The sequence below is a fragment of the Bos mutus genome, chromosome 13 (assembly GCF_027580195.1).
Source record: "Bos mutus isolate GX-2022 chromosome 13, NWIPB_WYAK_1.1, whole genome shotgun sequence".
Taxonomy (NCBI): Eukaryota; Metazoa; Chordata; class Mammalia; order Artiodactyla; family Bovidae; genus Bos; species Bos mutus.
Genome location: NC_091629.1, coordinates 68,035,125 through 68,179,303, shown reverse-complemented (window position 1 = coordinate 68,179,303; position 144,179 = coordinate 68,035,125). Strand labels below are relative to the sequence as shown.

Here is a 144,179-nt window from a genome sequence, read left to right as displayed (position 1 = left end):
AGCTACAGCGAATAATGCTGCTGTGAACACAAGTGTACAAATATGGGCCCAAGTCCCTGCTTTCTCTTCTTTTGCCCAGAAGTGAAATTGCTGGATTCTCTAGTAATTCTGTGTTTAATGGTGTTAGGAATCATCCTACTGTTTTTCATAACAGCTGCACCATCATTCTCATGGCTTTAAATACTATCTACCAGCAGATGAATTCTATACAACTTCATACCTTTCCTGAGCTGTAGGTGAAGTGAAAGTGAAAGTCGCTCAGTTGTGTCCGATTCTTTGTGACCTCATGGACTATACAGTCCCTGGAGATCTCCAGGCCAGAATACTGGAGTGGGTAGATGTTCCCTTCTCCAGGGGATCTTCCCAACCCAGGGACTGAACGCAGTCTCCCGCATTGCAGGTGGATTTTTACCAGCTGAGGCACCAGGGAAGCCCAGCATGGAGGGAGGTAGGGAGCTGTAGGTAGATGTACACAATTGCCTACTTGGTCTTGTCAGTGTGATTTCTCACGGGCATCTTGAGGTTAAATATGTCCCAAACTGCACCTCTTACCCCACCCTGCTCTTTTCTGTTTTGGTAAATGACACTAACTGAGCATCTGGTTGCCCCAAATAGCTTTTAAGCAGGACCAGCTATAGAATTTGCCAGACCTGGTGCTACATGAAGATGGGCAGGAACAGGGTGGTGAATTCCGCCTCCTTCCAGGGCTGTGCCCCCGTCCCCAGTGTACTGGCCATCCTGGGGGCATTGAAGCCTCTGTGCTGGGACCTGCCCAGTACCTGGATCCAGGGTGGCCCTGAGCCTCCACTGAGGTCCCCACCAGCTTGGGGTGGGGACATCTCTTGGCACTGATCACACCCCCATGAAGCTGGCCGTGAATCCTTCAGTGAATCTGGGATTCCTTTTTTCCTCACCCTCTAAGTTCACTTTATCATCAAGACTTATGAGTCTGACCTCTGAAATCCATCTCAGCTCTTTACTTCCCTGTCTCTCCTGCCAGGATGAGCATCCAAGCTACCATCACTTCTCTCGACTGTTAAAAGCCACCCGCCTGGTTTCTTTCACTCACACTTGCCTCTCCCCCTACATTCCACACACAAGCCGATGTGATTGTCTCCAAAAATAAATGAGTCCATGTTTACTGCCCAGTTTTAAAACATTTGTGGGCTCCTTGCCACATTTAGAATGAGATGTCAGCTTCTCACCAAGGCGTACAAAGAGGGTGATTTCAAAGCCCTGTGCGCTCTTCTTTGCTTTTCCAGGCATGGCTTCCTGTTTTCTACACTTTGAAGATGCCAAGGCTGGAATGGTCTCAGGACAGAGTTTTTCCACCCGGCACCACTGACATTTTAGATAACCCTTTGCCTGTGGGTTTGTCCCTGGCATGGTAGGTCAGCAGTATCCCTGACCTCTAACCCTTAGATGCCGGTGGCACCACCCCCAGCCACCACTTTTGAGGACAGAATGTCCCTGGACGTTACCAAAAGTGCCCCCAGGGCCACCCGCTTCCTGTGCTTCAGAACCTTCCCTGGAGCCCTAGAGCCCTGGTTCCTCCCCCGGCTGGATCATTGCCCCCGCACGCCCTCTGCCGCTTTCACTGGTTGCATCTCCTTGTCCTTCGAAGAGCAAAGAAGCCGCTTGCCAGGCGGGAGACCTGGGTTTGATCCCTGGGTTGGTAAGATCCCCTGGAGAAGGGAACTGCTACCCGATCCAGTATTCTGATCTGGAGATTTCCGTGGACTGTATAGTCCATGGGATTGCAAAGTGTTGGACACAACTGAATGCCTTTCACTTTCACTGATCAACCAATATAAAGTTGTCTCTCAGTCACACTCTATTTAGATTGCTATCTGAATGCTCACCAGTCTCTGATTTCTCTCTTGTTTAATTATGTGTTTGCTTACTTTCTTCTGTCCCTCCCCTCCAGCCCCCACCAGGATGCAAGCTTTTTAGAGTGGTCATGTCCATCATTTTGGTTGAGTGCTGTATTCCTGACACCTGGAGTGGAACCTGGCATATGGTAAGTGCTTAGTGTATCTTTGGGCTCCCCAGGTAAAGAACCCACCTGCCAATGCAGGAGACATAAGAGACTCGGGTTCAATCACTGGCTTGGAAAGATCCCCTGGAGACGGGCATGGCAACCCACTCCAGTATTCTTGCCTGGAGAATTGCATGAACAGAGGAGCCTGGTGAGCTACAGTCCATGGGGTGACAAAGAATCGACACAGCTGAGTGACTGACACTTTCACTTCACCTCCTGTACCAGTGTAGGACGGTTCCCTTTTCTACACATCCTCTCCAGCATTCATTATTTTTAATGATGGTCATTCTGACTGGTATGAGGTAGTATATCGCTGTAGTTTTAATTTGCATTTATTTAGTGATTAGCATTCACTTTCATGCATTGGAGAAGGAAATGGCAACCCACTCCAGTGTTCTTGCCTGGAGAATCCCAAGGACAGGAAAGCCTGGTGGGCTGCCATCTATGGGGTCGCACAGAGTCGATCATGACTAAAGCGACTTAGAAGCAGCAGTGATTAGCAAGGAGAAGGAAATGGCAACCCACTCCAGTATTCTTGCCTGGAGAATTCCAAGGACAGAGGAGCCTGGTGGGCTGCCGTCTATGGGGTCGCACAGAGTCTGACACGACTGACATGACTTAGCAGCAGCAGCAGCAGCAGCAGTAATTATCAATGATGAGCATCTTTTCCATGTGCCTATTGGCCATTCGTCTTTGGAGAAATGATTAGGTCTTCTACCCATTATTTGATTGGGCTTTTTGGGTTTTTTGTTATTGAATTGTATGAGCTGTTTGCATATTTTATAATTTCAGCTCTTATAAATTCACAAAACACTTTGAAACTCATGCTTGTTTCTGTGTACTCATCAGGCCATTTTCATTTCTCTCCAGTTCTTCCTCTTCTTTCCTTTTTATAACCTCTACTTTCCCTTTCTGATCCCCATTTCTGCTCTTTTGTCTCTTTTCTTTCTTTTGGTATTTCCCACATTAATTTGATTCAACATCTTTCATAACAGAAACAAAGACAAGTCAAACATGACACAGATAAAGTTTTGGTGAAGTTGAATCAAGCAACAAGATCTCATGGTCAAGTTCACTGGACTTCGAATAGCAGCCAGGACACAGAGGATCCCAATTGCCTGGGAACCAGACAGGACATCCCTGGGGGGAATCCCGGTGGCCTCTTGCTCCGTCTCTTTTCCCTCCTTCACTCTGAGTGTTGGCTTCTTTCTTCTCTCATTACGGCCAAGACCCCTGTGCCTCTTTATTTACCTGGTGAGAAACATTATTTCCATCAATATCTCCATAGACTTTTATTGAAGAAACCTGGCAGATTGAGCTAAAATGTCTTTATCCCAAATTCAAACAAACCATTGGGGAAAGAATTCCTTGGCTCAACTTGGGGAGGAGTCTTTGTTGACCGTCTCCATGTTCCAGACACCTCTAGGTGATGAGGATACGGCAGACAACAGGACAGACACAATTCTGTTGTCATGGAGCTTACATTCTCCGACACTGTACTTGCTCTATGTTTATTACTAAATGCGTATCAAGAACCAGGTCCTTACCTTGTGCCAAAGATATAGCGAACAAATCACACAAGCATAATTGTATATGGTGATAGGGCTAATTTTTTAAATACTTATTGTTTATTTGGTTGTGCTGGGTCTTAGTTGAGGCATGTGAACTCTTAGTTGCCACATGTGTGAATAGTTCCCTGACCACGGTTCCCTAAGAATAGTTCCCTGACCAGGGTTCGAACCCGGATCCCCTGCCTTGGAGGGGGGAGTCTTAGACCACGAGGAAGTCCTGGCTGATAGAGTTTTCATCAGGTTTCTCCAATGTGACTCTTTCCCTCCCCATTTCCGTACTGTAAAGCTGCTGTATTTAAGAGGGGAGGGTTGGTGTGCTTCACTTCCTGGGCAGTGTGTTTTGTTCTTCATGGCTTTGTTGAGGTACAATTTACATACGACAAAATTCACCCATTTTAAGTGAACAGCTCATGCATTTTAGTAAAAATTGATATAGTGTACCTGAGGAAAATGGTCTTGGAGCTGACACCCTAAGGATTTAAACAGAGGATTTAAACAGCCAAAGGCAGGGGAGGACTGTTCTAAGCAGAGGTCACAGCAATGTGCCAGCCCCTCCTGGGAGCGTGGTATGTTTAGGGAACTTGGGTGAGTCCTGAACCACCTAAAAAAAATAGGCTGTGTCACCATCCTTCATTCAATATGCTCATAAATATTTTCCTCAGAACATTTAAAAGTCAACAGCATTTTATTGCCCAAATGTGTAAATTCCAGTTCTGTGAAGCACATGTCTCTCTAAAACAACTCCATCCCTGTTGGTTTATCCAAGGTTTTACTGTAGCAGTGTAAATATTAGGATAGTAAAATTCAGAATGGTCCCTGAGGGGAGAATAAAGGTGTTAATAAGATTTCCCCCCCTTTTTAGGTCTTGTTTAAATGAGAATGTAAAGTACGTGTACTATTTCCTCTCTAATTTATTCCCCTTTGTAACAAACCCACTACAACAAAATGAGAATGGGAAGGTGATTCAGAGGCAGAAGAAGGGAAAGGAACTATACTTAGAAAGATATCGTTTTACAAGCTTAGAACCTGAAAAAAATCCAGTTAGCAAAAACACTGAAGAGCTGTTTCTACTTAGAAATATCTATGCAGAAAGAAGATAATAAAACTGATTTGATGAACATATAGTATTGTCTTTGCCACAAGCCAACTTTTATTATTTGATGCTTTCCACATTAATACATGTTTATTGTAGCAAGTGAAATAAGTGTATGAAGGCGAGACCGGTCATCTCCTTAATACTTCCCGCCTCTCTTCACGTTCCCTTCCCTGCCACACCTCTGTCCTTGTTCCTGTAACTATACTTCATGTTCCTGTGCGATTCAGGAGAAATGAACTCTGAAAGACTCTTCTGAACTGGAGGTTGTTATGATAATGCTTCTAGAGTTGCTGGGAAACACCTGAAGGGAATGTTCACCCAAGAGGTACCTTGTGTTGACAGAGTAGGGATAGAATTGAAAATCCAGTACTTTGTTTATTTTTTCTTGGCTCACTGCAGGTGGCTGGCATCTCTGCCCCTGGCTAGGCTTTCTGAACTCCCTTGTCACTATTAGAAGCTTTGCTTCTGAATGGTAGACCCAGCTGGAGCTGTGGCAGCAGAAAGACCTGGGTTCAGATCCTGGCTTTGCCTCTTATGGTCTCTGTGATGTTAATAAATTTTGTAATGAACCCTTCCTAGGTCATGGAAGCAGCATGACTTCATATTTGAAACAGAGACCTAGTACCTATCTCTGGGGTGTTTACAGTACCTACTCTTTTTAAATAAACATTTATTTATTTGGCTGTGCCAGGTCTTGATTGTGTTACATGGAATCTTTGATTTTCGTGAGATCTAGTACCTTGACCAGAGATCCAACCCGAGCCACCTGCATTGGGAGCACAGAGTCTTAACCACTGGACCACCAGGGAAGTCCATTACAGTACCTACTTTTCAATCTCCCAGGTTATTGGATATCTCTGACGTCTTAGGATCCACAGCCAGAGACCAAGGCAAGTTGTATTTAAAGTGTCCAGGGGACTGAGAAGTTGGGCCTAACGTCTGTCTGTGAAACCAAGTGTCATAAGATAGGGAGGAAAGGAAGAGAAAGTATAGACTTGAGAATGTTAGTGGGGACTTCCCTGGAAGTCCAGTGGTTAACACTCCATGCTTCTGCTGCAGGGAGCACGGGTTGGATCCCTAGTCAGGGAAGTGGGATCCTGCGTGCCACATGGCCAAAAAGAAAATACATGAATAAATGGAAAGGTATTTTTAAAAACCTTAAAAAATGTTAGTGGGCTGAAGTGGATTTGGAGTACTCATTTTGGAAGGAAGGAAGGTATCCAGGAAATGAAGGTTGGGACATGTAGAGATTGTTAGAAAGATGTTGAGACTGATCGGGCAGTTGGACTTCCAGTTTTCCTCTTCATTAGTTATGCATAGCTCCCATCAACAGAGGCAGGGTCCTGCTGTGGCAGACCTTTCTTATTAATGACCCAGTGGAATAAAAGATTCCATGGAGCCCTGAGTGTCCCCAGAGGAAGGGATTGGGTCTGCCCAGTGCTTTAAGTTTGTTCTGCAGTTTAGTATACATGTATGTGTGTGTGTGTGTGTGCCTGACCAGTTGCTCAGTCATGTTTGACTCTTTGCGACCCCCATGGACTGTAGCCCACCAGGCTTCTTTGTCCATGGGATTTTCCAGGCAAGAATACTGGAGTGGGTGGCCATTTCCTTCTGCAGGGGATCTTCTTGACCCAGGGACTGATGATCTGCAGTACAGGTGGATTCTTGACCACTGTGGAAGTGGTCCACTTGACCACCAAGGAAGCCCTAAGTTTAATGTAACAGTGGTCTAAAAGCAGAGAAGCCCAATTAAGGACAAGTGGCAAACTTTGCCAATGTTGAGAGGGCAGTGAGCATAAACATTGACAACTGAAAAAATTAAAACGAAAAGATCGTGTCAAAGAATTCATCCACATGAGGACAAAGGGCAGCACCCAAACACAAAAACTTGGATATTTACAGGTATACTTTGGAGCTACTGCAAATTTGGTTCCAAATTACTGCAATAAAGTGAATATTGTAATAAATCGAGTTGCATACCTTTTCTGGTTTCCCAGGGCATGTAAAAGTTATGTTTACACCACACTATAGTCTATTAAGTGTGCAAAGCATTGTCTAAAAACATATATATACTTTAATGAAAAAATGTTTTCTTGCCAAAAATTATTAACCATCATCTCAGCCTTCCACAAGTTGTAGTAGTAACATGAGAGATCACGGATCACCAACAAATATAATCATGATGAGAAAATTTTGAAATGTTGTGAGAATTACCAAAAGGTGACTCAGAGACACAAGAGGAGCAAATGCTATTGGGACAATGGCACTAATAGACTTCCTCGATACAGAGTTGCCACAGATCTTCAATTTGTAAAAAAAAAAAAATGACGTGTCTGTGAAGCACAATAAAATGAGATCTGCCTGTACACAAATGTCCAAAAGGGGAAAAAAAATGAAGAAAGATTCATCAGTTTATTCATTAAAACCGTAAATCACTTTAGGTATTTCAAACAGAGAGGGATTTAATACGGGGAATTCAGTCATAAAGCTGGTGGAAGAGCTGGGAGAGCTAAAAGGCGGAAGGTGATGTTACCCAGGGATCAGAAATTCAAGGAGCTGGGGACATGTTCCAAGCAGTTAGGGTCTGTATGTTGAAAGCTATTTGTTTACCTAGTGTTCTAAGAACAGCTCTGTAGCTTTTCTGGTCTTTGTGCTTCTCTAGTCTGTGGGTTAGATTATAATTTCAAGGCTTAATTTTATGGCTTGTACAACATGGAGTCCCTGTAGGGAATCAAGGCCATGACAATGATCTTGTAGTTACCAACAGGCTGTGAAAGCTGGTCCATGGCATCTTAAACTTTGACAAGCAGGTGAATCATACAGCTGGGCTACCTTGGTTTTGCCTTGCTCTGATTCAGCCCAGGGTTTGTTTGCTGATGTTTATGTAAACCAAGGAATGGTGCACGTGCCCTTTCCTCCTGGGTGTGTTTTAGGGGGAGAAGTGCATCTGTGCTCCAGGTGTGAGTTTAATGTTCCCAGTAGCATGATCCGATGGCAGGGCTGTTGAACATTTCTGTGGACACTCAGGGTTCCGTGAGATTTTTTGTGTGCTTTCAATTTATTTATTTTTAATTAAAGGATAATTGTTTTACAATATTGCATTGGTTTCTGCCATACACCAGCATGAATCAGCCATAGGTATACATATGTCCCTTCCCTCTTGAACCTCCCTCCCACCTCTCACCCCTTCCCACCCCTCTAGGTTGTTACAGAACCCTGGTTTGAGTTCCTGGAATTATACAGCAAATTCCCATTGGCTGTGTTACATACCGCGAGTCTTTGAAGGAAGCAGTTTGGGAGCAGCTCAGTGGTGACTTTGCATAAAGAGGCGGAGAGGGGGCCGTTTTGGTTTCTAGAATGCTATAATGTTCTCTCTCAGGCTGGCATGCAGTGGCTCATTCCTCAGCCTCCTCCATCATCCTCCTGTGCCCTGGGTTGTCCCTTCCTGCTTTGCTTCCTTGGATTAGTCCTCCCTGCACATGGCGGGAACAGGGAACCCAGACCATCCCCCAGCTGGTCTTCCCATTGATAATAGCTCTAGTGATAGAGTCCGTGGTTCCTGTGACAAGTCTGTGGTTCCTGGGACAAGTGAGAAGTCTTCTGTTCTGAGTCTTCTGTCCATGCTTGCCACTCTGGACCAGGCTGATGGATCAATTCCCACAATTTCTACTGTCTTTACTCTTCCTTTAAGTGGGAAGATTCTGTATCAAAAAACACATATTTCCACTGAATTCTATCCCTAAGAACTTTCCAATCTCCCCAAAGTAGGGTCAAGTTCGCCAGCCTAAGAAATTTGTCCTGAACTTGGCTGGGTACCCCACTTGTCCTCCTATCTACCCGGCATGGGCACTGGGCTGTTCTAATCAAATTACTCAGTAGGGGTCTCCCCCAACCGTATCCTGTTTGCTCCCACATATAGATCTCTCCTTCACACTCTGTTACTGGTAAAAGCTTTTTCAGCAAGGGAGGGTTTACTACAATGGTCTTCTAAGCTCAGCTTGCCCAAGGAGGGGTGACATTCTGGGCAGCTTCTTAAAGAATATGATCAGAAAGCATGCGATTACCTCTCCTGAGTGTGATCCCTAGGAACTCCTAGACTCAAGAGTTCAGCCAGGCTGATCAAAGGGACACAATTTCTCCCATGCACTGTGATTGACGATTTGCAAAGCATTTAGAGCTTAACACACATTCTTAATTTGATCCTCACATTCAATATTTTTCCCAGATGACAAAAGAGAAGCTTGGAGATTAGGGAGCAGAGGGCTGGTTATATAATAGAAAGCTGGGCCAGAAATCAAGATACTCAGATGCTGACTTCTAGACCTTCTTTCTGTACCAAAGGACTAGCCTAGGAAGATGTAATGAGTGTGGGTGCTTACAGCAAATGTGTCCTTGCAAAGGTCAAAAAGATGAATTTGCCAGAGCCTGGCAAGGGTACATTTTTGCAAAGGAAGCCTTCTGTGAATGATGGAGGGGTGGGGTGGTGAAAGCAGAGGAAGACTGGGGAGGATCCCCTCGATAGAGGGAGATAGTCCTAAGAGTCCCATACATTTTCCAAAGATAATGTCTTTTGATTTAAAGACATTAGAAAAAGCAGGTCTATTCTACATGATTGAAAGAAGACTGGTTTGACTAAAGCCCTGACAAAGGTAGTTGAAGCATGGTACATGTTCGTCTCTCTGATGCTAAAACTTATACCTTGAGAGGGGAGGGAGGGCTTCCCTGCTGGCTGCTGCCAGTGCAGGAGACAAGGGTTCAGTCCCTGGTACAGGAAGATCCCACATGCTGCTGAGCTACCAAGTCCACGTACTGCAACAGCTGAGCCTGTGCCCTAGAGACTGGGAGCTGCAACCACTGAGCCCATGTGCCCCAGAGCCCATGCGCCACAGCAAAAGAAGCCACTGCGGTGAGAAGCCCAAGCACACAACTGGAGAGCAGCCTGCCCATAAATGAAGACCCAGCACAGCCAAAGATAAAATTATTTTTTAAAAAATTTTTTAAAAGAGGGGAAGGAGAGGAGACTTAAGATATATTAGTGTTTCTCTGCTGTGACACACCCCTAGACCTTACACTTCTGGCATGTTGGGAATTGCTGACCAATCCTGAATCTCCAGGATTCAGGACTTATCTGGGTTTGCCTGGAGGGCTGGCAAGGTAGATCCCAGGCCTAGCACCAATCTTGAAGGGCAGTCTTTTTTTAAAAAGATTATTTTATTGAAGTAGAGTTGATTTACAGTGACAGTGTTAATTTCTCCTGTACAGCAAAGTGATTCAGTTATATATATCTTCTTTTTTTTAATTAATTTATTTTTTTATTGAAGGATAATTGCTTTACAGAATTTTGCTGTTTTCTGTCAAACCTCAACATGAATCAGCCATAGGTATACATGTATCCCCTCCCTTTTGAAACTCCCTCCCATCTCCCTTCCCATCCTACCCCTCTAGGTTGATGCAGAGCCCCTGTTTGAGTTTCCTTAGCCATACAGCAAATTCCCGTGGGCTATCTATTTTACATATGGTGATGTAAGTTTCCATGTTACTCTTTTCATACATCTCGTCCTCTCCCTCCCTCTCTCCATGTCCATAAGTCTATTATCCATGTCTGTTTCTCCACTGTTGCCCTGTAAGTAAATTCTTCAGTACCATTTTTTCTAGATTCCATATATATATGTGTTAGAATATGGTATTTCTCTTTCTCTTTCTGACTTACTTCACTCTGTATAATAGGTTCTAGGTTCATCCACCTCATTAGAACTGACTCAAAGGCATTCCTTTTTATGGGTGAAAATCTGTATGCAGGTCAGGAAGCAACAGTTAGAACTGGACATGGAACAACAGGCTGGTTCCAAATAGGAAAAGGAGCACGTCAAGGCTGTATATTGTCACCCTGCTTATTTAACTTATATGCAGAGTACATCATGAGAAACGCTGGACTGGAAGAAACACAAGCTGGAATCAAGATTGCCGGGAGAAATGTCAATAACCTCAGATATGCAGATGACACCACCCTTATGGCAGAAAGTGAAGAGGAACTCAAAAGCCTCTTGATGAAAGTGAAAGTGGAGAGTGAAAAAGTTGGCTTAAAGCTCAACATTCAGAAAACAAAGATCATGACATCCGGTCCCATCACTTCATGGGAAATAGATGGAGAAACAGTGGAAACAGTGTCAGACTTTATTTTTCTGGGCTCCAAAATCACTGTGGATGGTAACTGCAGCCATGAAATTAAAAGATGCTTTCTCCTTGGAAGAAAAGTTATGACCAACCTAGATAGCATATTCAAAAGCAGAGACATTACTTTGCCAACAAAGGTCTGTCTAGTCAAGGCTATGGTTTTTCCTGTGGTCATGTATGGATGTGAGAGTTGGACTGTGAAGAAGGCTGAGCGCCGAAGAATTGATGCTTTTGAACTGTGATGTTGGAGAAGACTCTTGAGAGTCCCTTGGACTGCAAGGAGATCCAACCAGTCCATTCTGAAGGAGATCAGCCCTGGGATTTCTTTGGAAGGAATGATGCTAAAGCTGAAACTCCAGTATTTTGGCCACCTCATGCAAAGAGTTGACTCATTGGAAAAGACTCTGATGCTGGGAGGGATTGGGGGCAGGAAGAGAAGAGGACGACAGAGGATGAGATGGCTGGATGGCATCACTGACTCGATGGACGTGAGTCTGAGTGAACTCCGGGAGTTGGTGATGGACAGGGAGGCCTGGTGTGCTGTGATTCATGGGGTCACAAAGAGTTGGACATGACTGAGTGACTGAACTGAATATTCCATTGTGTATATGTACCACAACTTCTTTATCCATTCATCTGTTGATGGACATCTAGGTTGCTTCCATGTTCTAGCTATTGTAAATAGTGCTGCAATGAACAATGGGATACATGTGTCTTTTTCAATTTTGGTTTCCTCAGGGTGTATGCCTAGGAGTGGGATTGCTGGGTCATATGGTGGTTTTATTCCTAGTTTTTTAAGGAATCTCCATACCGTCTTCCATACTGGCTGTATCGATTTACATTCCCACCAACAGTGCAAGAGTGTTCCCTTTTCTCCACACCCTCTCCAGCATTTGTTGTTTACAGACTTTCTGATGAGGGGCATTCTGACCAGTGTGAGATGATATCTCATTGTAGTTTTGATTTGAATTTCTCTAATAATGAGCTATGTTGAGCATCTTTTCATGTGCTTGTTAGCCATCTGTATGTCTTCTTTGGAGAAATGTCTGTTTAGGTCTTTTTCCCACTTTTTGATTGGGTTGTTTGTTTTTCTGGTATTGAGTTGTATGAGCTGCTTGTATATTTTGGGAATTAATCCTTTGTCAGTTGTTTCATTTGCTATTATTTTCTCCCATTCTGAGAGCTGTCTTTTCACCTTGCTTACAGTTTCCTTTGCTGTGCAAAAGCTTCTAAGTTTAATCAGGCCCCACTTGTTTACTTTTGTTTTTATTTCCATTACTCTAGGAATTGGGTCATAGAGGATCTTGCTTTGATTTATGTCATCGAGTGTTCTGCCTGTGTTTTCCTCTAAGAGTTTTATAGTTTCTGGTCTTACATTTAGGTCTTTAATCCATTTTGAGTTTATCTTTGTGTATGGTGTTAGGAAGTGTTCTAATTTCATTATTTTACATGTAGCTGTCCAGTTTTCCCAGCACTACTTATTGAAGAGACTGTCTTTGCCCTGTTGTATATTCTTGCCTCCTTTGTAAAAAATAAGGTACCCATATGTGCATATGGGTTTATTTCCGGGCTTTCTATCTTGTTCCATTGGTCTATATTTCTGTTTTTGTGACAGTAACTTACTGTCTTGATGACTATAGCTTTGTAGTATAATCTGAAGTCAGGAAGGTTGATTCCTCCAGCTCCATTTTTCTTTTCAAGAGTGCTTTGGCTGTTTGGGGTCTTTTGTGTTTCCGTATGAATTGGGAAATTTTTTGTTCTAGTTCTGTGAAAAATGCCATTGATAATTTGATAGGGATCATATTGAACCTGTAGATTGCATTTGGTAGTATAGTCATTTTCACAATATTGATTCTCCTATCCAGGAACATGGAATATCTCTCCATCTGTTTATGTCATCTTTGATTTCTTTCATTAGTGTCTTATAATTTTCTGTGTACACTTCTTCTGTCCCCTTAGGTAGGTTTATTCCTAGATATTTAATTATTTTTGTTGCAGTGGTGAATGGGATTAATTCTTAATTTATTTTTCTGATTTTTCATTGTTCGTATACAGAAATGCAAGTGATTTCTGTGTATTGATTTTGTATCCTGCAACTTTGCTAAATTCACTGATTAGCTCTAGTAATTTTCTGATACTATCTTTAGGGTTTTCTATGTACAGTATCATGTCATCTGCAAAGAGTGAGAGCTTTACTTCTTTTCCAATCTGGATTCCTTTTATCTCTTTTTATTCTGTGATTGCTATAGCTAAAACTTCCAGAACTATGTTGAATAATAGTGGTGAATGTGGACCCCCTTGTCTTGTTCCTGATCTTAGGGGGAATGCTTTCAGTTTTTCACCTGAGAATAATGTTTGCTGTAGGGTTATCATATATGGCCTTTACTATGTTGAGGTAGGTTCCTTCTATGCACATTTTTTGAAGACTTAATCATAAATGGTGCTAAATTTTGTCAAAGGCTTATTCTGCATCTATTGAGATGATCATATGATTTTTATCTTTCAATTTGTTTATATGGTGTGTCACACTGACTGATTTGTGTATATTGAAGAAACCTTGCATCCCTGGGATAAACCCAACTTGATCATGGTGTATGAGCTTTTTTATGTGTTGCTGAATTCTGTTTGCTAAAATTTTGTTGAGAATTTTTGCGCCTATGTTTATCAGTGATATTGGCCTGTAGTTTTCTTTTTTGTGATGTCTTTGGTTTTGGTATCAGGGTGATGGTGGCCTCATGGAATGAGTTTGGAAGTGTTCCTTCCTCTGCAATTTTTTGAAAAAGTTTTAGAAGGATAGGCATTAGATCTTCTCTAAATGTTTGATAGAATTCTCCTGTGAAGCCACCTGTTCCTGGGCTTTTGTTTTTGGGGAGATTTTTTTAATCACAGCTTCAATTTCAGTGCTTGTAATTGGATTATTCATAATTTCTATTTCTTCCTGGTTCAGTCTTGGGATATTGAACTTTTCAAAGAATCTGTCCATTTCTTTCAGTTTATCTATTTTATTGCCATATAGTTGTTCACAATAGTCTCTTATAATCCTTTGTATTTCTGCATTGTCTGGTTATATAACCTCTCCTTTTTCATTTCTAATTTTGTTGATTTGATTCTTCTCTTTTTTTCTTGATGAGTCTGGCTAAAGGTTGGTCAATTTTGTTTATCTGCTCAAAGAACCAGCTTTTTGTTTTATTAACCTTTACTATTGTTTCTTTCATTTCTTTTTCATTTATTTCTGCTCAGATCTTTATGATTTCTTTCCTTTTACTAATTTTGGGGGTTTTTTATTCTTTTTCCAGTTTTAGATGTAAAGTTAGATTGTCTATTCAATGTTTTTCTTGTTTCTTGAGGTAGGATTGTATTGCTATAAACTTCCCTGTTAGAACTGCTTTTGCTGCATCCCATAGGTTTTGAGTTGTCATGTTTTCATTGTCATTTGTTTCTAGACATTTTTTGATTTCCCTTTTGATTTCTTCAGTAACCTGTTCATTGTTTAGAAACATGTTGTTTAGTCTCCAATTGTTTGTGTTTCTTATACTTTTTTTTTTTTTGTAATTGATATCTAGTGTCATAACATTGTGGTCACAGAAGATGCTTGATATGATTTCAGTTTTCTTATATTTACTGAGGTTTGATTTGTGACCCAAGATGTGGTCTATCCTGGAGAATGTTCCATGTGCACTTGAGAATAAGGTGTATTCTTCTGCATTTGGATGGAATGTCCTGAAGATATAAGTGAGATCCATCTCATCTAATGTATCATTTAAGACTTGCATTTCCTTATTAATTTTCTGTTTTGATGATCTGTCCATTGGTGTGGGTAGGGTGTTAAAATCTCCTACTATTATTGTGTTACTGTCAATTCCTCCTTTTATGTCTGTTAGTGTTTGTCTTATGTATTGAGGGGCTTCTATGTTGGATGCATAGATATTTACAATTGTTATGTCTTCCTCTTGGATTGATCCCTTGATCATTATGTAATGTCCTTCCTTATCTCTTGTAATCTTCTTTATTTTAAGGTCTATTTTGTCTGATATGACGATTGCTACTCCAGCTTTCTTTTGCTTCCCATTTGCATGGAATATATTTTTCCATCCTCTCACTTTCAGTCTATATGTGTCTTGAGGTCTGAAGTGGGTTTCTTGTAGACAGCATATATATGGGTCTTGTTTTTGTATCCATTCAGCCAATCTGTGTCTTTTGGTTGGAGCATTTAATCCATTTACATTTAAAGTAATTAGTGATATATATGTTCCTATTGCCACTTTCTAATTGTTTGGAGTTGATTTTGTAGATCTTTTTTCTTCTCTTGTATTTCTTGACTATATAAGTCCCTTTATCATTTGTTGTAAAGCTGGTTTGGTGGTACTGAATTCTCTTAACTTTTGCTTGTCTGAAATACTTTTTTTTCCTCCATCAATTTTGAATAAGATTCTTGCTGGGTACAGTAATCTTGGTTGTGTATTTTTCCCTTTCAGTACTTTAAATATATCCTGCCATTCCCTTCTGGCCTGCAGAGTTTCTGCTGAAAGATCAGCTGTTAAGTGTATGGGGTTTCCCTTGTATGTTACTTATTGCTTCTCCCTTGCTGCTTTTAATAGTCTTTCTTTGTGTTTAGTCTTTGTTAGTTTAATTAATATGTGTCTAATTAAACTAACAAAGGCTATGTGTCTGGGCTTCCCTTGTAGCTCAGTCAGTAAAGAATCTGCCTGCAGTATAGGAGACTGGGGTTCGACCCCTGGGTTAGGAAGATCCCCTGGAGAAGGAAATGGCAACCCACTCCAGTATCCTTGCCTGGAAAATCTCATGGACACAGGAGCCTGGTGGGCTGCACTCCATGGGGCCGCAAAGAGTAAGCATGACTGAGTGACTAACACTTAGTATGTGTCTTGGCGTGTTTCTCCTTGGGTTTATCCTGTATGGGACTCTTTGTGCCTCTTGAACTTGATTGACTATTTCCTTTTCATGTTGGGGAAATTTTCAACTATAATCTATTCAAAAGAGATTTTCTTTTTCTTTTTCTCTTCTTCTTCTTCTGGGACCCCTATAATTCGAATGTTGGTGCATTTGATATGGTCCCAGAGGTCTCTGAGAGTGTCCTCAGCTCTTTTCATTCTTCTTACTTTATTCTGCTCTTCAGAAGTTATTTCCACCATTTTATCTTCCAGCTTACTGATTCGTTCCTCTGCTTCAGATATTCTGCTATTGATTCCTTCTAGATTATTTTTAATTTCAGTAATTGTGTTGTTTGTCTCTGTATGTTTATGCTTTAATTCTTCTCAGTTCAGTTCAGTCCCTCAGTCATATCCGACTCTTTGCTACCCCATGAATCGCAGCACACCAGGCCTCCCTGTCCATCACCAACTCCTGGAGTTCACTCAGACTCATGTCCATCGAGTCAGTGATGCCATCCAGCCATCTCATCCTCTGTCGTCCCCTTCTCCTCCTGCCCTCAATCCCTCCCAGCATCAGAGTCTTTTCCAATGAGTCAGCTCTTTGCATGAGGTAGCCAAAGTACTGGAGTTTCAGCTTCAGCATCATTCCCTCCAAAGAAATCCCAGAGCTGATCTCCTTCAGAATGGACTGGTTGGATCTCCTTGCAGTCCATGAGACTCTCAAGAGTCTTCTCCAACACCACAGTTCAAAAGCATCAATTCTTCAGCACTTAGCCTTCTTCACAGTCCAACTCTCACATCCATACATGACCACAGGAAAAACCATAGCCTTGCCTAGACGGACCTTAGTTGGCAAAGTAATGTCTCTGCTTTTGAATATGCTATCTAGGTTGGTCATAACTTTCCTTCCAAGGAGTAAGTGTCTTTTAATTTCATGGCTGCAGTCACCATTTGCAGTGATTTTGGAGCCCACCAAAAATAAAGTCTGACACTGTTTCCACTGTTTCCCCATCTATTTCCCATGAAGTGATGGGACCAGATGCCATGATCTTCGTTTTCTGAATGTTGAGCTTTAAGCCAACTTTTTCACTTTCCTCTTTCACTTTCATCAAGAGGCTTTTGAGTTCCTCTTCACTTTCTGCCATAAGGGTGGTGTCATCTGCATATCTGAGGTTACTGATATTTCTCCCGGCAATCTTGATCCCAGCTTGTGTTTCTTCCAGTTAATTCTTCTGCTGCTAAGTCACTTCAGTCATGTCCGACTCTGTGTGACCCCATAGACGGCAGCCCACAAGGCTCCCCTGTCCCTGGGATTCTCCAGGCAAGAACACCGGAGTGGGTTGCCATTTCCTTCTCCAATGCATGAAAGTGAAAAGTGAAAGTCAAGTCGCTCAGTCGTATCTGATTCTTAGTGACCCCATGGACTGCAGCCTACCAGGCTTCTCCGTCCATAGGATTTTCCAGGCAAAAGTACTGGATTGGGGTGCCATTGCCTTCTCCGAGTTAATTCTTCTAGGTCTTTGTTAATTGATTACTGCATTTTCTCCATTTTGTTTTCAAGGTTTTTGATCATCTTTACTATCGTTATTCTGATTTCTTTTTCAAGTAATTTGCCTATTTCCTCTTCATTTATTTGGACTTCTGTGTTTCTAGTTTGTTCTTTCATTTGTGCAGTATTTCTCTGCCTTTTCATTATTAAGTTATTATGTTTGAGGCCTCCTTTTCCCAGGCTTCATGGGAAGTTGAATTCTTTCCTTGAAGAAGGTTGAATTCTTTCTTTCTTTTGGTTTCTGCCCTCCTAAGGTTGGTCCACTGGTTTGTGAGCTTTGTATAGGGTGAGATATGTGCTGAGTTTTTGTTTGTTTATTTTTCCTCTGATGAGCAAGGCTGAGTGAGGTGGTAATCCTGTCTGCTGATGATTTGGCTTGTATTTTTGTTTTGTTTTTAGTTTGTTTGTTGTTTAGATGAGGTATCTTGCACAGGGTGCTACTGGTGGTTAGGTGATGCTGGATCTTGTATTTAAGTGGTTTCCTTTGTGTGAGTTCTCACTATTTGATACTCCCTAGGGTTAGTTCTCTGGTAGTCTAGGGTCTTGGAGTCAGTGCTCCCACTCCAAAGGCTCAGGGCTTGATCTCTGGTCAGGAATGAAGATTCCGTAAGTGGTTTGTTATGGCATTAAGTGAGATTAAAACAAATATCCAAAAACTAGAAACCAAAGATGAACCCGAGACAAATGGCAGTTACAAAATCAGACAAATAATAATTAAAATAGTGGAATATATACATATACATATATACCCATGAGCATCGTGAAAACAGTCCAGCAAAAACAACATACAGTAGATTGACCTGGCAAACAGAGGAAATCAAAAATTATATTTACCAGTTAAGAACAAAACTAACTTAAGCACAAACTAGAAAACAAAACTAAAGCAAGGTGCGAGTGGGGAATAAAGCAATGAAAACAAAACTAACAAATATGTTGAGAGGAAAGGAAAGAAAGAATAGATATGCAAAGTTAAATAGAGATAGATAAAGAAGATTTATATATGTTAAAGATTAACTGCAAGGGAAAAGAACAGTAGAAAAGGCAAATGAATAAATGTAGAAAAAATATAGTAGGTTTGAAAAATTAAAAATTAAAATTATAAAAAAAAGAAAAAAGAAGAAGAAGAAGAAAGAAGAAAGGAGGGAAAAAAGGAAAACTCCACAGAACTGCAAAAGCCCAATGTATAGGTAGAGGTTTATAACAACAATAGAAAGTGTGACTGAATGTGTACACATATAGGTATACACCCACAAGCAAAATCAGAACAGTCCAACAAAAATAAAGTACAATAGATTGACCTGGAAAACAAAGGAAACTAAAAATTATATCTACCAGAACAAAACTAATTAAAGCACAAATTGGAAAACAAAACTAAAGCAAGGTGCCAATTGGGGAATAAAGCAATGACGATAAATATGTTGAGAGGAAGGGAGACAAAGAAAAGAAAGAATAGATATGCAAAGTTAAATAGAGGTAGATAAAGAAGATTTATATATGTTAAAAATTAACTGCAAGGGGAAAAGAATAGTAGGAAAAGCAAACAAAAGAATAAATGTAGAAAAAATAATAGTAGGTTTAAAAAATTAAAATTAAAAAAAAGAGGAAAACTCCACAGAATTGTAAAAGCCCAATGTAGAGGCAGAGGTTTACAACAACATAAAAAATGTGAGTGAGAAAAAAATAAAAGCTCAAAAACTTAATTGGCTTTCTTAGTGCAATAAAATTGACAACTACAACACTGGGGGTGGGAATCCAAAAGAATCTACAGAACATGTCAAAAAATAAGAATAATAAATGTTTTTTTGAGTCATTGCTATCAGAGTCCTTTACCTCGCTGGGAGTCACAGTCCACCTTACCTCCCTAGGATGCCTTCCAACACTCTGCTGATCTCTGGACCTGCTGTGGGGCAGCTCAGATTCTAATCTGGTCCTACTCCTGTGTGTTCTTGCCTGCAATGTCCACAGCTATCAGAGCTAGTGTATTTTATTTTGTGGGAGCTCTCAATGGCCTTTTATATATTCCATAGACACAGAGTCTGCTTAGTTGATCGTGTGGATTTAATCTGCAGCTTGTACAGCTGGTGGGAAGGTTTTGGGTCTTCTTCCTTAGCCGCACTGCCCCTGGGTTTCAATTGTGGTTTTATTTTCACCTCTACATGTGGGTCGTCCACTGGGGTTTACTCCTGAGGCTGCCCTGGAAGGCTTGGGTTTGCCCCTGAGAGGGCCAGGTGTGGAGGTGGTGCAGGTGCTTGGGCCCCAGGGATTCTGGCAGCACCAGGTACTCAGGGGGGTTGGCAGCTAGGACAGCAGGAAATAGTGCTCTGGAAGGGTATGGCAACCAGTATTGGCCAATACGCTCCAGTATTCTTGCCTGGAGAAGCCCCTCTCTGACAGAGAACCCTGGCAGGCCATGGTCTACAGGATCACAGAGTCTGACACAACCAAAGTGACCCTGCACATACAGACTCAAGACTTCTTTTGCCTGTGGCAGCTCTACCCAGTGAGAGTTGAGCATGAAAGTGGTGCAGCTGCTTGGCTTGTGGGGACCCTGGTGGCACCAAGTGTGCAGGGACACGGACTGCCTGCCCCACAGGAGTTATGGCCCTATCAGAGTCTTTTCTTGAGCCTCTTGTAGCTGGCAATCAGAAGGTCTCTTTGGCCGGTTTTTCTCTCTAGCTCCGCCTATTCAGGCACTTAGAGGGCTCCCTTGCCTGGGGTCCTTCTCTGTTGTTCGGCACGTCAGGCACATAGAGGGGCCCCCCCGGCTGGGGTCCTACTCTGTAGATTGGTGCATCAGGCACTTAAGGGGGCACCCTGGGCGGGGTCCTACTCTGTAGTTTAGTGTATCAGGTGTTTGATGGGCCAACCTCTCTATTGTTCAGCTGCCATTGCTGGAATGTGGGGAGAGAGAGGCTATGGTGATGGCTCCAACCCCTACACGTGACTCAGCAGTATCTATTGCCTTGCTTCCATGGCTGTCTGGCTTTCCTTCACCAGCATTTCCCACCACGATCTCCTCCCTCTCATCCCCTCAATCCGTCTCTTCACAGTCAACAGCAGCCCTCGCCCTGGGATCCCTAAACTCCAGCTCCCCGCCGCTGCCGCTTCCAGGAGACCAGCGTTCCTGTCCGGGATATTATGCATGTGGCAAAGACTGTGATTCTCTTTCCATTTAGGCTGCCACAGATCAGCTGTTTCACACTCAGCCTTAAATGTTTCTCCTTTGACTCAGACAGTTGCCCCACTGTGGGGATCAGACCCCTGCTTCAGTTCCCCACCCACTGAGGGCAGGTCCAGTCCGACTAACACTCCTGTTTTTCCCGCTAGTTTCTTCATCATACTGAGTTTTGCGTGGTACTATATATTCTTTTCCACTGGTCAGGTACTCCTGTCCGCTCTCAGCTGGTGTTCTGCATGCACTTCTGTGTCTGAAGATTATTCCTGATGTATCTGTGGAAAGAGATGTACTCCATGTCCACCTACTCCTCCGCCATCTTGTTCTCTATATTCTTTTTCATATTCTTTTCCATCGTGTTTCATCACAGAATATTGAGTATTGTTCCCTGTGCTATACAGTAAGACCTTGTTGCTCTTCCATTCTATATGTAATAGTTTGTATCTGCTAATCCCAAACTCCCAGTCCATCCTTTCCCCTCTCTCCTTCCCCCGTGGCAACCTCTCTATGTCTGTGAGTCTGCTTCTGTTTTGTAGATAAGTTCATTTATCTCATATTTTAAGATTCCATATATAAATGATATCGTATGATGTTTGTCTTTCTCTTTCTGATTTAGCTCACCTAGTTTGATCATCTCTGGTTGCATCCACACTCCTCCAAATGGCTGAGTAGTATTCCATTGTATATACGTAGCACATCTTCTTTATTCATTCGTTTGCTGATGGACATTTAGAATGTTTTGCTGTCTTGGCTGTTGTGAATTGTGTTCTATGAACATTGGGGTGCATGTATCTTTTCAAATTTAAGTTTTCTCTGAGTATATGCCCAGGAGTGTGATTGGATCATATGGCAACTCTATTTTTAGTTTTTTGAGGAACCTCCATTCTGTTTTCCATAGTGGCTACATCAATTTATATTCCCACCAACAGTTTAAGAGGGTTCCCTTTTCTCCATACCCTCTCCAGCATTTGTTATTTGTAGATATTTTTCATGATGGCCCTTCTGACTATTGTGAGGTGGTACTTCATTATAGTTTTGATTTGCATGTCTTTAAAAATTAGAAGTGTTGGCCATCTTTTCATGTGCCAGTTGGCCATCTGTATGTGTTCTTTGGAGAAATGTCTATTTAGGTCTTCTGCCCATTTTTTGATTGGGTTGTTTGTTGTTTTGTTGTTGAGTTGTACGAACTGTTTATATCTTTTGGAAATTAAGCCCCTGCTGGTTGTATCATTTGCAAGTATTTTCTCCCATTCTGTATGTTGTCTTTTTGTTTTGTTTGTGGTTTCCTTTGCTGTACAAAAGCTTGTAATTTTGATTAGATCCCATTTATTTTTGTTTTTTTTGTTTCTATGACCTTGGGAGACTGACCTAAGAAAACATTGGTAGGATTTCTGTGAGCTGTTTTGCCTATGTTCTCTTCTAAGAGTTTTATGGTGTCTTGTCTTATATTTAAATCTTTAAGCCATTTTGAGTTTTTCTTTGTGTATGGTGTGAGGGAGTGTTCCAACTTCATTGATTTACATGCAGCTGTCCAGCTTTCCCAACACCACTTGCTGAAGTGACTTTTTTTCCACTGTATAGTCTTGCTGAAGGGCAAGCTTTAGCACAGCAGGGCCATGCATCATTCTCCTGAACATTGGGAGTGCTTAGAAACCTACACAGTGGTCTAGTGTGGGGAGGGTGGAGTGTGTGATTCAGGCTTCTCTCTTCTTTAGGGAGAGCAGGCATCAGCAGTGGGGGGCTGTATTGATGTCCAGGGCCTTGAGGAGAAGCCTCCGCCTGACCACAGACCCCTGGGCAGCAGGAGACAAGACTGGAGGGAGACACCTTCCTGGAACCTTCAGACCTGTAGCAGTTGGGGCAACACATAACCTAGTAGGGAACCATAGTTAGACTTGGAGAAAGCATGCATGCCACGTGGTCGTGAAAGGACACACATACCCATGACATGTCCTAGAAATGATGACAGAGGCTTTGGGGTGGCTGGGGAATCCTTCAATGGTAAGCAGGTTCAGAGCCAGAGGACTACTTCGTATCATTTTATTTTGCAGTGTCTTGTTTGGGGTCTGCACTCAGCCAGTAGGCAGAGCCCCCGCCCTCCTATTGAGTGGCCACCCAGAGCTGGAACAGCTTGGAGGCCACCAATGAGTAGGAACAGCCAGAGGTGGCCTCAGGGCTTAGGAAGCTCGTGGTCTGGGCCCCCATGTTTGGTTTGGCTCATGAGAAGGGCATCTTTTCTGCTTAGTAAACCCCAGATCAAGGGCTGATCATCTAAGGCATGTATGCAAGGTAGCAAGCTATCTTTCATAAGGTTTCCTGGGGCAGGGTCATGCCCTCCCATCTCTCATTGGTACTTAATACAAGTTATCTGTAGACTCTGATTGAATTGGATGACAAGGCCAGGACTCCTTCTTCCAGGTTAGTCTCTGCCATCCTTTAATCCCTCATCTTTATCCCTCTATGCCCCCTCTCTACACCCCCTAGTAGGTCCCATCTAATGGATCCGGAGTGAGAGGAAGCCCAGAGAAGTGAGAGTTTGCATGGAGGGAAAAACAGAAGGAATGGAGAGTGCTCATGAATGTCAGGTGACAGCAGAGACTAAACGTGGAAGAAGGAGTCCTGGCCTTGTCATCCGATTCAGTCAGAGTCTACAGATAACATGGGGGTGGTAACTGTTCACCTAATTACCTGTCATGTGACCCAGCTAGATTACTGTCCCCTCTGTACCCCTGGCTACACATGTCTGCCCTGCGAATGGTACTACAGGATCAAAGTACCAGAACTGATGTCAGAAGGAGGAGGAAAAACATCCCATAAACACTGTCACCTCCAGGGTTGATGTAGGGAAGTCTCTGGAGCTCTGGGCCTGGATGTGATGTTGAGGAGGCCAGGGACGTGGGGTGATAGTGGGCTCGCGATTTTCACCATCCTTTTTTGAAAAATATTTTATTTATTTTTATTTATTTGGCTGAAGCATGGGGGATCTTTAGTTGCCGCATCTTAGTTCATCCATATTGTGGCGTATATCAAAACTTCATTTTCTGTTTATGGATGAATAATAGTCCATTATCTGTGTGTACCACATTTTATTTATCCATTCATATGTTGATTGACATTTGGGCGGTTTACCCCTTTTGGCAATTGTGAGTAATGCTGTGATGAACACTGGTGTACCGTTGTATGTTTGAGTCTCTGTTTTCAGGTTTTCTTTGGTATACACCCAGGAGTGGAATTGCTGGGTCATATGGTAATTATATGTTATCTTTTTGAAGAACTGCCAAACTAGTTGATATTCTTAGTTTTTAAACAAGGGGCTCTGCATTTTCATTTTGCACTGGGCTCTGCAAGTTGTTTCCATGGTCTGGCCTGCCAGGGCTACTGTCAGATATCAAAGAAAGTGAAAATGAAGTCATTCAGTTGTGTCCGACTCTTTGCAACCTTGTGGACTGTAACCCACCAGGCTCCTCTGTTCATGGGATTTTCCAGGCCAGAATACTGGAGTGGGTAGCCATTTCCTTCTCCAGGGGATCTTCCCCACCCAGGGATCGAACTCGGGTCTCCCACATTGCAGGTGGACTCCTTACCATCTGAGCCAGCAAGGATCCCATTCAGATGTCAAAGTCTAAGGCATATTTGAATCACCTCTCCCGTGGGTGGTTTAGCATGTGTCACTTCTGTTTAACCAGAAATTAGCCACCACACCTACCCTGTACTCCTGTGGACAAACATTTTTTTTAACTGCTATCACTGTTATATTTTTATTATAATAAGTATTATTATAGCTACAAAACTCTATGTGATATACATGTTAAGCTTTTAGTTTTTTTCTATTCTTTTGCAAATTTTTTTCCCATTGAGGCTATTACAGAATACTGAGCAGAGTTCCCTGTGCTATACAGTGGTCCATGTTGATATACCTATTTTAGGAATGTTTTTGTTCAGTCGCTAACTCGTGTCCGATTCTTTGCGACCCCATGAACTGCAGCATGCCAGGCTTCCCTGTCCTTCACTATCTCCCGGAGTTAGTAGCAGTGTATATATGTCAGTCCCAAACTCCCAGTTCATTCCTCCCCCCAGTCTTTCCCTCTGGTAACTGTAAATTCATTCTCTAAGTCTGTGTTTCTGTTTCTGCCTTGTAGATAAGTTCTTTGTATCATTTTTTTTTAAGATTCTGCATATAAGTGGTATCATATGAAATTAGCCGCCACACGTAGCCTAGAGCCCACTTAAGTTTGCTGTACTCCTGTGGACAGACATGGTTTTCACTTCTTGTCACAGGGTGGAAGGAGAATGGTTTACTTAAGGTCACTGACTTGAGGCCTGAACACATCCATGTCCACCAAGCGTACTTACGTCTGTATTAATGTGCTGCTGCTGCTGCTAAGTCACGTCAGTTGTGTCCGACTCTGTGCGACCCCATAGATGGCAGCCCACCAGGCTCCGCCATCCCTGGGATTCTCCAAGCAAGAATACTGGAGTGGGTTGCCATTTCCTTCTCCAATTAACGTTACTAGAACCATGCAGTCCTCACTGACGACTTGATTCCCCTGTCTTTACCAACATGATTTAATGATTGTAGAAACACTTGCCCAAGAAGATAAAAGCTGTAAATAATTTTATGGTTTTAGGAACTTCTCTTAAACCCACTTAAAACTGCTTAGCTTTTCAGCAGATAACATCAAATGACTGTTAACACACCTTGCTTTGCCCACAATCCTGAACTATTACATCAAGAACCTACACAATCCTAATGAAGCCCCACCTTCAACCTGATAAATAACCTGCCTGACTCAGAGACACCGTTGAGACTGCTGAGTACTGACCTCTGTTACTGCTGGGAGCTTTGCTGTATCAACAGGTTGTCTTGGTGATCTATTACGGGAGCCTGTATTTAATCAGCAACAATTTTATTAAAAAAAAAAAACATTAAACACTTAAATTTATGTATTTATTTTTGGCTGCACTGTGTCTTTATTGCTGCATGTGGGCTTTCTCTGGTTGTGTCGAGCTGGGACTGCCCTCTATTTGCGGTGCACAGGCTTCCCACTGCAGTGGCTACTCTTGCTGCAGAACATGGGCTCTAGGGCTTCAGTGGTTATGGTGCATGGGCTCAGTAGTCGCAGCTCGGGGGCTTAGTGGGATTGAAGGCATGTGGAATCTTCCCTGACCAAGGATCAAAGCCGTGTCCCCTGCACTGGCAAGTGGATTCTTAACCACTGGACTGCCAGGGAAGTCCACAATTTTACTTTCTGCATGATGCAGTTGCTCCAATCTTATTTGACCCAACATCCATCCATCTGATCATCCATTCATCCATTGATTTATTCACTTAACTGTTTATTGAGTGCCTACTATGCATTAGGCATCCTTAGACACTAGCTCCATGATACAGCTCTTGTTTCTAGAAAGTTTACTCTGGTTTAATGCTTCTATTGGAGAAAGTGTGGATTAAGAGCCACTTTCAACTTGAATCTATTTGAAAATAGAACTTTCTGCAGCAAACAGGCTGGATCCCTTTTAAAATCTGGATTTCTGGACTTTCTAGGGGGGAGGAAAAAGTTTTCCACTACCCTCTTATGTTCAATACTCAAGGGCCTATGAATTTAAATGGCAAAAGACAGATTATAAGGAGAAAAGGAAGACAAATTTTATTACTATTTTACATGGATTTCACAGAAAAAAAGTGAAACTCAAGGTAGACTTGATTCAGGGATTTATACATCATCTTCAACAAAGGAAAGGAGGTCTGGGCTTCTAGGGATGATACTTTGTGGAGAAGTGACGGAGAAATGTAAGGGGGAAACTAATGGAAGATAAGAGTTCTTTTTTTTTAAGATTATAGATTTATTTCTGTATTTTATTTTTGGCTGTACCAGGTCTTCATTGCTGTGCAAGCTTTTCTCTAGTTGCAGTAAGAAGGGAGCTACTCTCCAGTTATGGTTACTTGGGCTCCTCATTGCGGTGGCTTCTCTAGTTGCAGAGCACGGATTCTAGGTGCAAGGGCTTCGGTAGTTGTGGCACATGGGCTCAGTTGTCCCATGGCATATGGGATCTTCCCAGACCAGGGACTGAACCCATGTTCCCCGAATTGGCAGGAGAATTCTTTACCACTGGACCACCAGAGAAGTCCAAGGGTTATTTTAACAAGGTCTGTTTATGCAGATTCGTCTTGGTGATGACTCTGTCTTGGTAATAAGAATCTCTTTCTAGTACAGGAGGAGGGAAACCTTCCCCAAGGGAATTTTATGCCCTGCTTTTAGGCAGAAAAGGGGAGGGAAGAGAACTCATTTAGCACTGTGTTGATTCTCACTTGCCTTCAGTTTATAATCAGTAATAATCCTGATGCCAAAGTGGTGTATTTGGGAATGGCATATCGTGGTCCCTTTGACTTGATCTTTAGAAGGCAGGGCTGCTAGATGGTCTCAGGGTGAGTTTGTCACTCCTAATGATTACCTGACTTGTCAGCGCTGTCTTGTTACCTCTAAGGTGCGTCTTGTTTCCAGGTACCACCTGTGCAGCCAGTGCGGAGACAGAGCCTAGGGGCTGGAAGCAAGAAGGTGGCCCAATACCCTGGCATGGCCCTTTCAAGCCAGGAGTCCAGTTGGTGAAATGACCCACCGGCCCTTCCCGGGAGATCTCCCAGAGGGCTATTTGCCAGGATATATAATCAGCCTGGTGAGAAAGGGGCCCTATCAGAAGCTTTGCCAAGAGCTATGACCTGCCAAACCGGTTTGTGAAGCAGCTCCAGCCACTTCGGGGAGGACTGTTATATGTCTCAGTTCAGTTCAGTTCAGTTCAGTCGCTCAATCGTATCCGACTCTTTGCGACCCCATGAATCGCAGCACGCCAAGCCTGCTATGTGTCTGGATGAACACAAATCTGGACTCTCAAACTGTTCTCTGCGCGTTCAGTTTTCTTTTCACTGAAGATGCACTTTCACTTTTCTTCCTTTTTTATCTTTTCTGCAGCCACTCGAGACGCTGCAGCCCAGCCTGTTTATCTTGTGAGCTGCAGAGGCACTCACAGCCCCCGCTGCGGCTCCGTCCCCGGGTGATTGCATCTCTCCTAGGTAATGGGGTTTTTGACCAGCCTTTTGTGTCATGCCAAGCCACAATGGGACAGGAATGTTCTCCCCTTATTTTCATCAGACGCTTTTATTTCCTGAGCTGTTTTATCAAGTGGGCCTGTTTCTGATTTTGCTCCTGGTTAGGAAAGGGGCCCGGGGTTCAAGGAGATCAGATGCCCTGTAGTGTTGATGGGGCTTTAAAAGAAACCAGAGTCCATCACGTGCTGAGCCCAGGGCCAATGCAGTGCTGCCTCCCAAGAGGCCAATCAATTTCAATTAAGGAGATTAAAAGCCCTGAGCACAGGGAGGGGTGGTCACGGGTTTCTGAATGCCCTGCTGCTCCAGCAGCCTGAAAGCAGGCCGCGGGCCCCAGAGGCGCTGGACGGTGTCCTCTGGGTCAATGGCAAGACAGCAGTGAGGGGTCAATGCCAAAAGAGAGCTGGCTTTAGGGACTCAATGATTCTTCAGGGGGCCCTACTGGCATATGGGGCAGGACTGACCTGTTAGTGTCCTCAACCCCATTAAGTATCCAGTCCCAAGTCACTGGGCTGTCACAACACCACACCACCCCTACTTCCAGATGGAACCACCCCAGGATCCCTGCAGCTGCCTCTGACCTGCTGTCCAGATTGGGGGGCAAGCCTTCTGCGGCTTTTGGGTGGAGACCTGGTTCTTCTGGTCTGGACCCTCCTTCTCCGTTGGGCGTCCCAGAGGTTCTGGGTCTGCCTCTCTCACTAGCTGCTCAGGCATCCTAAAGGCCACACCCCAAAGGGTAAGCACAGAGGCCAGGGCAGGAAGTCTGGTGAAGGAGAAGGGCCTTTGGTATTACACAGATCCAGGGCTGAGCCGCCTCTGCCTCTTGCACTACGTTGACCATGAGTCAGCACTTGACCACCCTGTGCTTGTTTTTTTTTTTTTTTAAGCCCAGTGGACACCCCAAGTCATCCCGCTGTACCCAGGCACCCAAATGAGCCTCCTTCCATGTTTATAAAGAGGAGCTTATTCCCCACCCCTGGCCTCATGAGGTTTGCCAGACCCACAGGAGGTACTTTATGTACATAAACCATCCCTGATTGCATGACCCAATGTTTGCAGGTCGAAAATTACACTCAGCTCTCAGATCTGGTGATTTTTGTTCAGAAGCCAATACATCAACAACATCACAAGAATTTGATGAATGTGCTTTGTCCATTGTAAATGCTAGGTGGGTGTTAAAGGACGGGACCAGACGACCAGAACCATGGGAGGAAGAGCAGGCAGGCTGCAGGAGAGGAAGGAGGAAGGAACCACAGGAGAGGGTGTGGCGTGAGGCCGATGGAAACCACAGCTATCTGTTGGGCAGGAAAGAGAAACCAGATACAGCTTCCTGGGCAATGGAACTTCAGAGACAAGCACAGAGTTTGCTGGCAACTCCAGGAGGCTGAAGCCACCATTCCCTCAGCCTTTGGGGGTGAGTTTATCTCAGAGGACTGGCTGTTTGTCAGGGCTTGGGTCTCTTCCTTCTCTTGGCTGTTTACCTTCTTGCTACTTTCCTATTAACAGCACAGCCTGGAGAATGAAGGGAGCAGGAAGGGAGGCTCATTTCAGTCCATTTGGCTTCTTGTTTGATTATCTAAAGGACCGGATGGCTGCTGCAGAAAGTGACTTCATCGAGGATGGGGTCGCAGGGCTCCAAGCCCTCATGGGGAGCCAGGCACAGGGCGGGTCATGGGCTTACACCACCCCTGTCGGTAATGGCAGGGCCAGTCTCCTGCTGTCCTGCTACAGCCCCCAGCCTGCTTCCATTCCTGACCTACTGCTCCCAGGATAATTGAGAAATGAGTGATGGGAGCTGCAGGCTTCTGCTGGTTGTCGAGAGCTGTGATAGCTGCTCATAAACTTCTACAGTGTCTGCACTTTCCTCTAAAACAACAGCATGGTCAGCCTTGTGCATGTTTGTGTTGTATAAAAATGACCTCACTCTTTTTTTTTTGGCCATACTGCATGGCTTGTGGGATCTTAGTTCCCTGACCTGGGATTGAACCCAGGCCCTCAGCAGTGAAAGCGTGGAGTTCTAACCACTGGACCACCAGGAATGTCCCAAAGACCAGTTTTCTTATTTGCGATGAGATTTGATTGCAAATAAGATAAAAAGCGAGATGCTTTTATAACACACAAGCCTGTTTCTTTTTTATGATAGGGCTCCATGGACCTAGCACTGCTGGTGAATTGGCGTGGATGCCGCTAAGTGCTGCGCTCATTCTTGCGATCTGTCTCTATCCCATTCTGGAGCAGTGACCAAGCCCTCAGGGGCCTCCTGCTGCAGACCACCCTTTCAGGGAGGCTGTTTAGAGCCCCACAGAAACCGTGCCACCAGCCATGGAGCAGTGCTGCCTGAAGCAGAGAGCAGAGAGCCTGAGTCAGAGAGCAGAAGGCAAAGTTGCCTGCTTCCCCAACTTGTGAGCTGTGTGAATTTGGGTTGAGCACTTAAACGGTCTGTGCCTCAGTTACTGCATCTAGCAAATGCAGGCGATGGTAGCTGCCCCTCCTCAGGGAGACTGTGAAGACTAAGTGAGATGGTGCCTGGCAAGCACTTCACATGGTGCCTTGTTAGTCTGTCCTCTTCCTTCTTTAGAAAAAGGGCCCCAGTGGAGAGGCAGGACCCTGCCCCATGAAAGAGGGACGCATGCCTAAAAAGAGCAAAGGGGCCTCTTTCACAAAATCATAGGATGTCTGAACAGAAGGTCTGGGTGGATGCAACTTCTGGGAACCCAGCCAGGAGTGAAGTCTTCCCTGGAGAAAATTTCCCCAGCAAGAAGCCCTGGAGCAGGAAAGCTAGGATGACCAGACTAGTTGACCAAATTCAAATTTCAAATCCTGCGTTCAGACTTGCCGAGGGATGACATCCTGACCAAAGAGAAGACTGATCTCCGTGGAATCTAAGACAAAAATCTAAGATAAAACATGACACACGTGAGCACCAAACAGTTGGTATATCTGTGGTTTCTGGGTTTCGCTCAGTAAGCCTCAAAGGCACCATCCTCAGGCATTGAGATGAATGTCAGGAGACCAGGGGCCTCTGACATTGGGCCATCAGCACCAAAGTGGTAGCAGAGGCACCTGTGTCCATTTGCTCAGACTGCTATAATAAAGTCCCATGGACCGGGATGCTTAAACAACAGAAATTTCTTGTCTCATGTTCTGGTGGCTGGAAATGTGAAATTGAGGTGTGGACAGGGTTTGTTACTTCTAAGGGAGATAAGGGAATGGTCTGTTCCAGGTCTCTCTCTTTGTCTTGTGGGTGGCCATCTTCCCCCGTGTTTTTTTTTTTTTTTTTTTTTCATTTATTTAATTTATTTTTGACTGCTCTGGGTCTTTGTTATTGCGCACAGGCTTTCTCTTGTGGTGTGTGGGCTTCTCACTGCAGTGACTTTCTTATTGTGGCTCACCAGCTCTCGAGCCCGGGCTCAATAGTTGTGGCCCACGGGCTTTAGTTGCTCAGTGGTATGTGGGATCTTCCTGGACCAGGGATTGAACCCGGGTCGCCTGCATAGCAGTTAATCACTGGACCACCAGGGACGTCTTCCCATCCCCTCCCCATGTCTGCATCATTTTCCTTTTGTGCATGTCTGTGTCCAGATTTCCCCTTCTTACAAGAACACCAGTCATATTGAATTAGGGCCCACCCTAATCATGTCACTTTAAATTAATTACCTCTTTAATGGCCCTCTCTCCAAATACAGCCACATTCTGAGGTACTTGGGATGTAGGGATCCAGCATATGAATTCTGGGGCCAGTTCAACCCATTGCAGTCTTTTACCAACTGGTCTGAACTTCATCAGCAGAGAAATAATGGGTGAGCCTGTGTTTTCCCAGATTTCTCCCACTTTTAAGCAGATTAAGGTTCAGCCTAGAATCGTGCATTGACCTGCCAAATGCAACTGAATGTGTAACTTAGACCATGTCATCTTTCCAGGTTAACATTTATTTATAAACCGCAGGTAATAAAAATAACATCTATTTGTCTCCCTCAGAACACTTAAGGTGTTCTGAGCCTTAAATTATGGATGCAGCAATTATGCTTTTCAGAACCAAGCAAATCAGTCCTTAGGACAGACGACTCAGGCAAACCAGCCAGCAGCACCAGCAGCAGCACAAAACAACCTTTCAGACCCACACGAGAGGACAAGATTGTAATGCCTCCGTGACAGCATTGCTTTATTGATGCAAGGCAAGGAAAACTACATTAGATTCTATTGATTCTCTTGGAGATCTAATAATATGCTTTATTCAGATCTTATTCACATCCCTTTTCCTCCACAGGGCTGTCTCAGGAGCTGAAATGGGCCAGTTACAAACAGAATTGGTTCTGCCGTCATAGAAAACCACAAAAGCATATGTGTTTTCAGACACAAAAGCTACCACACTTTCTTTAGAAAACAAGGCACAGGTGAAAAAAAAAAAATCTCACTTCTAAACAGAATGGAAAGCATGGCTAACTTGAGATTTATTTAATTACAGTGTCTTTGTCCGGGCTAATCAGTTTTAAAACCCATTCATATTGGTGCCGATGAGCCAATAAAAGATCCAGAAGAAAAGAAGTATTATATCAATGCAGAGAAACAAGGTTGTTTTTTTTAAAGCATTGAATTAATGTTTACACCACTGAGTCAGATTATTTATACATAGGCTACAGGTTTTGCATCTCCAGAATTTGTTGGCACTTAGAATATGATAAATTGTACCTGACTGACTTGTGAAAAATCATCTCGAGAAAGATTTTTCCCCCTGGGAAAATATGGAAATGACACATGGTGTGTACAGCCAGAAACAGCGAAAGGAAAGGAGGGTTTTGAGCTGTCACAGTGGATGGTTAAGAATTTCAGCTTTGGGGCAGAAGTTTTGCTCAAGTCACACTACCTCAAAACCTTATCGTCTTCATCTCTAGATTAGGTTCCAAGTTCAGGTATTTCTGCATATATTCAATGGGATAGGGACTTTCCTGGTGGTCCAGTCATTAAGAATCCACCTGCCAATGCAGGGGCATGGGTTCGGTCCCCGGTCAGGGAACTAAATCCCACATGCCACGGGGCAGCATGCCGCAACTAAAGAAGCCTGAACATTGGATAGAAGACCCAGCACAGCCAAAAAAATTCAGTGGGGTAATGCATGCACAAAGTTCAACATTAACCTCCCAGAGGCCAAATAAGAATCCAGTAAATGCTAATGTCTCTATCATTACCAAAGGGAATCTTTGCATGCTTTATCTCTCATCTGGAAAAAATTCACAAAAAAGGATTAAATTTGTTGGGGGAAAAAAGGTGAATCTTGGGTCCCCCTTAGCACATGTGCACTCCATCCTTTCTAAAAAGTGAAGTTTGTAAGTTTACAGGTTTTAGGGAGAAAGGGAAGCAACCAGAATGCTCCTACATTACTGGTGGGGATGTCAAAGGTCACAGACCTTTTGGAAACTCTTTTGTGGCTCCTCAACAGTTAAACATAGATACAGCCCAGAAGTCCCACTCCTAGGTGTATACTCAGAAGTGAAAACATGCGTTCATACAAAAACTTGTTCATAAATGTTCATTTCAGGATTGCTGAAGTGAAATGTTAGTTGCTCAGTCACATCTGACTCTTTGCGACCCCGTGGACTGTGGCCTCTGGGCTCCTCTATCCATGGGATTCTCCAGGCAAGAATACTGGAGTGGGTAGCCATGCCCTTTTCCAGGGGTTTCTCCCAATCCAGGGATCGAACCCGAGTCTCCTGCACTGCAGGTGAATTCTTTATAGCTGAGCCATCTGGGAGGCCCTAGAAAGACACAGCTCAATTGTCTATTGACATGATAGACAGATAAAATAGATTTAATAAAAATGTTGAACAGCCATACCATGGAATTTTATTTGGCAACAATAAGGTGTGGACATAAGCTACAAGTGGATCAACCTTGAAAACATGATTCTAGTTGTGAAGAAACCAGTCACAAAAGGCTACGTACTGCATGACTTCATTCATATGAAACATCCAGAATAAACAACTCCATAGAGACAGAAAGGAATTAGTGATTGCCTGGGGCTGGGAGGGAAGGCAGGTATGGAGAGTGATTGCTAATGGATATAAGGTATTTTTGTTTGGTTTCGTTTATCTTCATGTTTACTAATATTTGTTTGGCTGTGCCAGGTCTTAGTTGTGGCATTCCGGAACTTCAGTCTTCATTTGTGGCATGTGGGATCTAGTTCCCTGGTTCTTCAGGGATCAAACCCAGGTCCCTTGCATTGGGAGCACAGTCTCAGCCACTGAACCGCCAGGAAAGTCCCCAGGGTTCCTTTTTGCAATGATAAAAATTTTCTGGAATTAGATAGTTATGATGGTTGTACAGCTTTGTGAATAGTCTCTAAAACACTGAACTGTACCTTCTAAAATGGTGAATTTTGTGGTTTACCAATTGTATCTGGAAAAAAATCAGTGATGGTTAATGTGGAAAAAAAGAAAATAGAGAAGCCAATATTGTCATTGTAGCATCCCGAGATAATTACTGCAAATGCTTTGATGTAGATCCTTCCAGACTGATGTAAATATATATATCAAAAAATAATAATAATAAAATGGTGTCATACTGTACATACTGTTGAATGAAAGTTTTGCTTTTTTTGTATTACTGTCACTTTTCAATATTAAGAAATTGCCTCTCTAGACATAGGTGGCATCTGACTCTGAATCTTCTCAAATGTCTTGCCTTTCCACTTCCCTCTGCCAAACTGTGTTTCTTCTCTTTCCAGAGTCTTCTTAGGACTTTGCAAACAAATCTGTTCACCTTGGCTCACCAAAATGTGTTCAGTGCTTGCTGTCACAGCTTGACCTATGTTACAAGCTCTGTCATTCATATCCATGATTTCAGTGGAATTGATCCCTAAATCCATATTTTTACCTTGGCCTCTACCCCTTATACTAGACCTTTATCTCCAAATGGCTACTAGAAATTCCCACTTGGACATTCATCACTGACACTATCATAAGACTAAAATTGAACTCATTATACTTTTTAGGCCTCCGGCTGGGCACAAAAGAAGATGTGAATTATGAATTTTGAAATGGAGGTTCATGCCCACACTTAACCTTTCTCATTCAAGCCAAGCTTCTTACAAGCCATGGAAGCCTACCCTAGCTAACTTAGAAAAGGTTGATTTGGAGGGAGACAGGGTGGCTCACACCATGGTCAAGAAGAGAAGGCCAGGGAACCAGATTTGGAAAAAGGGCAGGTAAATGGCCTCCCAGGGCCTGCACGGCAGTGACAACAGTGATGTTGGGTCCTGAGCACAGTCTGGGCTGCTGTCTGCTGGCTGGGATGCTAATGGTCCTCATTTACCTCAAGTAATTCCTCAGAGTGCAGAGAGGAGTCGGATATGGGACAATGTAAAGAAAAACAAACTCCTGTCCACACAGTCTGGGATTCCTTAAACCAAGGAAAACAGAAGTAATTTTCCTCCCCACCTCATGGGATTGTAAGAAAGAGCTGGTGTGTTGGAAGATAGTTGGTGAACCACGGGGTCCCTCCACAAAGTGTTCCTTACTTTGTGTACCTCTGTTCCCCCTCAGGGCTTCCATATTCCCTCAGTGCCACCAGACTCCCCCTCACAGCCCCCACATCCACTCACTGATCCCCATCCCACTCATGGCCCCCATATCTAAGCCATAAAGTCTTGCCTATAATTCCTTCTTCACCCAGCTGTCCTTTATCATCTTCATTGGCCCTTAGAATTCAGCTGCAACAGTGAAAATCAGTCGCTCCCAAGCTTGATGATACATTAGACTCACCTGGGGCAGTAACTGCTTCAGAGGAGCCGTGAGGAGACCTCCGGAGCTGTATTTTCAAAAAACTGAGGAAATCACAGCAGGAACAGACCCACTAACCCACAGACTGAAATCTACAAATTGAGCTTGTGACATGGCGGCGCACTAGCCCTCAGTGAAAGGGTTCTGTATTGAACTGTTTGTAAGATGTAGCCTGCGACGTACCCCTCCAGAGATTCACAATTGAAGAGGTCCTGCAGGTAAGATACCTGTGAAACCATCCAATCCAGGACGTGTAAGACCTATGAGACTGCAAGACTCTTTTGTCTGGGATATTGTGATTTATAGTAAGAAATAGGCCATGGTTTTCATCCTGTTTCTGGCAGAGAGCTTCCTGAACTCTAGGGATTTTCTAAGTGGTGATACCTCAAAGGTGTCTCTTGTTAACACTAGTGAGGTGACTTTTGGAGGCACATAAGGGTGGGGGCTGGTTGCCATGGAGTCTACCCTGTGATTGGAGGGTTGGAACTTTTAATCCCACCCCCTCTGACCCAGCAAAGAGGGGCCAGTGGCCAATGATGTAATCAATCATGCCTACGTAAGGCTGTCAAGCCATTAAAAATCAAAAGGCGGGGGTTAGAGAGCGTCTGGGTTGGTGAACACATGGAGGTGCTGGGACAGTGGTACCTGGAGAGAACATGGACTCTCCAGGCCCCCTTCCCTTTCCCTACACATCTTGTCAGTCTAGCTGTTCCTGAGTTACATCCTCTCCTGCTGGTGTAGTGAAATGAAAGTTGACACAGTGGACGTGAGTTTGAGCACACTCCAGGAGATAGTGAAGGACAGGGAAGCCCGGCATGCTGCAGTCCTTGGTGTCACAGAGTCAGACACGACTCAGTGACTGAACAGCAATAACAATGATCCGGTAAGTAAAATGTTTCTATGAGCTGCTCTTCGCAAATGACTCGAACCTGAGAAAGCTGTGGCAACCTCTGGTATATAGCTGGTTGATCAGAAGCATAGGTGACAACCTGGACTAGTCTGAGTGGAGCAGCGGCAGTCTTATAGGACCAAGCCCCTAAGCTGTGGATCTGATGTTATCTCTGAGTAGAGACTGTCAGAGCTGAGTGGATCTGCAGCATGCCTAACTGGGGTCCTGAGACTTACCTGTTGGTGTGGGTGCTAGAACCCATTTAGTCCCATAACATGTATTAAAAGTTCTACCTAGAGAAAATTCTGAGAAATATACTTCTACTTTGGGGAAACCCTGGCCTATAGAATCTGTTTGGAATTAGTTACTCTAGTTTCCAAGGTTTTTGACCACTTGGCTGCAAGATTTACCTCCTCCCATGTCTCTGTATATACAGTCAGCCCTGGGTGTCTGCAGGGGATGGGTTCTAGGAAACCCCGCAGATACCAAAATCCTTGCTTGCTCAAGTCCCTTATATAAAATGGCCTGCTGCTGCTCCTGCTGCTGCTAAGTCACTTCAGTCGTGTCCGACTCTTAGCGACCCCATGGACTGCAGCCTACCAGGCTCCTCCGCCCATGGGATTTTCCAGGCAAGAGTACTGGAGTGGGTCGCCAGTGCCTTCTCTGATAAAATGGCCTAATGGTTGCATGCTGCTGCTAAGTCCCTTCAGTCGTGTCCGACTCTGTGCGACTCCATAGACAGCAGCCCACCAGGCTCCCCCGTCCCTGGGATTCTCCAGGCAAGAACACTGGAGTGGGTTGCCATTTCCTTCTCCAGTGAATGAAAGTGAAAAGTGAAAGTGAATTCACTCAGTTGTGTCCGACTCTAAGCGACCCCATGGACTGCAGCCTACCAGGCTCTTCTGTCCATGGGATTTTCCAGGCAAGAGTACTGGAGTAGGGTGCCATTGCCTTCTCTGAATGGTTGCATATAACCTACCTAATACCATTAATACCTAACACAATGTAAATGAAATGTAAATAGCAGGCCAGGCATGGGGCAAATTCAAGTTTTGGTTTTGGGAACTTTCTGGATTTTTTTTTCCTGAATATTTTCTATTGGCAGTTAGAGGAACCTGAGGATCCAGAGCTCCTGGAGCTTGTCCAGCTTCTGTAATTGTGCTGTGATGTCCTACACCCTCATCTACCCCTAAAAAGCAGGGATTGCATGTTGGATACCTTAGTCCCCTTTCCTGGGGCAGGACCCCCTGCTGTAGTGGCCTGGTAAATAGCTGTCAGTTTTCTGAATGTCTTTTGGGGTTTGTGGGTTTGGTTTCTTCTCCAGCTGATGCTGCCCAACCTCCTGGGCATCATGTCTGTGGGGTTCAGGGTCATCTTGGAGGGCAGAGTGCTAGTCAAGGCCGTGGAGTGGGTTATGTGACTGTCCAGGGCAACCACAGAAGGGATGGAGGGGAGGTCCAGAATGAACACACACTGAGCAAGTGGCCCACTTGCTCCCTCCACACTGGAGGGAGTGGCCAGCTAAGCATGTGGCCCAAGGGAGTGAGGGTTCTGGGGTTAGTCCCTGCCCTTTAGGGGCCTCTGTCCAGCAGCTAAAATAGAGAGGGCCCAGGTCTGAACTTCTGCACATGCTTGTCCTGCCTCCAACCAGCCACTGGGGGACTGGCACCTCCAGTAGCTTCTGAGATTAATACCTCCCGGTTTCCTCCGATCAGAAGGCCAGGGGCAGTGATGCTAGCCCAGGGAAAGTACTGAATCCACCCTGACTTGTTAAGGGAGCAAATTCACACTGTTGTCCTTAGTCACTAGTTGCTGGTTGTCCACGTTGTGCTCTGAGGTTGGGGCCTCCCCATATCTCCCAGCTCTCCTGGCGCTGTGGCTCTCGAACTTCATCGTGCATCTGGGTGATCTGCAGGCCTCGTCCAAACACACTGAGCTTCCCGCCAGATCTGTTGGGTCAGCAGACCTGGGGCGGGGCAGGAGGTTTTACATCATTAACAAGTTTCCCAGGTGATGCTGCTGCCACCCATCTACAGAATCATACTCTGAGGGTCATTGATTTGGGGCATCACACCCTCTGGCTTCCCAGCCCTTCCACCTGCAGCAAATGTCTCCCCACTGACGTGGAGGGTTTTCAGTGGCTCTCATCATTCTGGGGATAGTCTGACCTGCATTTCAGTGTGTCTCCTCTAATTCTTTGAGTGGACAGATGGACAGTGAAAAGGCGGAGGAAATTAGGAATAAAAAGATAGCTGAGAGGACTTCCCTGGTGGTCTGGTGGTTAAGAATCTGCCTTCCAATGTAGGGGACTTGGGTTCCATTCCTGGTCGGGGAACTAAGACAGGCTAAGATACAGCCAAGTAAATAAATATTAAAAAAAAAAAAAAAAAAGATAGCTGAGTCAGTATTTAAACCGTGGTCAATCTGATGACAAAAGTCTATCTGCTAACCACTCTGCTGTGTACATCTGGAATCCTTTTAATAAAGAACCTGTTTCAGGTTAAGACACTGGCTATTTCCCTGGCTCTTTCTGACAGTATGTTGAGGGTATTTCAAACAAGATGATTTAGTTAAAACACTTAAGGTCTGACAGAGAACAGACATTCAAGACATGTACCTAGAAGTACATCCTATAGCACAGAGATTAGAAGCACAGGCTCTAGATCAGAATGCCTGGGTTTGAATCCCATCTCTGCCACTTATTAGCACTCTGGGCAAGTTACTTAAGCTAACTCAGTCTCCTCATCTGTAGAATGGGGAGAATCCTAGTAGTACTTCCAAGCTTAGAATTGAGATCAACTGAATTCTTGTCTGTAAAGTACTTAGGACAGTATTATCGCTCCTGGTTCAATGCTTTTGTGTAAACTAAAATGCAGTGTAAATAAACATGCAGTGTAAAGAGCAGGTTAGGCATGGGGCAAATTCAAGTTTTGCTTTTTGGAACTTTCTGAAATTTTTTTCCTGAATATTTTCTATTGGTGGTTAGAGGAACCTGCAGGTCCAGAGCTCCTGGAGCTTGTCCAGACTCTGTAATTGTACTGGGTGATGTCCTATGCCCTCATCTACCCCTGAAAGCAGGGACCGCATGTTAGGTACTCTTAGTCCCCTTTCCTGGGGCAGGACCCCCTACTGTAGTGGCCTGGTAAATAGTTGTTGGTTTGCTAAATGTCTTTTGGGATTTGTGGGTTTGGTTTCTTCTCTAGCTGATGCTGCCCAACCTCCTGGGTATTGTGTCTGTGGGGCTCAGGGTCACCCTGGAAAGTGGAGTGCTGGTCAAGGCACCCTGACCAGCCTTGAGGTCAAGAATAAAGGGCTTAGTGAAGGCAACTCCTATAGGCCTGGCCCTCAGAGGGGTTATTGTGAACATTTTACCAAAAGTCTGGATGAATGGGAGCTGGTGTCACACTTCCCAGATTCAAATCTTGGCTAAAAATGACTCCTTAGTGAATTGGAATAAACTGCCTCACTTTTTTCATCTGTTAAATGGGGATAAACGTAGCAGTTACTTCACAGGATGCTTTTGTGGATTAGGTGAGTTACACTGGACTTTAAAGCATTGCTTCCCTGGTGGCTCAGAGGTTAAAGTGTCTGCCTGCAATGTGGGAGACCTGGGTTCGATCCCTGGCTCGGGAAGATCCCCTGGAGAAGGAAATGGCAACCCACTCCAGTATTCTTGCCTGGAGAATCCCATAGACGGAGGAGCCTGGTGGGCTACAGTCCACGGGGTTGCAAAGAGTCGGACAGGACTGAGTGACTTCGCTTCTTTAAAGCATTAGGACAGGGCCTGGCCTGTGCTATGTGTCCAATCCGTGTTGGTTGGTAGCCACAGAGAGTGGGTGTTACCTGTGGTCCTGACAGCATCAATCCCATCTGTTAAGTCCCTGTCACTTTGCACAGAGGGTTAAGCATGTTGAGTGAAGACTGTCGTGGCTTGGCTGCTCACGTCTTGGTTTCATTTATTACAGGAACCCATCAGTTTTATTTTTCTTAGGTAGCCAGTCTTCCCAAATCCCAAGGGGCCTGGTGGACTTGTCATTTGAACTGATGTGTCAGATGCATTTAGACGTCGGATGGGTTTCTTCTTATCTTGAAGCTGATACATTTTTTATAAATCATCAGCTCCAGTGTCCTTTCAAGCTACAGAGAGGATATGCTTTTTGTGTTAAGCTGCAGAATGACTTTTCCCCCCATTCACAGTGGAGCACTGACTTCCCGAGCTCTGTAAATGGGTTCAACATACGTATTATTGGAGCAACAAGGTGAAGCTTTCACTGGAGCTTATATGATTCTTTGGAACTCTGTGTTATAAGACTTTACATTGATACTTCAGGTATTCCTAACAGTGTCTAAGCAGTAAGCATGACATACATACACATAATATAGACCTGTGAGCCTTTTCTTCCTTTACCTTCAAATATTTAAATTTTTATTGGAATATAGTTGATTTACAATGTTATGTTCATTTTTTCATTTTAGAAAATGATAAGTGAACCCTGGTGTGCTGCAGTCCATGGGATTGCAAAAAATCAGACACAACTGAGCGACTGAACAACAACAAAAAAAAGTGTCATTTTAGAAAACTTACACAAATAATTTTTTCAGTCACATATAATTCTACCACCCAGAGCTAACCACTGTTAACAACCTCTTTTTTTCTGTGTGTGTGTGTGTGTAAATATTGCTTTTACAGAATGTGATCAGGCCAATGGGTAACACAACATCTGTACCTTTTTAAAGCTGTAGGAGGTTGTTGATGTAGGTATGTTTTTGAACATGCTGCAATTTGGCTATAGTTGCACACAATGACCATTAATCTAACTTTATAAAAATAAAGGAGTTTCTGAAATAAAAAGTAGGATCAGGCTGAACATACTGTTTAATATTTTGTTGTCATTTAGTTGCTCAGTCGTGTTCGACTCTCTGCGACCCTGTGGACTGCAGCACACCAGGCTTCTTGGTCCTTCACCATTTCCTGGAGTCCACTCAATCTCATGTCCATTGGATGCCACCCAACCATCTCATGCACTGTCACCCCCTTCTCCTTTTGCCTTCAGTCTTTCCCAGAATCAGGGTCTTTCCCAGTGAGTCAGCTCTTTGCATCAGGTGCCCAAAGTACTGGAGTTTCAGCTTCAGCCCTTCCAATGTATATTCGGGGTTGATTTCCTTCAAGATTGACTGGTTTGAGCTCGTTGCTGTCCAAGAGATTCTCAACAGTCTTCTCTAGCACTACAGTTCAAAAGCATTAATTCTTCAGCGCTCAGCCTTCTTTATGGTCCAACTTTCACATCCATACATGACTAGTGGAAAAACCATAGCTTTAACTATATGGCATTTCTTCATGCTATAAATATTTTTCTGCACTATTAAAAAGTCTTAAGAATAACCTCCCTTTTCATTCCCTGTTCATTATAGGAAAGTTAATTTAGTAAATAACAAGAAGAAAATTTTTAAGTTCCCATAATCTAACCATTCAGAGGTAGCTATCAGTAGTTGGGCGTATGTCCCCTTAGACTTTGTTTTGAGTTTGTGTATTAAAAAAAAAAATTTAGTATTGTTTTTGTTCATCTGCTTTTCTTTGTCTCTTGACTGTTGATCTGTGTAAACCACTGAAAATGGATGTATAGTATTCTTTTCTAAAAACTTATTGAAGTGTAGTTGATTTAGTGTTGTGTTAATTTCTGCTGTAGAGCAAAGGGACTCAGTTATACATACATATATGCATTCTTTTGCATATTCTTTTCCATTATAGTTTATCACATGATATTGGATATAGTTCCCTGCACTATAATAGGACTTTGTTGTCCATTCATTCTACAAATAATAGTTCGCATCTGCTAATTGCAAACTCCCAATCCACCCCTCTCCTACCTCCCCGGCTTGACAACCACAAGTCTGTTCTCTGAGAGTCTGTTTGCTTCATAGATATATGCCTTTGTCCTTTAAATGCCACATATAAATGTTATCATGTGACACTTGTCTTTCTCTTTCTGATTTACTTCACTTAGTATGATCATCTCTAGGTCCATCCATGTTGCTGCAAATGGCACGATTTCATTTGGATTGTTTTTGTTGTTGTTGAGTTGTGTGAACTGTTCATATATTTTGGAAATTAAGCCCTTGTTGGTCACATTATTTGCAAATATTTTCTCCTGGTCCATAGGATGCCTTTTTGTTTTGTTTATGGTTTCCTTTGCTGTACAAAAGCTTGTAAGTTTGATTAGGTCCCATCTGTTTATATTTGTTTTTATTTCTATTGCTTTGGCAGATTGACCTAAGAAAACACTGGTACAATTTATGTCTCGAAGAATGTTTTGCCTATCTATGTTCTTTTCTAGGAGTCTTATGGTGTTATGTCTTAAATATTTAAGTCTTTAAGACACAAAATGCCTGTATAGTATTTTAATTTAAGGATGTATTATAATTTAAATGTAAATTTACATGATAACATGAAAATTATTTTAATTTTTAAAAATATTTAAACAATATTGTGGTTAATACCCTGTACCTTGATTTTGGGGCAAATCTTTCTTTCTTACAGATGAATTCCTTCAGGTAAAATTGCTGGGTCAAAAGTTTTAAACAAATTTGATATTTATTTCCAAACTGCCATCAGAAATATTGTAGCAATGAACATGTCTATTCATAATGGCTAAGAGTTCCCTTCAGCACAGAGAGAAATACTGGTGCTATCTTTCAATATTTGCCAGTGAATAACCATAATTTTCTTTCCACTATTTAATTTGCATTTCTTGGTTTAATTTTAGCATTTTAATGTTTATTGGCCATTTGATTTATGACAGTTGGATATGTATAAGTATATTCTTTCTTCAAAATCATTTATTCTGCATATATATTTCTCATCTTCTCACTTGCTCTTTTTCTTTGTAAACTTTTTGAAGTACACTTAAAAATTTGTAATTAAATAATTCTTAGTTGATTATTTCTTCCTATGGCATCATATTTAAGAAATCCTTTCTCTCCTCAAGCTTGTATAAATATTAATTTCAAATTTTCTAGTTTTTTGTTTAAATCCTTGAAATACTGGAATTGTCACACATAGAGTAGGATAAGAGGGTCCAACTGTACTGTAAGTTTTTAACAGCTTGATTTGAGGTACAATTCACATACTATAAAACTTGCCCTTTTAAAGTGTATAGGCAATTTTCCTGGTGTCCAGTGGTTAAGACTCTGTGCTCCCATGGCAGGACCACAGGTTTGATCCCTGGTTGGGGAGTTAAGATGCCACATGCTGCCAAAAAATAAAAGTTTAGAAAAAGTTAAGTATACAAGTCAGTGGTTTTTAATGTATTCAGGGTTGTGAACCATCACCACTATCTAATTTTAGAACATATTCATAATTCCAAAGGGAAACTCTGCATCCCTTAGCAGTGACTTCCTATTACTGCTCCCCATCCTGGCCCTAAACAACTGCTAATTACAATACTCCCAGTCTCTTCAGATTTGCCTAATGTGGACATTTCATATAAATGGAATCATAGTATATCTGACCTTTGTGTCTAGTTTCCTTCACTTAGCATAATGTTTTCAAGATTCATCCATATCAGCATGTATCAGTATTTTATTTTCTTTAATTGCTGAATAATATTTCATTGTATGGGTATACCACACTTTATCCATTCATCAGTTGATGGACTGATGTCCAAAAACTTGAGTCTGAAAATTCAAGTTTCTGATTTTTGGCTACTATGAATAATGCTGCTCTGAACATTTGTGTACAAATCTCTGTGTGCTCAGAAGTTTTTCAATTCTTTGACCTTCCCCTCCACTCTTTTCTTTTAAATTGTTTTGTGGGATCTTCTTGGATCATGGATTGAATCTGTCTCCCACATTGGCAGGTGGATTTATTTTTACCACTGAACCACCAGGGAAGCCCCATTTCCCCTCCACTCTTACTCCCCTTCCCAGAGTCTTAAATATAGACTTGTGCTGGTGAGTCAGCTTTGACCACTTGGGTGAGGATGTTTCCCAGGGGTGATAGCACAATAAGATGGATATAACTGGGTTTCTGGATGACCACATGAAGCAGAGCTGCCTATGACCACCCTGGACCCCTACACCCACTTCTAGGCTATTATCAGTTGGAGGGAAAAAAATCTGTTTTGCATTTGAGTGCCTTACTGCGGGGAGGGGGGGCTCTTTGTTATAGCAGCTGAACATATGTTATGCTGATTATAACAATACTTTTAATATATGCTGAATAGAGACAAATTTTTACTTAAATCTCCACTCTGTTTCATGGATCTGTCTATTCTTGTACCAAAATCACAGCTTCAATTTCAATAATTTTATGTTTAAATGGGAGAAGGATGGGAGGGGCCTATGTCTCTCTCTCAATTTCTAGAGCATTTCTTGACTTCTCTCTTGCATTCAATCTTTCAAATGAATTCAGACTCATTTTGTCAGCTTCCACCACCTCCTATTTTCCACCTCCAAAGTCATTGGGTACTTTCCAATCAAAAGTCATTTTTTGGTCTCTGAGAGTTTGCTCATTTTCTAAAGCTGAATGTCAAAATGCTAGCCTCGGCATTTTCAAGGTGTATTTGGGGTCCACCAGCCAACATCCAGGAGTCAGCTGGACGTTTAAAATATACCCAGTCCTCCATGACCGTTGAGCCCATCCACCCAGAGACAGGGAAAGACCAGCTGTGGTCATGGCTTCCAGGGAGGCAGGGAGGACACACACACTTGAACAGTCCATGACACAAACCACAGAAACAAGCAAAATCTTACTGAGTCCAAGATGCCCACAGCTCTGGGTCTGTGTTACAGGGAGCGTCTGTGAGGTCGCAGTGGAGGAAGGTGGCATTGCTTCACACCAGTGAGATACTTCTCCTAAAGACAGGGCAGTGCTGCAGTGTTGATTACAAGAGAGGAAGGGGACTGTTAACTGAGTCTGATTTCCCCCTATTCAGTGGTTAGTAATACATCAATGTACAGAATTCTTAATTCAGTCATATACAGAGTAAATGCCATCTATTGTAATGTATTCTTCCTCCCTCCACTGCTTGAGGACAGCAGAAAGCAATTCTCCTTCTGGAATGTGCAGTTGGTCCACCACTTCATTGAACCAATGTAGGATGCTCAATTTCCTTTGTAAGATGGATTTTTTTTTTTTTGCTCCCTATTCACATTGAGGGCCCTCGACATTTGGAATCTGGATGGCATTGTTTTGGAGAGCGTGCACACCTGGAGTTCAGGAGTGTTCTCCATTTAACATACTTGCATCAGCTTAACTTTTTTTCTAAAATTCACTTCTATATTGTACAGATATAGAACAAATTTCTCCTTATTTTTGCTATTGTTCACATCTCCATGGGTAACTTCATAGACTTGGGCAAAAGCCCCTTCTCCAAGAAGGTGATCAACATAGACCAGCAATGAGCCTAATTGGAATTCAGTCTTGGGCTTGATGGCTGGAAGCTTACATGTCCATTCATAAGTATTTGGATAGGAACTCACTGGTTTAGAAAGCCCAGCTAAAAGTTTGAGAATCAACTCCTCATCTCAGGAATTCTCTCAACAGTGAAGTTTGGAGTGTCTACATTCCCAAGCAAGCCAGCCTGCATCAATTCAGCCTGGAGCCCAGCGCTGGCTTCTGACGGATCCTCTGCAATGGCAAAGTCAGGGGGTGCCACTCTGCCTTGCTGGTCAGCATGGCTGCAGCAAGCTGGCCCAGACGGAGCAAGGACGCAGAATGGACATCTGTGGGGCACACTAAGTCTCGACTTATCTCTTCAATTGGACTGAACTTTCTCTTTCAAGGGTTCCACCTTGTTTCTTTTGAAAGAATCCAAAGCCACATGGGTGTGCTGGTGTGCTACCATATTTTCTTTATCTTCCAGTGGGTGCATGGAGTCCACGGGAAGCCTGTGGAAGGGCATAGATGCGAGCTGCATGGCGAACCTAAAGTCTCCTGGGCTCTTGGGGCTGGGTGCCAGGCTTTTGTTGCAGTGGACACCCCCCACAGCTGAATCATCCAGAAACTCATCAGTGTGAGGCACTTCATTTGGTTTTGTAGGAAACCAGCTCATGGAACGTTCTCCAAAGTCCTGGCTCCTGCAAGTTTATTTTTTGGCTGTGGTAATCCATACTTTTCTTTGTTTCATCTTCAAATACAGGAAAAGCAGATGACAAAGAAGAGATGATCTTACTGACTCCCCAAGCCCCAGAAGATGTTACATTTTTTTGAAACTTGGTTTCAAACGCATCTTCATTTTGACCTAGAGATGGCCATTCCTCTTTGTCATCAGAAATATCAGGAACTGTAGGAGCCTGAAACATATTCACGATGAAACCAAGAGCTTACTTTGTGTGCACGGTGGGTGATGGCTACACTTTGGATAGTGTTGCCTGAATGAGTGCCAGTGATATGTTTGGAGTTGTGTGAAAGGAACTTGTGTTAATAACTTCTGTGTTTCACACCTCCTTTGACCTCTGCTCCACTGTGTAGCCTGAATTCATGAGTACTTTTGTTCACACACCTGGCATCTTTGCTGACCCCTGAAAACATGGTGTCCATCACTGGCTGGCCTGCCAAAGGAGCCAGGCAAGCTACACTCTGGTTGATGGCTGGGAACAACAGAGCAGTGGTGACAGCACTTGCCATGACAGGAACAGAAGTTGCCTCTCTGGGTTTCTTGTCCACATTCTTCGAGGTCTGCTGAGGGATGGCTGGAAGACTCAGAGCTCTTAGTTCCTGCTGGGAGTCTGTGTGTGGCCCCAAACATGCTGGACTGACCTAAGACATCCCCTGGGAAGAGGGCAGGTTCTCATGAGACATCTCTGCTACTTGGTGTAACTTCTTATGAAGCTCATCCATTTTCTGTTTTAATAGTTGTTCATCAAAAGCATTTGCTTCTTTCCTTTTCATATAATGTCTCTCTTCATTTACCCATTGTTCATGCTTTCTCCATAGATTGTATTTCTGGGCTCTCAGCTCTTTGAAAGAAAACTCCAATTCTCGGCGAATAAGCTTCTCCTTGCAATACATGACAAATTGCTGAACATAAGCTTTGTCATAAGCTTAGATGGGTGTGCAGAATATCCTGATTTAGAAATCATGATCACCCTTTGTTCCATGTTCGACCCTTTATCACCAGCTGCAGGTGTTTCTCCAGAAAGTTGTGGACTCTGATTCTTAGAAATGCAGGCTATTCCCTGGATTTGATTTTGAGTTACCTTTGATTTAAAATCTGAGCATCCAGCAGAGGTTCTGAAGTTCTTGCTGGAGTTGGCAAATGGTTTCAGTGAGGTGTGTCTGAAACATCCTGTACTGTTGTTGCAGTAGCTCCCTAGGTTTGACAGAGGAGCTGACCAGGTTCTGCTCCCCTGGTTGTACAGAAACTCAAAAACTGGTGATGGTCACTATTGCACTCAGCAAATTTTAAACAATAATTGATGAACCTTGGGTCATTGTGATATCACTTCTTATCTAAAAATTCCTTCATTAGATGCTCTGATGAATTTGTTCACAACAAACTGTGGAAAATTCTTCAAGAGATGGGAATACCAGAGCACCTGACCTGCCTCCTGAGAAATCTGTACACAGGTCAAGAAGCAACAGTTAGAACTGGACATGGAACAACAGATGGGTTCCAAACTGGGAAAGGAGTATGTCAGGCTGTATATTGTCACCCTGCTTATTTTAACTTATATGCAAAGTACATCATGAGAAATGCTGGACTGGATGAAGCCCAAGCTGGAATCAAGATTGCTGGGAAAAATATCAGTACCTCAGATATACAGATAACACCACACTTATGGCAGAAAGTGAAGGAGAACTAAAGAGCCTCTTGATGAAGGTGAAAGAGGAGAGTTAAAAAGTTGGCTTAAAACTCAACATTAGGAAAACTAAGACCATGGCATCTGGTCCCATCATTTCATAGCAAATAGATGGGGAAACAATGGAAACAGTGACAGACTTTATTATTTTGGGGTTCCAAAATCACTGCAGTTGGTGATTGCAGCCATGAAATTAAAAGACACTTACTCCTTGGAAGGAAAGTTATGACCAACCTAGACAGCATATTAAAAAGCAGAGACATTACTTTGCCAACAAAGGTCCATCTAGTCAAGGCTATGGTTTTTCCAGTAGTCTTGTATGGATGTCAGAGTTGGACTGTAAAGAAAGCTGAGTGCCGAAGAATTGATGCTTTTGAACTGTGATGTTGGAGAAGACTCTTGAGAGTCCCTTGGACTGCAAGGAGATCCAACCAGTTCATCCTAAAGGAGATCAGTCCTGGGTGTTCATTGGAAGGACTGATGTTGAAGCTGAAACTCCAATACTTTGGCTACCTCATGCAAAGAGCTGACTCATTGGAAAAAACCTGATGCTGGGAAAAGATTGAGGGCAGGAGGAGAAGGAGATGACAGAGGATTAGATGGTTGGATGGCATCACCAACACAATGGACATGGGTTTGGGTGAACTCCGGGAGTTGGTGATGGACAGGGAGAACTGGCGTGCTGCAGTTCATGGGGTTGCAAAGAGTCAGACACGACTGAGCAACTGAACTGAACTGACAGCATATTAAAAAGCAGAGACATTACTTTGCTAACAAAGGTCTGTCTAGTCAAGGTTATGGTTTTTCCAGTAGTCATGTGGATGCAAGAGTTGGACTATAAAGGAAGCTGAGCACTGAAGAATTGATGCTTTCGAACTCTGGTGTTGGAGAAGACTCTTGAGAGTCTCTTGGACTGCAAGGAGATCCAACCAGTCAATCCTAAAGGAAATTGGTCCTGAGTATTCATCGGAAGGACTGAAGCTGAAGCTCCAATACTTTGGCCACCTGATGCAAAGAATTGACTCATTTGAAAAGACCCTGATGCTGGGAAAGATTGAAGGCGGGAGGAGAATGGTTGGATAAGATGGTTGGACGGTATCACTGACTCAATGGACATGAGTTTGAGTAAACTTCAGGAATTGGTGATGGACTGGGAGGCTTGGCATGCTGCAGTCCATGGGGTCTGAAAGAGTCAGACATGACTGAGCAACTGAACTGAAGTATTCTTTATTCTCAGGAAAATTCTCTTCTACTCATCCCATGTAACTTTCCCATTAACCAAGTGGGTCATCGCCCTTGTAGCTCTGCATATGGGCTTCAAACATCTGAAAAACATTTTCCGGGTTATCCATGGTGAGAGGACCCAGGCCAGCAGCAGTTTCAACTGCTCAGCTTCATTTTTGAAATGTGTTTGAAAGGAATTGGCTGAAGTAGCTTAGTTTCAAAGTTTAAGTTTAAAATGTCCTTCAGTTTCTCAGCATTAACAGGTAAAAATGGCAAAAAAAAAAAAAAAAAAAAAAAACAATTAAAAGGCACATAAGTATTGAGTCTATTTGGAACATCAGTATGAAAGCACAGAATGCTGTGGATTATCCCACAAGGGCTCCATTTCTTTATTGTTCTTCAGCTTTCCCATTATGACTCATTTTACATTCTTTTAATTTCACCGGTAACAAAATAGAAATAAATAATACATGCATGCATATAATATGTATTTTGGGAGGGATGACCAATATCATACCTTCAGAGGTTACAAAAATGCAAATGGAGTTGGTTTGTGAAAATTCAAAGCTTTGTTCTGAATCATTAGTTACCGGATTCTCCTGGGCAGCACCCACAACTCCAGCAGAGTTATGGACACTTATGAAGTGTCAACATAGGGACAGAAAGTCCACATGACTGAAGGCTATGGGACACAGAAGAGGGAGAGGGAAGTGTGTGTCCTAGTCCACCTCTGCTGGAGAGGATGAGAAGTGGGGGTCCTGAAAACATGTTTTCCCCAAGGACTGAAATCTATGTGGCCTTAAAGATCCCTGTGACATCATGATGCTTAGATTCCAGAGGGAAAACAGATAATAAACATAAATAAACAAGACAATCTCAGAGCATGGTAAGTTACCCAAAGGGGCCAAAAGACTGTGACTTGATGGGGACTGGGGACTTCTCGTGAGCTGACAGACCCCTCTGTTATGATGGAGTTTAGTTCAGACTTGAGTTATGTGGAATGAATGGGGCTTCAAATCTTGATCAACTCTAGCTTGGGAGAAAGCTGCTCAGTTTAAGTTCCCTCTTCTTGTTCCGGAACTCAGGAACTCAACAGAGTTTATGCTCTGGTGTTCCCTGGGGCTCACGGCTGTGCTCCCAGCCCCCAGCACTGTACCAGGGAGACCCTAAGTGTTCAGCGACCACTCACTGAAAGAAGAAACGGGGTACCATGCGCACCTGAACTTGTCTGTCATCTTTTCCCAAACTGCCCCTCCCCCCATGTTTCCAATCTCAGTTCCCAGCGGGAGACTTGGGTGTTGTCTTCCACACCTCCTCCCTCCTCCCCAAGGCTGCACTCCCTCCTCCAGCCGAGCTAGTGCATCACTGAGTCCTCTTGGTCCTCCTGTGCTTTAGCATGTGGGGCTTGGTCCTCTGGGGTCCTCTATCCATCCTTGGTTGTTCCCACTGTTTCTTAATGGGACTCCCTGCTCCTGACGTGCCCCTCCCCTCCCCTCAACATTCCAGACTTTAGCCAGACCCATCAAGGGTGCCTGTAACTCTGATCAGACCTCTTATTCAGAATCCTTCAGTGGCCCCCACAGCCGCCCCATTTTGTGGGATGGTCCCAGGCTGACAGGCTGCCCCAGCTCCAGCCCTCACCCCTTGCTTCCCAACCCTGGCTGTGCTAAACCAACACAGCACCTACCGACAACAAGTGTTCAGTAAGTGCTTGGGTAGGACTTGGAGGACAGGACTGGGAAGTGAGTCAGCCGCCATCCACCTATACTTAGTTTTAAGGGTGGGCCTGTAGGAGGGAGACAACTGAGGCAGGTGTGTGAGCTCTTATTCTACAGAAATGCAAGCGGTGTCCCTTCTGGTGGTGACACTCGACCCCCTTCCCTCACTGGATGAGAAAGCTCTTCAGGGTGTCAACCAGGAGAACTAGAGAGCACAGATCTTCACCAGGAGGTGGGAACAAAGGTGTCCCAGGGCCAAATCACATGACATAGCAATAATTAAAAAAAAAAAAATACAAGTAATTCCCCGGCAAAAGGGCCATGTGTGTGGGGGGCAGGGGAGCGGTTACAGCATGAGGGGCAGGGAGGGGCCAGACCCTCAGCTTCCAAGGGTACATGGAGGGTTCATGAAGAATCGGTTGGCAGGAGTTTCGATTTCCTTTCTTTCCAAGCAGTTCACCCTCGTCACCTTCATTCCTGCAATCCAACGGCTTTCTTACCCTCCTCCCAGCTGTAGACTAGCCCACCACCCCCATCCCCAAACGAGGGCCCAAGAACTGGATCCTGAACCAAAGCCTGGACAGAGCTGACAGACCCTCCCGGGGGGGCCTTTGGAGGCAGGAGGGGGCAAGTGCCTGTGAAGAGTAGCGCCCTTCTGTGTTCAGAGAGGAGAATAAAAGCAATTAGGTTTGAACAGCCACTTTGCATTAGAGGAGATTGACTTGTCCTTCTGATGTGTTGTTTCCATAGAAGCGGGGCTTAACCTTTTAAGTGAAGATTATGAAGGCACCTAATTCATTTAAAATTAGGCTTCAAGCATATCAGTACTTACTGCTCAAGTGTTACTGTAGGCCTTGCCATTGATCTGATTGCCAGGCAGAGCCTGTGACTTGAGATGCTCCAAGACGCTCTTTCTGGTGGCAATCTGGTCCGTGCGTTTATTTTTAAAAATTAACTTAGTAAAGAGACGATAAAACTTTCACATAAGATCACCAGAGTATTAATAAATACCTTTTAATTAATGGCTTGCATTGGCTCCTCTTCATAAACGCGGGAGGGCTGGCGCACAGGCACGAGACAGGCGAGTTCAATTAAAGTAATTTATTGTTTTCTTCCAGAACAGACATAAAGGGCGTCTTGGGACTTGATATCACAACACATGTTATACACCATTTTCACAACTAGCCTTGCGTGGAATTTTTTTTTAAAAGAACATAGTAATCTTAAAAAAATCTAAATATTTACATATTAATAAAACATATATACAGAAGATTGAGACATGATCCATAGGTATGGAATAATAATTTTTTTTTTTTTTTGCTAAGAAAGCCTATAAAAAGGATTTCTGAGTAGAGTCTGAACAGTAGTCACAGTTAAGTAAACACAAATACAGTTTTAATTTACAAAAATGATTTGCTGTTGCAGTTTTACAACACATATTTCCAATTTGTGAATCCATTGCACATATCTGTGAGCTGAACAATCCCCACCCCCCTCTCAAGTAGTGAAAAATTCAAGCTCTAGCCCAGTCTTGGCAGGAAGTGCTTTGAAGTTTCATGGTGTATATTTAATAGATTCCACAGCCGTAAGGTAAATGTTTCTACCTTTATTCCCAACCTATTCATCGTATTCATAGTATTGTAACAGAGGTGAAAGGTCACTAATTAATCTTTTCAATTCCCTTAAGACTTCCTTCTGAGAGGCAAAAGACAAATTTTAAAACACGCTTTGCAGAAAAACAAAAGCTTGGGTTCACAGTACTTCATTAGATTCTGTGATGAACAGAAGGGTGGGTTTTAGGGAAGGGGTTACTAACTGGCCTGAAATCGAAAAGGCTGACTAAACGTGATGGAAACCATTTCTCTGAACCGTCCTGGAGGCTCCAAAAAGAAGACAAAAGACACACACGTATGAGATGCAGCACACCTAGACCAGCTTTGTCACTTCACAGGGACGCCTCCCATGGCCTTGGGTTAACTAGCTGGTCTTCAGTGGATTCCAGAATCCTCCTGGAGCTCTCCTCCTGGCTCAGGGTCAACTGCCCTGTGTCACACATATGGCACAAGTACCTTGGATGGGGTAGGAAGGAATTGAGGCTCCTGGTTTCGCTAGCCCGTTGACGTGTTGTTGCCCAGCCCAGGATGGCCCTAGCCCTCACTCCTCAGCCGCCTTACCGCAAAACGAGGGGGTGGGACTGAGGGCCTGAGCTATAACTCTGAGCCCTAACACTCTCTGCTTTGATCGAATAAGTGTTTGGGACATGTGTTAAATGACAGTGTAGCATACCCCCTCCCCAAGGTTTGGTGTTTCTACTGTCCAAGTTCCTTTGAAGCCAACTTTTGGCCTTTGGGTCAAGTGTCAAAGGTTCACGGTAATTTGCTTTCTACAGTAAATGAGGTGTAAAAGTAATGCTTCTAAACAAACAGGTTATTTTAAATTCACCATCTCAACTAGAGAAAGGAATCTGGAGATAAATATCTCTGTAAAACAAATACCCACATGCCAAAATACTTCTTGGAAATGAACCCACATTTTCATTTGTTGGTTTTATGTCAAGTGGAGAGCACGTGTACTAGAACCGAATGAGGTGTGAAGGGTAAGTACATTTGTGGCCAGTTGCCACATGATGCCACAACCCTGGACCACTCAGTTAGAGCCATCTGTTAAAACAGTTGTTGGGTATCATGTGGAAGGCTGCTTACTCTGAGTTTCTCACCTTTCAATTAGGTATTTTGTCACTGTGTTGACACAACCTACGTGAAAGGTTTTTCTTTCCTGACAATTCATGTATCATTTGCACTTATCAGGGACATGATATTTTGGGGGGAAATGATGTCACAAATGATTTCATCTAATAGGTTAGAGTCACCCTGTCTCCCCAAACAAGTTTTCCATCTTCAAGGCTGATGATAGTTTTAATTAATCTTGGCTTTCACCAATGCTCCTTCAGTCCTGAAAGGGCCACTCTCCTTTATAAAATGCATTGAAGCAATTTATGTTAAAATGTGTGCTTCCAAACTCTCTACCATATTCACATTGAAAAAAAAAAAAAAGAAAACTGCTCCTTTTTGATGGACCACGAACCAACGGAATGATATGTTGGACATCAAAATGCTGACAGTTCAACTCTAAAGATGATTTTTTAAAAATCTTAGACCAAACTGGAGGCTTGATTATTGCATATGACAAAGAAAGAATATGAAAACTCTTCAAACATGACGGGTCAGCTCCACGGAATGCCCACGCCCTGCAATGACCTGAAATGCTAGTAGATCTTTGAGGAGATTCAAGTGGAAGAGCTGTGTGTACTAAGGAGCAGGGTCACTAAAGGAAAGTCTAGGCAGTGAAAGCTGTCCCTGTGTCTTCCGGTTTTTCTCTCCTGGTGTCAAGTATATGACCTACAACAGAGACAAGAGCGTGAAGGGGGTCCCTTCTCTAGGGAGGGCTTGTATGCTCTTCCATGACACAGCCAGATGTAGGACCTCTTGGGGAGGCATCTGTGTCTTATCTCTAAATCACTATTTCTTAACCAAGGCTTTAGGTGTGCCAGATGAGCAATTTTAGGCCATTAAAAATCTGCAATAATGATTTTTTACAGGAAAATCCATGAATGTGTGTTACTTCTAGAGGATGTTCACATCTATTATCCAGCAATAGAAAATGGCTAAATAAAATATGATTTACCTGTAAAACAGAATATTGTGCAGCTATTAAAAGAATGTGTATGGAGATTTGTAATAAAATGGAAAATTCTTGTTAGGTGGTCAACCAAAACAGAATAAAACCTTAGGGAACCAACTGGATGGATTTGACCTCCAGCATATAAATTTTAAAAAAATACAGAGAAAAGGCTGGGGAAAAAACACCCAATAATAATGACTATGTCTGGGTGGCAAAAGTAATTAACATTTTCTTCGTTACACTTTTCTGTATTAATTTCTAAAAGTATGTAAATGGATGCCAAATGATGACCCCCAAATCTAAGCCTAGGTGCACTCTGCACTAACCTATTTCAAATTCAGAAGTCTCCCAACTCAGTGCTGATTCCTGGCCTTGCTCAAAAATGCTTACTGTAAGGGTTGAGGGAAGAGAAATTAAGAAAATGTTTTTCCACTATAAAATCTGTATCCATTTTGTTAAAACTAGACAAACAGAAGGTTGCTTAAGTGTGATGGATTGAGATCAATGTCATCTGACGCTTGACTGTAAACTTGGCCTGGTCGGTTCTGGTTCACAGAAACACTTGGGGAGTTATACCCCTGCCCCAGCCCTCCTCAACACACATGAATTTGGAAGGAGCAAAAAGACCTTAACTGGATAATAAAGGCATTGTTAAATCTTTAAAAAAAGACCAACTGTGGCTGGCTCAGATAGACCAGATGACCAGATGAGGACGATCTGGCCAGTGAGTCTCAGATCTAGGAAGGAAGCTGCACGTATGGGACGGTCTCAGACGGTCTCATTAGGAGACTCGTAAGAAGAGAGCATGCGGTGGTGGCGCTGTGTTCAGAGAAGCCCCAGGATATGAGTTTAGGTTAGAGGCTCTGGGGAGACATGCTAGTCTAATCAAGATCATTTAATTCCACAACTGCAAGATTCGGGCACCAATCCGTGACTTCTTTTCCCTTTTTCGAGGTGATTAAGCGGTACTATTTCTCATGCTGTCTAGTGATTTGTATCAAATCCCTAGCAGGCGTCTAGTGAAAAGACCTGCCGGGGGTGTCCTACAACTGCCCTCACTGGGACCTCACAGCCTCGGAATCTGAGGACAAACCCGAGAGCTGAACTGTAGCAGACTTCAGGCCGGCTTACGACGGGGCGACACTGAAATGGAATCCTACAGGGATTAGTACGTCCATCAATTCTTAGGATCTCTAGGAAACATGCAGAGAAAGTTTAAGAAAGCTACGCAGTGGACCGGCTGGGAGTTGAGAGGCCTGGGCTCCGGCCAGGCCACCAACCAGCTGTGAGACCTTGAGAAAGTCATTTAGTGTTTCTGGGCCTCAGGCTTTTTTACCTGTAAAATAAAAGGACTGGATAAAAACGAGGAACGGGACTAGATGATCTCTAACGTTCCTTTTTTCTCAGAGTCCTTGAAAGTGTTTTCAGTTCCATGAGGCAGTTCTACCATCCCGGGTTCAATTTTTTCATCTGAAACATCTCTCTGCCTCCATCTTCAGATGGGAAAATGCAAAGGTATTATTTCAAGGGGAGTGGTTTTCAAATAATATACTTCTTAAAAGCCCACTGTGGCAGAAGGCAGCCAGGTGGGCAGTGCAAATGCCCTGGGGACAATGGGGCTGGTTGGGGAGGAACCCTGCAAAGTATTGGGTTAGCCAAAGAGTTCATTGGGGGTTTTCCGTAAGACATCAGAAACAAAAGTTTCCAATGAACTTTTTGGCCAACAGATACAAGTAGAACAGCCAAGGGTTCCTCCAGAGGGCCTCCTGAAAGGGGACAATTTCATCATTAGTAGCAGCACTTCATGCCTCTACTGGGAGGGGGAGGTCAGAACAAGGATAATGGGAATTGTCCTGATACTCAGAGAAGGACAGGAACAATAGAGATCATGCATTTCAGTTCTCTTCCTTCATAAATATGGACACATAGCCAAACTAGAAGAGAAACCACTTTTCTGGCATTTCTGTAATGACTCTATCCAGTGAGACCTTGATAGAAGGAGGTTGCTGTTGGCCTCCGCAGTTTATTTCATTTATCTATCCATCTGTCTGTTGCTTAGTTACTCGGTGATAGAGAAAGCACCTTCTCACTTGTGTGGCTGTGCCTACTCTGAGTTCACTAATGTGTGTCTGTGCACCTTGAAGTCAGGGTGAGTGCTGCCTGTGTACACGTGGCCTCGCAGAGTTCCTACACATGCCTTTCATAGTCGCTGGCTTTACCATGTCAAAGGGAGAGAGAACATTGAGCTAAGCTTGTTCACTGACAGGGTTTTTGTCGGGGGAGGTGCAGGGTAGGGGGTGTCTGGGTTTGGTTGTTAGAGGCTCTTCAGGTATTTCGAGAGCAGTCAAAACAATCTTGAGACCAACTGAGGGATAAACTCTGTCACGTGACTCACTGGACACCTGTCCCTCGGGCTCTCAGGTGAGAACTGAGGCACAGGCAGAGTCCAAGGTTGGAAGGATTACTGGAGAGTTAAATAATGAAGTTTGAAGGAAGTCTGCAGCTTATCCCTGCCGCAGATGCAACAGTGAGATGCTATATTCAGCTGATCCGGTTACAGTGTTAGCCACCCGGCTAGATGGATCAGCTTATTCACTCACTCAAAGCACAGTATTCAAAGGGTGCCCATTATAGGGAGAGTGGTGATACTGCCCCTCAAAGCCTTTTGGGGGAAGGAGGGAGAAGCCAGAACAGACAGGAGTCCCATCATAAAACAGATGATCCCTAATCTAAACAGAAATATCATTTTATGTTAAAATAGATATCTTTTTAATGTCCCAAGGTTTGGGGAGGCAAAATGTGACACTAAATTTTTAGGACTTGCTGTTCTGAGGTTTACAAGAAGATGAAACAGAATGTGAGAAAACGGTAGCTTTTCATATTCAATTTTCAAAATCTCCCTGAATGCAGGGCACTGAGCTCCTCTGAGGACTAAGGGCTGGGTCTCTTAATGGAAGTAGTTTGCTCAAGCATCGGCATCTCTGATGTTAAAAACATTTTCAACGCAAATATTTTCATATGCCATATTTTCCAGCAGGTGATGAAAATGGAAATGTGTTTTACCTGTTGGGGTTAGAGAAACACTGTCCAGCCGTTCATCACCGTCAACTGCCTCTGCTGGTTACAAACGCAAAACACAAATCTCATTAGTTTCAAGGCATTCATTCATTCTGCCTAATACGGTAATACAATTTAAAAACTCCAGCATACATAATAGTTTTCACCTTTCTTTTCCCTTCTCAGTTTAGGCTGGATCACATTAGAGATTTTAGGAGCATTATTTAAATGAAAAAAAATTTAAATGATATAAAATCTATTTTTGTGTATTACATTTTTTTTATATCTTATGATCCTTATTCTATCACTCATTGATGATTGCAGTTCATTTTCACTTATTTACATAGGCTTCAGTATCTACCCAGAATCTGGGGTGAATTGTTTAAACATGATTGTTGAAGGCATGGAGGTCAGTGAATTCCTATGGCAGAATTTTACTGGTCATCCCCAGAAACATTCCAGTGGGGCAGGCTTATGACAGCTTGGGAATGAAACCTTTTTTGATGGCTGGAAACTCAATCTAAAATTGACATAAAGTCATGGATAAAATCAGAAAGAATAATAAGCATTTCTTCAAAAGATTTGTCACTTCTATGCTTTAAAATGCAAAATGCTGCTCATCTATTTCAATAGCCCTTAAGAGTTTTCCAAAAGGATGTGACATCCTTTTGTCACAGAGAACCTTCCACCCAGTACAAAAAAAAGAAGGTGCCTATTTGTTTCCTGGTAAGTGATGAGCTTGTCAGTTTCCCGGACGTGCCGTGGACGGGCCAGAACATTCCACGGCTACTGGGATCACTCTGGCCTGCTCCCTCTGTCTGAAGGCTGTGGCCCTGTTGGAATTTCCTGCACGTGTGCCCAAGAGGGCCGTTGGGTGAGGGCTGCTGTGTGCAACACATCGTAATGCTGAGTTGGTGGTACACAGACTAGTGCTTTGTTCTTGTTCTGCTTGTTGTGGTTTTGCTTTTTTGGCTGCTTGACATCTTAATTCCCCCACCAGGGATGGAACCCATGCCCTCTGCAGAGGAAGTGCAGAGTCTTAACCACTGACTGCCAGGGAAGTTCCCAATCATTGTGATTTTAGACACAACCAGGGTTCAGAGATGGATGGAGACATTCAGAGATTTCCCCTCGTTTACCTCTCTACCATCCTGTCTGCAGATTGCCACACGCTGGCCAGTGAAAAACCCATCGCCCCTGTGGTGTGCTAAACCCACCACAAAGAGAAAACACCGAGACAGAGTAATCAAGACCAGTTTTGATTGGAGAAGATGATGATGTCGGTGAATGCTTAATAATGAAAAACATATCCAGATGGGACAAATGGTAAGATTAGAATTCTGTCAGTAGATTTATGGGCAAAATACAGCTCACACTAAAATGTTTCTCTCTGCATGAAAAGTTTATGGCTATTTAAAATTTTGTTCAAGTTTAACAAATTTTAAAATTTTATTTCATACTTAAAAAATAACAAGCATGTTATTTTCATATTTAGAAGACATTATTCTCTTAAAAATTATTTATTTATTTATTTGGCTGTGCTGGGTCTTAGTTTCAGCATGTGGGATCTAGTCCCCTCACCAGGGATTGAACTCAGGCCCCTTGTATTGGGAGTTTGGAGTCTTAGCCACCGGACCACTAGGGACGTCCTGACATTATTCTCTTCTGATTGGTTTCAGTGAACTTGAATAGGAAGATGATCTTTCATTGTCTGGGATTTAAAGTTTTCTTCAGTAATAATAGCTCTGATAGGCATCACCATTTACTAAACGCTTACCACCTACTGAGCACTTACTATATGCACCGTGTCATCTAATCCTTAGCAACCCCTACAGGGTAGGTCTAACTCATGCCCATTTTAACAAATGAGGCAATGGATTCAGATAGTAAGAAATTTACCTAAGGTAATAAAATAGCTAGTGACTCTGCCAAGGACTTGACTCAGGTAATGCCTTGACTTAATCTCTTTGCTATTAATAGTCCAAATATATATAACATGCATCACTATAAGCTACATTTTTAAAACTTCAGGTTTTTTAAATTAATTTTTTAAATTTCAGTATAGCTGATTTTACAATGTTGTGCCAATCTCTGCTATATGGCAAAATAACTCAGTTATATACATATAGACATTCTTTTTTTATATTCTTTTCCATTATGGTTTATCCCAAGATATTGACTATAACTTCTGTGCTGTACAGAGCCTTATTGTTTATCTGTCCTATGTATAAAAGTTTGCATCTACTAATCCTACACCTTCCCTCCCTCACCCCACTTTCGCTTGGCAACTACAGGTCTGCTCTCTAGGTATATGAGTCTATAAAACTTCAAGTTTTAGTTCATTTTACACTTTAGTAATTTTCTCTACTTTCTATGAAATACTGCATTTCACTTAGTAATGACAAAAATCAGTTCCAGGGATGAAGTTGATCACTTTGTAATTCAGCTATCCTCACTTTTTAAAAACAGGCCTGTGCAAATATGTGCTCTGTAAGAACCAAACATACACAACCCCCACATCTGTAAAGGATTATGTATAAATTAGCAGCTGCCCGCTGCATGAACAGGACCAAGTGTCTAGGATGAAAAACACGACTGTTACTTAAATTTAATTATAACATCTGTCTGTAACAACAAGCTCACAGTCTTTCTTCTCTGGTGACAGGCAAGTTGTGAGATTTGAGGAAGATTGAACAAGTCCAATAAAAATGTAATAGCAGCGACAGCTTTACTCTTAGATCCAACACAAAAAAAATTGCGATTTCCGTGCCGAGGAAATAATCTAATGAAAATTATTAAAAAAAAAATCTACACCAGGAAAGGAATCATTCCAGTTATCGAAGAAAAATTATTACATGTGATGACAGCCCCGAATGAGTTTCTATTTGGATTTGCAGAACAAACTTTCAAGTCTGTGGGGGGCACTCCTTTTTTTCTGGAGGCTGTGAGGGCTGGCTTTAGCGGTGAGTTGATTGTTTTGCCCAGGTAGAGTGTGTACCTAATTCCAGGAACTGGGCCAAATACGATAAATCAGGTCGAAGCTGTGGAATACCTTTGAGACACTGTATTGTCACTTAGACCAAGAAGGAAACACAAAAAGAGCAAGCAATAGCATTGACCCCCGGCCCCTTAGTTCCCATCACGTGACGACAGCAACACACGTGGCTCCAGTTCCAGTTTGCTGGGGTCCCACTTCCGTGCCGCTCAGATAGAACGAAGTGGGGCAAGATTTGACAAAACTGGGAGACAGAGCCTACTTGATAGGTCACTGCAGAAGCGCTGCCATTTTCGCTCTCCTGTGGCTTCTATGTGGTCTCTGTGTCACCTTCCACTTCTCAGACACTGATAGAACCTGCTAGAAGGGCAGGACAGAACTGCCAAGGTGCCAATCACAGCTCTCTGAGCAGAGAATCTAAAGACAGGGCCAGAAGTGAAAACGTCCTAAATCAGATTAGACAACGACCCCAGAGCAGGGCAGGCAGTTATCTGGGCAGGTGAGATGGGGGAGGGGGGTGGAGTCTGCACCCCATTCTGTACCAACAGGCATGGGAATTACTAACCCAAACTCTGAGATGGTTAAGAAGTGTGTTCCCTGGCCAATCTATCTGGGGGATGTGGAGGAAGGTCCCCACTGTGTGTGTTACAGGGAAGGGAATGGAGGCCAGAGCTTAGAGTAATTGGTCTCAGCATCTGACAACAGAAAAAAACAACAACAAAAAAAGAGGTGTGTTTATGTATAAAATATACACAGGAGCAGGGAACAACATCAAAACAGAGCTTGTTCTTCTAGTCCAGCGTCTCTGAGAACAGTGCTCTCCAGTGTACTCAGCGCAGGCCCAGTGCGCTACACCCGATGCACGTCTTCTGCCTTCGAAGGTGACTCTTCAGACTAGAACTTACCAGTCCTTTAGGGATCGGTGGGTCACTTGCTGTCAGTCAGGCCCAGGCTCTGGGACACTGAGCCCGCTTCCTCCGGGTGGTCTCTGCAGCTCCTCAGGCAGCAGCGTCAGGATGAGAATTTATCCCATCCTTTCCCCTAGGAGCTCCGAGCGCTCCCTAGGAGCTCCGAGCACTCCCTACACCCTCCCGTGTGCTCCCATCACCCCTTGTGACACAGGGAGCGGTTTTGGTGGAAGGAGCCTGTACAGATTTGCTGGAAGCTGATGGCATGACTGGGACCAGGGTGCAGGGACCACAGGGCAGCAGGTCGCTGGATGGGGCGGCTGTGGCTCTTTGCGTCTGCTTGGGACTAACCTTGTATTACGTTTCAGTCTCTTCACAGTGATAAATCTCAGTTCTCTCTGATAATAGACTTAGTGTCTTTTGTTCTGGGGGTTCGAGAATTGCTCTGAAAAGCAACAGGTAGATACAAGTGCTCACATACTCAAAATAGTTAGGATGGGTTAATGCAGAATTCAGGCAACATAAGACTTAATACTAAGAGGGACAGTGTTCAGGCTTATTCTTGAAATCTGATTAGGGATCATCTGAGACATGCACCCAACATGACACCAGTGCTCACTTAACATGGGGTGACTCACGGTGCTGTCCTTCCTAACACCTGTCAGTCAGCTGCAAAGAGCTCCTTCTTTGGAGCCTGAGATCTAAGGGGTCAAGAGTCACAAGGAGGCCTTTGTAAGGCCTTTCTTTGTAAGTCAGGCAGAGACAGGGGACCTTCAGTCTGAGAAGAGATGAAACCCGCCGGCAGAACGTTGATCTTCCCAGGTGTTACTCAGTTAATCCACACAGCGTGAGGTCCAGGCGTCCTGACCCAGGACTCTGAAGCTTTGGGGGAGGCTGGGAGAAGCGGCAATCGGGAGGGAAGAAAGATGACTGAGGAGATGGGGGCAGAGAAGTGAGAGAAAGAACCCGAGGAGGGAGGCCAGGCATCTGGAGAGTGGCTGCAGGGGTACCCAGGACACAGCCACCCCCAGGCTCTGGGGGGTATGCGGAAGCACTTCAACCTCAAGTAAGGGACTGATGGGTTATCCTCTAGGATTTCACGTGACTGCGATGAGCTAGGAGCTGTTTGCTGTGGACTGCTGTCCCTTTGTTTCTATTCATTGGTTCGTTGGTTCATTCAACAAAGATTCCCACGTGTCCACGCTGTGGCACATACTGTTCTAAACATTTAGGGACACACAGCCTCTGCTCCCAAGGATCTCGTGGAGGAGACAGGTGTGTCCTTGTCACTATTCTGGTGGCGGAAGATTAAAGTGTCTGGGCTACCTGTGAGGCCTCCAGGAGGAAGTAACCTTTGAGATGCTGCATGTTTCCCAGGCAGAGAGAAAGTGGGTGTGGGGGTGGCAGCCAATTTTAGACCAGGGAGGGGGCTGATGTGGCTTCAGGGGGCAGAAGCTGATGGCAAGAGATCAGGCTGGCGCTAGATGGTGAAGAACCATGCATGCCATGCTGAGAAGGGTGTTTAGCAGGGATTTTATTTGGGAGCCAACAGGAAGTCAGATGTATTTAATCTGGGGTGGGGCATGAACAGACCCCATTAGCAGAGGCATAGGGAATGAAGACTCGGGTCTCAGGATATGGCCAAGCCTGGAGCCGCTCGCTGGGGATGCTGGGTCAGTGCACGTCACCAGCAAGGATGCAGAACAGAGGAGACAGGCAGAAATGAAAGAGCCAGGGAAAGAGACTCCAGACAGTGAGGGGGAATCTGGAAGAGAAACAGAATGAAATCACAGAACCTGGGGGAAGAGCAATGTCAAGAAGGAGATTCGACAGGGTAAAAATCAGTATGGAGGTCAAGTTCAACTGTTAATATAAACAAGTGAAATCTAATGATCTGATGCAAACGTGGCAAATGTTCTTGTAGAGGAGTGAAGTCAGAGGGCAAAATGCAATGGATTCTAAGCTGCTGTATAGCATGGGGAGCTCATCCAGTGATCTGTGATGACCTAGCGGGGTCGGATGGGAGGGAGGGGATTACGTATATATGTACATATAACCGATTCATGACATTGTCTGCAGAAATTAACACAACATTGTAAAGCGATTATCCTCCAGTAAGAAATAAATAAAGTGAACTGGGATGGGGACACAAACTCTGGGAACAGAGACCCTTTGGGAAGAAATCTGACCAATGATGCCAGGAGAAAGACACAGAAGTGCTTTTAAGACATGCAAGGAAAAAGGAGTCACTTTGTTTTGAGTTGGCAAAGGGAAGGAGAATAAGGTCATGGGCATTTTTTGAGCATTATTATATTTCTGCTCTCCATCAGTGGCAATACTGTATCTAATTTTAATTCTGAAAACACCCCGTGGAAGGCATCAGCCTCGTTATATAAATGGAGAACCCGAGGCTCAGAGAGGTTGAGACATTGGTCCAGGTTGCCAGGAGATTGTAAATGGCAGACCAGAGCTAGCAGGGCAGCGTGTCCTCTGCACTGCACTGTGCTGTGTTTATTGCAGATGATTTGGAGATGCAGGAGGCAGTGAAAACCGGGAGGCAAAGAGGAGGGTGAGGGCATGACTTACTGTCCAAGCCTGAAAACCTTTGAGAGCAAAAGAAGCATCCCTGATAATCACGCCTGGACCATAAGAGCAAAGCGGCTGCCCTGGCATAGCAGGCCGGTGGGTCTCCTGACTGAAGACGCAACTGTGGCTGCACACTGCCAAGCACGGCTGTGCCCAAAGACAGACCTCTTCTGAGAGGTACGCTAACTTCGCTGATAGACATTCCTGTACAGCACACGTCAGGAGCCTTAGGACAGCGCTGAAACTGGCTGTACTTGTCTCCTTAGTGATGGAGACCCAAGGATGAGAAGGACCTAGTGACTTGTCTGAGGGCCAGAGCTGGTGAAGAGCAGACATGAGTCCTGGGAAATGGATCTACTGACTTCTCTGTGACGTGTTACCTAAAGCGATAATCCATTTGTTTACCAGTTAAATTAGTAGTCCACTGCTCTTTTTAAAAGCAGAATCAGTTAAGTGTAAAAAGAAGCCAGAAGGGTAAAGAAGGAGGAAGGGAAGATTTTTAATAGAAAAGTCATCCAGGAGTTGAGTCCCGCTGGCTACTTTTATAGACCTGTAAGGGTTTTTTTTTTTTTTTTTTATTTATTATTTATTTTTGGCTGTGCTATGCTGCTAATGGGCTTTCTCTAGTTGTGGACAGCAGGGGCTATTCTTTGTCTCGGTGCGAGGGCTTCTCATTGTGGTGGTTTCTTGCTGCAGAGCACAGGCTCTAGGTGTAAGGACTTGAGTAGTTGTGGTGCACAGGCGTGGCTGCTCTGTGGCATGTGGAATCTTCCCAGACCAGGGATTGAACTCGTGTCCCCTCCATTGGTAGGTGGATTCTTATTCACTGTGCCACCAGCAAAGCCCAACTATAAGGTTTTTCACACTGAAAAACCACGTGGTCCCTCAGTGCTCTGTGTCCTGTCAAGGGCACTCTGAGCCTGAGCCCAGAGCTTTCCTTCCAGGGGCTGGTAACTGGGCTCCTCAGCAGGCTTGGTCACTGTTACTTCTACTCATGGTGAGAATTCCAAGAGGCTGTGTTACAGATAGTCTCCTGAGTTTGTACTGCTGTTCTCAGAGAACCTCCAGACCTCTGTTAAATCCCAAAGTGTGACATTCTAGCATCTAAAATCTGTCTCCCCAGATGATGGGAAAAGATATGGTACATATATGCAATGGAATATTATTCAGCCATAAAAAATGAAATAATGCCATTTGCAGCAACATGAAAGCAACTAGAGATGATCATACCAAGTGAAGTAAGTCAGAGGGAGAGATGCCACATGATGTCACTCAGATGTGGAATGGAAAATATGGCACAAACGAGCCCACCCTCGAGACAGAAACAGACTTAGCGAACAAGCTTCTGGTTGCCAAAGTGGGAGGGGGAGGGGTAGGCTGGGAGTTTGGGGTTGGTAGATGCAAATTATTATATTTAGAATGGATACACAACAAGGTCCTACTGTACAGCACGGGCAACTATATTCAATATCTTGAGGTTACAAGAAAAGAATGTCTGTATGAGTTAGAGCTGAGTCACTGTACAGCGGAGATTGGCACAACATTGCAAATCAGCTGTATTTCAAAAAAAATAAATCTGTCTGCCAAACTCTCACATCACAGCCACACAAGCACAGAAGGCTCTTAGAAGGCCAGGGGTCCTGAGGTTTGATTAGGAATTTTTTTTTTTTTTAATAATAACCATATAATGGCAGAAAACTGACTCCAAAGGGATTCTTCATTGGTAAACTGTCCCATTGCTACTTTGGGGAGATTGCGAATTCAGATACCCAAATCTAAATGGGCAAATGCAACCGGTATTCACTTTTCCTGGAAGAATTATCCCAGAATTGCCAAGCCCAGATTGAAAAAAAAAAAGGTAAGTTAATATTTTACTTAAAAAGCCCTTTCTACTTCACATGGTATTTCTGGTAGGATGATTATTGTTATTTCATTTTTTTAACCTTAAGCAACTAGTACTTTTTATAAAGTCATGCAGATCCAAATAAAAAACCAATAGGTAACAGAAGCAGATCACAAAAGAGAGACCTTGTTTCAAACATAAAACTACCAATGAGATTAGCAATCTTTTTCATTTGTGCTATTTAAAGTAAATGGTCTGATGTAATTTTCACTGTTTAATCTTAGGGTGAATTTCAAAATTATTTGAATAAGATTTTAAAACACAAAACCAAGGCACATTATATAAAGCTTCTCCTTCAAAAGACAAAAGACAATGAAGTATCCGAGAGTAAAGAACTGTATTTTGCAACATCTAAGAATTCAGTTGAGGGCTTCTGCAATTATTTTCTTGCAGCTTATTCATACCTGAGCCTCTTTTTAACCTTCTTCTCGCCAGTTTGATTTGATCCTGCAGAATCTGAACCCAGTCTCTTGGGCCAGGAAGTTTATCCACGTGATTAGCAGTGCAATATTTTTCTGTGAAGACTGAAAGAAAATATGAAATATTGTTTAACATTTGAAAAAAGAGAATGCATATTTGAAATAGGAACATAACCCCAAAAAGAGGGGGACAAAAAAGAGTATATTTCTAAAAGATGTCAGTTCTGCAGTGGCTATTCTCCAAATCCATATGACATTCTTTGGTGAAGATGGAGCTTGGCAGGGCCCATCCTGCACACCACATCCTGTGCTTCCAAATGAAACTGGCTATCAATGCTAGTAGTTCTGAAACTGCTTTTTCTGATTGCTCCAGTCCATGTGTATGTGTCTTATGGGCAGAGAAAATGCTTCCTAGGGGGTCCATTGGCCCCCTGACAGAATTCTGCAAGTGTATTAATGTATTTCACTTTTCTGTTGTTAACTCAAAATCAAATGGAGGGGACTTCCCTGGCGGTTCAGTGGTTAAGACTTCCAATGCAGAAAGTGTGGGTTCGATCCCTGGTCAGGGAGCTAAGACCCCACACGTCTCGAGACAAAAAAACCAAAACACAAAACAGAAGCAATATTGTAACAGATTCAATAAAGACTTTAGAAACGGTCCACATAAAAAAAAAAAATCTTTAAAAAAAATCAAATGGAAAATTACACAGAGAGATGATGTTCTCATGGTGATTCCAGCTAACTGCCTCAGCGCTCACTGGATCAATGCAGTTGGGTCTTAGTGAAAGCTCCAATCCTACTTTGAGTCAACTTCTTGCACCCCGAGCTAGCAGCTCCTAGAGAAGAGCTCCCTAGAAGCACAAAGGAAGCTCTGGGAGTTGTGTGCCAGGACACAAGGGAGCAGGACAATTATCTGAGCAAAGCCGCACAGCGTGCAGCGGTGCACGCGGCGCTCCGGCTGGCACTTCCGCTTCGCACTGAGCTCCCCAGCACTTTTCAACCTGCTCCCCTCAAGGCCAAGGCCTGCCACGCTGCCTCTTTGATGTTTAAAATAGTGATCGTTTTAATGTTTCAAAGGTTTCTTTTAAAAAGAAAGGACAGAGGAAAATGTCATATTCAACTAACTGTAAACAATTTCTATTGAATAAAAAATAAAAATTTTATTTGAATGAGCAGAGCTAGTGGCACTAAATCCACCACCACAGGAAGAGCTCCTCCCAAATAAAAGTGTAACTTCAAGCCTCCATGGATACATGGACAAAGTGGAAAACGTTCAAGTAACATGTAAGCCCCTAAATTGCAGAACATACTTTATACCTACTAAATTAGATAAGCGATAAAGATAATACTAATATTGATAAAATTGTGTTGACCTGGCACAGCAAGTTTGACTGTTGGCATAAACTGGCAGAACCCTTTTGGGAAATAAGATGGCTGTATATGACAAGGCATATAAAACTGTTATTCCTCTGGACTGGTAATCCTATGTCTATAAACTTATCCTAAGTAAACAGTAATGTGAAAGAAGGGGAAAAAGTCATAAACAGTCTGGAATCTGTGGGGGATGGGTTTCAGGATCCCCATGGGTGCCAAAATCCATGGATGCTTAAGTCCCATATGTACAATGTGTATTATATGCATACCACCCATGCATATCTTCCCATATACTTTAAATCATCTCAGGGATGATTTAGAATACCTAATACAATGCAAATGCTAGGTAAATAGATGCCTGCACTTGGCAAGTTTGTTTTGTTTGGAACTTTCTGGAATTTCCCCCCAAATATTTCGATTGGCAGCTGGTTGAACCTGCAGGTGCAAAGTCCGTGGATGCAGGGGTGGGGTAGGGTGGGGGGGGAGTGTACAAACATCAACAATCCAGTTGTGCAGGAAGAGATGCAGGGTGGCCTGGGGCGGGTAGCTATGTGTTGCGGGGAGCACGGATGCCTTTGAGGAATGTGCATAGTCATAGAGTCGGGGTGGTGCTAGTGAAGACAGAAGGGATGATGGAACAGATGGAGAACTGGCATTTCTGGAGACTCACTTGACTTGTAAATCCAGGAGGAGGGATTGTGAGGGGATGAGCCAGATGTATTAGGCATGGTTTGGGACACTCTGAGTTTGGGGCATCTGTGGAGCCCCCACGGGGGACGGCTGGCAGCTGTTTCAACACAGATGCCTATAGTTCAGGGAAGGGGTCTCTGCCGAAGACATAGACTTCAGGGGCACAAATGTGTGTGGCTGTTAAAATGACAAGAGAAAACACAGTGGGCAGGGAGGTTTCAACAGAGCGCTGGGCAAGCACAGAACAGCAGGAACCCCTGGGGACTGAGGGAGGCTAAGGCACAGAGTCGGGAAGCAGCTGGGAAGCATGGTCTGGTGCAAGTGGGAGTGTGTGAATACACTAAAGACTGTGGAGAGACCCACAGTCCCGGTGCAGAAGAGCCAGGAAGGAGGTGTGGAGAGGGTCCCTGGCAGCCAGCAAGGATGTGGGGAGGGTGACCAGAGATAGCACTCTCCAAACACCAGGTTTGTGGGAGCAGGGAAGAAGAGGAGGAGGAAGGCTGGGGCAGGGGAAGGCAGGCAGCACAGCTGGAGTGGGTAGGATCCAGAGAGAAGGAGGGAACAATCAGAGGAACCATACACCAGAGGAACTGGAGGTTGGGATCCTGGAGAGAGAGTGGTGACCCTCGACCAGAATCAGGAGGAAAACTTCCTCCTCTGAACCCAGAGAAGGGGAAGACAAGGGTGAACTTAGAAGTGGCCAGAGGTGGTCATCACTGCCCCTGATGCCTCACTGAACCTGGAGAGTGCAGGGACATCTGGGGTTGTAAGGCAGTGAGGATGCAGGGTGCTGAGCAGGAGGGCCGCGTGCTTGTGGTGGCAACCACAGGGCAGGCGTTTTCTCCAGGGCACCTGGCAACTCCTTGTCTGGAGTGGAGATAGCGATGGGAGGGCTGGTCTAGGGTTAGGCATTTGCTGGCTGGTTTTGGCAAAGGTACAGGATATAAAGGACAGCATTGAAGATGTTGGTGAAGATGCCTGTTCCCCTCCCCAGAATGAATTACTGCTTCCTTCAGCCATTTTCCTTTCCACCCAAATCTAGGAAGCAAGTGAAGCCAGAAAATGGCTCAGACTTGGAACGATCTAAGAGACCAGGGAATGGAAATCTCAGTGGGGTTGGCAAGGAAGTGCCAGGGAGAAAGGGCAGCAGGACATGTGGACAGTGGTGTAGGGCTGAAGTGGAGGCTGAGAGCCAGTGCGGACGAGGTCAGGACACTCTAGCTCTAGGCAGTCACGTGGATGGTGAGGTGGTGCTGATGGAAAGGCTGTATCCTAACTCCCAACTGAGAGGAGGAGGAGGCAGAATTACGGTCCAGGGAAATCATCGACAGGCTGCCCACCAAAGGGCACATGGGCCATGCAAGTAAGCAGACTCCACCTGGGAGAGAGGCAGAGGGGACAACATCCTGGGGGTGGGACTGCCTGTGAGTCTCCTCTACCAGATTATAGACAACTTCAGGGGCCTGTGTCTTGTCTCCCTAAAAGCACCTACTGTGGTGCCCCCAACTAAGAGCCCCATAAACATCTGAAGGATAAACAAATGTACTTTCTGCTTTTGTTTTGGACAGAAGTAAATACAACAGCTCAGACATTTAGGCCAATTGGAGGAGCAAGGCCTATCTGAATTAATAGAAAGTTTTAATGGCATATATTTAAAGTAACAAGATTTTATTATAGTCAAATACCCACAGCGACATTTCTTATTGTGACACTTCTTAATCAGAGTTGCAGAAAGGTTCTTGAAATTCTGTTTGAATGACTAGAAAAAAGTACCTGTTTTTGGCACCCTATTAGTTTCTAAGAAAATTGTACCACAAAATGATTGAGTGTACCATCTTACAGATAAACAGCTCCCTCTTTCCTCGTAATATTATTTATGTAATTAATTTCCATAGCAACCCCTCTCTTCCTAGACTGGGAAGTGCATGCATCCAAATTAGCCCGGATTAGGAAGTAAAGATTTGAAATAAACCAAATAGATTTGGATTATGCCGACATCGAAGTGATTCCCAGCAGGCGCATGTTCAGGAGTAGAGGGAAGGTCCCCTAACGTGTGGGCGGCATCCAAGGGGATCTTTCTAATCTCATCCTGAGCTCAAGTATTCTGCTGTGTGTTCAAAAGGCGACAATTGCTGGCTATTTTTTTCTCCTTTCAGCAAAAGCTTATCTGCTTTCAATCACAAGAGACCAGGGAACTCTCTGCCTCCTGGGTCTGCATCTGAGACCTTTGAAGGCAAAGCATTAGGCTTTCAGGAAAAAAAAATACATCTACAAACAATTATTTCCACTGAGCATATTACTGACATTCTCGTTTCTGGTTTACACTCAAACTTAAAAGAAACTTCTAACTAGAATCTACCTACAGAGGATGAAATCCTATTCCTTGTGACATGGGTAGATGAGGCCTGAGAGAGGGGCCAAAGGTTTGTGGTTGGATTGATCTGAAAACATTCCATGCTATGTGGATAGGTATTGGGTAAGCAGGACATATTTTTGCTATCTGAATCCATAGCTAAAGGTCAAGCTATTACCCTGCTAACAGTTTCATTAGGAGTAATGATGTGAAAAGAGGCATTGCAGTAATGCGTTGGGCTTCCTACTATGTTAATAGTGGGTCATTAAAAATCAGAGAACAATTTGCATTTATCCTTAGAATGCGATAGGTCCTGAAAAGAAATTTCCCTTCTCTCCTAGTTTAATATATTAAGGGGAAGCGAGGGATAATTTTACACAAGTCCAAATCATCTGAACAAGTGGATTAAGGCCAACCATTAAACTGAATACAACTGTGGAAGCATCTACTCTGCTTAACATCATCTGAGGTCCCAAGGCACAAAGATGCGTGAAGTCGCCGGGGAAGTGACAAAGGTTCAGTTTGATCTGTACACAAATAAGGACTTTTCTCAGATGTCTGCATTCAAACCCTGCCCTTTAATTGGGCATCAATAATCAATAAGCTAGTGGTAGCTGAGCGGATCCTTCCCTGGGAACCCGGGATCTGATGTCATCATCAGTGAACACAGTGGTGTGGCACGTGTCTGGATATGGCAGGAGAACAGGTCGGATTGGCCATGTTCCCCAAACAGCTGTCTGTCCATGTGATAGTTTCTAGAGCAGTGGTCCCCAACCTTTTTGGCACCAGGGACCAGTTTCTTGGAAGACAGTTTTTCCATGGACCCAGTGGGGGGTGGGGGGATGGCTTTGGGATGATTCAAGTACTTTACATTTTGGGGCATGTTCTTTCTATTATTACATCAGCTTAGATCATCAGGCATTAGATTCCAGAGGTTGGGGACCCTTGTTCTAGAAGGCTCTCCATGTGGGGTTTTCTGGCTCCCTGCACTGGGAAAAGCAGGGCACTGTACATATGTTGAAAGAAAGTCCCTGCATCACACAGACAATGTAAGAAGCAGGGGAAGGCTTGGGGAGCTTTCATTTCATCATGAAATTCACCATGAATAACTCCAGGCAGCCCTAAGAGCCTACTTCTGATTGGCAGACTTGGTGTAAACTTCTGATCAGAAAAACGAGCAGAAATCAAGGTTCACATCAAACAGAACTGAAAGTGGAGTCCTCCTTAGATCTGCCAAACTCCTGGACCTCGTGAGGGGCTGGGGACTAAGGGTGAGAAAAACAACTGTCCACAGCAGGGTCCTGGGGACGTGCAAGTGGGGAGGAAGCTTGGGACCAGTCCCAGAGGAGAGGTGGACAAGCCGACTAGGTTTCCCTGCAGGCTGCTTGCACCCACATCCACCCACCTAAGTGAGTATAAGACAGCCAGCACCCCAGCCCACAACCAACCATTCCCTCTTTCCTTTGCCTCTTTCCAAGCTATGATTTGAAACTCCCCACGTGCTGAGCACGGTCTATCTCATTTAAGCTTGGCAGGAGCCTGGTGGCACAGGTATTGTGATCCTATTTCTTTTGTGATGACAAGCTGAAAGTTCGGGCAGGTTAAATAACTGGCGCAAGGTGGCACAGCCAATAGGGATTATTTTCCATATAAGTTATTTAATTTTTAAGGCAGTCATGAAATTAAAAGACGCTTGTTCCTTGGAAGAAAAGCTGTGACAAACGTAGACAACGTATTAAAAAGCAGAGACATCTCTTTGCTGACAAAGGTCCATCTAGTCAAAGCTATGGTTTTTCTAGTAGTCATGTATGAATGTGAGAACTGGACCATAAAGAAGGCTGAGCATCGAAGAGTTGATGCTTTCAAAATGTGGAGCTGGAGAAGACTCTTGAGAGTCTCTTGGACAGCAAGGAGATCAAACCAGTCAATCCTAAAGGAAAACAATCCTGAATATTCATTGGAAGGACTGATGTTAAAGCTGAAGCTCTAGTACTTTGGCCATCTGATGTGAAGAGCTGACTCATTGGAAAAGATCCTAATGCTTGGAAAGATTGAGGGCAGAAGGGGGTGATAGAGGATGACATGGTTGGATGGTATCACTGAATCAATGGACATGAGTTTCAGCAGCAAGCTCTGGGAAATAGTGAAGGAAAGGGAAGTCTGGCGTGCTGCAGTCCATAGGGTTGCAAAGAGTTGGACACGACTTAGCGATTGAACAACAATGAGAACACAGATTCTGGAAAAGAACAGTGGTTGACTTCTCCATGGGAATAAATCTATAGCTGACTGAGGTAATGCTCATGTGTGACAGCTGTGAACGCTGGTGGTACTTTCACCCACACAACACAGAAGGATGGCAGCCATGGGGTGGGAGACCCCTCCCCGGGTCTGTGGGATCACGCCTCCCCCTCCAGATCACGGGGCCCCAGGTGGCCTTGGTAAGGAACGGGGCGGGACACAGCCTCAGGCAGCTTGGGTGTACAGCAAGGATGAAATGAGACATATGCACAACAAAGACGGAAAGACCACGCCACACAGACCGGCATTCAAAGGATGGCCTAAGGCTGTACCTGAGGACGAAGAAACAGAAGAAGGGCGGGAAGAACAGGAAGCGGGAGGGGGAAAAAAGCGGACATGACCTGTGGGAGAGTAAGAATTACAGCAATGCCAAACTGATGGAGACTGAGTAGTACTGGCTCAGAGGCAGACAGAAGACCAAAAGTAGACACGGAAAAGGGGCGATTCGTTTATGACAGAGCTGGATTACAATTCACATTAAAAAAAAAAAAAAAAGGATGGTGTTAAATAAGCAACGACCCATAGGAAAAAAACACATTCAATCCCTCCCTCAAATTTTATAGCAAAGGTAAATTCCAGATGGATAAAAGACTTGAATATGAAAGAGAAAACTTGAAAACTTTGTTGGGAAAAAAAAATATATCATTACATAATCAGGGTAGGGAGGACTTCTTTAAAAGGGCACAAGAAATGCACTAAGCATAAAGTAACCCATCTGACTGCTATTCTAAACTCTGGTATGATAAAGGTCAGAAGTTTCTTCAAGTTGGAAAATAAGAAAAAAATATTTTTAACACCTGAAAACAGAGTAAAGAATTCATGTAAGTCAATAAGGAACCAACAACCTGATGGGAAACACAGGAAAAGGATGGATGTTCACAGGCAAATAACCAAATAGTAATAAATATGAAATGATGCTCAACCTCACTACTTATCAGGGAACCCACCCCTGAGGTGCTACTTGAGACCCATCAGACTGACGAAAGTCAAATTTGTTAACACCAGATGTCAGTGAAAATAAGGAAAAATGGGATTTTTGGATCCATTGCTGGGGGGTGTCTAAACGATACTGTTGGCATTAGAGAGCTGTTGGACAAATCTTAGTGGTGATGACAACACTTCTACCCTGAAACTTAGTTTCACTGCCTGCTGCACACCGCTTTCCACAGAGAAGCACACCGCTTTCCACAGAGAATCAAGAGCAAGGAGGACCAACATAACTGTCTCTTAACACAAGACGGGAAAGAAAGTGCTTTGTTTATACAGGGGTGAGCAGTTAAAAGGAATAAACTAGATTTATAATGTACTGATATGGATCAACTTGAGAAAAAAGGACACAAATTTGCAAAAAAGTACAGCATGAGGCCATGCATGTACACTCACAAATTCGCAAAATAGTAAATGTGGTGAATGGATACATACTTGAGCAGTAAAGATGGAAAATATGAATGGGGAAGACTCACACCGACTTCACTGATACTCTGGAACAGGAAGGAGAAAGAGTAAGAGTCTGGTGGAGGAACACTGTGATTCTTAAAAAATTAAGGAGCGAGGCTGGGGTATGAAGTATGTCTAAACATCTGTTTTCGATCTCGGTGGTAAGACGGAGAGAAAAGGAATCTTGGAAAATATCTCCAACACACTCAAGATGAAGAGGAATGTATTATTTCCACTTCTGACCTCAAGACTACTTACTGCTAATTCGGACAAACACTGTTTGTAGATCACTCTATGAACAGATCAGACAACATCTCCTAGGATGAGGCTGTGGACATACCAGCGCTGATGGGTCTCAAGATCATGCCTTACACACACTCTCTCTTGGAATGAGCATCAGCAGCTTTCTGTAAAAGAGAGCTAGCAGGGACTTCTCTGGTGGTTCAGTGATTAAGACTTTGAGCTTCCACCGCAGGGGACACGAGTTTGATCCCTGGTCGGGGAACTAAGATCCTGCACGCTATGCAGCATGGCCAAAATAGGAATAAAAGAGATCTAGGAGAAGTCTGGGTGATTTGCCTGCTAGAAATAACAGGTGAAGGTGAGAATCCATCATCCTGCAGGTCTCAGCTGAAGTGTGACCTTCTCAGGAACGGCCTCCCTGAGTTGGTTAACCAGTGGTTTTTATATCATACCATCTAGTGATCGTCTGGACTATCAACTCAACAAGCGCAGAGATCACAGCTGTCTTGTTTGTGGCTGGCACATGACAGGGAGCATAAGTGCATGGTTGGTGGAAGAATAAATCGGAGGAACTCTTTTTCTCAGGTCTGTGACTTAACTCAAAAGAACTGAAGGAAGAATTCTTCAGTAAATAGTCATCAATCTTGAAAGACACTGAGTCCTGGAGTTCATTTTGGGTTTGATTTAACAAGACTGAGCTTAAGTGTATCAATAAATACACCTAAATATGAAGTCTTCAGATTAGAAGGAAAGTTAAGGTGAAGCAGTCGTGCAAACAATAATGTGTTTACTGATGAGATCAGAATATCGTACTGAACTGCATACGTAGGAGCCTGCAGGGCAGTCAGCTGGCCCAGCAATCATCGCTGACCTCAACGACCATGGAATGCTTTGTCCTTGGTGCTGAGCCTTCCACGGGCGTGAACTTCTAGTGGTGGTTGTAATGAAGAAGACTTTGGATCGCCATAAAACTGATTTCTGAACATATTTTTTAATTATGAGAATTTGGACAAATTTACTGAAGGTGGCGTGAGTGGTAAAGAACCCGCCTGCCAAGAGACACGGGTTCGATCCCCTGGAGGAGGAAATGGCAACTCTCTCCAGTATTCTTGCCTGGAGAATGCCATGGGCAGAGGAGCCTGATGGGCCACAGTCCATGGGGTGGCAGAGTTAGACACGGCTGCAGTGACTTAGCAGCATTGAACCACAGAATTTCTGAACTGGAAGCAAGTTGAAAAATTAGCCAAGTCACGCTTCCCCCCCCCCCCCCAGGAGAGGGTAGTGTCTCGAGACCTTACGTGGCAGTTGGGAGTAAGTCTACATCCCACAATGCTCCTTTCATTGTCCCCAAACTGGTGGGACTTGGAGGTTTGAACAGTCTTGGGGAATCAGCCATTCTCAAAGATCAGAGGCCAGAGAAGAGTCTAGAGGAAAAGAACTAGATCCTTTGTCTCTTTTTTGTAAATTTGATTTTGTTTACAGTGGTGTCTGTGTCTAAGAGGAAGTGCCTCTAGTGGTGTCTGACATTAAACAAATTTAATTTTAATTTACTTTTATCTAAGGAAGCCCTCAAGGTCTTCCCTGGTCTCTCAGCAGTTAAGAACCCTCCTGCAATGTAGGAGATGCCAGAGACGTGGTTTCCATCCCTGGGTCAGGAAGATCCCCTGGAGGAGGAAATGGTCACCCACTCCAGTATTCTTGCCTGGAAAATCCCATGGACAGAGAAGCCTGGTGGGCTACAGTCCTTGGGGTCCTAAAGAGTTAGACATGACTGAGCGTGAGCACACACACATGAGGAACCCCTCAGTAGGGCTCATCTGTAACACAACTAGTGAGAAATGTAATACTTTCCTTTGGCTTGTGGTGCAGCACGTGGCAACATGTTCACTTCCTGTGCTGGATGTGTTTCAAGGGGATGAATTATACCTGCTAAATATTAAGGTCTGGTTAATAACAAACTTTGACCTAATGGTGTTTCACTATATACCTCCTTTTTTGGCAAAGAGAAATGTTTCAAGATCATAGATGAAATTCTGCTTGCAAGTCATCCTGGAAATAATATAACTCCTTTACTTCAGAGATCAGGAACTGAGAGGTTCGGGTGAAATGAAATTTAAAAGCTCAGGAATCATCAACTCAAATAGTTGGGCAGTGGCATAAACCACGCGCCCACTGAGTGGCTAAGCATTGCTTGCCAGGACGCTTCTCTGTGTATCTGTTCTTTATAGAAACAAATGAAGGGAAAGTGCTGAGTTTTCCTCTTGGATTTTAAAGCTAGGATTCTTGGCTTGTGAACTTTTGAAGTCATTCCATGAGATCCTGAGTGCATCTGCTGGCCAGTTAATAGTCATAGGACCAGAATGAGTGATGACATATTTGGGAAACTCAGGGACCATTCTGTCCCTCACCACCACCTAAATTCAGAGACGGCTGAGATGGGAAGGACAAGAATGATGAGATGTGCGAGCAGTGGGGGTGCTGAGGTCTCGCCCATGGGAATCAGGTCAGCAGAGCAACACACTCACCCCATCCCTGCCTCCATCCACCCGTGGCTGATGTTGCAAGTGAGCATGGCAGTGAAGATGCTGGGCGTTAGAACAGGGCTGATGCCTCGGAGCTGGGGTTCTATTTCCTCTTCTTTCTTAATGGTGAACAACTCCTTTCTAATTGAGACTGGCTTAAGGAAATTTGGGAGTTATGTCGAGACTGACAAGAGGAAGTTCTCAATCTTTCAGTACTTTCCTTTTGAGCCACCGAGGTTCTGTGATGACAGATGCTAAGAAAACACAGGGATGGATAAGTATGCTGACATTATCAAGAAGCCTTGAGATGGTAAAGACAGAAAATGGCACATTTAGCTTGCTTTGGGATTCAATTTGGGAGTTTATTTAAAATCAAAATCCCATGAGGAAATTATTTCACTTTACCTTTCGGAGATGATTACTTTCTGGTGTGAATGAAAGTGGGAAAAACTACACTTCCTATATTGCATACTGTGGTGGCTGCTCTTTGATACATAATGATAATTCATGCTTTCAGAGGCGCCACAGAATACAAATTAGGTTTTACATTCAGGATCACTTTGATGGTCTTGACTGACAAGAGATATACCATCCTCAACTGCTCTATACCACCTGATTTGTCTGTTACTGTTGTTTCTTCTATCTTCAAACTGATAATTCTGCCTTCTCTAATTTCAGTGGCTCTCTTCCAGCTGGTCATGGAGAAGTTTTGTGCTTACCCTGGTTTCATGTCCTGTGGGGTAGGGTTGTTTTGATTTTTAAGACACCACCTTTTTCAGTGAGGATGAACTGACTGCCTAATTCCCTCTATCCATCTTTCCTTCCTTCCTGCATTTATTGATCATTAACTGCATTTCACATGCCAAGGAATATGCAAAGCAAATATCCCCCATGTAAGATTTGCCCTCTAGGTGTCCATAGTCTTGGAAAGATAAGACGTCCCAGCACAAGTAGGATGACCAAAGATCCAGATTTTCACTGGAGAGTTCAAAATGCCTGTTTTCCCCGTGAAGCGATTAACAGCACCATTTTCACTCTCAAAGGGTCCAGTCTGGACAATAAATGATAGAGCCATCCTCCACCTAAACCATGAGTAGCAAAGCTAAGGGTTAGGATGTACTGCTAAGCTGTATAAAGGTAACGTGTGCTATAAGAATTTAGAGAAAGGAAAAATCGATGGAGGCTCAGGCACCAGGAGAGAGTCTCACCGTCAAGGTAATGAGACCTGGGCTGGACCAAGAAGAATGGGCAGGATTTGTCTACAAAGAGAGAAGAGCATAGTAGCCTGGGGAACATAGCGAGACTCAAAGTCCAAGACAAGCAAGTGATGCTTAAGGAACAGTGTCAGTACTGGGCTGGTTCACCACGTAGGAGCCTGGGGGAAATGTGGTCAAGCTCTGGGGAATCTGGGGAAAGGCCAGAGACTGCACTTGATTTAACAGGCAAATAGGAGGTAGGAAAAATGCCATGGGCTCTTATCTTACAAGTGGCTGTTAGTATACCGTTAGTACAACGTAGATGAAGAAGTGAGGGGTAGGAAGTATATTTAAAAAGTGTTTCTGCAGAACTTCAGGGTCAAAGTGATAGACAGCTGGACTAGGATGGTGTCAGAGAAGCTGAAGCAGGAGAATGCTGATGCTGCTGTCAATAATGATGTGTCTGGTGGTCCAGTGGTTAAGACTCTGTGCTTCCACTGCAGGGATTGTGGGTTTGATGCCTGGTCGGGGAACTAAGATCCTGCATGCCAAGTGGTACAGCCAAAAAAAAAAAAATCCTGCCAGGGGATGTTAGTGTAAGAAGGCCCAAGCCACCTTTCAGGTGTTGCACGCTTCGGTAAGAAGGACCAGCCCTGATTCTAGAAAGAGGCCAGGGCAGGTCCCCTCATCTTCTAGTGGTCAGGTTGGATGGCCTGCCTGTCTTGGTTCCTGCTGTCGCCTGTCTCCTTTGCACCTGGTTTCCATTCACATTTCTAGTTAAGATTTTCCCCTACTTAGTTGTAGGTGGCTAAGCTGCTTCCATGTGGGACGGGTGGTGATGGAGAGACGTGGGGACTCCTGTACATAACATAAGGGCTGCTGGATGGACTCTGTGATCAAAAGCAAAGGGTTGACAAGGGGACGATATGGTTCTGAGAAATACCAGGAGCTGATGATGGAGAAGCATCACAATCAAACCAAGTGCCAGAAGGAAGAAAGAAGATCCTGGAAACACAGTCAGCATAACAGAGACTTGACTATAGGGAGAGTCAGTACGAAAACCAGACTAATTCCAAGAGGCAGCGTCTCTCTTTTCTAAGACAGCTGCAGCCAGGCCTGCTGTTATATGGAGATGTCTTCTAGGCACCCACAATCCATGACAGCTTTCAGTTCAATTTGAAATAAAGGTCCATGGATTTTGAGGCATTTTCTTAATGGGAACTGACATGTATCCTAGGTTTTTTGTGAGCTGACCACCAGTCCCTGGTACCACAGTGACAGCAAATATCCCACGATCATTACATAGACATCTGTGGGGCAGCTGTCCAAGCGAATGTCAATTCCCGAGTCTCAGAAGTCTGCTGAGTCTCTTGTAGGAGACAGTCAATAACTGTTCATGGAAATGAATTAAAATAATTGCCAGATCACTAGCACCAATGATAAGTCCAGGAGAAAAGCAATGAGGAATGTAATTTGACTAGTTTGGGACTTATCCAATTCCGCTTCCTGGAAATGGGAAGGAAAACAGAGACGAGGCATTACCTGAAGATGCTGATGAGCATTTCAGATTAGCCGCGCAATTCAGGGATTTAAAGAATGGTGAGGTGGGCTAAGCAGAAAATACTGCTTCTTCTGTCCAGGGCTGTGGCTAGGCCACGTCATACTGTGCCGTGGCTAGAAATTAGAAAGGTACCTCTCCCTTGGGACATATGACTAGCATCTGCCAGAAAACTGTCATAAGAGATAAACAAATCGACAGTGTCCACCCCAGGAAGGGTGCCTGTAACATCACAAAGTGCCTAGTCATGTTGTGGTGGCCCTGCCTGTGTGTCAGAAACCCACCTCTTTTGACAGGAGGCTGTTTACTTCAGCCCCAGCTGTGGTGTTGAAAGGCAGGCTGGGTGAGAATTCAGTACCCGGGACTTAGAACTGAGTCCCTGTGAGTTAATCCATGGCGGGCTCCCGTCTGTGATGAAATGGGGTGAAGACAACATCAACAAAAGCCACAGCGTCCTTCTCAACAAACGTCTCTATGTGTCCCTTTGCTCCTTATGTAGATGGATTTGTCACTTTGAGGAAGGGGAGGAGGTTCCTTTTCTGAGCTTACAGATGATCAGTGACAAATGAGGGGCAATCTGGCTACTCCCTATGGCCCCAATCCCAAGTTTTCTGGTTCATTAAGTCTGGGATGGGGCTGAGGCAGCTTTAAGAAGCACAGCGCTAGGTACTTACTTCCCTGGCAGTTCAGTGATTAAGACTTCGCCTCTCAATGCATGGGGTGCAGGTTCGATCCCTCCCACTTAGCTGGGGAGCTAAGATTCCACATGCCTCAAGGCCAAAAAACCAAAACATAAAAAACACAAGCAATATGGTAACAAATTCAATAAAGACTTAATACTTAAAAAGAATAAAAAAGCACAGCCCAGGTTGAAAACTCCTGAGGGTAAACTATGTTTGCATCCATGGCAATTGGCATTTATATTCGTGAAGTTAAACACTCGAAGGTAAACAGCTTGGCGAGGACTCAGGCCCTATGCTTAGAAAAGACTTTAAACTGTTCTGGAGGTGAAAGGCTCCAATGTCTTACTGTGTTGAAGATTCACTAATCTTACTCTGTAAGTTAACCTTTTCCATTCTCTTTGCATCTAGGACACTGCTCATCCTTCAAGGTTGAGTTCCAACGTCACCTGTTCCGTGAGCCCTTCTCTTAACCGGGATTTGCAATCACTCCATCAGTAATGGGCACCTGATGTACTTTGGCCACCTCATGCGAAGAGTTGACTCATTGGAAAAGACTCTGATGCTGGGAGGGATTGGGGGCAAGAGGAGAAGGGGACGACAGAGGATGAGATGGCTGGATGGCATCACTGACTCGATGGGCATGAGTCTCAGTAAACTCCGGGAGTTGGTGATGGACAGGGAGGCCTGGCGTGCTGCAATTCATGGGGTCGCAAAGAGTTGGACATGACTGAGCGACTCATCTGATCTGATCTGATGTTCATTCTGTCCTGTCTTGGAGATGGTGCTAGGTTCAGCTCACTGTTTACAGCTCTGTCGCTCTGCGGGACTGCACACCCTGAAGGTCAGGGCACCTTTGCCCAGCTCTCAACGGGCCGGTAATAAGCCTGAGTGTTGTTAACAGAAATGTCTTGCCTGCTGATGATTTCTAAGTTTGTGAGGTCAATGAAAATACTGCAAATGTTTGGGTGGTCTTGTTACTTAACTGGAATCAGAAAAGCAGCCAAGACCACGTCTTCTGTGTGACACTGTTTGGTGTGGAAGTTGGGGCAAAGTGCTCCAGATATGCCATTGAGGAGGAGTCTGGGCAAATGCTTGCCAAGAACAGAGATGACTCTCTGTGTAGCGACAATAGAGCCTCCCAGCGTACTACACATGTGTTTATTGATCCACACACTAGTCTCCGGCTGAGTCTGGCTATGCCCTTTTTCCACTTTGGGAAACGAGGCAGTTCATCCCTCAAGTCCTGGGGAGCCACTGAGGGTGTGTCTGAAACCAGAACCCTTGTGTCAGACGACAGGAAAAAATCAGGTTAAGCCCCAGACAGTCTAACGGTGAGAGCTGTGGACATAGGTTATCTTGTCATTTGCTCCTGGAGAGACGCAGGGCAGGCTTCAGAAAAGACACACTCTTAGCAACAGAGGGGGATGGACATGTGCAAGAGGGCCAGGCAGCCCAGACAGATGGTGTCTCTTTGGAACCAGTCATTACAACCTAAGCTGGGGTGGCGCTGCTCTGCCAAGTATGTGTGTTAGTAACTCAGTTGTGTCCAACTCTCTGCGACCCCATGGACTGTAGCCCACCAGGCTCCTCCATCCACTGGATTTTCCAGGCAAGAATACTGGAATGGGTTGCCATTTTCTTCTCCAGGGGATCTTCCCAACCCAGGGATGGAACCCAGGTCTCCTACATTGCAAGCAGAGACGCTTTTCCGTCTGAGTCATCAGGGAAGCCCTGCCAAGGGGGTTGTCTGGAAACAGCTGCCATCAGTCACCGGTAGCTGCTTGTTCAAAATCCAGATTCCTGGACTACCCTATACCTACTGAATCAATCTCCAGGAGGGGACCCCAGAAATTGGAATTTTGAGCCAATACCTGCGGTAATTCTGATGCACCTTGAAGTACGAAACCAGCTATGGCAGGGGTTGAACATATAGGGTTCCAGGTGCAGAATGATCAAGGTTCAACATCACCCACGTGTTGCTGGGCCTCCATAAAAAGAGGGAGAATGCCAATAACAACAACTAGGTAGTAGTCACAGCCAAGTTATGAACGTGACGTCATTAAATAATCTCTTAGAGTCTGTCATCATATAGTATTCAGGCCTGTCCTGTTTTAAGCTGACCTGACGCATAAACCGATGAACAGATAAATTCACAAATGGTTCAGTTCAGTTCAGTCACTCAGTCATGTCCGACTCTTTGCAACCCCATGGACTGCAGCATGCCTGGCTTCCCTGTCCGCAATGGTTAGTCATCTTCTAAAAGGATTCTTTTTTAAAGTAATTTACTTTTTAATTGAAGGATAAATTATGTTTATCCTTTACAGAATTATGTTGGTTTCTGCCAAACATTAACATGAACACTTCCAGTATACAGAACCACAAGAACCACAGAGAAAGAGCATGAAAGTTGTACTGTGACTTCCAACGTTGTAACATGGAAACTAAAAGGATTCTTGAATGAAAGCATTCATCGATTGGCTCCAATGGGCAAACGCTTCACTAGAACTGAATTTACATACAGTGTTGGAAGTCGCACGTGCAGTGGGGCTTGCATGCTCTTTCTCTGTGGTTCTATGTACTGAAAGTGTCTCTTTCCCTAGGGAAAGGATCATGCTTCTATTTTCCTCCCTACTGTCAATGGGACTGATCCTCACTGTCTTCAAAGGAAGACCTGCCCTTGAAACTAGGAAATAAACAGAAGGAGAGCTAAGCTTATCTAGAAATTCATTCTGAATACCACACAACTCACCAGTCATTTCAAATCATTAGCATGGCCACCTTCCCAGTGGAATTTATAAAGAATCCAAAATGCTAAAATTTAAGATAAAAATTTAAAGTAGAGATACCTTTCTTTCTTTTCAATAGTCCTCATAGAAGAAACGAAGTAATGGCTTTGGAGAGAGGCCTGGGGTTCAATCTTGGTTTTCCCACTTACTAGCTGTTTCCTTGGAGAAGGCAATGGCAACCCACTCCAGTACTCTTGCCTGGAGAATCCCAGGAACAGAGGAGCCTAGTGCGCTGCCGTCTATGGGGTTGCACAGAGTCGGACATGACTGAAGCGACTTAGCAGCAGCAGCAGCAGCTGTTTCCTTTAAGTTTACTTAACTTCTCACAGTCTCAGCTTCCTTTCCCATAAATGGAACGAAAATCATCAGCATCACAGGGGTATCTGAATGCAAGCTGATGTTTCAGCCTTGTTCTTAAAGAGAGCTCTCAAAGCTCAAAGAAGTTACTATCAAGAAATAAGTAAGGGCTTCCCTGGTGGCTCAGTGGTAAGGAATCTGCCTGCCAATGCAGGAGACACAGGTTTGATCCCTGTTCCAGGAAGATCCCACATGCCGTGGAGCAACTAAGCCCATGTACCACAACTGAGCCTGTGATCTACAGCCCAAGAACTGCAACTCCTGAGCCCATGTGCTCTAGAGCCAGTGCTCTGAAATGAGACAACATTACAATGAGAAGCCGGCACACTGCAATGAAGAGTATCCCCCGCTAGCAGCAACTTGAGAAAGTCCTTGCAGTAACAAAGACCCAGTACAGCCAAAAATAAATAAATAAATAAATAAAATTATTTTTTTAAAAAAAGAAATGACTAAGAAGTCAGATGTAGATTCCACCCCCAAACATATTAAAGTCTATTAGAGACCAGATAGAAAACAGCTATTCACTTTTGGGGGATAAATCCAAGGAAATAAGTGATGATAAAAAAGTGGAGAATAAAGGAGTTCTAAAATGGCAGGGACTTCCCCGGCAGTCCAGTGGTTACGACTCTGCGCTTCCACTGCAGGGGGTGCAGGTTTGATCCCTGGTCGGGGAACCAAGATCCCACTTGCCAAGAGGCACAGCCAAAAAGTTCAAAAAAATAAAATGACAAATATAGACCCTGGATGTCTCTTGAGCTGCTGGAATAAAAGGAGAGGTTTTGGTGGTCTGTTCAGCAGAGCCTATGAAAGGGTGGGTCTCATGAAGTGTCAGAAACACCACCACCCAAGGAGAGCGCCCTCCTGGGGATGTGACAATCCCTGTGGACCATCCCAGCAGGTCAGCAGCCTAGATGCCCCCAAAAGCAGCATCAAAGTTTGTGCTGCATCATGTATTGCATGGAGTAAGCGAAGGGCAGTACAGTGGTTCCTGCAATTGACAAGCAGACATAATTTGCTTTGAATGCAAGAGGATTCAAGAATCTTGTTTGTTGGATAGTACCAGGTTGGCCCAAAAGTTCGTTCAGATTTTTACTTAAGACCATGGAAAACCCTAACGAACTTTTGGCCAACTCAATAATAAAACTCTCTCAACTAATTACTATGAAGCTGAATTAAAAACCAAAACCTAGGCTCTAAAAACAGCTTTACCACAACTATACTTTCTGAAGAGCCTTCAGACATGAATGATTATGTCAATATCTAACAAAACTTTCACTAAGTCACCCTGCATGGTCTCCTGGCATAAGACATCAAGAACTAGGTGGTCTCCGGCAGGTAAAGCATGAAGGGAGGAAGGCCTGCCTAGGTCCTGACCTCAATGCTGCATCCTGGCTGTAAGATCATTTCCAAATTAAATCTAGGATACTAAACTCTCCTCAGCACCAAAACCCAAGACTCCACTTAATAAGATCCTAAGTTGCTTCTTCCCAGAGTTAAATTCAAAGTGCTTAGGTGGATGTTTCTAATTAAGGGTCCTTCCATCATCAACACCTCAGGTCATAACCTATAAATGAATTTTTAATGAATTACCAATAAGTGTTAGCTACCATAAGACAGATGAGACTATGTTGAAAGCATGATCTCTATAAAGAGGTTTATATTTTATTTTCCAGATACTATAGTATGGGGAATATTATCACTACAAAGAGCTATGTTAACAATCCTACAATAAACTCTTGTTTTTTCAGCACATTTCTGTTCCTATCTATAAGCATTTTACAGGTTTTCCTTCATCTTTGTTCCCATTCTTAACCAACCTTATCACTTTAAAACAAAATCCAGCCCCACTATTGTTTTTACTTTGAAGGTTTTATAAAATTGACTGGTCTTTGTATATCCCTAAGTTGTAAAACTTTGCAAATTAATATAGTATTGGTACACTGTCCCATAAAGGACAGAGGAAGAAAGACAGAACACTTAATATTTGCAAAATCTTTTCAAAGTATGTGGTAGACAGCAGGGGCTACATGAGTAGTCTTGCCATAATTATAAAGAAAGAAACCATTTTATTACTTTGCCAGATTACTGAGATTCAAAAGACTTGGTTGGGGAAATAAATTTCTTTTTAGCTCTAATAAATAGCAAGAAAAACTGGGTATAATTATTCTGTAAGACCTTAAATTAAGAGTTGCTTAGATTTCTTGGGTCTCTTTCATGTATGCATGTTATTTTGTTATTTTCTCTCTCTCTCTCTTTTTTTTAAAGAACTTTGGGAATCCCCTGGTGGTCCAGTGGTTAGGACTGCGCTTACAGTGCCGGGGATCAGGGTTTAATCCCTGGTCAGGGAACTAAGATGCTGCAAGTCACACAGCGCAGTGATAACCAAAACAAGACAAAACAAAAAAAGAACTTCAGTTAATGACTACTTCCAAAAATCACTTTATATTGTAGTATGTATGTCAATAAATTTTTAGTGAGTCAAACTATGATATGAAAAGAAGAAAATTAGGGCATTAAGAGAAGTGTATTCAAATTTACATTCAATTTTTGTTTCCATATTTTTGGTTTCATTATTAACTTTATTAACACGTAACAATTTACAGCAACATCTGATGTCAGCTGTTCCAAATTAGGTGTGAGAAGCCCTGAGGATGGATGTTTAGTACTAGGCCCACTATGTCAATAAATTAAGGCAAAGAATCCCAGGGACAGAGGAGCCTAGTGGGCTGCCATCTATGAGGTCGCACAGAGCCGGACACGACTGAAGCGACTTAGCAGCAGCAGCATGAGAAACAAAAACTTACGTCCATTCACCCTGCATGTATTTATGGAAACCCGACTGGGTGTAGAGCTCTCAGTGAGGTGCAACAGGTAATAAAAAACAGGATGACAAAGCTCGTCCTCAAGGTGCTTGTAAGAAATTGTCAGAAAAATCATGTAAAAATGCTGGCTGATCAGTATGAACAGAATGTTCTCGTTAGAGAGACAAAGCCGACAACTCATTCATAGTTTGAACGAAGATTATAGGAATGCACACAGACCCTCTGAAGAGCGGGATGATGGAAGCCTTTCAGCTTTCTGTGTTTTTTCATGGTTTGGATTTCTTTTTTTAATAAGCATGTGTTATTTTTGTAAGAAGGAAAAGAAATCAAAATAAAAATGTTTCTATGAATCAACACTGGAAGCAAACAGTGAATATATTATATCTGTTGACTTAGGCTGTTGGTGCCTTATGGGTGGATTTCTGTCTGTCTTAAAGTTATTGTGTTTGCTTGTTGCCCTAAAAGAATTTTTAATGCCAGGTTTAATTCAACAAAAAAAGAGTATGGAAAATTAAAGTTCTTTGGTTTGAATAATCTGCTCTACAATGAACTAGGTCTGAAGAGGGCTCATTGCCATTTTTATTTCTAGCTAAAGAGGAGAGATGTGAAGAAGATTAAGGTGTGTTTTCTACTTCTGTTTGTAATATACTTTCTCAGGCTATGGTATCATGTCCAGTCTAAATGGAAAATGGTAGAATAAAACCCGTATCGGTTTGATATGTGTAATGATATATTTCATTATTATATATGATTAGGGTAACTCTTCTACTGTCATTAAAATGAAACATGGTCTTTTATGATTCCCTAATTTCCAAACACTTTCATACTGTTAATATACTGCCCTGGAAAAAAAGAAAATTAAAACAATTCTTAGCTACATTGCAGCATGTTTAAGAGCTTCAGCATGAAAAGCATCATCAGCCTTGACCTTCATGTTTCCACAAGCCCCAGCCACATTAAATCCAAACGGGACCCTTCTTCACTTCAGCAAGTCCTAGTTACATCACTGACTATTTTTCAAATTCTGTAATCTTGTTTTCAGTGTCACTTCAGGCTGAATCATTCTTTTCAGAAGTGGCACCGATTGTGATAATCTCTGTGGCTTATTTACTACAACTCAGCTGTCACTTTAAGTGAAAAAACTCTGTTGGAGAATAAGAAATTTTCTGCTAATGAAGGCTCATGTGCTCCTGGCCATGAACAAAGGCTGTGTGGTACTTGCTAGCTCCATTTAAAAACTGTATTATTTTCAAAAGTCAGTCGTGGGTTTCCAAGTATACTCTAAGTGCTATTACGTTCATTGACTCATTTTGCGGGGACCAAGAGGTAGAGGCTGGGGGTGCTTTCTGCGTGCCAGTCCCAGTCCACAGCCAGGAAGGAACATTCCGGTCAGTGATGCTAGAGGGACTAAGGCTTGACCCCAAATTTCATGTTCATGGTGGCTGTGTTTTATATTTGCCAATTCACTGACATTCTTCCTGAAAGTCACACTGAAATGCTTCTATTACCTAAAATTACTTTTATCAGAATCCTAAATAAAGACATGTTAAAATTAAGGAATAGGAAAAATTAAATTAAAAAATACATCCAGGATGTGGAACTGGAATTAAATGAAGATCCACGTATGCATGCACCTGGCTATCCTAATGCAGTGAGATTCAGACACAGCTTCACAGGTGTGAATGGGGAGACACAGGGTCTTGTCTACATGTAACTGGCACAACTCATGTCACAAAACCCCAGGGAGCAGAGTAGGGTCTGGCTTCACACTGGGTTCACTTCCACTTAGGGTGTTTTTAGAAGCAGTGACCCGGTAAAGCAACTTCTCAACTTTGGAGAGAACTGTTTTACCTTCTTTCAAAAGAGCATCACAGCTGTATTCCTTCTGACAACTAAAAATCTAAGTAGAAATCCTATGCTGAGGAAGTTCTTAGTGTGAAATGACTAAGAGGAAAACGTACTTTCATTTTCAAAGTTAATTAAGGAACGACTTTGTTTTGGTTCTGCAGCAGATCAGACTGGCTTTTAAATTCTGATTTTAACAAGTTAACATCACCTTGAAACAGCAAGTTCTAGTGGTATCTGGGGCGGAGGGTTAAGGAGTTCATACCCAAAAGCCATGCCAGTGGGCAGACGTCCAACGGCAAGTTAAGTTCACCTCTAAGTTCACTGACTACAGTTGCAGCTGCATCTTTATGGAATGAAGGCAAAGCTTAACAAAGACCCCGTTAAAATGAAATGAGGCAGACCAACCTTTTATTGCACCCACAATATTTTGGTCTAGTCCTTTCCGGTTGTCATTGAGTCCTCTTTTCCTCTTCCCATTGGGTAAGGAGTTAGCCAAAGTCTTGTCATCAAAAAATGCACACACCAGTTTTCTAAACAGAAGGCTTCCTGAGCGAGTGTAGTTTGACAATATAGAGTCCAGCTGAGATTTAGGCATAAACACATCGAAGCCTTCAGCAAGTTGCACTTCTGGCTACCAAAAGAACATAAATATGTCATTAAAAGCAAGATTTGAAGTTACCAACGTTGGGCATATGTGCAACAAAAAAACATCACCAGCTCTTGCAATGGCCATATATCGTGAAAACCACACAGCCTCAGCTTTGTGTGCCAGTGTTTGCGATTTACAAACCCAGTGACTAGTTGTAATTCACCAACAAAATGCTCTAATTCCAGTATTAAGTCTCGTCAAAAACAGTGCAAAGGAGTATACTGAAAAAGCATTCTCGTCCTCAGAAACTGAGTTAAGAGAAAGCTGGATAATTTCCAAAGCATTTAAGTCTAGAGCTACCCAGGGGACTTGAGATTTCTGGGTGAAATGTCTTCATTTTGTAAAGGAAGGAACTCAGGCCTAAAGAGATCATAACAAAAATAACTTAAAAAAATAATTTCGAGGTATTCAATTGCATTACAGTTTACAGATCACTTTCTCCTGCATTAAATAATTTGATCTCATTTGCCTATGGACATGGGGCTACCCCAAACGTCTCATGCTCTTTGTACTAGGCCAGTGGTTTTTAGCTGTGGAACTGTTATTTTTTCCCCCCAAGGAAAACTTATGTCAACTAATGTATAAAATGTATAAACAAAAATCCTGAGCAGATGCCCTGACCCCTGCTTTGGGGAGGGAAATCTGAAGCTCTATTTCAGAGCACCATTGGGAAACCAGTGCTTCCCTGCTGGGGATTTCCTGGCTGGGGGATACTGGGTCAGAGGACTGATAAGGGGCCTTTCAACCTGAACTCTACCATATAAGCTCTGTGTATATGCCATGGATGTTTACAACCCATCCTTTCATCTTTCAACCCGCTCATACCATTTCCTTTTCAAAGCTTTTCTTAGCTCCTTCTTTCCCAAGGAGACTTGGGGGAAAAAATTTTATTCATTCATTCATTTATTGGCTGTGCCAGGTCTTAGCTGTGGCACTCAGGATCTTCAATCTTCATTGCAGTATTCACAATCATTTTTTTAGTTGCAGCATGTGGGATCTAGTTCCCTCAACAGGGATCGAACCTGGCCCCCCTGCATTGGGAGTGTGGAGCCTTAGCCACTGGACTATCAAGGATGTTCATATTTATCTGATTGTATTTATTATACTGTATTATAATTATTGATTAGATTGTGGCCCTTCCTGATGTCTAGAACTCAGGCTTTATGTCTCCAGGGCCTGGAACACAGTAGGCACTAAATAAATTCTTGTTAAATGGATAAAAGTTCATTAGTCATTACATAAACTACTAAGTCATTTACTACTGATTAGAACATGATGACTTTAAAATAGTAACTTTAGGGTGAAGAAATGCAATTGGTAAACTTTCCTTTGAAAAAAAGTCAGCAGGAAATCTCACGTAAGATATATCATAAAAGCTAATTCTTAGATATCTTATTGCAAACTTGGCTAACCTGATGCTACTTTGGATTTTTTAAATCATATGAGACATGTGAGGATTTGGGTCTTGTTTTTCTCCTGGAGAACAGGAATTATTGTTTGTCCTATTGCTTCTCAAAATGCATAGCAATGTGCACTATGCCCTGTGGTCAGAGCAAAGGGTTCAGGGCTCATGGTCAGTCACTGAGTCGTGGCCAACCCTTTGCGATCCCACAGACTGTACCTATCCATGGAATTCCAGTCTCCTGCATCTCCTGCATTGGCAGGCAGATTCTTTACCACTGGTGCCACCTAGGCTTGGGGAAAGGCTTAAATGACTCAGACTGTGTGGGGACCATCTAGGGCCCTGCTCCTCCTCCCAAGTGGAATTCTCAACTGGATTTTCCAGAAAATCATCTCTCTTCTCTGCTTTGCTCTCCCATTTGGCTTTTGGTCTCTGAATGCGCAGTGAATATCACTCTAAAAACAGTGTTGCCGGGTGGGTCCCTGGCTTTTTGCCCCTCGATGCTGGTGATGGTCTGCAGAGGAAGCTGACGGGAGCCAGGGTCTGGGCCCCCAACTCCTGGGACAGAAGCTGTACACTTGGGCAACTCAAGGCACATCTGTTGAATGACTCAATGTAGAAATGTTAGGATTGAAGGAATTCTACATCAAAATCTAAGATAAAGTTGTATCCATAGTCACAATTTTATTTTGCACATCCTATGGTTGCCTAATTTAGACCTTTTATGCTAAATGAACTGACCAGATTTTTGCTGAATGCTCCTATACCATTTGAAAACCATTTAAAAAGAATCCCTGTCTACTTTATAGAAATAGCAACTCACAGCTATTTGAAGATCCGGGGGTTTAGGCGGGTGGTACAGAAGCTCTTAAATTTGCAAGAGAGAAAAGGGAAAGATGAACCATGGTCTCTCATTCATGTATGTCTGCTGGACTGATAACCACCAAGCAGGGGTTTAGAGCAGCCACCCGACCTCTGAGACTCCTAGTACCTCCCCTTGGATTTATCGTGTAGGACTTGAACCTGGTTTGAGAGACTGACCTAGACTAGCCCACCAGGCAGGACTGGCCACTCCTTTCTTCACAGGCGCAGTGTTTTCTATGAACTACATTTCTGGCAATTTTCATGATGCATTTGTTTAGTTGGGAGTTTGTGTTTCTCATCAGAATGTGTACTGTCTTTGGCATTCAGAGTGCCAAACACCCGGCTAGCAGCGCCTGATAGATTTTTCTCAGAATGAACAAAACACTATGGAAGAATTCATTCAAAATGACTAGTATTGATTTCGAGGTCTTTTATCCCCACATAAAGGAAGTGGCTGTGGAAGTCAGCTGTGCCCTAGTCCAGCCCGCCAGCTTTCTCCTAGCAGGGCCCGTGCTGGCTGGGGGAGCAAGCTACCAAGAGAACACGGCCCTGACTCAATCAATATTTACTTGGCATCCTCCGTGTGGAAGGAGTTTAAGGTCGGGCTCACCAGATGAAACATGTACATAAACCCCGATCATACAGAGTGGAGAATGACCAATGCTGCAAGAAGGGTAAGGACCACCAGGCAGAGTTGGCCGGTGACGGGAGAAGGGATTTGGGTAGAGGGGGCAGGATAGCATTTTATTAGGACCTTGGAGGTTTTAGGACTTCGGAGAGATGCAGTTGCTGTTTGGGGCATCTGCTCCGACTCCTAAAACTAAGCATCTGGAGGTTTCTGTGGAGCTGAGACTCCCTATGGGATCAGAGCAGTGTTCTGATTTCTGAGATGCTATCCCGATGCATGAGCTGTCAATACTTTGTGCTCTGCTTTCTACTGCCAGATGATTGTTGTTATTTTGAAGACTTCCCTCCAGATCAAGGAACACAAACTCGCCCAGTTATGCCTCCTTTACAAAGGAGTCAGTTTTATTAGTGGAGGCAATAGCCAGGGGCAGCAGCAGAGGCCAAGGTGACTGGTCTCTGATCCTCCCTGCTCCTCAAGTCTTTTCTTTCAAGCAGACTTCTTAGCTGGTTGTCAGTGAGCACTAAGGTGTCACAAAACTACAAACCAATTCCTTAAAAAAAAAAAAAAAAAGGATTGGGGAGCCTTACTTCCTAAGGCATGAAGAATTTGATGGTTGATTAATCTCAATGTTTTACAATGAAACCTTTTTATCGCCTCCATTTTATAAATATAATACAGTGGCCCTGGTAGTGATCCACAGCTTTGTACTTACATTTAAAAACAGGTTAAAACTCTATAATTTTATGCTTGAATATCTTCTTTTTGTTTACTGTCTAGTCTAAGTGAGATCCCTCTGCTTACTGATGATGGCTATGATAGAAACCACCACTAATCCAAATGAATATCATTTTAAAAGCTAGACTTCCTTTGACAGAATTACTGTCTGATACTCCAGCGAGGACAGACAGCTAATACACTGATTTACAGATTCTATTGATTACTGAAGTAATATGATTTTTAAATGATGACATTCAAAGTATGGGACAGGATTTACGGCTCTTGGAGTCATCTTTTTTAGAGTCAAGAGTCTGAATGCCCACTATAAATTTGGATTCCCATGGATGGCTTGCCTATTTTCAGTACCTCAGCCACTTAGCACAGTAATGTATCAAATGTTGAATTTTCCTATCCAATGGTATTGTATCTTATACCCAGTGAAGTCTGGGAGGCAAAACTGCATGTAGTCATGACGATGCTTAAAAATGTTCCTGGACCCAGGCCTGTAGACATTAACTATCTTGTTTCTCTTCACAGTTGCATTTCAACTGTGGTCTCCCTTTGATTAGAAGTAGGTGGGGTCAAGATCTAGTTTGGTTGAGGGATCCCATAACACCTGGTAAATTAACAGATTTCCCCAGGGACTTTCCAGGTGGTCCAATGGTTGAGAGTCTGGACTCTGCAGGGGCCACTGAGGGGGCTGGGGTCAATCCCTGGTTGGCAAACTAAGATCCCACATGATGGAAGGTGTGGCCAAAAAAGAAAAAACATTTTTCCCCTAAGTCTCTCTGAGTATATGACTCCCCTGTATAATCTAAAGAAAAATACATAAAACAATTTTGAGATCATACAAATTAATCACAGAGGCAATATTTCTGATATTGGCTGTTTTATGTAAGGCATTGTTGGCTGCAAATTATAGGAAGATATGTAAAAAGTGACATATAGTCATCAGGTTAAAGTAAACAGAAGTACAGGAATATTCATATTGGGCATGAGTCCCAGATTTTCAATCTCAAATTAATTATACACAATAGTTTGTAAACTTGACTTGCTACCTAGTCAAGTTTCAGACTGGCTCAAGATTCAAATCTATTAGAAAACTATGGATGAAAAGTTAAGGAGTCTTTCAAGTAAGACTAACTGCTTTTGAATGGAAAACGTATAACAAAACTTATAAGAACAGTGAATTCAACCCTTCTGTTCATAACATTATTATATACAATGATCCTTTATTCTCATTTGAGAGTTTATTTAGCAGTGCACTAGATGTACTTCTAGGAAAATAAGCTTTAGTTTATGAAATTAAAAAAAAAAACACCCACAAAACCCTTTCATAACTGATTTTGTTTTGCTCACAAATGTGATCTGCCTCTTTTTGAGAAATACTGAAAATGTTCCCTCTAACTCAGGTCTGCTCCAGGTAGATTTAGCAAGTGTTACTGTCACTATTTATTAAGCCATGCCAAGATCATGGCCAGTGAGCTGGGTAGACTCAAGAACCCACTGGATTGAAAGGCAGACTGTATATTATTGGTTCAGCTGTCACAGCCCAAAACAGTGTGACCTGCGGACGTGGCGGAGCCCTGAACCACTGCTTTGATGGGGCAGAGTGGGTGGACCCATTGTGTAAAAAGGATGTTCTGTAATGAGTAAAAAATGCTCAGGCAGGAGCTGTATCAAAAAGTATATAATAATCTCTTAGACTAGTGTACACTGAACGTTGAATAGGGTGATAATTACCAGGAAGTCATTAAAGAGCCAATCCTTGATCGATTTTTATTCAACAAAATGTTGGTAGAATTTAAAGTGAGAAAAGAAAACAGAGAGGGGCACTCACTGGCAGTCCAGTGGTTAGGACCCAGCCGGTGCTTTCACTGCCTAGGACCCAGGGTTCAACCCAGAGTTCAGTCCCTGGTCGGGAAACCATGATCCTGCAAGCTGCAAGGTGTGGCTAACTAACTTAAAAAAAAAAAAATAAGGGAAAGGCGGTACAGTTTGAAAATGACCCCACGCACCTGCAGAATGAGATATTTCAGCCTTCCTTTCTCAGGTGGCAAATTAATGACTCTGAGGACTTGGGCTTGATTGATGCTCATGCTATTTGAGCCAAAATGTTTCATAAGATTTCAATCACTGTGGTCTAATTTCTCCCATCACAACTCCATGGAAACTGCTCTTTGGAGAAAATGGCCACCTCAGAGAGCCTGTCCTTAACACCCCGGGCAGAGGACAGCTCCGCTTACATCCTATTACACTGTGATTACTGCTTATGTGTTTTCCTCATACGGTCCTTGAAGGGCGAGGACTATTTTATTCATTTCAGTAGCCCTCGACAATGGTGCAATAATTAGCATGTCCATCCCGCATTACATGGGTTTCCTAATTTAATTCTCATCATCCTATGAAGCAGTCACTTTCATGATCCCCAATTTGCAGATGCAAAAATTAAGGTTTAGAGAGATTAGGTAACTTGTTAAGATTATCCATCTAATAAGTGGTGAAGCAGTGCTGTGAACCCAGGCAGTCTGCACTAGAACTTTAACTCTAAAGCACATACTGCCTTAAATTTCAACGTGTCAATGAATAAATTAAAATTTTGCTTGCTTGATGGATCTGCTTTACTAGCTCCCAGTGGGTTACTTTACTTATTGGGCTATGAAGAAATTAAGAAAACAGATTCTGAATTCAGTAGCTATTTATGTTGAAAGCACCAATGCATTTTAAATTATTTAAGAATGACATAAACATTAACAAAATTATCTGAAGTTGATGGATATGTAGCTTTATCTTCTGACAACTTCTGTGTGATCTGGGATTACTGGAAAATAGTCACAGTAACTACAGAAAATAGAAAAACATTTTCTATGTTTTTAAAAAATATTTAAAATATATAAAAAACTGATCTTAGTGTTTCATCAAGGCCAATCAATAAGCCAAACAGGAAGCAACAACAAGGAAGTAAACCTAAGCCATGTGTATCTACCCTGAAAAAAAAATCAATAAATCCAACTAGGTAGGGAAAACTGTCAAACATTTACACCTGTCTTCTGTGAGTCCTGACAGAGTACTGGGTTGGGAACTCCTGAAGAAAGAATTGAATATTGTATTTATATCTGAAATTTGGTTTGGGGTTTCTGTTTTTGCTTCTGTGCAGTTCAGATTTCAGTTTTATTTAATGCACTAACTTAAAATGGGTCAAGTAATCTTGCCCCCAGAGAGAACCATTTCTGGCCACTCTCTTTTTAAAAATATGATTAGTTTGTGTGTATTTGCTCAAGTGTATACACTTGTAAGTTTACTTAACAAAGTTATATTTATCCCTATAAAGGTACTTCGCTAGGACTGCTAAGGTTTAAAAAGGAACCAGTATTTACTGAGTGCTTAAAAAGGTCCCAGGTACTATTCTAAGTGCTTTACATAGATAATGTCATTTAATTCTTCCAGCTGGCCCACACTGTGAGGTCAGCACTATTATTACTCCCATTTTGCTCAGGGAAAACGGAGGGAGGTGAGGGTGGGTACCTTTGTCAGGGTTACACGCAGGGCTTCTAGTCTGGGCATCCTGACTAGACATCCTGGACATTTCAGAGCTATACCCTTGACCAGGAAGGTCTCCCCTGGAAACTTCCAAGTAAACAGCATACACAGGGACTTCCCTGGCAGCCCCGTGGTCAGGACTCTGTGCTTCCTCTGCAGGGGGCACGGGGTCAATCTCTGGTTGGGGAATTAGGATCCTGCAAACTGTAGGGTGTGGCCAAATAAATAAATAACCCAAACCAACCAACCAGCCAGCATACAGAGCCACAGTCTAACCTTTCTCTTCTTTGTGCACCATCATCTCATGAACAGTGAGCGGTGGTCACACACCAGAGCTGGGCCAGTGCAGGCACTGAGTCGAGCACTGGTGGACAGGGTGCACACAGCCCTGGTCTGAGAACCAGCTCCACCTCTGACTGCATGGGCTCGAGCAGACTACTTAACCCTTTATGCCAGTCTTTTCATCTATCAATTTTTAAAAAATGTATTTATGTGGCTGTGCCAGGTCTTAGCTGTGGCATGTGGGATCTAGTTCCCTGACCAGGGATAGAACCTAGGCCCCTGGCATTGGGAGCATGGGGTCTTAGCCACTGGACCATCAGGGAAGTCCTTCCTTATCTATAAATTGAGGATAATAATAATACCTCAAAGAGTAAGGATGAAATTTGAAAAATTACTTGGCAAAGGATAGCACACAAACACAACTACAACTACTATTATTGTTGTTATTTTTTAATTTAACTGCCCTTGAGAAGCAAAGGGGGAAGGAGGGAAAATCACATTAAATTGAGGAGAGGGTTCTAATTAAAGCCAAGTCCTAGAACCAAAGTTCTATAAGGTGATTTCGCATATTGTGTTTGATGCAGCTGCGATGCATGGCTGTTTACTGAGCACCTTTTCTGGGCCAGGCACCGGGGCAGGGTTCCCTGCGTGCCTGAGGCTCTTGACTGCGGGTAGTGCTGACTAGGATGCCCTGCTTTTCCACACTGAGCAGGGCTGCCCATCAGGTGTCAGGGGCTCAGTGGTCCCCTTGCAATGATCCACAGCCCCTCAGGTTCCTGCTTGTGCCCAGACACACAAATTTGTATTTGGGCAATGCTAAAAGCCACAGCATAAAAAAGATAACTTCATATATTGTGAACTTTAAACAATTTACGGTAATTTTTTTTTTTTTTTTACATTTAAAAAGCAATAAAGGAGCATCCCTGGCAGTTCAGTGGTTAAGACTCTGCACTTCCACTGCAGGAGGCACGGGTTCCAATCCTGGTCAGAGAACTAAGATCTCACACTCTGCAAGGTGTGGCCAAAAATAAATAAATGATTTTTTTAAAATTCTGATAAAAAAAAATTGTTTTAAAGCAATAAAGGCACAGGTTTTATGTGTCCTTTTATTCATTGCTTCTAGCTCTAATATTTTTCCTGTGCTCCAAACATCTACTGGACTTTTTGAGGATACTCAACCTCCTGTTACTTCCCATCCAGAAATGAAGGCCTGCTCCCGCCTTCCCTGTCTCAGTTAAGGAAGTCAGTACTGACTAACCTCATTTTCCAGGATAGACATGTGGGGCTTGCTTCTCCCAAGGCACCAGGTCCCCTGTGGGGGGTACCTCCTGGGCGCTTCTCACTTCTCTGTCCCTTCACTGCTCACGGCTGGACTCTACCCATCTCTTGCCTGACTGCCTGGAATTATCAGTCTCCTGGTCTCTGGTCTCTCCTCTGTGTTGATCAGTCATCCACAAGACACTTCCAGATTCCAGTCTAAACATGGATATATGACTATTCCTCTACTTGAAACCTGCAGTGGCTCCCTAGTGCCCACAAGATAAAAAAGCCAAAGGCCTCGGATAACACGTCGGGGCTTTCACTGTCTGATACACTGCTGAGCCCATGTTCACGTGATCATGTGCTACCAGCGCAGCCACGAGGCTGCCCCAGCCACACTGGCCCACATGCCCACTCCTACAATTCTGGACCTAATCTCCCCAACACTGGGTATTTTCAGAGCCTGTCTTCAGACACATAATGCCCATCTACTTACATATAATCCTGCTGTATTACTTTTTTTCCAATCAGTTTTATAGAAGAATTCCTATAAGATTATTATCTATTTTCTATTTTCTCCTCTGGACTTCCACCAAAGTGTAAAAGGTTCATGGCTAAGGAATAATAAAAGACGAGAAGGGTGTCTAAATTTAGACACCTTTAACACTGATGGACCCACCACCTAAGGGGCCAGCCTCATCCATGCCAGCAAGACTCTCTGAGGACAGTTTCCAGTAATGGGACTCACTGTATGGTTCTCTAAGGGCAGTTAGTTTCCATTCAACAGATGAATCAAAGGGCAAAGCAGTTGGATAACATAAAGATAACATCTATATACAGTTTTTGCTTTTTTTTTAAGAAGCATGTTATTCTTCTATCAAAGATAGTCAGCCCTTAAGTCTTCATGAACAATTCTAAATGTGCTTTATTAAATTTAATAGTTCTTGTTAGGAAAACTCATCATGAATAAAAAGCAAATTATTTTTTTGGCATTCTGATATTGATAAAGGAAAGTTCTATTTCACTAATGTACATATAGCCTTTATCAGATCTTTCTCAATTTATCTCTGAAGTATGTTTAGAGCTTAAAAATTTTTTAAAGAGGAAGTTCAGTGATTAGAATGAGATTGACTCATTTTGAAGATGATTTTCACAACTCCAGTGATTGCTCCTGATACACTAATGCCTATTACAGGAAAGAAGGCTCTAAATAATTCAAGAAAAATATAAAAGTATTGTGAAAGCTGCTTCAGGCTGAATGTACTTTGTGATGGGGTATCACCTGCCTCTGCTTCCAAATGTGTGATTGACATGGGTTTTGAACCTAGGGCCTAAGCTACAGTAACAACCGGATAGGAGGAAATGAACCAGCTAGTCCAGGGTGGAAGGCTGTCACCATTAATGATTTTCTAAGGCTAAGTTTTTAGTCTGGAAGAACTTCTTAACAATCGTGCGTGTGTTCATGGATAAAAAACAAACATGAACTCTTCTCATCAAGGAGGAGATAAAAGTTCAAGTGATTTTCTAGTCTAATAAAGTCACGAGACGATCATTTTCATTGCCTCCCTTTATTAAAGACCCAAGCTAGCAGCTTGTCTTTTTCCAATGTGAAAGGAATGCTGTTTTAAAATAGCAATGTATTTCTTATTTAAAGTTGAAGAGTAGGACCACACTTGCATCCTATATAGGCCTGTGGGAGTTCTCAGCAGGGTTCTCATCCTATGCCATCTGGTAATAATAGCCCACTCGTTCTGGTTTATTTTAGGAACTCTCCCAACAAGTTGGGGTTCACAGCATCAGTGTACTCAGACACTAAGGCGAGTTCGCTGTGGCTGACAGAACATGTCACTAAGTTCGTTTATGGCCGTGTGACTCTAAAATGGTAAGTCAGACAGTTGTCTTAGATGTCATTTAGTATCTTGGGCTGTGACGACCTTCGAGCTATGATATTAAAATAGAAAACCCTTTGCAGAGTGTTAACCTATCATTACAGACTCAATGGCACGGCACTGCAACCCAATTAGCAGTGTGGCTTGCATCCTCGCATCTATAAAATAGAATTAGCGTGAGCACTGCTCTTTTTTTTATTATTAGTTTGTGTTTCTAGAAAGGTGTGACTTATCTGTAGGGTTCTGCTCATTTATGTCCATCTACAAAGGATTTAATTACATTCTTTTAGCTCTCTATGCTGAGGAAATTGAAAACGGCCGCTTTGAAATTACAAATGTTAACGAAATTAGTGAACAGAATATTTACTCCATCACCCTCTCCTTTCAGAGAGAATGGAAACAAGCTGAGGTAAATAAGGCCTAAGATTTTCAGAAGAGAAACTTCTGGGCAAGGAGAGCATTAAGAGTTCTCCTTTCCTCTTTCCCACGTGTATTTTCTGCAAGCTTCTCTGGTTTTCTTGGGCAGAACTAGTGAAGGGCAAAGTGTATAAATATGGCACAGTGTCTGAAAGTTACATATTAGCACGAGCAGCTACAAAACATCACTTACATCGGAGGCTGGTGATTCAAGCACGATGCCGAATCCTAGAATGTGGCTCTCCCCAGGGGAGGTGTGCTCGGCCACAGGGAGACTGGAATTCTCGGGGGCCCCTGCAGCCTTCTTCTCAGCTTCCAACGCACTGGGCTTCTGTTTCACAGTGAGAGGTTCCACAGTCTTTGGGGGCACTTTTTTCTTTTTATTTCTCTTGCGTGAGACGGCAGTTCGCTGGGAGCAGATAAGGGAAATTGGGGGTTGTTGTCTGTTTTGGGTTCCAACTGTGAACAACAAACAAAAACATGGTACAGGCACATGTGTCTAACCTAGGAGAGTTCCCTTGCTCCATCAGCTGAGGCTGAAATGGGTTCACTGGAGGATGGGGCACATCGAGATCAACCTCACACTGGACCTGAGCATGACCAAATGCTGCCTCAAAAGATCTACAGGCAGAAAAAACCCAAGAGAAAACTCTCCTCCAAATCCTGGTGGCTAATTGATTACCTGGTGGGTAATCGATAGGAGGAAAGGATGATGAGCTATAAGAAAACATTGAACCATGATTTTACGCATCACATGACATTTTTGTATACCCAAGAACCCCAGAACTTAAATTGAGGTGTAGGCATCTATGTTTTTTGGAAAGCCAATCTCGGGAATACTCCACTTGAGATTAAACTGATTGGTAGCCAGCAACCGACAGGTGCCGAAATCAACAAAAGTCGGGTAACGATGCTCATTTGGGCAAGTCTGATCAAAAGCATCACTTGAGAATGACCAGTAAGCATGTGGGCTAGGTCTGTTGGTCAATTTCAGGTCCAGTTACTCCTGCTTCACAAACCAATACTATCCACACATCAGCCATCTCCACAGACTATGCTACTGGGTTCTGACCAGGCTGTTTCTCCATAACCCGGTTTTATGTAGCTGAAAAATAGGAAAAATATAGTTCAATACAAGAAGAACAAATCAGTAAGGTCCAGGAATGGTCTGAATTCCAAAGACGAGAAGCGCTGATCGAGAGCTGAGTGCTGATGTTGAATATATACTTAAGGGAATCAAGGATGGTAATTACAGTTCTCAGAGGTGCCCTTCAAGACGTAGTGTTTGTTAACCATTTAAAAATACTCTGATCTAAAGTTTAGTAGGGAAATATGGCATTATTACTTAAATCTGCATGTGTTAATATGGTTTTTAAAACTATGACCACAGCTGCTTTTTCACAGAAATACAGCTCTAAAAATAAGCCAGATGAAAACCTAAAACTCTTGACATGCACATAATATGGATCATTTCTCATCAGGTCGTAAATGGGTAATATTTGTACTCTGAACTTGATATCTGCATCTCTAGGCTGGACAGAAATTTATAATAACTATTAGAAACACTATTTGCACTGCAAATGAGCACTGCAAAGTTTTTTAATCACGCATGCAGTAAGCAGTCTAGCTCACTGGTTCTCAACCTCAGCTACACATTAGTTTCACTGGATTCACCTTAAAAAAAAAAAAGAAAGCCAGTGCCTCAGCCTCAATCTAGACTAATTCAGACTGGAATTTCCCAGGGAGATGCCTGGGTATCGGGATTTTTTAAAAGCTCCACCAATGATCCCCAATATATAAGCCGGACTGGGACTTTTCTCTGTTAGATCTGAATTTTCAGCTGAGGCTAGGTCTCCATTTGCAAAGTTAGACAACTGAAGCAGTTATCAATGATCTAGGACTCCAGCCTCACCAAGTCTCACTTTCCAAAATTAAAAGTGAAAATGTTTTGAGTTTAAAGAACACAGGGTCTGAGGTTTTCTTCTCCTTCTGCAAGTCTGGACAAAGCTGTGTTCTTTCGAATCAGATCTTAATCGCTTGATCTTATTCCTTGCCTTCTCCCTGAAGTAAAGGTGAAACTTTCTAAGTAGAAGGTAAATCTACATTTTATAGGTAATAAACCTTAAAGTCAATCTACTCACTCAACACATATTCTTCAGTTTAAGAAAATTAAAGAAGACTAATTTATTCAGTTTATCCTCTGGGATCCCTGACAGCTCTGGGGTCGTTTACTGCCCTAATCTGCAAAGGTTCATAAAAGGAAACAGGGAGACACAGTGGCATTTACTTAATAGATTCTCAGAAGGCTTCAGTCAAGGATTTAAATGGTTGCAATTTGTAGTTTGCCATTTGGGGAGTAAGGAGCTTAAGTAACAAAATAAATCATTACCATTTCATACGCATATTTTCTTAAGTGCTAACAAATTCTTCCTCTGAGGAAAGAAATCTGTACAGAATGAAGTAACCTTTCTTTCTGAGCTCCTTATTTAGGAGATGTTAGCCTCTGCTGGGTTAATAAGAACACAGATTATCCTTGTGGAACAAGGTGAGTTAAATGCTTACTGGCCTGACCAAAATGTTTTTATTTTTTCCCTTGGGATAAGACTAAATCCAGTGCATAAAATTAGATGTTGCTTCTCAGAAAGCCTTTCGCTCATTTCACTTGCATGTGATCTTGGGTGACTGATATGTTTAAGTATTAAGTTTTTTAAGTATCAAACCACATCACTGAATATTAAAATTTTACTAGAATTAACTAAACGGCACCAAGGACGATTTCTGAGCTGTCTGAATACCTTTACAGTGGAAAGGGGGGAAGTTAGTTATATATGACTGGTCCATTTACCAGCTTAAGGAGCAGTTTTCCCTGATGAAGCGGAAGGCTTAATGAAATGATTTATTATTTTCTGTTGCTGTTGTTCAGTCGCTAAGTTGTGTCTGACCCTTTGGGACCCCATGGACTGCAGCACGTGAGGCTCCCCTATGACAAAAAAAGCTTTTTCTTTACTAATTTTGGAGACTAGAAATCACAGCCACTATAATAAGGACCTAGACTTCCAGACTTCTAAGAAATGCTCCAGGTCTTTGTAACAACACTCACAAAATAGCTGAGGCTCAGATCATGCTTTACCAAGTTCAGCTGCATTTACTATCTCTTCTATTTTCAAAACAACCCTGTGAGTTAGATATTAATACTCTAGTTACAGATGAGAAATCTGAGGTTCAGACTGGGACTCTGACCCTAAAATGCAAGTTCACTGCTCTTCTGTTCCTCAACTTGTCTAACAGGAGCGAGAACAACAACAACAAAAAAAGCATCGTGTAAATAAAAAGACAAAACCGGAGGTGTCTCAGAGCCTCTCTGACCTGAATGTTAGGGAGAAAAGCCACAAGCAGAGCCTGAGGGCCAACGTTTCTTGTCAGCTGATACTCTGGAATCTTTACCAGCAGAGCCCAGGCTTCCTAAGGGCTCCTCTGCATGTACAGAGCTGCTTGGCTCCTCACCTGTCACAGGGAGCCCAGTGTTGGAGGCAGGGTGGGCTTGTGCAGAAGCGAGGGTTGTAAGATGCACAGAGCCCCCTAAACCGAGCCCCTCAGGAGGGAAGATGAGCCATTCTCACCTCTTTCCCCATCACGAACCTCCTTGTCAATTTACATTAGGGAGATGAGCCGAAGGGCTCTGCCCACCTTCGGGTATAATTGTTTCAAAGTTTAATTAGCTGACATTTGTGAAGCACCCGAAGCACATGTACAGAAGGAGTGAGCAGTATCAGCCAGAAAACATTTGTGAGACTGGCTAACAGGAAGGTGGGTTCTGGAAAAAGCAGAGAAAAATGGATGCTTGAAGAAGTACACCATCAACTATACTTCCATAAAATTTTTTAAATAAATTATATATATATAATTTCCTTTATATATATAAAAAGGAAACCTTGCTGGGAGACACAGCGTAACCAAAGCATAATGAACATCCCCACTGAAGATCCTCCCTCTGAGGCTGGATCTGCGTACCTGCCTGAATCTGCATCAGTTTCCGCATGGTCTTGAGCTCTTGGAGGATGGCCTGCAACGTCGACTGGCAGTTACAAGTGCAGCAGTTGGATCCAGCTGATGAATTCACCACTGGAAGTTCTCCTGAGCATGAAAAGAGAGAATGATGGCCGCCAAGCAACAGCAAGAATATAAAGAGGAAAATAAAAAAGGCACCCGGTGATTTTCACAGCCTGAATGCTGGGGTCTGACTTTAGCTAACCGTTCAGGTTTCTCTACTGTCAGGCGTGTGTCGTGTCACAGGGTGGCGGAGCCTCTGTGAATGGACACACACAGTTTGCTGTCACAGCGCCCCCCCCGCCCCGTCACCCCAGTTCATCTCAGATAATGATAGAGAAAACATTGACTAAGAACACACTCGTGCTATTTTGCACAAAAAACTAGCTCTGTGAACAGCCTTTATCTAAAACCAAACAAACTGGGTAGCTGCACATGTCCTGAGAGTTCATACTAAGAGTTAAATGTATCTAACTATTTAAAAGATAGTTTTAGCATTAACCACGTGATTCTAGAAATTAAGAACTGTCAACACATTGCTTTTGTGCTGGGTGTGGTATGTCTGGGTGGCGGGGGCAGTAGGGTCTGGGAGGGTCCATGTGAACTTAAGGGGTCAGAGGCTGCTGGTGTGTTGGCTCTTCTCCAGCTTCATAGAAGAGTGCCCTTCTACATCGTCCATTCCCCATTCTTCAGTTTCATTTTAGTCTCGTTTTCACTGTTTGAAAGTGAAAGTCGCTCAGTTGTGTCCAACTCTTTGCAACCCCAGGAACTATACAGTCCATGGAATTCTCCAGGCCAGAATACTGGAGTGGGTAGCCTTTCCCTTCTCCAGGGGTTCTTCCTAACCCAGGAATCGAACCCAGGTCTCCTGCATTGCAGGCGGATTCTTTACCAGCTGAGCCACAAGGGAAGCTCAAGAATCCTGAAGTGGGTAGCCTATCCCTTTTCCAGTGGATTTTCCCAACCCAGGAATCAAACCAGGGTCTCCTGCATTGCAGGCGGATTCTTTACCAACTGAGCTACCAGGGAAGCCCTTTTCACTGTTGAATATGCCATATAATTGTCCTACTCTGTTTTCCTTACATGTAAACAAATACCTTCCTGTTATTGCCGGAATAAAATGGGACATTTGGAAAAGCATGCTTTCAGTACAGTACCCCTGGCCTCAGTATCCAAGTTCCCTTAAAGGCAATCAGGATAAGAGATGGCTCTCACTTGGGTTTTTTCATAGGTGGAAGAGGGAAGTTCTATAGTTTTGGTCCACCTATATTCTTTACTATATATTAAGTGTAATTTACATCCTGCAATATGCATTCTTTGCGAATATTAATTATTGAAAGTTTCACCACAGCAAAACCATGGAATACTTAATGTGTGGAGCAGCACAATTATTTACATTCAGAGTTGTAGCAAAATGAGATGTTACAACTTTAAAACTACAAATGATTAAATTAAAACTCCAATGAGATACCAAATGTATTCCGATCAACAATACGCCATTAACACAGAAGTATTTTAAAACAAATATGGGGGAATTTAGGTTCGTAACTCTGACCATTACTAATATTTTTCAAAGTAAATCCACCATCCTTGTTGGGGCCTGGAAAATAGAACACTATTCACCCAATACTTCCTGATGGGGGCGCTTATTAGCTTCATAGATACCTGAGGCCATTTTATTTCTCTAGTCATTTCTCCCATGGCAGTAGAGTTAGGAGGACTTTGTGAATATTCCTAGTCACTATTCCAAGTCTGTATCATTTTAGAGGACAAAACCAATCCTTTTCATCTTGTTATAAATCATTTTCTAATTTTAAAGAGAACTACCTTTTTATTTTTATGGAGGACTCTTTAAAGAGCCATCTCTTTCTAACGTAGAAGCAAGCCAGCATGAGAATCTGATATTGGCTTATGTAATATTAAGAGAGACAGAAGACACCCATACATCTCTTGGGGTCCCTCCCGTCTCTTCAGCAGTGGCTAGTGATGGCTTTTTATACCTTTGAACTGGTTATCACAAACTGTGTTTAAAAAAAAAAAAAAATCACAATAATTGTCTTTTCCTTGAAGGATAATGAACAGGGGGGAAAACCCTTAACTTTTTAAAGAAACTAGAAATGTGTTCTTCCTTTCTTCATTCCCTTTGTTAAAACGACAGATCTGCACATCTGTATGTAATTTATAACACGAATAACAGTGTCACTGGAGGAAAATTAACATGAATGGAGAAATCAAGTTTTTCCTTATGTTTTGGGGAAAAAAAATTTGCCATTTGAGTTTTTTTTCCCCTAACAATTAGGAATTTAAAATAGATAACTAATAAGAACCTACTGGATAGCACAGGGAACTGTACTCAATATTCTATGGTGCCCTACATGGGAAAAGAATCTAAGAAAGCGTGGATATATTTAGGTGTATCGCTGATTCATTTTGCTGTACACCTGAAACTAACACAACACTATAAATCAACTATACTCCAATTAATTTTAAAAAACCCATTAGGAATTTAAAGTAAGGAAATTTTACTTTAAAGGAATAATTTTCAACCTGAATGAAGCAAGTTATAAAATATGGATCATCTGGTTCAGGAGCTTGAATGGGAGGTTAAAGTCAAGGTGTCACTTGACTGGCGGGGTCATCAGTCCTCCCTTTAAGTGACTCGTCCTATAATGAAGAAAGCCCAGGACTTAGCAAGGGGATGTGTTAAGAATACACCATGTGACCAGGAAGATTCTTTTAATGCCACAGTGGAGCTCTTTCTGCCCTAATGTTCAGTTGTTTGTGACAATAATATCCGTATCTCAGACAGTGATGGCTTTGACTTCTTAAAGAGCTAAAGTGTCTATCAAGAAACTATCCCTTCTAATAGAGAACCCCCAGTTTTTCCTGCATCTCAAGTCTAGATTTTTTTATACTCTTTTTCCTTTATGTCTTCCCTGTCTTTTAAAATAACTCAATTAAGGTACATGATTAAAGGAGGGTTTACTCTATAGAATTCAAAGAACATACTGAATGTTTATAGACAGAAAACATATTGGGACGACTGTGAGCGTCTGATGAGGGCCATACCATTGGAGCTCCCAGCAGTGTGGGGCTGGCTCTGAAAGGTTCTGGAGCGGGTGCCATACTGCCCTGAGAACTGCCCGCTCTGGGGTGGCAGCTCGTTCCACGTGCCCCGGGAAGATGGGTGGAGGCTTGGGGGGGCCTCTGCAGAGTTCAAACGCTGAGGCCAAATCGCATCCAAATCCTGGGGTTCCTCTTTAAGTTTCTCCCCCTCCTTGCCCACACGCTGATATATCCTCCCAGCGCTGTCATTCAGTAATCTTCTCATTCCTGTAATTTGTTTTTTAATTTCCATGCTTTCATCTCCTAATGGAAACAGGGCCAGAGATAGCACTGTAAATTAGTGAAAGAAAAAATAATCCACTACCAGAAAAAAAAAAAAGAACAAGACACCCCCCCTCCCTTCTTTGGAATCGGGGGAGGATTACTGACCCCAGATGCAAGCTTCTCTTTTCAGAATCTTCTTTCCTCAGAGGACTTTTTTTTTTTGAACCAAAGTATCTGTATTGCACCGAATAAATATTACTTAATAAATATTACTTAAAGATGACTCTGAAATTATACAGATATAAAATATTTTCTATAAACAATATCATTAAAGGATCTATTAGATCTAGATCTATTAAGGGCTATTTCACACACGAGTGCATGCTTGCTCAGCCTCTCAGTCGTGTCCAACTCTTTGTGACCTCATGGACTGTAGCCCACCAGGCTCCTCTGTCCATGGAATTCTCCAGGCAAGAATACTGGACTGGGCTCCCATTCCCATCTCCAGGGGATCGTCCCAAAACAAGGACTGAACCCTTATCTCCTGCACTGGCAGCTAGGTTCTGCAGTGCTGAGCCACAAAGGAAGCCGACCGCAAACATACTATCTTTTTAAATTGTCATCAGCCAGTAACTTTACAAAGGTTAAGGGAAGTAGTCTTTTCTTTTTTTTCTCTAATCTGGGTTTTAAAATAAAAGTCTAATGCCACGGTACACACTCATACAGTCACTCTACTAAATGCTTGAAATTTCAACTATGAAGAAAGGAAAAGCCCCGCAGAAAGCATCTATTACAAAAAACAGCTCCTACAAATAAATCTAGCACATTTATTTATTTATTTTTAATTTTTGGCCGCATCTGTGCTGCATGTGGGATCTCAGTTCCTAACCAGGGATCAAACCCACGCACCCTACATTGGGAACTCAGAATCTTAACTACCGGACCACCAGGGGAGTCCTGAGTACATTTAATATAATCATGTTGTAATACCCTCAGCATCATATTAGCCAGATTTCTCTATCAGACTGGTAACTGCACAATGAATGTAGGTATTCTGCATTGTCTAGTTAGATATTTAGCTTATTAATACACAAATACGTTACTGAATGTAGTGGAGAAGGAAATGGCAACCCACTCCATTATTCTTGCTTGAAAAAGTCCGCGGGGTCACAAAGAGTCGGACACGACTCAGCAAACTTAACAACAACAGTAACAAAACTGAATGTAAGGAAACTTTTCTATTTTTATGCTGTGAAGTTAGTATCTTAAATTTTTAAAATGGTAACAAAAGTATTAATTGTCTTTAATATCTAACATGAACAAATGCAGAATTAATACAGATTTCCAAATTTACAATACTGCTCTGTGTTGGCATATGCTTGAGAGGAGAAATATTTTACTTTGTCATAAAACTCTTTCCATTTCAAACACCTGTGAAAATGACAATACAGAAACAATAAATCATGTTCCAGATTTTTATGAGAACGAATGACCGAGCACAATTGAAGAAATGCGGAGCCAGCATTTACAACTTTCTCAGGATGTCTGGGGAACAGGGTGTGTCTGGAAGAGGTCCCAGAGGAATTCTGAGAGATAAATCTATAAGCCAGTGTGGCTGCTGTTACTTTCAGCATCCAAACCCGCCCTTTCCCGGCGTGACTAACAGCACAGCTTGGGCAGGAAGGAGCTTCTTTCCTGCAGGGCTTTTATTCTGGACCAGGGACGTCACACACGCATCCAGGCTGCAGCGTGCTGATCTCGGTTGACACTGGCTGGTGGCTGCCACTCCCCTCCCTCCCAGGGCCCTGGCAAGAACCACACCAGCCAAGCCAGGCAGAGGCGGGCACGCTGCCTGGGGCCTGGATCAGTGCCAGCTTACTCCCCACATGAACTCTGACGCATCACAGCCAAAGGGCCACTCTCTTTTCAAAGGTTCCACTTATGCTCCAGTGACTGAATCCTATGATAAAGTGCTGTCTTCAGAAGGAGGGAAAAAAGGTATGAGGATCCTGGAACTTTCTAAGATCAAAGTTGCTTTGTCATGAGCTTAGTTTCACAGTCCCAGAACCTACAGCTCTGAAACTTACAAGACTGAAAATACAGTGTGAATTCTGCACACTTGATACTTTCAAGAGGACAACTAGGATTGTGGAAGAGGGAGATCCTGGCTGTGGGCTGACACTTAGAAACATTTCTTACAAAATCAAAACAAGAGGCAAACCATGACAACAGATTAGGACCTGGGACTGAGGAGGAAGAAAAACAGGGGGCTGTGAAGGCAGGTAGCAGAGCTGGCTGACTTTCTGAGAAGAGAGCTCACAGTCTATCCAACTGTGGGACAGCTGAAAGGACAGAAAACAGCTAAGTGTAAGAATTGCTGGAGTCAAGGAAAGCTGAGAGACGTGGAAAAGGCTGGAAACGGGCTGGTTGCAGGGCAGCCTCTTAGAGGTGACAGGCTGGGTGTCCCCAGAGGGCAGTGGGATGAGCTGTCCTTCCTTGAGCCAGAGAAGTCAGGAGCAGCCCTGACCACACTACCTGGGCGGGAGGCCCTAGAACCGTATCTCTCTCTTTTGAGCTCTGTCTCTGTCTCTCTCTCACACACACACATGGGGCAGGGGTGGGGTGGGGATGATGCACTCTGCAGAGAGAGGGGAATTGAGTCCTCACATATTCAGGAGGGATGCAGCAGAGGATCAGGAGGGAGACCTAAAGACTAGAAGTGGGGACGACAGAGAAAGCTGAGCAGCCTGCACATACTGGGATGGAGAGGGTGAAGCTTGCAGGCTTGGGCCACGGATGCTAGGGGGTGGGTCAGGGGACAGGCTGGGGCCAGGGCTCCCAGACCTGGACTCACTTCCCAACTGTACTGACTTGCTACCTGATACGAGACGAGCCACCTGCTATTCTCAGGCTTCAGCTTCCTGAACTATAAAAGGGAATTCTGAACCAGACCATGCCTGGCATAACCCAGGGGGAGCAGTCAAGGAGGGATGTAGGTTTTTTCCATTACCAAGATGTTCACAGGGCACCAAACAGCTCTAAAAGTCATGTATGTCCTCCTCAGAAAGAGTGGGCTTATTCTGACTGCTACAAGTGAAGCCAAGTTCTCTGACTCAAAAAAAAAAAAAAAAAAAAAAGGGATAAATTAAGATGTTGAGATCTGAAGCATTAGTTGACCTCTTTGTCTTTCCAGTTCTAATAAGTTGATGTCTTCCCCATGTATAAATGCCAAGAAAAAGAAGCTCTAAAGAAGCATGATTCCAGGGAATTCCCTGGTTTCCCAGTGGTTAGGACTCCGCACTTTCACTGCCAAGAATGTTTCAATTCCTGGTTGGGGAACTAAGATCCCACAAGCTGTGCAATATGGGCAAAAAACAAAAACAAACAACAACAACAACAAAAAGAAGCAACAATTCCATAAGGAAACCTGTTCACTTTCCAAACCTAACCATACCTTTTTTCATGTTTAACCACAAAGGGCTGGATCTTTTTAGAGAAAATGAACAGGAATCTTACAAATATGGATCCATGGTGTGTGGCTGCATTATAGTAAAACAATCTTAAATGAAAAATGGTTTGTATGTTTAGTAACTGGACTCCTTGGACAAGACTGAAAAAAGATTACAGGTTGGATTTTACCCTTTGCTCAATTTCAAGACTCCCTTTCCTTTACATAGATTACTTTCCTTTACGTAAATAATTTGCATAATACAGAATAGAGAGTCTTGAAACACAGAAGTCATCATACAGGATGACTTGGTCAGGAGAGAAAAACATATTACACAGAACACGATTATTCATTGTTTGGGGTAATGAAAGAAAAAAGGCAGTAATGCTCAAAGATAGAGTGAGATGATGTGCCTTAACATTATATATCCATTTCTATACGCCTTCTTTTCACAAAGACTCAAAATAGTCACCATATCTTTGCATCGAAAATTAACTAGTGTTGAGCTGTAACAGTCATTTCATATACCTTCTTTATGTAAATGAAAGAAATGTTGTATCACAACCAGAACGAGGTCTAGTAGAATTAAATGATACAGGATGCTTGGGGCTGGTGAACTGGGATGACCCAGAGGGATGGTATGGGGAGGGAGGTGGGAGGGGGGTTCAGGATTGGGAACACGTGTATACCCATGGTGGATTCATGTTGATCTATGGCAAAACCAATACAATATTGTAAAGTAATTAGCCTCCAATTAAAATAAATAAATTTATATTAAAAAAATAAATTAATTAATTTAAAAAAGAAAAAAAAGAATTAAATGTGATACTAAGGTTTATAAACAAACCATATACAGAGAAAAATCCGAATGAACCTTTTGGCCAACCCAATATTAATAGGATGGAGTGAAAAAGTACCAGAAATACAGTAAGAAGAATAAGTTACTGAATAAGATGAATAAAGTTTGGAATAAGAGGAATCAAGTTACTCAGATCCCATTCCCTTGGGGCTGGGGAGGGTGGCCCCTGAGCATCACTCTTGCAGGCAAAAGCTCACTGTCTGGGTGGATGGCACAGCTGTACCACTTCCCCTCTTATTCAGTAACTTATCAAGCATCTCCTGGGCCCCAGAGATAGAAAGATCATCCTGTTCAAATTTAAAGGTACTCCCCTTCCAAATCTTTCAACATCTTTTACTCACATCCTTTTGTACGGGTTGGTTATTCTGAAAAATGGTCCTGATTTTCCCCAGCCTGCTGACCTGCACCTCTTTTAAGTATGTGCCCCCAGAACTCCAGCTAGAAGACTACCCTGCTATCTGTAGACACCTCTGATTTCTTGCTAGAGCTAAAAGGTGGACCTTCTCTGAGGACCCTGCCTCCCTGAAGTCCCCTGTGTGAAAGTTATTCACCTCCCATTCCCTTGGGGCTGGGGAGGGTGGCCCCTGAACATCACTCTTGCAGGCAAAAGCTCACTGTCTGGGTGGATGGCACAGCTGTACCACTTCCCCCTCTTCTTCCTGAACAGCAGTCTGTGTGCCGGGAGTTTAAGGTTCATAAAGAAAAGTGGCAGGTGATGAAGTCAACACATACAGTGAGGTCATCCCATTAAGGTGCCAGGTTAAGGAAGAACAATTTTGCACTGGAGATATTGGGTTATTGCTCTGGGTTATTTATTTCAATATTTTTATTTATTTATCTGGCTGTACCAAATCTTAGCAGTGGCAGGCAGGATCTTTAGTTACGGCATGTGAACTCTAGGTTGAGGTATATGGGATCTAGTTCCCTGACCAGGGATTGAACCCAGGCCCCCTGCATTGGGAGCATGGAGTCTTAGCCACTGGACCCCCATGGAAGTCCCTGCTCTGGGTAATTTCAAATTCACTCTCTCCTTAACATAAGGATGGTAAACAAGCAGATCTTTCCCTTAGAAAAACAAATCTGGCAAAACCATGTGAAAGTAGCTTGGGGAGAGGAAACCAGCCAGAAGGTTATTGCTAAAGGCTTTGTGAATGGCCATGACAGTCTGGGCCAGGATAGGGGATGGGAATGGAGAGGGAGACTCTGAAGAAGGTTCACCAAATAGACTTGCTGATTCACTGGATGTGGGGATGGGGGTGAGGACGTGAAGGAGAATCAGTGAAAGATAAATCCGAGGTTTCTAGCTAGGGTGACTGAAAGGATGCTATCTAACATCGGTCAGAGAATTAGAAGGTTGCAGGGGAGTGAGAATACAATGAGGCTAGTTTTTAAAAAAAAATTTATTATTTTATTATTTATTTGGCTGTGTCGAGTCTTAGCTGAAGCATGTGGGATCTTTAGTTGTGGCATGTGGGATCTAGTCCCCCGACAAGGGATCGAACCCAGGTCCCCTGTATTAGGAGCACGGATTTTTAGCCACTGGACCACCACCCTGAGGCTAGTTCTGACAAAGGAAATTTATACAGTCGGCAGGCAGTTGGGAATATACAGGAAGCTGATGGTGATGAAGTGGGAATGCTGTTGGCAGCAGCAGCTACTGTTGCTACCAGTGGTACTTGGCCCCTTTGCGCTGAGACAACCCCTTGGGCTCACAAACAACTCAGGGGGTGGCAGGACACCTTATATAGAGATACTAGGTTTCCTGTTAATCTAACACGTAGAGAGCTCAGTACCCTCATTTCAACATTAAAAGCTATGAGCTCATGTGTGTGTCTCGGCTGGCCAAGTGAGTTCACCTGCTCCTCCTGGACTGAGTCCCCGAGGCAGGCAGCAGTCACCGTGGTCACAACTGTGCCATCTCTAGCTCCTTGCGCGCCCTGACCACCATCCAGTCCATCTCCAGGGTGCCACTCCCTAACTCATGTCTACAGAAGGACTGACGGACACTGAGAGTACTGAGGTACAGTCACCACTACATCCAGTATGCTTTGGCTCTTACTGTGGTATCATGTCCAGCCTTTTTGTTTGTTTTTGGCCGAACCACACAACTTGGGGTATCTTAGTTCCCCGACCAGGGATTGAATATGGGCCACGGCAGCGAAAGCACAGGGTTCTAACCACAGCCGCGAGGGACCTCCTGTCACGTCCAGTTTTGCACTCTTTTAAAGAGGCTGTGAAAGTGCTGCACTCAATATGCCAGCAAATTTGGAAAACTCAGCAGTGGCCACAGGACTGGAAAAGGCCAGTTTTCATTCCAATCCCAAAGAAAGGCAATGCCAAAGAATGCTCAAAGTACCGCACAATTGCACTCATCTCACACGCTAGTAAAGTAATGCTCAAAATTCTCCAAGCCAGGCTTCAGCAATATGTGAACTGTGAACTTCCAGATGTTCAATCTGGTTTTAGAAAAGGCAGAGGAACCAGAGATCAAATTGCCAACATTCGCTGGATCATGGAAAAAGCAAGAGAGTTCCAGAAAAACATCTATTTCTGCTTTATTGACTATGCCAAAGCCTTTGACTGCCTGGATCACAATAAACTGTGGAAAATTCTGAAAGAGATGGGAATACCAGACCACCTGATCTGCCTCTTGAGAAATTTGCATGCAGGTCAGGAAGCAACAGTTAGAACTGGGCATGGAACAACAGACTGGTTCCAAACAGGAAAAGGAGTTCGTCAAGGCTGTATATTGTCACCCTGTTTATTTATTTATATGCAGAGTACATCACGAGAAACGCTGGGCTGGAAGAAACACAAGCGGAATCAAGATTGCCGGGAGAAATATCAATAACCTCAGATATGCAGATGACACCACCTTTATGGCAGAAAGTGAGGAGGAACTCAAAAGCCTCTTGATGAAAGTGAAAGTGGAGAGTGAAAAGTTGGCTTAAAGCTCAACATTCAGAGAACGAAGATCATGGCATCGGGTCCCATCACTTCATGGGAAATAGATGGGGAAACAGTGGAAACAGTGTCAGACTTTATTTTTCTGGGCTCCAAAATCACTACAGATGGTGACTGCAGCCATGAAATTAAGACGCTTACTCCTTGGAAGGAAAGTTATGACCAACCTAGATAGCATATTCAAAAGCAGAGATATTACTTTGCCAACAAAGATTCATCTAGTCAAGGCTATGGTTTTTCTAGTGGTCATGTATGGATGTGAGAGTTGGACTGTGAAGAAGGCTGAGTGCCGAAGAATTGATGCTTTTGAACTGTGGTGTTGGAGAAGACTCTCGAGAGTCCCTTGAACTGCAAGGAGATCCAACCAGTCCATTCTGAAGGAGATCAGCCCTGGGATTTCTTTGGAAGGAATGATGCTAAAGCTGAAACTCCAGTACTTTGGCCACCTCATGCGAAGAGTCGACTCATTGGAAAAGACTCTGAGGCTGGGAGGGATTGGGGGCAAGAGGAGAAGGGGATGACAGAGGATGAGATGGCTGGATGGCATCACTGACTCAATGGATGTGAGTCTCAGTGAACTCCGGGAGTTGGTGATGGACAGGGGGGCCTGGCGTGCTGCGATTCATGGGGTCGCAGAGTCGGACATGACTGAGCAACTGATCTGATCTGATCCGAAAGAGGCTGTCGAGAAACTTGAGATCATGCAAAAGTCAACAAAAAAGATGAAAGGATCAAAGAAAGGTTAAAGAAGTTGGGTCATTTCTCTGAGAGACAAATAGCTACTGAGTGACTCCTCTTCAAACACTTGACGGGTTATCACGAACACTGTTCATTATCCATAGGAAAAAGTGGCCTCAAACTGTAGCTTCTAGGCAGGAGGCTGGGCAATGCTATGGTCTAAAGAGCTGACCCCTCCAGTTCTAGAAACAGAGGAGGAACCTCTGAGAAGATGTGCCGAAGGAGTGGCACTAAGGATGCCTCCTGTCTGGGATGTTGAAAAGTGCTGGGAACAGTGGCAATGGCTGCATACCACTGTGAACATCCTTTTTGGAAAAGGCCTTCTAAGGGAACTTCCTGGCGGTCCAGTGGTTAAGACTCGGGACTTTCAATGCTGTGGGCCCAGGGTTCGATCCCCAGTTGAGGAACTAAGACTCCAAAAACCACAGAGTGCAGCCCTATAAAAAGGTTTACAATTCACTGCAAACGAACAAACAAAAAAACTCCTTGCATTTTGCAGGTAATGGTAGTTAAACAGAAAAAAGTTGAGTTTATCAGTGAGAAATACTGAGATAACCATGATTTATATTGAACAATGCAAGTACCTCCTTCTCAAACACTAGCAGAAGCTGGCATGGAGCTGTATTGTAGAAAAGGCTGAACTCCGACCTGTCAAATGACAGCAGTGAGAAAAAGAGCAGGAAAAAAGGAAGCAGGGCCCATCAAGACCACACAGCAGCTCTCTCCACCACAATGCTCGACACGTGAGTTGAATAGCCAGGCACCTGCAGTGGACTCTGCACTCTCAGAAGACCCGGGTTAGCATCATTGCCCCAAACCTGAGCTGACTTGCAGACACTATCAAGGACCTGACAGGCTGTCCCTGGGGGTGGCAGCCACGTTCACCAGGGACACGCAGGCCTGGGGGTGCTAATGGCAAGAAGGGTCTGAAAAGCATAGAGAACAGAGTGATGGCTGCCAAAGTGAACCCTTTGTTCCGAAGCAATCTGAAGTGGAATCCCCCAAATAAAGAGGAGCCAAGATCTACTGAAGAGAATGTGTCAGAACCTGCATTCCCAAAACAGTCCTTGGAGTCCAGCTGAGAACACTGTGTAGTCTAAATGCCACTGAGAAAGAAGGATGCAAACCTCGGCTGCAGGATCAGTGAACTGGTGGAATCAAATGTGTTGATAGGGGGAGTTAACCCACATGCCTGCTGCCACGTGCTGGGGGACCCTCCTGTTCAACTGAAGTGTTAGGTGGAATATAATTAAGTAGCCCAGGGCATAGATGGTGTTTTCATTGAAAAGACGAAGTTCCTTACAAATCTGTTTAGATAACATCAGGTTCATTCATCTATTCAATAAATATTTACTGTACTACCACTACTAAATATGAGATTTCTGTAGGACCAAAGAAAGAAAAAGACAAGAAAGACAAGATACCATCTCTCCCCTCCGGGAGTTTACAGCCTCGCTTGGAACCCAGATGAACGCACAAGGATTTCGAGGACCCAGGGCCTCTCTCCTGACACGTGGGCAAGCTCACCCAGCCTGGGACACCCATAGCCAGCATGGGAGGCAGGAGCTTTTTTTAACTGAGGCTGAGGAAGTGATGCCAAGACAGGTCCCAAGACAGAATGCCATGGGTCCAGGCTGGGAAAATGGGCCTGCAAAGCAGAAAGGGGAAGAAGGGCTTGAGATGGGTAAGAAGGGCCAGGGGAGCAAAGAAATACCAGGACATGAATCAACACGGGCTGTCATGCTGCTTCTCAAATGTGTCCCTCAGTGGGACGAATTGAGAGAGTAACACTGACATGCACATTACCGCGTGTAAAGCTGATAGCTGGTGGGAAGCTGCTGTACAGCATGGAGAGCTCACTCAGCTCAGTGCTGTGATGACCTAGAAAGGTTAGAGAGGTGGGATCAGGGTGGGGTGGGAGAGAGGTCCAGGAGGGAGGGGATATATGCATACATATGGCTGACTTCACTGTATACCAGAAACTAACACAACATTGTAAAACAATTATCCTCCAATTAAAAATAAATTTTAAAAAGTATGTCCCTCAAAGAACATCTACAGACAAAGTAGAAAAAGCATCCATGAGAAGTTTAGGGGCAAAGCCCTAAAAGGGGATGAAGGAACAATTTTCTTTGATGGCTTCATGCTTTATCCAAAAAAACAAATGCAAGTATCCTCTGCTTTGAGCCCACCGAAATATGCAGATCCCTATCTCCATGGAACAACCCAGGGTCCCATGGTCCCAACTCAGAACCGTTACAGAAGGCAAAGGGTTGTTGCGTATGACTGTCCCCAGCTACGTGCTCTAGGAATACATTTATAGCATGATCAGACCAATGAAACTGACAGAACACAGGATAAACGCCTTGGATGATGCCTAAATTATGAGCGTTTTTGGGAATTGACGAGATCTCTTTGTGAGGATTACAGCTGACTCCATGAAGACAGAAAGACCTGAGTTGGTGAAGAACATGTGGTCAGCAAGTCCATGGGCGCTCTGAGGGAGAGAAGAGGGAAGAGCACTGGAGGCAGAGGAGAAACCAGGCAGGCCGTGGTGAGAAGCTGATTAGCTGGACTGAATGATCACTGAATGCGCAAAACAGAGAACACAGGGACCTTGATGTTTTTACTTTATCCTGAAAATGACAGGACATCAATGAAGAAAGCAATAGGATACCACTAGAACTATCCAACCAATTCAGAGAGTTTATCTACTTTTCTCTTCCCCAAATGTACTTATAACAAGGAAAAATTTGATTTTATAACAAATAGAGCATGGCCTCCCAATCAAATGTTCCTTCATCAGACATGGACTGTAACTCCAGCCACATTAAGTGGGTAGGTCAGAAACCACCACTTCAAATAATGTTAAGGAATAATCAAACCAAAGAGTTCAGATCCCAAATGTACAGGAGAGGTCTTACACATCAGTGAAGAAGATGACGACACACACCTACTAACAATGGGAAATGGGCACAAGACAGGAACATGCAATTCACAAGGGAAATAAATAGTTCAAAGCTCTTAATGTCCCCAATGACTGATGTAACAAAAATTACACAATGTGAAATTCTTTGTCTATTAATTTGGCAAAGACTATAGATTCATACGGACAAGGCAATGGCACCCGACTCTAGTACTCTTGCCTGGAAAATCCCATGGGCAGAGGAGCCTGGTAGGCTGTAGTCCATGGGGTCACTAAGAGTCGGACACGACTGAGCGACTTCACTTTCACTTTTCACTTTCATGCATTGGAGAAGGAAAGGGCAACCCACTCCAGGGTTCTTGTTTGGAGAATCCCAGGGACGGGGGAGCCTGGTGGGCTGCCGTCCATGGGGTCACACAGAGTCAGACACAACTGAAGTGACTTAGCAATAGATTCACAGGGCGTCCCAGATGGTGTAATGGTAAAAAATCCACTTGCCAAGCAAGAGACTCGATTTTGATCCCTGGGTTGGGAAGATCCCCTGGAGAAGGAAATGGCAACCACTCTGGTATTCTTGCCTGGGAAATCCCATGGACAGAGGAGCCTAGAAGGCTACAGTCCATGGGGTTGCAAGAGTTGGACATGATTTAGTGACTAAACAATGACAAAGAGATTCAAAAAGCCCATTTTTGATGAAGGTGTAGGGTTACAGTCCCTCTCATAGGCTGCAGGTATGGGTCCTTTTCGGGAAAATTCAGCAATTCCACTCATAGGCATTTATCCTGCAGAAACATTTAGACAAGTATTTATGACATACTTAAAAGAACATACACGGTAGCATCATTTTCACTAGTGAGACATCGCAAACCACCCAGACATCAATCAGTGAGTATTAGATAAGTGAATTATGACGTATCTATAGACTGAGATTACAGTGTATCTTTACATGTCTGAAAAGGATGAAGCGGACCTTTTTACAGTCATTTGGAAATAAGTGCAGGATTATCCTATAAACTCCATGAAGGCTGAGACCATGATTATTTCCTTCAATACTGGATAGTCAGAGCCTGCCTGGCTTAAACTAGGCACTCAACCTGTGTGGAACAGATGGAGATTTGGTTAAGCAAAAAAAAAAAATTACAAAACATTATACAGGATAATTCTATTTTCCTTTTTTTAATGGTTAGTTTATTTTCCATTCATTTTTGGCTGTGCTGGGTCTTAGTTATTGTGTGCAGGCTTCCTCTAGTTGCAGAGAGCGGGGGCTACTCTCTAGCTGTGGTGCTCTGGTTTCTCACTGCAGTGGCTTCTCTAGCTGTGGAGCATGGACTCTAGGGTGCACGGGCTTCAGGAGCTGCAGCTCACAGGCTCTACAGCGAGGGCTCAGTAGTTGTGGTGCATGGGCTTAGTTGCTCCACAGAATGTGGAATCCTCCTGGACCAGGGATTATCGAACCTATGTCCCCTGAGTTGGCAGGTGGATTCTTATCCACTGCGCCACCAGGGAAAGCCCCATTCTCCTTTTTGTAACACACATGCCTGTATTTTTTACACATACTCTATGGTTATTGCTGGAGAGGGTGACTGGGACAGGACTTTTTAAATTTTATATCTTGTTCTCAACTTTATAAATGAAAACTGTAAAAAATGATTTTGAAATGAATATGTATTAATTTCTGTAAGAAAAAAATAATCTGTAAGAATTATGTACATTCTTTTCCCTGTTGGATTGTAAAGTTGGGTATAAGGCAACTGGTGGAAACAGTTTTGGACTTAAAAAAATCTTCTTTGATGAAGCTGGGCAGGAGTGGGAAGTAGGTGGCCAAAAGGAAGTCAGGGAAGGAAGGGGCTGCCTAGGGTGCACTTTGAAATCCAGGGGTTCAGGCCTAAGATGATTTTCTCTTGAAGCTTACAAACCATGGTTGTTGTTTTTTTTATTTAACATTTATTTTGGCTGCATCTGGTCTCAGTTGCAGCTCGCTGGATCTTTGCTGCACCATGTAACGACTGCCCTTGTTCTGATGCACAGACTTTCTAGTTACAAAACACGGTTTCTCTAGTTTCAGTACGTGAGCTTGGTTGCCCCATAGCCTGTGGGATCTTAGTTCCCCAACCAGGGATCTAATTCACGTCCCCTGCATTTCCAGGCAGATTCTTAACCATCAGATCACCAGGGAAGTCCCAAGCTATGTGTTTTTTAAAGGAATTTGGATGTGCTTAGGAGGAAAAGGGTTAGAGTCACCATTTACGGACCACCACTTGCTATGTACGGGGCCCTTGGGCAAGCACACTGCCTACCTAATCACAAACTAAGAGGTTCAGAGGTTGATGAATACATCTTCCCAGGAGAAAACAGAGACTTTGAGTTTAGACATTCGAGACCCATCACGCTCCAAGGTCCATGAGCCTCACTGTTCTACCAGGATGGGCAGGGAACTGACCAGCTGGCCGGCAGGAAGGGCTCCACCCATGAAGCCCACTGCCCTGCATCCAGGAAGCTGTAGAGACCTGCGCTGGGCGCTGCATGGGGTCGTCAGCACCTTAACCACCCACTTATCTTAGTACACATGGTGGAAACAATGAAATCTTTGGACCACACTATCTCTATGGAGTCCAACTTAGTTGTGCGGTTTCAAACTAAGAAGGCAGCTCAGAAATGTCCTTTAAATTCAAAACAGGGCTCATGTGAGTCCTGTTAGTCCTACAAACGATGAGAATTTATTTGTGCTCATGGTTCTCTGAGACATAAGGCAAAAGTCTTCAAAGGCTGACAACACACACAGGAAAAATATAACAAGACTGAAGACCAAGAGCTGCTTTCATTTTCCGAGAGAAGTATAAACAAAATCTTGCCCTCGTTTAATCAGAAATAAAATGTTCATAATTGACTGTCTGGAAAGAGACAATCTGTTTCCATATAACCTGAAATCTTGACCCTCTGCTCTGCTGCACAGAAAACTCTTGAAGAACGCTAGTACAGAACTGCACATTGCCCCTACTGACTTAAATATTAACTTACATATCATATAAGGTCAATTACGGAGAAGGCAATGGCACCCCACTCCAGTACTCTTGCCTGGAAAATCCCATGGAGGGAGGAGCCTGGTAGGCTGCAGTCCATGGGGTCGCTAAGAGTCAGGCACGACTGAGCAACTTCACTTTCACTTTTCAGTTTCATGCATTGGAGAAGGAAATGGCAACCCACTCCAGTGTTCTTGCCTGGAGAATCCCAGGGATGGGGAGCCTGGTGGGCTGCCGCCTATGGGGTTGCACAGAGTTGGACACAACTGAAGCGACTTAGCAGCAGCAGCAAGGTCAATTAAGGATGAACAAGAGTAAGTACTGGCAGTACTGTTTCTTCGGTCATTTAAATTTTTAAAAATATTCCAACTTAAAGTACACATGCTGTTATACAGTTTCATCTTCAGTATCCAGTTCAGTTCACTTGCTCAGTCATGTCCGACTCTTTGCGACCCCACGAACCGCAGCCCGCCAGGCCTCCCTGTTTATCACCAACTCCCAGAGTTTACCCAAACTCATGTCCATTGAGTCGGTGATACCATCTAACCATCTCATCCTCTGTCATCCCCTTCTCCTCCTGTCTTCAATCTTTCCCAACATCAGGGTCTTTTCAAATGAATCAGCTCTTCGCATCAGGTGGCCAAAGTATTGAAGTTTCAGCTTCAGCATCAGTCCTTCCAATGAACACCCAGGACTGATTTCCTTTAGGATGGATCTCCTTGCAGTCCAAGGGACTCTCAAGAGTCTTCTCCAACATCTTCAGTATAAATAATGTTAATGAGGATGAGAAATGTATGACGTTCACAGCATCTTTCTCTTCCACAAATCTCAAGAAACTGTGGGCCCGAAGGCACCTGGAGACTGGCAGTGGCCGCCTTCCCTGAGCGAGGCCAGGGATGAGGTGACTGCGGCTGTAAGCAGCAGCTTCCAAACTTTCTGGACTGTGAATCACAGCAAGAAAATCAAAGTTTCACAAACTTATCCTTCCTGCATGCAAGACACTCTGATACTTTCTATCTATTTCTCTTATTATTATTGTATTGATATTTTGTGTGAGTGACAGTCTGCTAAACTAACTTCATGACCCACTTATACGGCCACTGCCTTAAATGCTGTCGTTTTCTTGGACCCTGTCCCACGTGGGCCTCTCCCTCTCCACACACGTCCTGGACTCACCCCATCCACCCCACCTCTCTTCTGGCTCCAGTGACCATCTGTCTGTGAGGACTTCAGCCCTGATCCTACTTCTAAGGGCTCCAGACCCATACATCTAATTGCCCACTGGACAGTTCCACTTGGACATTTCAAAAGCAACCTTAAAACTACGTCCAAGAATGTATTTTATGATGACTGTCACCAAGCCTTGATAAACAGCACCAGCTTGGCTATCCAAGCCAGAAAACTGGGCCTCATCTTCCATCTCTTCCCTCCCACAGCCACTTAAACACTGAGTCCTGCTTATTGTAACTTCTAGATTACTCAGGAGTCCTTCCACTCCTCTCTCATCATCACTTGATGGGGCGATGGCCAAAAGCCTGCAGCAGTGCTCCACCCCACCACAGTCCATGCTGAAGCCAGGGTGATCTTTCGGAAATGCAGACCTTGTCAAGTGACCTGCCTCAGTGGGAGGTGATGGGCCCCAGCTCTCGCACTGGGGGCTTCTCCAGCCTTGGCTCTGGCCACATCTCCCCCTGTTCTAGGCGGTGGCTCTTGTGTCTGATACACATTAGAATCACATGGATAGCTTTAAAAAAACCAGGCCTAACTTCAGGACAGTTGAATCCAAACCCCATCAGTGACTATACTGGATGGCCAGAGGGCTCCCCGTTTCAGCTCTATGGAAGGTCTTCAGGGACTTCCCTGGCAGTCCAGTGGTTAACACTTCGTTCTTCCAGTGCAGAGGGCAGCAGGCTCAAACCCTGGTCAGGGAACTAAGATCCCACATGCCATTTTCATGGCCAAAAAAAAAATGTTTTTTAATAAAAGAAAAAAAGAATTACTCTAAGGAGGGTCTTTGGCTCCTGGGACAAGCTCTCACTTCCTTACTGTCTCACAGCCTCAGTCCCACCTTATACTTATTCTTTAGGTTCTTCTTTGCTTAAATGTCCTCTTCTCAAGGGTCACCTCCCTTCACCCTCCAGGTGAGGTCCCCTGGCTCTGTCTTTCTATCACAATCTATGGGCTGTCAAATCTCCCAGCCTGGCACCAAGGGCTGCTCAATAAAGACCTACCAATGGGTACAGAAATGGTTAATTCTAGAATCAGATACGCTGAAGCTATTGTTGAGGAAAGCTGGGAGGGAAAAAAAAACAACCCCCAAACACCACTGATGTACAAGGCATAAACTGACATCTGTAACAGAAGTTCTCCTCGTTTCCGTGGGGTGCGTGGGTTTGGCCAGATGAGGCTAGTTGGTGCCTGAAAGTGAAAGTCGCTCCGTCATGTCCGACTCTTTGCAACCCCATGGACTCTATGTCCATGGAATTCTCCAGGCCAGAATACTGGAGTGGGTAGCCTTTCCCTTCTCCAGGGAATCTTCCCAACCCAGGGATCGAACCCAGGTCTTCTGCATTGCAGGCAGATTCTTTACCAGCTGAGCCAGTAGGGAAGCCCAAGAATACTGGAGTGGGTAGCCTATCCCTTCTCCAGGGGATCTTCCCAACCCAGGAATGGGACCAGGGTCTCCTGCATTGCAGGCAGATTCTTTACCAACTGAGCTATCAGGGAAGCCCTACAGTTGACAGTGTCTTCCTACAAAAGCTTCCCAGGGGAACATGTCTCATTCTCTGCCTCTTCCCAGTTCACCCAGGACAACAGACAAGAAATCCGCGCCCCCAGCGCCCACCAAAACAAACGAGATAGGGGCTTCCCTGGGGGACCTTCCAATGCAGGAGGCGGCGGTGGGGTGGGGTGGGGGGGTGATGGTTCCATCCCTGGACGGGGAGCTAAGATCCTACATGCCTTGCAGCCAAAAAACCAGAACCTGAAACAAAAGCAATGTTGCAACAAAGTGAATAAAGACTTTAAAAATGGTCTACGTCAAAGACTTGAGTTGCCCAAAATGACCAAAGGAAATCAGAGGAGGATGGATTAGGTCTGGGTCCATGTCCCTGCCTCTCACAGGAGGAGTTAAACAGTTCACAGGGACACCTCAGGCTCCCACTCCTGCAGCAACGACGGCACCGCTATATTTCACACGGCGCTTATTAAGGTACCCATTAAAGTCTTGCTAGTAATTGAAAAAATTATATATGTGCGAGGAGAATGAGTTAATGTTCACAGAAGAACCTTTACTCGTGCACCTCCTGACTCTTTACTTTCAAGGTGTGCCTTAACCTTGCATTTTTGTGGGGTTCTTTACATCTTATACGTGGGCTTAAAGTCACATTTGAGATATAATTCCATTAGCCACACAAGCAACTTCAGAGGCTATTATGTTGCATCAACTTTTTCTGTAAAAAATAAATTGTTCAGGATATTATTCCTGGAACAGAATAAATTCTTGGAATTACCGAGTAACTTATGTGCCGCACCACTGTTCCAAGAACACATTACTTATTTTATCATGACAAAGTCAAGTTATTAATCTTCTGGCTTCCATTTCAACAATGAGAAATTCTGCGAGATGCACAGCAGACACCTGCATTCCATCTCAGTTCAACTTTATATCGTCCATAAACATCTCTGTTTTGGACACCTCATCCAAACAAATGCTCACGGAATACTCGATGTAGCATTCGATTTTATGAAACTATAAAAGCTCCTTGCTGTTAATTACAGAGACAAATGTCCCATCACACATTTGGTTACCAGATAGCATAATTAGTTTTCTCCATTAACCTTTCAGATGTAAAATTTGATTTCCAAGTTAAAAAAAAAAAAACATTGTAAACCCTTGGAATTCAGAGAACACACTATATATTTGTACATGCTGGGGGAAAAAATTGCAATACTAAGAAAACAATTTTATGAATTCTTATTTACCAGGATACTGTCTGGAATCTTGAAAGAAAACCTGTCTAAACTTCTTCCCGGTTTTAAAATATATGCTCAGATACGCACGCAGTTAGCCGTCCACTGTGTGGAAAGGAGGTGCAGTAACCTGACCATGAACGGAATGTGCCCTTTGATCTCTCCCTTCTCGGAATGGTGATGCAGCTGAGTCAGTCCATCACAGCCTCTGTCTTTGTTGTCCCCCTTCTCTCAGGGCATCTGAGAGAGAATGGTGAAGGAAGGGCATCCAGGCTTTTTCCCCACTCAAAGCTAAAGGACCTGGACTTCCCTGATGGTCCAGTGGTTGAGAATTGGCCTGCCAATGCAGGGGACACAGGTTCAATCCCTGTGTCCGGGAAGATTCCACATGCTCCAGGGCGCCCAAGCCCATGAGCCGCAACTACTGAAGCCCATGCATGTGAGTGCCGGGCTCCACAGCAAGAGAAGCCACCGCAATGAGAAGACCACTCACCGCAAGAAGAAAGTAGCCCCCGCTCGCCACAACTAGAGAAAACCGTGTACAGGAACCTAAGCCCAGCACAGCCAAAAACCATTTTTTAAAAAGCTAAAGAACCCCACAACCCTGGCATGCTAAGGACCACACTCTGGCTCACATGTGCTGGAGGCTGATGGTCACAGTGACCAAGTGGGAAGCTCTCGACCTGCATGTGTATTTATGATGCTAACATCCAGAGGGTGCGATCCTAACCTCCTTCAAAGTGTAAGGCAGTCCTGCCCAAGAAAACCTGCTCGGCTTAACAAACCATCCCACTCGGATCAGCTGATAACTGGAGGCAAAGTACATTTCAACATGTTTTAACATGGTACTCATTTATCCAAAATTAGCAACCCAGAGTCTACTTGTCGCCAGGTATTGTGCCCTAGGAACAGGAAGCTCAAAGTCTTGCCCTGCAGGAATTCAAGCTGAGACTCGAGGGTCAACAGAGATCTCACAGACAAGGCAGTTAAGTAGACGTGATGGCAGGCAGGGATCAGCGCCACAGTACTGCAATATTTCAGGCATACCTTCACACGGTGGGGTCTAAGTCTGCAAGACCCTGGGGCAGGGGCAGGAACACACACAAGGGCATCCTAGTCTTGAGTTCAACTTTAAAAGGGGGCCAGCTATTAACTTAATAGGAAAGGAAAAAACGTGTAATGAAAAGTAACCGTGGACTTCCCTGGTAGTACAGTGGGTAAGAATCCACCTGCCAATGCACAGAACACAGCTTCGATTCCCTGTCCCGGAATATTCCACGTGCCTCAGAGCAGCTAAGCCTGTGCACAGCAACTACGGAGTCAGCACTCTAGTGCCTGTGAACCACAACTACTGAGCCCTCATGCCTCGAGCTCCACAACAAGGGAAGTCCATGCACCAACCCAACAAAGAGTAGCCCAGCTCTCTGCAACTAGAGAAGGCACGCGCACAGCAATGAAGACCCAGCACAATCAGAAATTTTAAAACAAATGGAATTAATTACTTTAAAAATGATTATTTTCAAAAAAAGAAAAGTAACTGTTCCGTTGGGTATTTTACTCCTGACATGTGAGGTCCAGGTAACTCCTGAGACGGACACGTAGATTTTCATCTTGTGAAGCCAAGATGGGAGCTTGGAGGTAAAAGAGGTGAATGATAAAGCTTCAGAGTAGCTGATCTCACTATTTTTAATTTGAAGTGGAGCTCCTCGCTGATTCACTGAGCATCCTTGGATGTTTGTAATGTGCCCAGCATGGTGCTGCGAAGTGGGGACACAGGAAGAGAGAGAGAGAGAATTAAACTGGCAGTGCCTTCACTTTGGTAGAAATGGTGTGGAAGGAGATGGGAGGGGGGAATCAAAGAAGACTGCCTGGAAGAAGCAACGTCAACTTGGAGTCTTCAGGGATAAGAGCTAGCCAAGCACAGAAGAGGGAGCATGGTGCAGGTGCAGGGTTGCAAGCAGAGGAGGTGGTCAGTGCAGGAAGTAAAGAGGGGAAGCGAGGCGGCTGCAGGAGTGGAAAGTGGTTTGGAGTGGCTGAAGCATAGGAAGTGGGAAGAGCTGTCTCAGGAATCAGCCTAAGGCAGGCAGGTGGTAGTTCCTGTGGGGTCTTAATCTGTCTTCTGAGTCCTGATCTTTGAGCCAGAGACAATAGGAGGTTCAGCTGGAGGCTGGGGAGAGTGCGATCCTCCAAGGGCCCTCCAGGCGCCCCTGCATCAATTACCATGGGTCCCTGCAAGCGTCCTGCTACTGCATAACCTTCCTTTGTAGGTAGTGTTCTCTCCAATACTGTTAAGAATAACAGACGTGCTGCGTAAATGTCCTAGGTCTATTTTTAACTTTGAGATGCGAAACACACTGTTCCCCAGTCTTTTTTCCCCTTATGAATGACCATACTCTTTTCCTCCAAAAGGAAAAAAATCCATATTCCCATGGGAACCAGGGAGGCTAAACTGTTAAGACACCTCCTTAGAGTCTGTCCCTTGTGAAGATTTGTTCTAGCAATGTGGTGGTGATCGGTGGGGGCAAAGCCAACTCTTATAACCCCACAAGTTTAACTCACAGGGCGGTCGCTGAACCACCCCGAGCTTTTAGGAGAAACAGAAAGAGGTGTGTGTAGACGCACACATCGGGGGTGGGGACGGGGGATCCAAATGGGACAGTTCCAGGGTCTGTTGCCATCTGATGCATGGATTTTCTTAAATGCAGGTAGGAAAACCTGCTCCAAGTGGAGCCCGAGAACCAGTTGGTTCTAAACATGGGCTTACGAACAGGGCAGGACCATCTTCAGCCCCTTTGTAAAGTTCTGCCAAGATCGCGGTGAATTACAGAGCCAGCAAAACATGTTATTTTTCAATTTGGGTTTTCAACACGTCGTTGCTTTCGTATGTGAGTGCCTCTCCTTTTTTTGTCTTTACTAGATTTGAAAAATAAAAAATTAGGTTTCAAGTTGTCTCTCACCCATCAACATCAGAAACCCCCAATTTCTATGCTAGTTTAGTATACGACCAAAGCTTCTTTGGTTAAATGAGACATGTCTTTGGCTCACTGCTGCTGTGGCTGCTAAGTCGCTTCAGTCGTGTCCGACTCTATGCGACCCCATAGATGGCAGCCCACCAGGCTCCTCCGTCCATGGGATTTTCCAGGCAAGAGTACTGGAAAGAGTACTGGAGTGGGTTCACTAACCATCTCTAAAATATGAGGATGGTGCTGTATTTTAAAGCACATCTTCAGAGTCCTACACAACTGTATCAGTGTCCAGTATACTCACGCACGGAGATAACATGGATTTGAGTACCCATCATGTGGGGTACTTATTGTATTCAAACAAATCACTGTGCTAAGTGATTTGTTTCTAAAGCAGTGGTCCCCAACCTTCTTGGCACCAGGGATCTTTTTGGTGGAAGATGACTCTTCCATGGACCGGGAGGGCAGGGCATGGGCTTTGGGATGATTCAAGGGTATTAAGTTTACTGTGCACTTGCTTTGTAATCTAACGCCACCGCTGGTCCAACAAGAGGTGCCAGTGCACGGCCCAGAGGTTGGGGACCCCTGCTCTAAAGGATTCAAAAAAGAGTTCAGGTCCCACTTCCTCTGATCCTCCAATGCACAGGAGCAGAGGTGGGTTAAAAACAACCAGAGTTCAACATGGGATGTGTTCAGGGTGACATGAAGCACAGAAAGGACGCGTACAAAACAAGGAACTACTACAGGCAGTCTGCGGTAAATGCTGCAGGAGAGCGGCATTCCTATTCAGTGCTGAGGTGCCCAGAAGAAAAGATAACCTCTAATTCGGAGAAAACGGGGACAAAAACAAATGCAGTGTTTTCTAGTTTGAAAATGTGTTTCACCGCAAAGGATGTGTTGTGTGCTGTAGGGGCACTGGATGAGAGATTAGGATCTCCATCAGCATCTCATTAAAGAAGAGAAAACCCTCACGAGTCTGTCCAAGGTGTGCTGAACTGTTAACCTGAGATTCAAACCAAGGCTTCACCAACCACAGTAGACATTAAACAAACCTGAGTCTCTTTCTTCCCAAATGGGTCCCGGGCTTCCCCTCTACCAAGCTTTTGGCCACGCCGTTCCTTCTACCTCCGGTGGGGCCCCCTTTCTCACCTGAAATCCTACTTTGCTAGGGGTGGGGGGGGGTGGTAGTGGGGCCCAGGGAGGTGAGTTACATCGAAGATGAAGATGGAGATGGAGATTAGGGGCAGATTGGATACACTGGATATACTGGATAAACACTAAGTTAAGGGGTTTCAACTTGACCCTAGAATCCATGAGAAGACAGTTAAGTGTCTGAGCATGGGGTAAGATGATGAATTACATGTTAAGATCAGCTTTTGTGAGAGGAAGGCGGGGATGGGGAGGCAGCTCCGGCACAGGGAAAAGAGGACAGAATGAGATGTCAAAGGATCCAATTTTAAAGCCTAGTCAGCTACTAATTCCTGTGTGACTTTGGGCAAGTCGCTGTCATCTCTGAGGTCAGCTTCCCATTTGTATTCATCTAAGGGATGTAACACCTACCTTCTGGAGGGGTTGTAGTATTAACTCAGTGATTAGTGGAAGTATGAGACAGCCTAGCAGCAAAAGCTCTCAAACTTCAGGCAATAAAGTGAGTCCTCTCCAAGGATGACTAAGCCTGCACCCACAGCCACATAAGCGCAGGTACTTATGAGCACTTATGTTCAAAGAAGCCACCAGTCCTTAAGGCTCCTCAAGAGGCTCTCAGATTGGACTTTGCTTGCTCTTGTTTTTGAAACCATTTCTGGACCCACAGTAGAACCAGACATAGCATCAGTGCTATAGGAATTCTCCAAAACCATCTGGACCAGAGGCTTTTCCACGGTGCTGAGGGCACCCTGACCGTTCTGCAGAGGCCAGCAGAGGAGGTGTGACATGCGACAGGTGTTCGGGACATCCTCCACCTGCTCCTGGCTGCTCTGCTCCCCTCCAAACTTTGTACCCATGGGAGTTCATTTCAACAAGCTTACCACGTGGATAAGAGAGTTTTGGAGACAACAGACCCTCGTTTGGATCCTGGCTCTGTCACTGAGTTACTCCATGAAAACCTCAAATTTCTCAAAGTGGGAATAATAATACTTTTGGGGGACAATTAATGGGATAACACGCAAAGTTCTCCACATGGGGACTTCCATGGTGGTCCATTGGTTAGGACTCAGGACTTTCACTGCTGTGGCCCTGGGTTCAATTCCTGGTTGGGGAACTAAGATCCCACAAGCCTTAAGGTGTGACTCCCTCCCCCCTCCCCCAAAAAAAACTCCCAAAGCAAAGTTCTTAGCGTGGTACCTGGCGCCCAGACAACTTGATGAATGAAACTACTCTGGTTGGCTGGATTCCTAACTTCAGGAGACTCTTCGACGAGATTCGGGGGACCCTGAAAGGGCTGGCTGTCGTCAAGAAAGTCATTGAAAGATTCAAAACATCAGAGATCTCAACCCTGCTTGCTCAGCTCGGCCTACTGCACCTTGAGCTTCGTCTTCCGAAAGCTGTTTCACAGACTCAACATTAAAGAGAACAGCCAGCACAGCATATAACCGGATCTGACTAAACAAATGAATGGGACCAGACACCTGAAAAGACATGTTTCACATCTACTATAATACTAAACCTAGGACAAAATCTAGATATAAAAAGATTTTCCAAAATGTTTGCTACTGTTATGGATAATAAATTCATTCTTGCATTAAAATACTTCCTAAAAGTGCCCCGATGCTGGCTGAGGTCTCTCCAATGATCCCTGGATTTGCCCGGCTCAACCAGGCAGAGGGAAAGACCTTGGGACAGGAGTCCTGGGTTTAGTCCAGGATCTGCTACTTATGAGCAAGTCACTTAACTCTGAGCTTCAGTTTCTTCCTCTGGGCAATGGGAATAATGACATCCACCCAGGCTACACACAGGTCCGTTGTAAAAGTCATGAGACTGAACTTCCCTGGTGGTTCAGTGGTTAAGAATTCACCTGCCAATGCAGGGGACATGGGTTTGATCCCTGGTCCAAGAAGATCCCACATGCCATGGGGCAACTGAGCCCACAAGCCACAACTGCTGAGCCAGCACTGTAGAGCCTATGCTCTGTATCAAGAGAAGCACCACAGTGAGAACCCCCGCCTGCCAAAATTAGAGAAAGCCCACACCCACGGCAGCCCAAAACAAACAAAAAAAAAATCAGGGGATGTGGACCTCCCTGGTGTCCAGTGATTAACACTCTGTGCTCCCAATGCAGGGGGGCTGGGTTCGATCCCTAGTCAGGGACTAAGATCCCACATGGTGAAACTAAGAGTTCGCATCCCGCATGTTGCAACAAAGATCGAAGACCTCAGCTGCCACAACTAAGACCTAGTGCAGCCAAAAAAAAAAATCATGACAGCTGGGCCAGTACTGTCCAAACTACAGAGCGCAACCCTCACTTAGAGTCTGATTATAGTGATACTCAGCTCTCTTCTGAGGCTCCCATCACCTCTCCCACCTGGAATCTTCTCCAGCTCCCCTGCCTATTCAAACCCTCCCCAAGGTCACAGTGTCGCCTTTCCAGCACTCTCCAACCCACCCGCATTGTGATCCTTTCCTTCTAGCTCAGCTTTTGCCCTAAAGGCTCACGTCTGTCATTTAACACACACACACATGCTGTGCTGTGGGGTGTTCCCAGCTCACACAGACTAGTGAGGTCCCAGTGATGGCACCTGCCCCTTGGGAGACCTGTGGCAGCCTCCCTGACACCTCTAGTGAAAGTCCCTCAGTCGTGTCTGACCCTTTGCGACCCCATGGACTATAGAGTCCATGGAATTCTCCAGGCCAGAATACTGGAGTGCGTAGACTTTCCCTTCTCCAGGGGATCTTCCCAACCTAGGGACTGAACCCAAGTCTCCCGCATTGCAGGCAGATTCTTTACCAGCTGAGCCACAAGGGAAGCCCAACACCTCTAGTCTTGTCTACAAGCTCGGATAGTGAGGACTCTTAGAGATTTGCTCTGAGGGGTAAATGAGATCCTTCTTGTCAAGGACTCGACTCAATGCTGGGCACACAGGAAGTGCTCAGACTACTGCAGTTGTTCGGATGACTGAATTTTGCTCCTTCACTGTGTCCTGAATTTGTTCAACTGGATTTTCTATATTTTTGGCTGCACCAGTTGTTAGTTGCAGCATACGCAATCTTCACTGAGGCATGTGGGATGTAGTTCTCTGACCAGGGATCGAACCCAGGCCTCCTGCATTGGAAGCACAGAGACTTAACCACTGGACCACCAGGGGAAGTCCCTGTCCAGCTGGATTTTAATCATTGAGAGCAGGATCCCTGTCCTATCCACTTCTTTGGTTGCCCTCAGTCCCACTCCCATTTCAAAAAAGTGCTGACTTTGTCATACATTCTCAAAAAAAAGAGAGAAATCTGTTACATTGATCAAAAGGAATTAAATTGTTTTTCTCCAAAATAGTACTCAAATCTTCATAACAACCCATCACGGCCAGCCGGACAAAGCACATGTCCACAGGGTAATCTCTCCTGACCCTGTCAGCAAGTTAAACATGTGGGAGGGACGCTCAAAAAGCTCGCAGTCAAGTTGTTCACACCACTGAGCCATCCTACCCTGCTGAATATGCTGCCTTAGTCAACAGCCTAAAAATATCCCAGGGAAATTGATTTGAGGTGGGAACCTCTGCCAAATTCTGGAGCGCTCTCTTTCCCTGAGACATGAACCGTAATCTTACAGGTGCAGATAGTATCAGATATGACACATATGGACATTTGAACACAGAAAATCCCATGCAGCATGCCAAAGGCCCTGTTTGAGGAATGTGTTACAGGTCAAACAGTTCTGCTGTTTTGCTAACAATCTCCCTTGCGTGTCACAACCTCATGCAGAATTCTACACCACGATGAGTAATATCACGGGTGGACTCAAGCCATTTACAAAGCAAACGTGAATGACATTTGCAAAAAAGAAGTATAACCTAAAAAAGTCCCCTTTATAACACCATCAACAACAGAACTGTGTTTCATACGTTATCAGTAACTATCGCTCTAGAAATCAGTTTGCATAATCGTTTGCTCCTCCAGTTTTGTTTTTTTCCAAATTGACCTGAAGATCACAAAATAGAAATGTTCTATGGAAGCCATATCCCACTTTCCCCAGAATGAGCAAAAGACTGAGAATAACCCAGGCACTTTCACAATGTTCCATCTTTTGTCTCTTGATGTCTAAGGCCTCTGTGACCAACAGCGACTCAGAAACTTATCACAAGCCTGGCCTTGCACTGATGTTCTCTTATCTTCCTGGGCTCGAGCTAGGAAAGATGAAGCCAAGAGGCCTCCCCCTTGGAGAGTTTACCTCTTACCAAGTCCCAAGCACTGGCGCCTGCTTGCTCTACATCCTTCACTCTCTCGTACCCGGAGTCCACCCACTGTATCGCATCCTCACCCTTCTCCAAGTACCCAGCAGACAGGGGGAACAGCCTGCTGTGTCAGAGAAGAACTAAACCAAGGATATGATGTTCCTTTTTTTATGATAAATGCACCTCTTTCTACTAATTGGCAAGTTCTTCCTTTCAAATGGTTAGATTGAGTGGTGCTTTGATATAGAATTCCGACTGATCGAGGTAAGGGAACTGAAAATACAGGATTCTGAATAAGTGGAAGGAACTGAACAGAGTACAGTCCAGGAATGTTCTCCTCCTGGGTCTCAGCACCTCTCTTGACTGTGAACCTTTTGGGTTCTAGACCCTCAGAACAGAAAACAGGTGCTGAGAGCAGTGCTGGCCGCAGCCACAGTCTCTGCCTGGATGGAAAGATCCACACACCTTCGGTGCTTGCTGGTGGAAGAAATGTCATTCCCCTCCTGTTTTACCTCTGTTCCAGTGGTCCCCCACCTGTTTGGCACCAGGGACTAGTTTCATGGAAGACAATTTTTCCATGGACTGGGATGGGGAAATGGTTTCAGGATGATTCAAAAGCATTCCATTTATTGGGTACTTCATTTCTATTATTATTACATCAGCTCTACCTCAAATCATAAGGCATTTCAGATCCCAGAAGTTGGGGACCCCTGCTCTATTTAGTACCCATTTGACTTCTCAGTCCTTTGCCACCCGCCCTTTCTCTTCCTTCAAGCAAGATCAAGAGAACCCTCAACTGCCTGGCTTCCTTGTTGTTTTAACTGGCAGTACCCTGAATCTGAGCACCCATCTTGCTTCCAAAAGACCTACTATGTGTAAAATAGATAGCTAGTGGGAAGCTACTGTACAGCACCGGGAGCTCAGATCACTGCTCTGTGATGACCTAGATGGGTGGGATGGAGGAGGAGGTCCAAGAGGGAGGGAATATATGTATACATTATAGCTGATTTACATAGTTGCACTTCCCTGGTGGCTCAGATGGTAAAGAATCTGCCTGCTATGCAAGAGACCCAGGTTCGATCCCTGTGTTGGGAATATCCCCTGGAGTAGGGAACGGCAACCCACTCCAGTATTCTTGCCTGGAGAATCCCGTGGCCAGAGGAGCCTGCCGAGCTACAGCCCCTGGGGTCACCAAGAGTCAGCTACAACTGAGCTAACACTCACTTCTTCACTTTTCATAGCAGAAATTAATAAAATACTATAAAGCAATTATCTTCCAATTAAAAAAAATTTTTTTTTTTAATGACCTATCAACTCTCCCCAGAGACATGGCCATTCCGGCCCTTGCTTTCAATGGCTCTTGCCAGGACTGTCTCCCACTTCTGCTTCCTCATGGGGCACCCAGCTCTCACACTGCCACCCAGGCTCTAGGAGGTGTTGGGGAAGGGTACAGTGGAGACCCAGGGCCATGATTTGTCCTCCACTCCGACCTCACAGGTACTCCATCCTTAGTGGCAAAATCCTAATTTGTTTCATTTTTGGTTCCTCTGTCCATGGGAATTTTCAGGCAAAAATACTGGAGTGGGTTGCCATTTCTTTCTCCAGGGGATCTTCCCGACCCAGGGATCAAACTTGTCCTCTTGTGTCTCCTGCATTGAAGATGGATTCTTTACCCGCTGAGCTACTGGGGAAGCCGTTTTGGCTTATGGTCCACAAGTAACAAACTGCATGGATGGGCAAGGCCCCTCGGGTACAGTTTCTGTACTAAAAACCACACGTGGACAGAGCGGCATCATTTTAGGGAACCTACTCATCCATCACGAAGTTACTCTTGTCGGATGGCCTCAAGGTGCTGCTTTGCTCCACTTGGCCCTGGGGTGGGTCAGGAAGGAGGGTGGTGAGAGCAGAGACTGGCCTCCCCTCTCTGACATGGTGTGAAGTGAGCATAGAGCTGGGCGGACGAACGAGGAGTGGCTCCGTGATCACCAGTCCTACCTAGAGGTGGTTCGACGGACCATCACACTTTCCTTTTCCTTCTGCTTTTTGGCTGGAGAGTTAATTTAATTTTGTCATGGCAGGATTAGCAACCAGGCCACAGTGGTGAAGGGACATTATCATCAGACAGCATATTAATCCTCTACCCCACCCAAGGAGGAAGCAAAAACCAAACAAATAGCAGCTTTCTGGAAATTGAATTTCTGTTATCCAGATGTCAAAGATGTAATACCCCAATTACACAAACTATTGCCAATGAAGCATGCCAGCGAATATGCGATGTAAATGGGGTGAACACAGAGCCACAAAACTGCACGGTCAGCTTCTGGCTCCGGGAGTGAGTGATAATTAGCACTGTGTGTAGACACTAATAAACATTTATGTCTGAAATTACAACTTTTAGCCATGTTAATAAGGGATCTATTGGCAATCTGTAAAATAAAAGGTCTTGAAAAGAATGTCATACATTAAGCGGTGGCAGACATTTCCCATTCTGGCACAATCTTTTCTTTTCCCCCCTTCCCCCTAATTGCAAATGGCCACACTGTTTTGCTGAGAAATTAATTGACATAAGAACCTACCTAAAAAAATGGGTTGTGTCTCTTTGGCCTCCCCATTAACATCGCTGCTGAAGTCTGAGATCTTATAGACCTCATGGTGATAATCTGGGGTGAGAAAACAGCCAAAAATTAGAATTCTAATGACCTGCAAGATATGAATAAGCAAGAAAGGCGAGAATCTCATTATATACATTATGTGTAAGCTACACTTCATAATTTTTTGAGATCTCAGTTCATCACAGAATTTGCAGTCCCTGGTAATCCCTACCGCTCTGCTTACTCTGGAGAAGTACACAAACTTGAAACTATTCTTTTGACTTTAGAAAACAGCTCTGCTTGATCACACAGTTTTCACAGGAAATTTGGTCCACAAATGCCAATTACATACCAGGCTTCTTTTCTTCCAAATGACAAGTATTTTTATAAGGAAAAGAAAAAACCTTGCCCAATCATAGGCCAGGAGAAGATTCCAAATTTATCTCCACAACCCATTTGCATGAGTAGATGATAGTACGCTTCAGAGTTACCTGGTACTCTTAGTTTATCCAGAGAAATCCTAGCCTTTGAGCAGCTTGCAGGCAAGCACACATGAAAAATACTGATTTGTTATTTCAAATATAGTATAATTTGGAATAAGTAAGCGAGTCTTGCATTCGGCTACCACACTTCAACATACAATCGTTTAAGTTCTAAAAATGCACCTGCAGAGCAGAGAGAAAAATCAGACCCGTAATTTTTTTTTTTTTTAAAAAGGAAAAAGACAGACTTGCTATGTCAGTCAGACTTTAAAATACAGTATTTTACAAGCTTCTCTAAAGAGGCTACTGCACTTTGGCAACTGTTTCCAAAAAGTAGGATTGCTTAAGTAAGAAACTAGACAATCCTTCTTAACAGTGATTCCCTTTTGGGGGCCTTAGCCCTCCCAGAACAAGGTTTACAAAACGTATCTCACTTTTAAGATAAAGTAGTAAGTTCCATGAGTTTGAGCAAACTCCGGGAGATAGGGAAGGACGGGGAAGTCCGGCATGCTGCAGTCCATGGGGTCACAGAGTCGGACGCGACTGAGCAACTGAACAACAAAGTAAGTTCCCTGAGGTCATAAATAAGAAAGCTACCTAGATTCCAAAATGAATCAGACAGACCAACAGGCCAGTCATAAATGGAGGTGCTTTTAAAGTACAAATGACTGAGAAATCAACCCTGCTAGGGATAAAAAAACTGTACAGGGTAAAAAGCAAAGCCAAATATTTTGAATATGTACAACTACGCCAGGCTTTTCTCATCAAACAGTATCCAAACTAAATCGGAGTTAACAGATAGTAGATCTTCAAAATGTCTATAATCAAAATCAGTTTCAGACTAACCGAAAGCAGGCTTTATTGAATCTACACCATAGTTAGCTTAGCTGGAAATTGCAATCGCCCTCTAATTTTCATCAGCTTACATGTGACTTCTCCAGGTTGGTAAAACAATCGCCTTGCTCTCTAGTCTGATGCCAATGCTAGATACTACAACAGAGGAACAAAGTGGACAGGTTCTCTGGTTTGGTTTTGACTTCAAGCTGACTTAAAGACGACACTTAAACAGGATTATTCCAAACTCAATATTGGGACTTGTGACATGATGGGGAGAAAAAGTCACCTGCCTCTAATTTAAAGTGACACAATGCATTTTGATAGGCATAATTTTTTGTCTGCCCTTACATTCTTATCGTTTTTTGAAAAGTCAAATCAGGAAAAATAAAGACTCTTTTAACAAGTCACCGAACACAGGCAAGACTATTCAACTTTCCTCTCCCCTCATAAAATAAACCCAAGCCCAGAGACCGCGGTGTACACCTGTTAAATCGTCAGGGACCGGCTGGATTTTTTGTTTTTGTTTTTCTCTTTTTAATGATATTTATCTGACTGTTACGTGATCTATTCGAAAACATCTTTCCTGCCCAAATAACATATTCGGGAAAGATGCTGCATGTCATCAATTCTTCTCTGGGCTTGGACACCTAATGAGCTTCTTTCTCGGTCTTACAACAGCCACCACCACCTTTTCTCCTTTTTGCAGGAGGGGAGGAAAAAAGCAAACCAACCCCAAACCACCACGACCACTGGTCCGGGTGGGTGTCCGCACGGCCTGATGGAGACGCGTCCTCCCCCACCCGGCCGCCAAACCACAGGAGAGGAATACCAAAGAAGGCTCCCCGCTCTCCAAGTGTCATTGTTTGCTAATTTCCTGATGTGCCCTCCGACTTGTTTACGCGGAATCACATCCTGCCTTCCCCCTCACCCCCAGCCGCACAACTTTCCTCGCCGCCCGGCGTGTGTGCGGCCGAAGCCCGACTCGGGGAGGGGACCCGGGGCGGGGGAAGGGGGGGTACCAGGAGCCCCGGCCCTCGGAGTTGGCCGCACCGGGGGCCGGGGGCTGTTTACGCGGCGGCCAAGTCCTCCCTCGGCCGCCCGCACGCCCCCCGCCCGGCCCGGCCCGGCCCCGCTTACCTCGGTTCACCAGTTTGAAGCTCTGGGATTTCCTGCTCCGCTTCCTCTCCGAGAACTCCATGGTGCGGCGGGCGGGCAGGGCAGGGGCTGCGGCCGGGGGCGGCCGGGCGGAGGGGAGGGACAGAGGGAGCGGCGGCAGAGGCGGCGGCGGCGGCGCTGGCTCTTGTCACCCGGCAGCGGGAGCGCGGGGACCAAGGTCCGTCTCTTGGATCCGCAGGGGGGAGGCACAAGCAAGGGAAAAACCACTCGAGCCCGCCCGGGGGCTGCGGCCGGCGGGGCCGGGAGAGAGGCGCTCTCCCGGGCGAAGTTGCCCCCTCCTGGCCGCCGCTCAGCTCGCCCCCCGACCCCGGCTCATCCCCGGCTGCCTGGCTAGACGCCGCCGGAGCCGAACTTTCCGTTGGGGAGCGAGTTGGGGGCGGGGAGGGCGGGCCGGGGCTGCCGGCGCCCTGGGCGCTCGCCGCGGGCCGGCCTGGGTACAGCTCCGGACGCGGCGGCGGCGGCGGCGAGCGCGGCCCCGGGGACGCGGCGGGAGGGCCGAGGGCGGCGGCGGCGGCGGCGGCGGCGGCAGGGTGCGAGCCGGGTCGGGGCGCTGACCGCCCCCGCGGGAGGAGGGGCGCCGGGAGGAGGCGGCGCCGCCGGGACCCCGGGGCCACCTGCTGGCGGAGCGCGGCCGCCGCCATCCCCCGGGGCCCGGGCAGCCGCCACCCACCGGCCTGGCCGCGCAGCGCCCGGAGGAGGAGCCAGAGGCCGCGGCGCAGCGCCCTCGGCCCGGCCGGCCCACCCGCCCCCGGGGACCGCCGTCCCTGCCAGGCGCTGGGATCCCGACGCCGGTGTCTCGGGGGCCGGCGAGTCGGGGTGCGGCTGCCCAGGGGGGGCCTGGCTCCCGGCTCCGAGCTCGCCTGTATCTTCCCGGGGCCGATCTTGTTCTCAACGGCTCTGGGTGTCGGCGACCCTTCTGGCCAGCCCACTCTTCTCGCCGTGAGGTTCAGGGTGTCGGAGGGCCAGACACTGGTTTCAGGCAAGTTTTAGGGGGGGGGCGGAAATCAACCAAAACCCAAAAACTTACCCATCTGAACTCTGCAAGGAAAAGAGATTTTAGAATTTACTGATCAGCCGAGTATGGAAAAGAGTGAGCTTTAGTTCTTTACTCCAATGCGAGGAGGGATGTAGGAAGATTGGGAGTTAAGTTCAAGGAGAGAACTTCGAATGTGGGGCTTGGAGAGGGTGGATGGGGTGAGCAATGCGACGTCAGTGGGTGCCCCACCTCTCTTCTGACTCTTAGGGAAGACATGGCCAAGGCAGGTGCAGAGGAGTCTGCCATTGGGTGTACTAAAGCCAGAATAATCGGCAGGAATGGAAAGCTTGTGTTAGTTTTATATTGTATTCTTTTCTAGGGAGTTAAGAGTACACTCCATTGCTTTTTCACAACAACTTTATTGTGGGGATGGAAGAGAATTCTATACCAGCGGGGACTGGCAGGTCAGAAATGTGATCTGATAAGCTGAAAAGTACCGCCACCAAACTGGGCATCTCTAGACGCAAATACAAAGAGAGTAAAGAGATGGACGTCGGAACCAGCACTGTGACAAGTTCAAGTGACCTCAAAAGAGTGGAGAGGAAATAAGGGGGGAGGGTATGTTGATAAATGCGGTAACACTGCCAGTCTTACTCAAATGAGGAGGCTCAGGACTCACTCTTTTTCTTTTTTTATAATTTTGTGTATTATTTATTTTTGGCAGTACTGGGTCTTCCTTGCTGGGCAGGTTTTTCTCTAGTTTTGGTGCTCAGGCTTCTCTTTGCAATGGCTTCTCTTGTTCTGGAGCACCGGCTCTAGGGCTCAAGGACTCCTTAGTTTCAGTTCCCAGGCTTTAGAACACAGGCTCAGTAGTTGTGAAACTTATTTGCTCCGCAGCACGTGGGATCCTCCGGTATCAGGGGTCGAAGCCGTGTCTCCTGTATTAGCAGGCAGATTCTTTACCATGGAGATACCAAGGAAGCCCCAGGAAAGACAAAAAGATAAGTTGGAGGCAACCTGCATAAGCATATACACACCAGGAAATCAAGGAACCAGGTAACCCGTCAAATGGCAGAAGCAGAGCCTGGTATACCTTCTGAGGTCTTACGTTAGGCGGTACATATGTGATAAGTGATATGGGAGGCTTGTTTCAAAGTGAGAAAAAGGACCGTTCAGGGGACTTCCCTGGTGGTCGGGTGGTTAGGACTCTGCACTTAATGCAGGGGGCTCAGGTTCCATCCCTGGTCAAGGAACTATGATCCTGCATGCCAGTGCAGCAGGGGCCAAAAAAACAAGAGGAGTGTTCCTTCTGTTCGATAAAATGAACCCTTAAATAAGAGGTTTTAAATTTTTTTCTCACTGTCTCCTTGGAGATTATATTCAGAGTTCAGGGCCTTTTCCTAGAAAATATGTGTAGGACAAACAAAATTGTATACATTTTTTGGAGTTCTAAAAGGTAGCAGAAAGGATTAAAGTGATAACAAGGGTTGGTCAACTACTCTATTTGGTTTTCTACTGGGTTTTTTTGCCTCTCTTTCTTTAAAATACCTGAAGGTGTTTTGAAGATTTCTAAAGAAACAGAGCACCTGATTCTGTCCCCTGGGCAGGGACCCCTTCTTTCTTTTTTTTAGTGCCTTTAAAAATGTTATTCCAGAAGCCACAGGCTGAGGACTGTACTGATTGAAGAACATTTAGGATTGTTCATGCCTTGGAGCATAAAATGAGACTTTATTATGCTTGCTATGATAAAATCATTGAAGGTACCATACCAAGAAGCAGATCCCTAGGGGGTTATTAACAACTTAGCATTTTCAGTTCAAGCGGGAATATGAATTCCGTTTGCTGAAGAAAATATTTTTTATATAGTTAAGAAAAGATATTTCATTGTGATAATGTTTTAAAATAATGATTGTTCTTCTTGACCCTTTGTTCCTGGCTCAACAGAAATGGTCTGTGAGCAAGTTGGTCTACAGAGGCCATAGATCAGGCCTGTCCTATTAACAGGTAGAGAAAATCAACAAATATTTGTTTATTCTCCACATTGTGCAAATCACCATGCCTTTGTATAACAAAAAAGATAATATATTCAAAATTACCGTTAATAAAAGATCTAAATAAGAGGGCTTCCCTGGTAGCTCAGTGGTAAAGAATCTGCCTGCCAATGCAAGAGATGCTGGTTCAATCCCTGGGCCAGGAAGATCCCCTAGAGAAGGAAATGGCAACACACTCCAGTCTTCTTATCTGAAAAATCCCATGAACAGAGGAGCCTGACGGGATACAGCTCATGGGGTCCCAAAGAGTCAGACATGACTTAAGCGACTAAACTAGAACAAAAGATTAATAATGATGTTTAATTAGAGATTGCTTTAAGTGGTAGATATTAGTTGCTTGAGCTGCCATACAAAATGCAATAGATGAAGTGGTTTCAACAATTGAAATTGACTTTCTCATGGTTCTGAAGACTAGAAGCCCTGGATTCAGTTCTGGCAGAATTAGTTCCTGGTGAGGGCTCTCTTGTTGGCTTGTAGACAGCTGCCTTCTCACAGTGGTGGAAAGAGAGTTCTGATCTCTTCTTATAATCCCATCATCAGTGCCCCACTCTCTTGGCCTCATCCAAAACCTGATTACCTCCCAAAGGCTCTACCTCTCAGTACCGTCACGTTTGGGGGTTAGAACTTCAACATAGGAATTTGGGAGCAGGGAACACAATTCCGTTTGTAGCAGTATTTTGTTTGGTATTTGGTTTGATTTGGTTTTTTTGGCTGCCATGCAGCATGCAGGATCTTAGTTCACTGACCAGGGAACTTGTGCGCCCTGCAGTGGAAGCGCAGAGTCATAACAGCTGGACCACAGCAACAGTATGTTGTTTTTGAGTTTTTATGTAGGGGTGTTCTGCATAATCCTACCGGAGATGTATTAAGGTCATTTCTCTGTCTCAATAGTTCAGGTTTCCCCAAAGATTTTAGAACCACAGGTTCACATATTATTAAAGCTCTGGCAAAACTGGTCAAATATTTTATCATATGACCATTCTAAAATTCAGTTGATTATAGATAAAGATTAGGTTTTAATCTCTGATAAAGGCAGGTAATTTGGCCAGAGAATATTTAAGCAACCTTAACCCTGATTTTTAAAAATCCTTTTCTGAAAACTCTGTCCTGAGAAGAACAGCATTATGAAGATCTCCATCTTTATTTAGAGCCCTGCTGTCCAATAGAAATATAATGCAAGCCATAAATGGAATTTAAGGTTTTCTATTAGCTATATTTTTAAGAAGTAAAAATAAACAAGTTAAATTTATTTGAATAATACTCTTATTTAACCCAGTATATTAAAAATATTATCATTTTGATATACAATCAATATAAAAATACTTAGTGATAAACAATTTACATTTCTTTTTCTTTGTACACTGTTTTGAAAATGGTGTGTATTTTACACTTAGAGGACAAACCAATTCAGATTAGCCAAGTTCACATATTTAATAGCCACATGTAGCTAGTGCTACCACATTAGACAGCTCAGATTTCCAGGAACTATATGATTTGAACCACACTATGTACATAGATATGACTATAACCTGGCTGTTGTTTATGTAATAACCCTCAAAAAGATAAGTGGGATGGTATTATGGCTTGAGGCTGTTTATAATCTTTGATTGGAGTCTCTGGAATTGAAAATCGTGTCAGTTGATTCTGGAATCCTTCAGGAAGATTAATAAGTATAAATATTAACTTTTCATTTTGTGACGATCACCCATCAGAAGGGTCATGGAAAGAACAGAAGTAAGCCCTACTCTAGACTCAGTTTATCACTTTGTTGGTGGCATAACTCAAGTTTCCATTTTCTTTTACTTCATGGATTTTAGCAATTGTAACTTAGAGGAGGTAATATCTATAAGAGATTACTTAAGTGAAAATGAGATCTTGAAATGTGCCACCAAGAACATTACTGTATATTTATAAGAGGCTTCTCATATAGGAACTCAAGAATACTTATACATCATCTAATGCTCTTAATTGCTATAGGAAGTTGATAGGTATTAATGTTCCAAATTTGCAAATGAGGAAAATCCATTTTCATGAGGTTTTTTTTTC

At 43.9% G+C, this 144,179-nt stretch overlaps 1 protein-coding gene and 1 pseudogene across 9 annotated transcripts; both read right to left on the bottom strand.

Moving 5' to 3' along the window:
- Positions 1 to 45,495: 45,495 nt before the first annotated feature.
- Positions 45,496 to 49,418, bottom strand: LOC102265322 (mitotic checkpoint serine/threonine-protein kinase BUB1-like; annotated as a pseudogene).
- A 2,692-nt stretch (positions 49,419 to 52,110) lies between these two features.
- On the bottom strand, positions 52,111 to 139,271 carry BEND7 (BEN domain containing 7). 9 transcript variants are annotated; one of them, XM_070381937.1, is made up of 9 exons: positions 139,068 to 139,271; positions 136,597 to 136,680; positions 107,489 to 107,788; positions 104,384 to 104,506; positions 100,566 to 100,831; positions 89,130 to 89,355; positions 66,543 to 66,662; positions 57,753 to 57,806; positions 52,111 to 56,182 (listed from the first exon to the last, which is right to left on the bottom strand). In XM_070381937.1, exons 1-9 carry the CDS (start codon positions 139,126 to 139,128, stop codon positions 56,133 to 56,135), a joined length of 1,284 nt encoding a protein of 427 aa, XP_070238038.1. In that variant the 5' UTR covers positions 139,129 to 139,271; the 3' UTR covers positions 52,111 to 56,132. The 9 variants fall into 9 exon arrangements, with proteins under 9 accessions (XP_070238038.1, XP_070238040.1, XP_070238036.1 ...); XM_070381939.1 differs by having other exon boundaries at positions 52,111 to 56,025; XM_070381935.1 differs by having other exon boundaries at positions 52,111 to 54,406.
- Positions 139,272 to 144,179: the final 4,908 nt, after the last annotated feature.

What these genes read in the sequence shown, in the direction of transcription:
- BEND7 (XM_070381932.1), bottom strand. Translation starts at nt 139,128, where the DNA reads ATGGAGTTCTCGGAGAGGAAGCGGAGCAGGAAATCCCAGAGCTTCAAA. An exon ending in CTTCAAACTGGTGAACCGAG is followed by an intron (nt 136,681 to 139,067) that starts GTAAGCGGGGCC and finishes TTCTCACCCCAG; the next exon opens with ATTATCACCATGAGGTCTAT. An exon ending in TTGAATCACCAGCCTCCGAT is followed by an intron (nt 89,356 to 100,565) that starts GTAAGTGATGTT and finishes TTCTTTTGGTAG; the next exon opens with CCAGAAGTGCAACTTGCTGA.